At 40.8% G+C, this 144,179-nt stretch overlaps 2 protein-coding genes and 1 non-coding gene across 9 annotated transcripts in view; 1 reads left to right on the top strand and 2 right to left on the bottom strand.

The window, feature by feature from the left end:
• The window catches only part of GPC6 (glypican 6), a 971,667-nt gene extending 945,949 nt beyond the window's left edge, over positions 1-25,718 (top strand). The window contains exons 7-9 of the mRNA XM_032496783.1: positions 3,006-3,142; positions 15,876-16,051; positions 21,315-25,718. Coding sequence (XP_032352674.1) covers positions 3,006-3,142; positions 15,876-16,051; positions 21,315-21,517 — 516 coding nt within the window. The 3' untranslated portion in view covers positions 21,518-25,718. The remainder of the gene's footprint in view (positions 1-3,005; positions 3,143-15,875; positions 16,052-21,314) is intronic.
• Positions 25,719-52,426: 26,708 nt separating this feature from the next.
• Positions 52,427-141,601, bottom strand: LOC102519441 (dTDP-D-glucose 4,6-dehydratase). 7 transcript variants are annotated; one of them, XM_032496777.1, is made up of 16 exons: positions 141,421-141,495; positions 139,405-139,471; positions 136,970-137,060; positions 130,986-131,129; positions 129,787-129,885; positions 128,917-128,976; positions 126,896-127,061; positions 125,455-125,513; positions 124,726-124,823; positions 71,692-71,991; positions 69,369-69,469; positions 69,070-69,236; positions 66,810-66,989; positions 65,144-65,279; positions 57,936-58,137; positions 52,427-55,387 (listed from the first exon to the last, which is right to left on the bottom strand). In XM_032496777.1, the coding sequence occupies exons 5-16, from the start codon at positions 129,876-129,878 to the stop codon at positions 55,215-55,217; spliced, it is 1,734 nt and encodes a 577-aa protein (XP_032352668.1). In that variant the 5' UTR covers positions 129,879-129,885; positions 130,986-131,129; positions 136,970-137,060; positions 139,405-139,471; positions 141,421-141,495; the 3' UTR covers positions 52,427-55,214. The 7 variants fall into 7 exon arrangements, with proteins under 7 accessions (XP_032352668.1, XP_032352670.1, XP_032352669.1 ...); XM_032496779.1 differs by having other exon boundaries at positions 136,974-137,060; XM_032496778.1 differs by lacking the exons at positions 139,405-139,471; positions 141,421-141,495 and adding an exon at positions 138,164-138,212.
• On the bottom strand, positions 107,591-107,663 carry TRNAF-GAA. The gene has a single exon. It is a non-coding gene; the product is annotated as a tRNA-Phe (tRNA).
• Positions 141,602-144,179: the final 2,578 nt, after the last annotated feature.

Raw genomic sequence — 144,179 nt, 5'->3', positions numbered from 1 at the left:
CTGTGTTACCACAGTATGAGTTCATATTCAGGAATTTTAACACTGAAATAATATTATGATCTAATATAGAGTCAGTATTCAAATTTTGCCAACTATCTCAATGATGTCATTTATGACAATTATTTTTCTGATCTAGCGCCCAATCCAGAAGTGCCCCCTGTATTTGGGCCCATGTCTCTTACTCTCTTTCATCTAGAACTCCAGCTCGTGTTTGTCTTTCATGAAGGACGTTTTTGAGGAATACCGACCAGTCGTTTTGTAGAACGTCCCTCAGTTTGGGTTTGTCTACTGTGTCCTTACAGTTGGATTCAGGTTGTGAATTTTAGCTACAGAAGTGATGTCTCCTTGTCACATCACATCAGAAGGCACCCGAAATCAACCTGTCCCATTACTCATCCCCTGGCTGAGGTGGGGGCCGCCAAGCTTCTGCACTGTGTGTAAAATGACCAGGTTTCCTTTTGTAATGAGTCGCGTGTGGGGGATGCTTCGAGATTGTGTAAATATCCTATTCCCCATCACATTTTGGCCCAGTATTTTTTGCACCTGTACTGGTTTGCCAGGGCTGCGTAGCCACCAGCTGGGAGACTTACAACAACAGAAATGTAATTTCTCACAGTCTGGAGTTCAAGGTGCCAGCAGGGCTGCTTCCTCCTGAGGCTGTGAGGGAGATGCTGTCTCAGGCCTCTCCCCTGGCTTCATGTGGTTGGGGTTTCCTTGGCTTGTAGACACATCACCTCAGTTTCTGCCTTCATCTTCACATGGTCTTCTCCCCGTGCGTGTCTGTCTCTGTGTCCTAGTTTCCCCTTTCTATAAGGACAAAGTCATGCTGGATCAGAGCTCACCCTAATGACCCCATTTTAACTTGATCATCTGCAAAGACTCTATTTCCAAATAAGGTCACATTCAAAGGTCCCAGTGGGTAAGACTCCAGCATCTTTTGGGGGGAATCAATTCAACCCATAACAGTGTCTATGGATGACATTTACTGAGGTCAGTTACTACTATGATGGTTGCAGAATGGTGATTTTTCCATCTTGCTTTTAACATTTATTTGTTGGTACTTGATGGGGTGGGGGAAGGTTGAAGGTTTTTTGGATAATTGTTGAACAGAGAATGTCCATCCCTCTATGGCTGGATAGAAATGGCCACATATCTTTAGAATGAAAAAATAAAAAAACAGTAACAACATGCATGAGTACCTGTACCAGGAGTGGTGAGCAGAGAAGGCCTGGCGTCCTCGCAGCCCCGTAGCCAGTCAGGTTGGCTGGAAGGAGAGCCGGGGGGCAGCCTGTGGACCAAAGTCAGCGTGACTGGGGAAATCGGAGCGCGTAGTGTTCAAGCTACCTAAACATCTGCTGTGTGTCAGCTGCTCCTGGGAATGCCATTTACTGGTGGATTTTTTTTTTTTTTAACGTTCTGAAACAAAAGTAACATCACACCATTCAAGGATATATACCAGGCTCTCAGATTCCACTTTCTGGTCATCTTCAGAACTTGGTTGGTGAACAGACATTTCCCAGGACTGAAATCTCTGTCATCACCAGAATCACAGATGAACAAGGGCTGTACAATTCTGGAACTACCGAGAAATATGACTAGGGACAACATGAAATGTCAGAGCACTTTTATTTCTTTGTGTTTACTCTTAAACCTGACAAAAGACCTTTGGAGTTTTTTTTCTTAAATCTATACTTCATCCACGGTAAACACAGAATGCTTTCTTTCCAAAGGCTACAGATCACACGTGTCTAGTGGTTCTCACTTCTAGGATGCTGCGTCGGTTTGCAGAGCTGTTGAGACAAGGTACCACAGCGCAGACGGGGTGGCTTAAAGTCTATCGTCTCCCTGTTCTGCAGGCCAGACGTCCAAAACGCGAGGTGTTGGTAGGATTCGTTGCTTCTGAAGACTGTGAGGGAAGGATTTTTTTCCAGGCTTCTTTCCTTGGCCTGTAGATGAATGTCTTCTTCCTGTGTCTCACATTGTCTTACCTCTATGGATATCTCTGCATCCATATTTCCCCTTTTGCATAAGAACCCCAGGCATGTTGGATTAAGGGATCACCCTAATGACCTCATTTTAACTTCCTTACTTCTATAAAAACATTAACTCCAAATAAGGTCATATTCGGAGGTACTGAGGGCTTCAGCATATGAATGGGGTGGCGGGGGGACATAATTCAACGAGTAACAGATGCATTTCAACCATCCATAGATTTTCCCAATGTTCATGTAGACAGAATGAGAAATCAGAGTTGTTGCTGTGTGGACCTAGATGCGAGTTATGAAGCCAAAATGGTACTGAATCCCTCTCCCTACCCTCCCCATAGATGAAAAGCTAGTGCTGAACCTGAAAACACGAAAGATGCTGGTCCCAAGCTCCTCCAGGCTATCCGTCCACACGGCTGTGGATTTTGCACTTACCTGTGTCTGGAAAGACTCTTCTCCCTCTGCTGCTAGAGATTTCTAAGTGGGTTTGGTTTGCTGCTCAGGGTCCAAGAGTGTGGGCTTGTCAGTCGGTCAAGAGTGGAGATTACCAGCAGCTGAATTAGTGACAATCTGCAGTTCTTGCAGAAACAAGCAGATCTTTGGAGAAAGCTCTGTATCTCTTCGTGCACTGTTGAGGTGCATTTACCTGACATCCTGACAGATGAGTTCTAAAGGATATATTTAGGGTGTTTGCAATAAGGAACACCTATTTCTCCCAGCTGAAGAGGGACCCGAAGTCAGTTGAGATGCTTCATGAGGTTTTAAATGCAAAGAATGGGAGGATAGAAAAGATGGAAACCCAAGAGCCAGTTACCTGAGATTCTCTGCCGGAAGCTAGAAGGAGATTGAGGGAAGAGGAAGTGAGGCTTTCCTGGGCAAAAAATCCTGCAGGATGCTGTCTCTCTTAAAGCTGATGGAGAGTTTGTGCTAGTCCTAACCTTCACCTGCATTGCATTCTTGTGTAGAAATGGGCAGTGCCTGAGGAGAGTGTTCACTGTCTTTCCTTGCTTTCTTGATCAGGTCACAGACATAAAAGAGAAACTGAAGCTCTCTAAAAAGGTCTGGTCCGCGTTGCCCTACACCATCTGCAAGGACGAGAGTGTGACAGCGGGCACGTCCAACGAAGAGGAATGTTGGAATGGGCACAGCAAAGCCAGGTGAGGGCGACTCACTGTTCTTATGAATGGGGCATTGCACATCCAGCCCTGGAAGGCTCTCCTGGCACAGCTCTGCAGACCTGTGTGTGCAAAAAGCAACGGAGGGTGGAGGGACAAGTTGTCACTTAGCGACAGCTGTTCAGAGTGACAGGTTTGATGGACACCTGGGAGCACTTACTCTCAAGGTGCCATTAAGCGTGGAATCCTTGTTCTGAATGCCTCGCCTCTGGATGAGGACGGAGCGATGGTGACAGACGCCAGGTTACGGATATCCTGAGATCACAAAGAGCTTTTATGTTCACTTAATGACTTTAAGATAGTGGACTATTTTTATCCGAGTTACATTTGTACAGCTTACTGGGATTTTTTCCATCACAAGTTAAACAGGGAGTGAAAATCTGACTATAATTTTTTTCACCCTTGGAGGAAAAAAAATATTCAAGTCTCATTGAAAGGGTAAGGGAAAAAGAAAATGATGGACAAGCAGGAGTGCATCTCATAGGTCCCATGCCTTGGAAGGGCCCACTGGACCCCCTGATGAGAGATGTCTGTGCCTCATCCTGCCACTCTGCTGCCCAGTGCTGCTGGCACTTGGTATGGAATTTCTGACTTTCTTGATTCAGCCCAGAAATGGGCTTGGCCTGAGTTTTCATAGGGTGGAGAAGTTGGATGAGGGAACTGGCTGGAGCCGACAGACAGGGCAGACACCAGGAGAGGAATCTGCCCGGGGCCCTCCTTAGCGAGGGTGCAGGTGGGTAGAGCAGCTGGTAAACTGGACTCAAGGAATCTTTGGGGATCAACCAGCAGGTGGAGAAGCTAAGAGGGGGCTCTGTTCTGGGGCTTCTTGGGAGGTTTCAAGCATATGAAGCAGCTGTGATGAAAAGCAAACGAGAAGAGTCGTGGATATCAAGTTGAGAAGGAGCTGCAGAAGGCAGGGTGCGAGGAAGGTGCTCACTGGGTATAACTTCTCACACTGCTGAGTCGCATTTTTTAACATCTACTGGCAATGATATTATTAGCCCTACTAGAAAAGAGCTTAGAAAGTTGAAAACAAAACAGCTATAGAAAGAACTATAAGCATTTCAAGGTACCCCCAAATATCAATGTCCAAATCAGGAGGGTACAAAGGTGTATTTGAGGTCTCAATAACACGCCCGTCAAAAATGTTTAGTCATGTATCAGTGTCCAGCCTTTTAGGACCTTGGACCTTGGACCTTGGACCAGCAAATTCAGCTGTGAATTAACAGCTTCTAACGTGTCTTTTCCTGATGATGGTAGAAAAAGGCACTGTAAAAGGTGACCAGATGGCCTAATGAATGAAGCGGTTGATTTTTTGAGCGGCTCTGTTGCCCATCTGCATTTACCTTTCAGCTTTGGCTACAACGGAGGCTGTGTTTTGAACTCCATTCCCATGCATTGTTGCACAAGTTACAGGACACGGTGCATAGGCCATTTCTCACAAAAGGAAACATAAGGAAAGGCTTCGGGCAGGGCTTGGGGAAGGGAGTACACTCCATCTGGAAAATGAGTGGAGAAGACAAAGACCACTGAGGCTAGAGCTGGAGGAGACTGGCCTGGCTCAGCCCGGCTCCGCACTGTGCAGCCAGGAGCCCAGACTGGGTAAGCCATTAGTCTAACGTCAGCTGACGAGCAAAGGCGGAAGCTGAGATCTCCCAAACCCTAGCCCAGGGTTCTTTCCACTTCAATGCCCTGCCTCTAAAACAGAGTGACAGCTAAATACTGTCCTCCCCAGGTTAGGAGAGCAAATGAAACAGATTCTCAGCCCTGTACAAGCTTTAGTGGATCTACATTCGTTCATTCAGTCCATCAGCAATATTATTAAACACTCCTCCCTTGGCCCAGGCACTTGCAAGGCTCTGTGACTCAAGTACTATTTGACGGCAGTGGTGTCTGTCAACACCGGAAAAGGCACAATGGCTGGAGAGAGGACAGTGGATTTTGGAACTTCAAGTACCATCTTAATGGACTGCCGGTTAGGAAAGGACCACACAGTACTCAGGGGCCAGATCGGAATTTTATCCCGGGGTCCGTGGGAAGCCATTGGAGGATTTATGCAAGTGAGGGAAATCATCAAGTGTAATGCAGTAAAGTCATTTGTAGGAATATTCCAGAATTTAACACAGTATATTATTAAAAAGATAAGTCTGTCAAATACTTGTGACTCAAATTATATTGCCATTGAAAAATTACAATTTCTTGGGGATTTTTTTTTTTAATTCTTCCACTGGAATGGAATCTAATCTTACAACTTTATATTTAATAGCATTATAAGTAGATAACCAATAAAGACTTGTTGAATTAAATTTAATTGAAGCTTTCTTCTCATCCAAATATTAATTGATCTAGGAACACACAGGAGATATTTTCATTTTAAAAAATTCCACTGAACTATGCTGCAAGTTGAAACATGTTTGTAATGCAGATAACCTATCTTTTCCCTATTTTTGAAGTATGGGCTTTCAGATGATAGGTTGTCTTAAATGTTTAGGAGTGCTTATTAAAAAAAAAAAAAGACAGGTTATTCTTCTCATCCGTGTGAAATAAAAGAATGGGAAGCTTATTTAAAAAAAAAAAAAACCTATTAACAGATGTCGATGGATACGGAACAGCGATGCTGATCAGCACTGACAGAGATGGTCACTGTCTGGAGTTTTTAAACCCAAGCCTGTGGCATGAGGCCACCAACAGCTCAGACATTTCGCCCTCTCTTTGTGTTTTATCCGTCTGAGTCCCTCAGCCACAGTCCTGCAGCACTTTTATCCTAGCTTTGTATTTGATCGGGCTTGTCCTCCATCACGCCTGTTTCTCCTGATTGTTTTCTGAATGAGCCTCCACAGCTCTTTACCACACTCCCTTCATTCAGAAGCGTGTCTAGTCCCCATGTTAACATTTCTGAAACCAAAAGGACTCCTACAGTGGGTATGTCCCTTTACTCCAGGATATAGTATTTCCCCAAATAGCTAAAATGAATACTTACTAAATGAACAGCACCTGCTGAAATTAATGATGACTTGAAACAGAACAGGATACACCCAGATGCGGTTGCTATGGCAACGACAGGGTGAAATCTGCTGTGCTGAGATAACAGTCAAGGATATGTGCTCCATGGCCCCCCCTGGAACGAGAACCCCACTTCCTGCCCTGCCCCCACCTTCATCCATCTCTGGGAGATCTCAGTCTGTTTCAGTAGCTGAGCGGGTCTGGAACCAGGAGGTGAGGTAGAAGGAAGAGAGAGAACAGGTTGTAAGCTCTAAAGCAGTGCTTCTCACACAGGCTAAAATCTGGGGGATCTTGTTAAAAATGCAGATTCTGATTCAGTAAGTCTGGGGCGGGACTGAGATGCTGCATTTCTAACAAGCTTGCAGGGGTTGCAGACTTTGCTGGTCCTGGGACCGCACTTTGAGTAGCAAAGCTCTAAGGCAGAGTTGCCGGATTTAGCACATAAAAACCGCAGACACCAAATGGAACACACTTATACTAAAAAAAAAAAAAAAAAAAAAAAAAAAAAAGAAGGATTCATTGTTTATCTGAAATTCAGGCTTCACTGGCAGTCCTGTGTTTTATCTGGCAGCCCTACTTTAAGTTCCCATTAACATGTAAGATATTCCCTTTTTCAGTTCACACACAAGCCTCAGGGACCGTGTTACGATTTGCTGTTTTCTCTTTGCCTCCACGGATACCCTTGATGTTTGTTTTTGTGGGGTTCTTCTTCTATGAAAGACAACAGCGGCAACTGGGCTGAGGAGGTCACGTGGTCCAGCTGTCACGCCACCCACTCAGGACAACCGGAGCCCAGGCCAGGTTCAAGTCATCCCAGCAATGAATTGCTTAAGCCTCGCAAGTGCATCAAGAGGGAATTTACGTTGGAAACACAGCACAGCCTTCAGGACACAGGACATTGTCTGCACAAACCTCTGGTCTCAAGTGAGATGCCCTTATGGGCCAAGGATGGACACTTTGAATCCCTGGCCAGTACTGGATTCAATGAATGTCTCAGCTCAGGCTGCGATAACAAAACTACCGTAGACTGGGGACTTAGACATTGATTTCTTGTAGCCTGGAGGCTAGAAGTCCAAGATCAGGGTGCTTGCTGGCAGGGCTGGGTTCTAGTGAAAACCCTCCCAGCCCTCCTGGCTTGCAGGTGGCCGCTTCCTTGCTGCGCCCTCACAGGTTAGAGAGAGAGGGCTCTGATCCCTTCTTCTTCCTATCAGAGCACTAATCCCATCCTGGGGCTCCGCCTTCCCGACTTCATCTACACCTAATTGCCTCCCCAAGGCCCCACCTCCGGACATCATCACATGGAGGGTTAGAGCTTCAACATATGGGTCTTGGTGGGGCCCAAACATCCAGTCTACAGCAGACAGTACTGAAATCCGCATGCTACTTTATCAGAATAGCGAATAAAGAATTCAGGTCAGTGTCTGTCACCCAAGAAATGCAACCTAGGCTGCATCTTCAGTGACCAGCAGGAAAGTGAGTTGGCAACTGTAACTTCTCTTCCTCCCGCTTCTCACATACCTAAGCAACTTCCTAGGAGCAATGAAAGAAGACGCAGCAACACTCTGACCTAACTCAGGCAAACAGAAACTGAAAGAAAGCGAGGAAGGATGGGAGGAAAATCAATAATAATCTAGAAGGCCAGAGGGAAAAACAGTTCAAGAATCGTGGTGCGGGTTCCAGATCTAGGCCCCCTAAAGGGCCCAGGGGGAACCTAGGGCCCACAGGAGGACATCCACAGTCACCCGTCATCCCCAAGAAGGACGTTCTGGGCAGCTGGTGTCTGCAGTGAGCTGTCTGCACAGGAGCTGGAGAGTGATTCGATGGCAGGCAGGAAAGCAGAGGCTCAGAAGGAAAGCAGACTTGATGTGGATAGCGCACAGAGGCTGGGACTCCGTCCCACGGCAGCAGAAAGGAAATTAAAGCCCTCGTGATGTTCACGTTGCCTCTTACCTTTCTGTTCATATAGAGACAGACTCTCGCTTTTGAGGATGGAGCCATGTCAAATTACATCATCTGTGTGTTCCTTGAGGATTGTGTTCCCCTCCTGGGGACCCTTTGTCTAAGCTCAGAGGAGTTGAAAAGGAGAGTATGGGGGACAATGGGGTGAGGCAGGAGGAGCACAACGGAAGCCAGTCCCACAGAGGCAAGTCCCAGGAGTACGTGGATTTCATGAGAGAACATACATTATCACAGAGTCTTCAGGGCTTCTTGAGTCAGTCATTTCCAGACTCCTCCTTCTCACCCATAAAATTGGCCAAACAGCTTTGTTTTTCTGCTCCTGGTAAGCCAGTGTTTAGCCACCACCCCTCTTTAAGATGCTTCCTAGCAGGTCATCAAGATGCCGGCTGAGGGACACGGATTAATCCAGTCCACTGGAGTCAGAGCTTTTGCTGGGAGCCTCCGCTGTCTTGTATGGCAACTGACCCACACAGAAATAACTGTGTCCCCCAGGGAAATCCTTCCTGAGACCAGGAGGCAAATACCATAAATTGTAAGAAATAGGAATCATAGAAAAATCTTGAAAATAGATCCATCACTCTCGGGAGTGTATCGACTAAGCAAAGAAGCTAGAGGGGAGTCGTGAGTGGAGAAGTTTGAGCAGCTGGAGGAGGGACGAAATGGTGCACAGTGATGAGTCTGTCAATGACGGTGACTTGGTGGGTCTGGAGGGACAATATTGTCTTAGTCTGATGGCAGGATATGTCCCAAAGCACTCCAGCTGCATGTGAAAGAACTGTGAACTATGTGATGTGCACCCAGCCAGGCAAACACCTCGGGAAAGTGGGAAGTCTGTCTGGGAAGAGAACTGGCAACTGTCCAAGCTGGTGTTGCTGGAAGCCCACTTTCCTTCTCTGGAATCCTTGGGGGAGAAGACCCCACAAAAGCTACTGTTCCAGGAGAGAAGGACCCTGAGGACATCCTCAGCAGCCCTGAGAGCTGGCTCGTGGGTCTACTTTTTCATCCGTGCTGGAGTTTGCTGACTCCAGTCCTACCAAGAAAAGCTGGTTTGGGCAGCTGCTGCCAATGAGTTTAGAGGCCAAGTCAGAGAATTCAGCTTCTGTTCACTGGCACAACCAATGAGCTGTGTGTCCTCCAGGAGTTCCAAACCATTTCATGCCAAGCAGTCTCCAGCTGGAGGGAGGCCACTGCAAATCATTCTTCTGTCCATGAATTCAGGCTTTAAAACTCCCATTTTTGCTGCTGACGGCCCTCCTAAGAAATGAGCTTGGCATTTGAGGGAGCCCCATGTTAACAACTTAATTTTCATAGGAATGCACGGCCATCGTGTATTATATTTTTCAAGCATCTCCATATACCTTCACTTAATATGACAGTTTGTGAAACAAATAAGGTATTATTCACTTATTTATATATATTCGTATATAGTAATAATTGTATGAGGGATATATATATAAGTATACAGTGGCTAAGTGACTTGCCCATGATCACACTGCTGGGTCCCTGAGAGATCTCAGGTGCCCTGGCTCAATCTCTGTGTCTCTAGCCGTATCTCAGTGACATACCTCACTGAAGTACCTCCAGATCAAGTCTTCAAGAATTTACTTGAAGAATTTCACTTATCACTATTTTTTTTACGTGGCAAAATAGACATGATGTAACATTTCCATTTTAACCGTTTGTGACTGTACAGCCAATACACTCACATGGCTGTGCAACCATCACCACCATCCACCTGCAAATATTTCCATCTTCCTAAACCCAAACTCTGCACCCATTAAACAGTAACTCCCCACACCTCCCTCCCGCCAGCACCTGGCTACCAGCATTCTACTTTCTGTCCCTTGATTACTTCGGGTACCTTGTACAAGTGAAATTAGATAGCATTTGTCCCTGTGTGTCCAGCTTATTTCACTTAGCATAATGTCTTTAAGATTCATCCATGTTAGCATGGGTCAGAATCTCCTCCCTTTTTAAGGCTGAATTACTGCATGCATAGACCACATTTTGTGAACGCATTCATCCATCAGTGGACACTTGGGTGGAGTCACCTTCTGGCTATTGTAAATAATGCTGCTGTCGACACGGGTGTGCAAGCATCTGTTCCAGCCCTTGCTTTCAGTTCTTTTATGTGGCCAGAAGTGGAATTGCTGGATCATATGGTAATTCTATTTTTCACTTTTTTTGTAGAACTGCCATACTGCTTTCCATTGCACTGCCCCATTTTATATTCCCACTAGCCAGGCACAAGAGTCCCAATTTCTCCCTGCTCCAGGGGTCCCAAGCCTACTGAGGAGGGCACCCTGGGCTAGGAATGCCTGATGTGCTGACCGGGTCACTTATCACTCATAGCAAGCTCCACAGACATTTCCTCCACCAGGACCCCCGTTTGCGGCTGGGTTGGCTTTTGCGGTTCTTATGATCATAAATCACAGGATGCACTGCAGTAAGAGGCCATCAGGGAACCCTGAGGAACGAGATTTATTACCCACAGAGGAGTGCATGGCACACCTGATGGCCACACAGCGAGATCTCTGGTAGCGAGAGAGGGATGGCCTGGGACTCCGCCTTTATTAGGGTCTAAGGGTGGGGTGCTGTAGTTTCAAGAACTCATTCTTTCTTGGCTACATGAAAGCACACAGTGCCAGAAGGGAGATTCCAGTCACTCAAGCCCTCGCTATGGCGGTTACCCAGGCCGTTCTGAAAGGCGACCTTCACGGGTGAGGCCCAGTTTCTTATCTAAGTGTGTCCTAGCAGCTGCGCCGTACAGCGGGCAAGGTGTCCATTCGGGATGGATGCCTTTTAAAACTGCTGCCTTGGCTGTCAGTGGCTTAATGCCAGGCACTTGCACTCCATTCCACATCTTCACCAACACTTGTTATTTTCTGGTTTTCGTTTTCTTTTTCCTTTTCCTTTCTTTTTCTCTTTCTCTTTCTCTTTCTTTTTCACATCCATCCTAATGAGTGTGAAATTTGACATATTTTCCAAATGCTTTTGAAAAAGGGTATGGGTACCCGAGGTTCTCAATGCCTTGTTTGATATCTTTGGACTACTCATGTTTCAGACTTCAGAACTGTTTTGATTTTAGGAAAACATCCCAGTGCACATACTATATATTATGTCATACGCCCAGTGGGGGCTACAGCTCACAGTCAAACACACTAAGTTTCTGCAGCAAAATATATTACTATTCACATTAAGTGGAATAAATGATAATCAGATCAAGTTCGGCTAGTAAGTGTTTGGAGACTCAAATTTTGGAACTGCAGATGGGGCATTTCAGACCTGTCTGAATATTCTGTCTTCTTAGAGTAGTTGAGCACGTCAGCCCACTGGAGATGGGTGCCTTTGGAGCGCTGAATTAGACTCTGCTATAGAGATACGTATTGAACGGAGCTCATTTGTAGCAACAAACAGGATTGAAGCTGTTTTCACGGCCCTCTTCCAAGTGCGCCTCGAGGCTGGAGCTGTCCGAGGAGGTGTCAGGCACCTGAAAATAAACCCACGTTGTCACCTAGGGACCCCATTTCTCCTCATCCTTCCTCCAGCTTCTATTTGGACTCTCACCAGCTCCACTGGGCACCCCCAGGCTAACCTTCCTTACAAGTTCCTTACTTCTGAGGCTGTTACTAACCTTCAAATCCCATTAAATCTTGTGAACTGTGTGTCCCTTTCCCTCACTACGCACCTCTTTTCACCAAAACAACTACCAGCAGTAACGAGTGGTGATGAGAAACACTAAGCACTGGTAAGTTCACGTCCCTCCCCCCAGCAAACACATTCAGACATCAACAGATCTTTCTAGAAGCACTGACTCGATGGAAAGGAGTGATTTTTAAACCATGGCAGGCACCGTGCTGGCCAGGGGAAACTTGGGGGGTGGGGGTGAGTCATGTTTAACGTCTCTTATGTGGCAGGGGCTGTCAGTTCTGCCAGTGACGGAGCCTGCAGCCACCCACAACGTTGTCTGTATGCGCACCCCCCAAATTCCCATGGGACTTTTTCACCTAATCAGCTGTAAAGGTTGGCTGCAATCAAGGACGCTTACATCAACTGTATGAAGGTAGACGTTGTCTTAGTCTGTTCAGACTGTGTAACAGAACGGCACAGACTGAGTAGCTTAGAAGCAACAGGAGTTTATTTCTCACAGTTCTGGAGGCTGGAAATTCAAGTTCAAGGTGCCAGCATGGTCAAAGGAGGGCTGTAGGCTTCTCGCTGTGTCCTCACATGGCAGAAGGGGCCAGGAAGCCCTGTGTGGCCTCTTTTATAAGAGCTCTAGTCCCAATCATGGGGACACTCCCCCTAGGCCTCGCCTTCTAATACTATCACCTTCAGCATTAGGTTTTCAACATGTGGGTTTGGGGAGAACACACACCTGTAGACCATAGCAGATGGGAAGAAAAAGTATTCTGCAGAACTGCCCAAGATTTAGTCCCTCCCCGTGCTCTTCCAAAATGGGGAAGGTCTACTAGAGTGTTCACAGAGGCCACTCACTTTCCACACCAAGCATGAGGTATTGGCCAAAGGTGACAACCCCACCCCCAATTTGTCCTCATTTCTGGGTTGTCCCTGCCCCAGGTCAATGTGCATCCAGTCTGGGAACATGGGAACCATGATGGTGCAAAAATAGAATGCTGTCGTGCCAAAGAGCTGATGCAAGATCTAACAAAGGGAAGACTATTATGGGTTCAGAGATGTGTCTGCTTTTGCAGGACATGAGCGTCGTGTAAAGAGATCAAACAACTCGGGCAGCAAAGAAAAGGGCTGGTGCTGAACTGGGCATCCACTGCCCCCTCAGGCTGCGCTCTGGGCATCCACAGATTTGGCCTCAGGGTGGAGCGCTGGAGTGACAAAATGGACATTTTCTTTCTCAACTGTGTTTTTCCGTTTAAGTTACCACATTGTCTCTCAAGTCACCCTTTGAATACACCAAAAGGAGAAAAGGATCTTGAGGACATGGGCACGCTGTGACTTCTTTTCATTAAGTGGCTGAGCATCAGCAGACACAGTTAAGAGGCTGGGTTTCTTTGCCGGGTCTCCCGTTGTTCCTGCACGCTCAGACTCCCGGGGCAGCATCCCCACGTAAGCGATCTCAGTCAGCCTCAGATGGATGAGTCTTGGCCAGCCCTGCCGTGCGCGCAGCATCTGAAAGCAGCAAAGTCCTCCTCTGACTCAGGGAAGGTTCAGCTCCAGGAACCGTTTTTCAAAATGCCGAGGAGCAATACCAGAACCTGCCAGCATTTTCAGCCCCTCTGAGCTCCTGTGTCAGCCTTGTATTGTTTATTCCAGTGAGCTTCAGCAATTAAGTAGAGCTCACGGAGCCCAGCACATATAATTGAATGTCAATAACAGTCAATCCAGTGTCATATTTTAGAACATACATCAGGTAGACCATCTCGGAATCTGACAAGATTTTACTGGTATGCCAGATATATTAAAAGGCAGCACACACATTATGCTCAACTGCAAAAATAAAGAAATATATTTCCATGACCTTTCTAAAAAATTTCAAGTAGGACACTTTTAGGGCAGTACATACTGTGAAGTTTTATGGAAAAGAATTTGCAATGCACCCTGTGAGTTTTATTGTTCATTACATAGTGAACATCATGACACTGGTTTTGTTCAAGATGTGGATGAAGACATGGAGCTTCTTCAGGGGACCTCTGATTTCAAGTGGGTAAACCAGCTCATACACAAATACATCATGCATGAGATTTCAACACCAGCAAAAAAGGCTTACCTATAAAGTTTCTTTGTGTGTTTCTATTTCTTCTTTTGGTGGCTGATGGATAGAGCCTTTGGTTTCTGAAACTCGGAAAATAACCTGCAAGAAGGGGAAGAATTTTAAGCATGAGTATATTGTACGAGAATATGCAAACAGGAAGGACAAAAAAGAGCAATGGAAGGTTTTGGGGGTTTTTTTTGTTTTTTGTTTTTGTTTGTTTTTGGCTTTCAAGCAACACTAGGAGAGGCAGTAAAAGAATAGTAATGACAGCAATTAGGCAGGGCTGCCACCAGCCTGTTGGGTGCCTGGGATGGAGGTTCTGACTCCCCTTGAAATCCACACTTCATCACTCCACCTTGGTCTGTGCCCTGAGGGAGAACTTCTACAAACCAAATCATCAAATCACTGGGACATCCTTTCCTGCTGGCTTCCAGCTGGGTTCAGCCAATGGGAGGCAGCAGCCAGAGATCAGAAGGAGGGACTGGAGAATCGGGGTATCATTACCTCAGCTCCCTCCCTGAGGGACCTTGGCTTGGCTGTTGCAGGGTCATGTGGCCCCATTCCGTGGTTTCATTCTTGTGCATTCTGATAATAGCTCCATCCTCTCTGGACCTTCTGCTGTTGCCAGCCCCAGGCTTCTTCGCCATCCTGGCTGGTTTCCTTTAACTCTGTTCACACCTCTGTAAATATCTCTTCTCTAAACTCTCTTTATTGCTCCTTTGAGGGTGCCATCTGTTTCTTATCAGGATATAGACAAATATAGCACCTCTGTAGGAATTAGAAAAGGCACCCAGATGGGTACAGGAGGGTTCATTATACTATTGTCTCTACTTTGGTGTATATTGAAATTTCCTAAAATAAAAAGATTCCTACCAAAAAAAAAAAAAAGGAAAGAAAAAGGCACCCCTTTCAGTGAATGGTGCCCTGCAAGTGCACTCAGGCTGGATTTCAGCTCCAACCTCCTCTCTCAGCAGATGACTTTGGTGCAGTGCATGAACTGCTCTGCCAAACTTGGAAGCTCTATAAGAGTGGGCAGGACCCCCAAAGCTGGAAAACTGCTTAAAGAGAAAGTGAGGATTGACCTGGGTCTCCAACAATATTTGGAACTTAAATGGGAAAGTGTATTGATGGCAAGGATAAGATGGGTCCAGGGAGATTCCATAAGGCAAGGAGGGTCCCTTGAAGGGAGTTACTGCAGCCTAAGAAAGCAGAGACAAGATGGAGAAGGGTTTGGTTGTTGAGCCATAAAGTGTGAGTTGTAGTTTATGATCAGAGGTGCTCCAAGCGCTTTGCTGAGATCTTTCGTCTCCACTGGTATAAGGGCTGCTGAGGCTGTGGACATTGGAAGGACTGACAATTTGGACATTTTGACATTGTAACATAAATTTGACATTTCACTACAAGGTGGAGAATTGAAGAATCTTTAATTTTGCTCTTTCATTCCGTAATGAGTTAGACCCAAGATTCTATTGCCAAATAAAAACCCTAATGAACACTTCAATATTTCAGTGATCACTGGTTGCTCCTCCAACTTTCCAAAGATGGATTTTGGTACCCAGAAGTTTCTTCTGATTCAAACCTGAGGTGGGGCCTCCTCCGTTGAGAAAGCCCAACCACATCCAAGGGGACACTCTGGGATCACGTGTAGTTCACAAGTCCAGCGAAATCCTCAGGAGAGCTGAGGAAGCTGTCCAGTCTTTGACATAAGTATCTAACATTTGGGATGGAGGGAGAAAGAGTAGTTCGTTTTAGGTAATAATTTCTGTAAGTCCCCAGTTGCGTATTCATTTGTAGGCAAGCCTACCTAAGAATTCGGTGCCTTTAAAAAACTACTCTGAAGACATTTTAGCCATATCTTCCTCTGGGAAAATGTATGCCTTGTTTTCACTGTTTGGCCTTTTTTCCAGGAACCAAGCCCCATTTTGGCCGATGTTCCGGCTCACTGTTAGAGACAGCGTGGCAGAATCCGGGTTCGAGGTCCCTCTTACCTCCCCCTAATCTCTTCTCTGCCTCTTTGCCCTGCAGATACTTGCCTGAGATCATGAATGATGGGCTGACCAACCAGATCAACAACCCCGAGGTAGACGTGGACATCACACGGCCTGACACGTTCATCAGACAGCAGATCATGGCTCTCCGCGTGATGACCAACAAACTAAAGAATGCGTACAATGGCAATGACGTCAACTTCCAGGACACGAGTAAGAAAGCCTCTTCCAGTACCAGTAACCTCCAGAGTGAAACCAGTTATAGAAGATTATACCGAAATTTTCCTTCAAGAGCAATATGTACCTTAACACTTGTGTCATTCCTACCCCATCTGCAAAGCTCTTTATAATCCTTTGGGTGGAGAGCGCAGATCCACAAAACTTAGGATGCTACTAAAATACTAAGTGCTCTTAAGGAATAGTTTCAGTGGCTGACATTCAGCTCCACCAAAGCTAAAACTGAGTTGCATCTGCCAAACGATCCATTAAAGATAAAGCAGCAAAGTAATGTTTTCCCATGCCTCCTTTCCCCATCAGCATTTATGTCTCTGTCTCAAATCCCTGTCCCTCCGCCCAACCATCAAGAGCAGAATGTTCTCCAGATCGCTCACTCAGACAAGGCGGGGCTGGGATCTGTTTCATCGCTTATGAACTGAAGGCTTAAATAGATTATTTCTTGAGCCTCAGGTTCCTTTTCTATAGAATAGGAAGCATTCCTGATTAAGGATTGTTGGGAGGTGCAAATGAGGGAGGCCATGTGTCAAGGAGCTAAGATACGATCTCGTGTGCCATGAAACTAACTGCATTAGTTCTCTCTCCAGTCGTGCACACACACCAGCCACTGACATGTGTGTCTGAAATAGAGAAATAGTAACATGCTGATGCAGTATTACACATGACTGTTCTGTTAAAGATCACAAAATCTCACAAGTGATTTGAGAGACTATTAAAGGCACATGGAATGAAACTATATTTGGGTTTTGGCTAAGTGGTTTCTAGGTGCATAAGGATAAAAGCAAGTTTTGTTGTTTTTTGTTTTGTTGTTTTAGTTTTTTAAAAAATGTATATTCTCATAGAGAGATTTCTTCGAAAAGATTTCTTGAACATAAGATGTAGAGTTGCCAGTGATTCTGTAATTTGGTCACTGAAGCAAAAGATGGTGCTTGTGTGCTTGAATTAATGAGCTAGAAAGAAACAAGTTACAGATGGAAGACATTAAGTCATCTAAGACTTAACCATCATCCTACCAAGTTGTCCCCTGCAGAAAATGTTCAGTAGTTATTTCCATTTTTTAATAACATTTTTATTGAGTTATAGTCAGTTTACAATGTTGTGTCAATTTCCAGTATAGAGCACAATTTTTCAGTTATACATAAACATACGTATATTCATCGTCATATTCTTTTTTGCTGTGAGCTACCACAAGATCTTGTATATATTTCCCTGTGCTGTACAGTGTAATCTTGTTTATCTATTCTACATATGCCTGTCAGTATCTGCATATTTTGAACTCCTAGTCTGTCCCTTCCCACCCGCCACCCCCTTGGCAACCACAACTTTGTATTCTATATTCTATGTCTATGAGTCTGTTTCTGTTTTGTATTTATGTTCTTATGGTTTTTTTAGATTCCACATATGAGCAATCTCATATAGTATTTCTCTTTCTCTTTCTGGCTTACTTCACTTAGAATGACATTCTCCAGGAACATCCATGTTGCTGCAAATGGCGTTATGTTGTCGTTTTTATGGCTGAATAGTATTCCATTGTATAAATATACCACCTCTTCTTTATCCAGTCATCTATCGATGGACATTTAGGCTGTTTCCATGTCTTGGCTATTGTAAATAGTGCTGCTATGAACACCGGGGTGCAGGTGTCTTTTTGAAGTAGGGTTCCTTCTGGATATATGTCCAGGAGCGGGATTCCTGGGTCATGTGGTAAGTCTATTCCTAGTGTTTTGAGGAATCTCCATACTGTTTTCCACAGCGGCTGCACCAACCTGCATTCCCAACACCAGTGTAGGAGGATTCCCTTTTCTCCACAGCCTCTCCAGCATTTGTCATTTGTGGACTTTTGAATGATGGCCATTCTGACTGGTGTGAGGTGATACCTCATTGTAGTTTTGATTTGCATTTCTCTGATAATTAGTGATATCGGGCATTTTTTCATGTGCCTATTGATCATTTGTATTTCTTCCTTGGAGAATTGCTTGTTTAGGTCTTCTGCCCATTTTTGGATTAGGTTGTTTGGTTTTTTCTTATTAAATCGTGTGAGCTGCTTATATATTCTGGAGATCAAGCCTTTGTCAGTTTCAACTTTTGCAAAAATTTTCTCCCATTCTGTAGGTTGTCATTTTGTTTTGTTTATGGTTTCTTTTGCTGTGCAGAAGCTTGTAAGTTTAATTAGGTCCCATTTGTTTATTCTTACTTTTATTTCTATCACTTGGGTACACTGCCCTAGGAGAACATTTTTGAGATGTATGTCAGATAATGTTTTGCCTATGTTTTCTTCTAGGAGGTTTACTGTATCTTGTCTTATGTTTAAGCCTTTGATCCATACTGAGTTTATTTTTGTGTATGGTATAAGGGAGTGTTCTAGTTTCACTGATTTACATGCAGCTGTCCAGTTTTCCCAACACCATTTGCTGAAGAGACTGTCTTTATTCCATTGTATGTTCTTGCCTCCTTTGTCAAAGATGAGTTGACCAAAAGTTTGTGGGTTCATTTCTGGGCTCTCTATTCTGTTCCATTGGTCTATATGCCTGTTTTTATACCAATACCATGCTGTCTTGATGACTGTAGCTCTATTCCACTTTAAATAACTCAAAGATTAATTTTCTAAGTGCAGGATAATTGCCAACCCAATAAACTTGATGTAAAATTTCTCAGCATCCACCATCTTTACCAAACTTCTCCTTCCCTCTTCAAAAGAGAAAATTATACAAAGTTTTAGCCTTTTCTGCTTCTCCCCTGCTCACTCCTTGGCCTCACTCCTCCCAGTTTATCCCTTCTGTCTTCTTTATCTAACAAAATGCTTTATTTTCTAGAGAAGGACTATTGGAATAAATAGTTCAAGCTACATAAGAATTAGTTGATGTTGGCCTTCATTCCCTCTCCTCTCTGACCTAAAGAGGTTATATACTTGTCAATCTGCAAAGCTTAGGGAATGTCCTTGAGAAGAGATCTTGCTCCATTTCCCCTAAAAAGAAACTAAAAATTAGCAACACCTACAAGCACCACTGTGCTCTAATCCCAGCACCGAACTTGGCCTTCTATTGTAGGATAATGTCTGTCACATAAACCACTGTCACATCTTATAGCCGTCATCTCCCCTTACTGCTTTTGACATTTTTAAAATTGCCCCTTAAATACTTGCATTTGTGAGTCCTTTTCAGAAAGAGATGGGGCCATTATTTTTCTCAGCTAGAATCTCCTGCCATTATTTGCTTACCACATTTCTAATATTCTAAATCACCTTAATAATATCTTTGTAAAGGTTATATTACTTCTTGTTCATAATACCAGTGTTTAAAACAATTCCCTTAGCAATTGTGATATCTCTGAATTTAATTAATGGGCATTTTTTCCCCTTGTAAAGGTCACTAAAGATAAATTAGAGAAAATGTTAAGAACGTGGTATATTGTAGTCAAGTGATCTTATGTGGTATTTAGATGTCCTATTTAAAAAAAAAAAAAAAAAAAAAAAAAAAGAACTGTGCTGAGTTTAGCCTTGCTTTTTCCGGGAAGGAGGGGTGGGACATTGGAAGAGCCCCAGCATTTCCTCCGCTTTAGGTAAATAGCATCTGGCAGCCAAGATGGCTCCAGTCTTTAAGGAGCAACTCAAAGAATGCATTACCACCCTGGGCCACCAGGGGGCGTTTAGGGCTATTGAGTGGAATCATTGAGCAAACGGGGAAACAGCAGACGTTTACCAGGCTTAACAGTTTCCTAAACCCTCCCAGGAACGTTATCCCACTTATACCCCGTAACAGTTCTGTGAAACAGGTATGATTATTCTCATTTTTACAGGTGAGGATGCAGAGCTTAGCGAGGCTAACTGGCTTGTCCTAATTAGCGTAAATAAAAGATGGCAGGTTAAAATCTAGGTCATCTTTGCTGTAGGAACCGTATTTCTTTCCATCAGGCATCATTGCATACATTGGGTTTGATGCTCTCACACATTTTATCAGATTTTCACGTGTCCTCAGCAAGGTAAATGTTATTGTCAGTATCTCTTGAGTTGAGGAAACTGACAGAAGTTGAAGAAACTGCCCAAGGCACATTTAATTATTCAACAAGTATTTATTATGCACCAGCTGTATACCATGGACCATTAAAGGCAATGGGGGACACAGAAATGAGCAATATACACAAAGTGTCTGCCCTCCACAAGTATACATTCTCATGGAGGGAACAAGAGAGCAAGCAATTAAATAATAGACTTGCAAATGGTGATAAGTAGCTAGTAATGGATGGAGACTGATTTGGGGCCCAGGTCTGAGAAGCATGAAGGAACGAGCAGGCCCAGAAGGCATGCTGGGCGTGCAGGGAAGATGCCAGGCTAAGATAGCATACTAGGTGGGCACCTGGGCATTGGTTTCAAGCAGAGAGAGGCAACTTTTTCTGTAAAGAGCCAGATATTAAGTATGTTCAGCCTAGACTGCCATACATGAATGCAGAGTTAATTCAGATAACACAATGGGTGTGGCTGTGTTCCAATATAACTTTACCTATGGACATTGGCGTTTAGATTTCAGAGATACAGCATTCACACATCACAAAATATTATTCCTCATTTGTTGTTTTTTTTTCTCCTAATCACTTGAAAGTAAAAAAACCATTCTTGGGATTATGGGCCATACAAAAACAAGCGGCAGGCTACACTGTTCTGCAGGCCGTGGTTTGTTAACCAATGGTTGAGTCAGAATCCATCCTTGTGCTTAGGAAGAGAACAGCCATGGAAAAAGTAGCCCAAAATATTAATAACAGGTGCCTTCCACAGCTATGTGCTGCTGCTCCTCTGAGTTCCTGCTTGCATTGTTGGTTTTCCTCTTCAGTTGTTTTCCTTTAAAAATATCCTTTCAAAATCCTTTGTAAAAGCCTGGTATGCACTGAGGTCAATAACCCTCAGGTACATAAAGAGCAAAGAATGAAATTTCTTAAAGTAACTTAAATATTGGCCAGAAGAAGAAATACATTACAGATTCCAGCATGGTGGGTATAGCCTCCCGTTGGGTCTAGGGTTCACGTGCTTTTTCAGTCATGTAATTCTGGGCATCAATTAACACTGAGTTTCAGGTGTCTATTTAGATACAGTCTGTCCACCCATCACAGACCTGCCCGTTAAAATCTAACCGGGCAAGGTGGGGTGGGGTGGGGTGCAGGGCCCTCAGATGTGGAGATGCCCAGATCTCTTGTGTGCCCTGCTCTTTCCTGGTCTGGGGTCTAACTCTCTTTTTCTATCTGTCCACACCAGGCGATGAATCCAGCGGCTCGGGGAGTGGCAGTGGGTGCATGGATGACGTGTGTCCTACGGAGTTTGAGTTTGTCACTACGGAGGCCCCCGCCGTGGATCCCGACCGGAGAGAAGTGGACTCTTCTGCATCCCAGCTGGGCCACTCCCTGCTCTCAGGCTCTCTCGTCTGCGTTGTCCTGGCCTTGCCGAGACTGTGCAGATAATCCTGGGTTTTTTTGGTCAGATGAAACTGCAATTTTAGCTATTTGACCGGCCAACTCACGTCTTTTCTTACACTCTTGGACGATGGACCATGCCACAAAAACTTACCGTTTTCTATGAGAAGAGGGCAGTACTGCACTCTGCCTCCCTTTTTGTTTTCCCAAAGAGTACCGGGTGCCAGACTGGACTGCTTTCTCCTTCCTTCAGCTATCTGTGGGGACCTTGTTTATTCTAGAGAATTCTTACTCAAATCTTTCGTACCAGGAGATTTTCTTACTTTCATTTGCTTTTATGCTGCAGAAGTAAAGGAATCTCACGTTGTGAGTTTTTTTTTCCCCCATTTAAAAAAAATAGGAAGAAAATAATTTTCCTTGCAAAATCAGGCCAAACCCCAAGACAACTGCATTTTCAACAAAGAAGTGAACAAGAGAGAAAAATAAAAGAGCTTTCACGCTCTAAGTTGGGCATTATCAGCCAACTCCCAGTGTAAGCACTTCTGTGACAAATCGGGTTGATGAAATGCTCCTGGGAGAAAGTTGGAACATTTTTTTAGTGTAGTGAAAATACACTGTTGTCTTGGAGGTCTTGCACGCTAACCACACAATGCCAAACTGATCTGGAGGTACTGATGTAAATTTAGAATTCCATCTTTAATAGGAGAGCAAAATTTGCTACGACTCAGCACCTCTCTCTCACCCTGCCCAATGTCAATTTCAGTAATGGCCCCATTTTCCTTAATTCTCTTAATGTCTGTCCACTGTATCCAATTGGCACAGGCTCTTCCCTTCATGTCCACTCACTAGTGGACCCCTGCACAAATTCATCCTCCTCGAGGATCTGACACGAAAAGAATCTTCAACAATACAATTGCTTGCTTGATGTAAATTAGATGTTTCTGCCCCATGCTCATTACAGTTCTCAAAGAAGAGTTCTTTTAATGAACCAAGAAGCAATTAGATCCATAAGTGAGTTTTCCTTTTGACCTATTTGCTTTATGTCAATTGGTTTCTGCGTCACAAGGGCATTCTCTTGCAAAATAACTCACAACAAAAAGAGTCAAGACAAAAAAAATATATATATAGTATTGACATGGAGATTTCTTTCACTTTTTTAGTCTTAGTATGATCATCTATTTTTATATCTATATATATATAAAAATCACAGATTTTAACTTCTTAATTCCAAGCTCAGGGTTGACACACCTTTGTAACGAAAATGTTTTGTCAACCAGCTCTTCTTGTTTTGTGCTGCTCAGAGAAGGGATTCCTCAATGATCTGTGAGCACCAAGAATCAAGAAAGAGAATTTTTACGTATCTAACTGTCCATTTATTAGAAGTTTGCCAGGGCACACCCTTCTCGCATGAACGTGCTTGTCCTGGGTTCTCCAGACTGTACTGAACTCATGGGCAGGGCCATGGGTGTGCAGAACTTTCCCAGTCATGGAAACTGTATGCAGAAGGAATGTGTTATTCACGCAAAACCATTGCTTTCATGTACAACGCCTTCAGCCTAGGATTCCTGCTTGGCACTTGGAGAAATGTCCTAATTCGAGAAGTCAGTTTAGAGCCACAGCCTAACTGATCCACCAGGTGTGCCAAAGCCAGGTATTACGCTCCCCCTGACAGAGAGAAGCAAAATAAACCGAACTGGGGCTTTATGAATACAGTTGGCTATCCATATGTTTTTTGGTTTTTATGATGCATCTGAGGTTGGGAAAAAGTAATGCTTCAAGACACCATGATATGCCAGTCACATGTTAATTTACCCATCGGCAGTAATGACACGTTAATGGTATTTTTCGATCTCTGTACTCATCAAGATTCTAATTAGTTATTGATTTAGTCATCGCATTTAAGTAGAACACATGCGGCACAATAGTGTTAAGTATATTTGAGCACTTTGCAAAACTGGAAGTATTTAGAAGCATCTATTGCTATTGTATGCCTAATGAAATATGAAATGTAGGATTCTAAGAGACTTTGTGGCATCTTTTCATTTAAATCTTCATGAAATTAACACTTAGTCTAAGTCAGCATTACACACTTTCAGAAAGCCATCCATTTCACCGCCAAACTTCAGTTGCTTATCATCAATTACACATAAAACATCTCTATGAAGGACCAATCATTTGTGTTTTTCATTTTGTTGTATGTTCAGAAATCCATATTGTCTTTCTCCAATAATTAAGGTGCAATACAAATTAAATCCATCGATTTTCCGGAATATTTGAGTCATAACTTGTTTTTATGGCTTTAAGCTCCAAGTCTTTCCTTTTTAAAGTATCTCCGCATTGTTTTCTGTGAACTAGATCAGAATGCCTTGTTTTCCCTGTGCTTTCACCCCCGCCAGAAAAAGGTTTTGTGCATGTGGATGAATACACATTATATTAATGAATGTGAACCCATGTTCTGTACACTCTAAACACACGGATAATATATAAACGCCTGCTTCCTTGGTTTCAGCACCTTCATTATCAATGCTGTTTGTACTGGTGAGATACAGTGATCCGCGTGAGCCAGGCAGAGAGCTGAGAGCGCTATCAGTTAATGATGCCACAGTATTAGTCACCTGCATGGATGTGGCCCAAGTATCATTCCCATTGTACTTCCTGGTTTTTATCATCATCCTACGCCGTCACAAGATTTTTCAGACTAATTTAACAAGAAAAATTTTTTGTGCCCTAAGGGAATTTGTTGAATCTAGTTAACCCATTTCAGTAAGGACTTTGGACTCTCTCCCTCCCCCTCAAATTAATTTCTCTCATTTTAGCATAGAGATAGGGGATGCAGTGATGCTCCATTTTACTTCCTGACCTGCCCTCCCTTGCTTTGCTGTCCCCTGAGTTCTGTAATCACATCATCACCTCTGTTATGAGTAGAGAGGAACGGGCTCACTGAAATCAGATGCTAGAAATTGTCGGGTGATACTCATAACTGCAAACACTTAGCTTATTGAAGTGCCTCTATTTACATGTTCTTTAGTTATAATATGTATTTTTCTAACGGAAATACACGTCTGTAATTGGTGTATATTATCCTTTGTATGTGTTATAACAAAAACTGAACAGAGGCTAAAGTCTTTAGCAGAGAAGAATGGATTGCAAATTCACGAGTTACAGCCCCACCTTATGGTTCTGTATTGAAGGACAGCCATGACAACCTTCTCTTATTTGAATGAAGGTCAAGTCGGGACCTTGATTGGAGCCATCGTAGAACACCATTACCACTAGCACTCTGACTCCCTTCCAGTGACTTACCCAGATCAGTATCTTGTATTACCTGCTTTAATCGTGAGGGATAGCAAACACTGCTTTGTCTATGCTGAAAAACGCTATTATTCATTGACAAGTGGTAGTAATTATAAAAGTACCATTCGGTAAATCAAACACACTGGAAGTATTACTGGACGCAGAACCCTGATATTTAATTTATATTCCCTGCTGCAGACATTAGCCTACTTTAATTCTTTAGCCATTACATACATGTTTTGGCTACACACTGAACACCAACTAAAGTCCCCAAGGAGGAATTAAAAACTTAGCAAATTCCTGAGTTGTGATTCTTTTACTACTTCTCTTTGCAAGGCTAATTATCAGGTGGGTCGAGTAAAGGTGGAAGTGTGAGCAAAGGCAAGTTTGGATGTATCCAAAACTTGCAGAAATTCAAACCCATTTCCATTTACTTACAGTCACTAAACAATCTGAATTTTAGCTTTAAAAAAAAGGGGCGGGGGGAAGGGGGCAGTTTAGCTTTGCTAACAGAAGAACGAGACCATAACTTAAAAATTTGCAATGTGTTCCTCCTCGGTGGAGACATTAGCCAGTGTTTAGTTTTAGGCCAAGTTCTACAAATAGAGTACTGATTTTTATGCATTTTGGAGCCTCGCTCTATCACAGTTTGCTACAGCACGGGACTCAGGCTAGCATGGGGCCGTTTGAACCTCAGTGAGAGTGGAACAGATACTGGAATCGTTGACCTTGCCTTGTAATGAGGTACTTCCATGAAAAGGCACCTCAAGGTGGCATCCTTGTGAGGTCTCTGTGTGCATATGCATAATATATACGCAGGACAAATGTGTGCACCAATCAAACCTAAAATTTTATGTGACTGTCAAATGAATATTATTTGGGTTAAGATTTTTCATTTCTGATTTGGATAGAAAATTGCTATTAATCTTGTATTAAAATAGTTTTTAAAAATCAACCAGTGCCCTTTCTGCATTTTCTTAACTATTGTCCTAGTCTAAATTTCTGAGCTTTCTAATCGTTTTGTTTGAGAACTTTTTTGAAGCCGCAATATTTTTAAAAGAAAAGAAACAGAACCGTATGTGAAATCAGCACCACTCACCTAAGTACACTTGGCATTTGAAATCAAGAGCTCTCCAGACATGTGCGGAAGAGACCATTCGCTCTTCTTTTTTATTGGTTTCTTCTCTAAGATAAAATTTAGTAGCTTGAGAACCGATGTCAGTACTTTATAAATGAAGACAGAAAAATAAGATAATCTGTGAAAGGAGTAACAGTTTCCCAATTCAGCAAATTGCACTGCTTTTTATATTTCTGAAAGTTTCTGTGCTCTCAGGAAGGCTAAATACTGTATGACATGCTAATGATTCATAATAATTCATTTAACGAATATTTATTAAACTCCGACTCGATGCTAAACCTGGTGTAGGTTCCAATCAATGATTGTCAAAACCACCACCTGGGAAGTACTCATTCTTTACTACAGTTAATCCATTATTATAACTACCTCACTTATTAAAATAATTCTCTTTTAAATAAAGGAAATCATATAAATACACTTATCACAAATATAACATTTAACTGTAAGCAACATTATAATTTAGCTCACATTAGTATTATTCTGACTTCTATTAAGTGATTTCTAGAAAATAGTTAAAGAGCTTTAGGATAATTCCATCTAAAAACCAAAGTATAACAAATCCTATTTGGAAATAAACTGAACCCAATCTCATGGAAAGTAAAAACTTCCAAATGGTTTGGGGAAAAAAATAATAAAAGCACAGCCACTTTTATCAACAATATTTATTTTTATTTGCTCTTTGGATAAATGGGCTGAGATATAGTCTGAATACACACACAAATATGAAAGGTGACATTGATTTTTAAAATACTAACTTGTGAAATAGCTAGAAAGATGTAGCCACAATTCTGTCTGTTCAAACAGACATTCCCAATTCATTTAGTACAGATACATCTCCATTCCACAGACACATTTATTTGCTGATATAAACATGTGGCCAGACATATTTTGTCAGCTCATAAATGGAGCACAGAGCAAAGCCAGAAGGAATAAGATGCCTGTCTTTGTAGCTTGCTTAAGGAGCTTGTGCTCTGGCACTCCTTGGAAACAGAAAGCAGAGCAAGAAAACAGATATTTTCCCCAGTGAGTGTTCGAGTTTGGAGAGAAGCAGAAAGAAGACAAACAAACTGGATTCAAGGCAAGCAGAAGAATATTTAACCTGAATAAAGCCATCTGCTCTTCAAGAGGAACAAATGTCTGTGGAGTTTTGAAATAAAAGAAAAAGTTGACTTAGGTGAGAACAGTCATCTATTCTTTCAAAAGGTGTGTAACAATGTAACTTCATCATGTGCCAGACACAGTTCTGGGTACCAGAGCAAGACGCCATGAAGGAACTGAGAAATGGGATAGTGACTAAGGAGGCGATTCCCCTTAGTTTGCTCCTTAGGAGGAGAGGGGAGCCTTTCCAGGTGATGCTCAGTGGAGCCCTCCCAGGTGATGGAGAGGTCCAGGGGAGACTCACCAGGTGATCCAGTGACAGGAAGGAGACGCCATCTGCAGACCTAGAGACAAGAGATTTTCCAGCAGAATAAAAGCAAGCTAAGGATCTCAGCCCAGGAATAATTTCCGTGTCCTCTTGTGTAGAAGCGGACTAGAAAGTGAGCTGTTGGATGGTGGGAGGTGGTTGAAAAGTTAAACAGGGGAAGCCATGCTAAGCTCAGTAGCCAAAGCCATGGTCTTTTACCACCTGGTAAAGCCAGAGCCCTAAAAGGACCCATCCCTACACAGCAGCCCTGCTGGTGGCACTTACTAGTATTTTAAAGCACATTTTAGCAAAGAACGATGCTAAGATCTTTACGTATTTGATCCTTATAGGATCTCTATGATGTCAGGATAATAATGCTAGTTTTATACTGAATAAAATGAAATACAGTGAGATTAACGAACTTGCCCAGCCACAAGATGAGGCCATGATAGGAACTGAGATCTACAAGAACTTGGCAGAAAAGCGGCGGTATGTGAGGATAATTTTGGTTATTACACGCACAAGGCTGTTCCGAGAATGGACAACAAGTGTGTGAGCAGACATTTGTAATTGCTTGTCTGCACGGAGGATATATACTAAAACTTTATTCTGAGATGCAGAGCCATTTAGTTGCTTTCTGTTTTAAATTGTTTTCAAAATTAAAATCCTAAGTAAATAAATGACTGATTCTGGGTTTCTTGCATGGTGTTGAAGTCAGAGTCGCTGTGAACCGAAGTTTGAGGCCTAGGTCAGGAACACTTGTACCAACTCTGCTTTCCCCTTGTCTGTCAGTTTGGCTTAAACCTCATATTCACAGAAAGCAAATCAGCCGCAGGGCTCAGCCCGACTCTCAGGGGTTCTTCCCATACATTAGTCTCGTCTGTCTGTTCAAGTGGACCCCAAATAGAAAGCAAAACTATCCAACAACTAGTTAATCTAAACAGACTAGTCTGGCTGCTTTGTTGACAAATTGACTACATTTTGAAATTATGACATTGAGACCCAGCTGAACTGAAGTCCTGGTGATGGTTTTTCCAGTTAAAATAAAGACCGGATAGTAGGGTACCCCGTGCCTTCCTTCTTGGTGGAGTTAAAGCTCCTCATATTGTTGGATTCCACCTCATGCCATTGCCCTCCTGACCTGAGAGAACTGGGGTTATCTGTTACAGGTTTTATCCCCCTTTAAAAGGGACTCTGAATGTTTCATAGAGGTAGGTGAATATCAAGTTAGGAAAAACCTTGTCTACAAAACCCTATTTCCTTCTCTTTCATGATACAAAGCGCCTGATGTTTACATAAAGCATTTTACCCTCAAGGGAGCTTTAGAATTCATTTCCTTTCGCGATCTTCACCACACCTCCATGAAGAGTCACCGTCCTTACTTTACAGACAGAACCACCACCTGGCGGAGCCAAAGTCTTCCACTACAACTCTTCTCTCCCTTTCTGCTTCCTTTTCTCACCCCCAGTCCACCCAAGTCTCAAAGACTTTGCTCAGAATCGCCCTGGCTCCCCGCAACCTCTCACTGATTTATAGAACTGGCCCCAGTAACTCAGCCCCAGGGACCCAGTAACAGAGCCTCCAAGCCGGATCTCAGTAGAATGGTACTCCAAGGGCCTTCTAATTCATCTCTGGTCCGGAATCCCATACTGCGAATCAGCGTATGCTGAATTCCTGCAGGTGAAAAATCAGATGTCCCCAAATTATATTCAGCCAAAGAAGTTTTACTCAAACAGCTTAATTAAAAGCTTGGAGGGAGAGGGTCTAGCTCAGTGGCAAAGTGTGTGCCTAGCAAGCACAAGGTCCTGGGTTCAATCCCCAGTACCTCTATTAAAATAAGTAAATAAACCTAATTATCTTCCCCAAAACAAAAATTAAACATAAATAAATAAATAAATACATAAATAAATAAAATACTTTTTTGAAAAAGCTTGTTGGTAACACAATGTAATAATTGTATTGATTTTTGTTTGTTTGAACTACTGCATGAACTACTGCATATGAGTTGGCACGTTAAGGCTCTTTCGTACAGCCCAGATTCCGTGCATGTGTTTGTTTCTAAGCTTGTGGGTCTTTTGTTTGTAATAGAAATGAGAAAATTTTACATTGAATGGTGTACTAGTAGACGTAGAGCATGAGCCACGAGAAATATGAAAGCAAAATGGATTTCTCTAGGAAAGAAATAAAAAAGACTTCCCCACATCCAAAATCTTTCTTCCTCTAGAGCAGTTCTATGATCTTTCCCTTCCTTGTGTCTCACGAGCAGGGAAGGTGACGTAGGATGGCCTGTAGGAGGTTAATTGGCGAAAGAGACAAGAATAGAAAATCCAGTGCCATTTGAAATACTTGATGTTTTTGACATTTATCTGATCATTTCTGAACTTTCCCTGTGAAAATCTCCTCTCAAAGCGAAGGCTCACTACATTATTTAAAATAATGGCACTTGATGAAAAACTTAAAAAGAAATCACAAAGAAATGCCAAAAAACATACAAAAAGGTGTTCAACATCAGGGAAATGCAAATCAAATGTCAATGAGCTGACACCTCATACCAGGTAGGATGGCCACTATCAAAAAAAAAAAAAAAAAACAGACAGTAACAAGTGTTGGCAAGGAGGCAGAGTGATTGGAACATTGTGCACTATTGGTGGGAATGTAAAATGGCGTGGCCACTGTGGAAAACAGTATGGAAGTTCCTTAAAAAACTAAATATAGAATTAGTACATGATCCAGTAATCCCGCATTTGCAGGTATATATCCAAGAGAATTGACAATAGGATCTTGAAGAGAGATTAGTGCTCACATGTTCACTGCAGTATTATTCACAACAGCCAAGAGGTAGACACAACCTAAAGGTCCATTAATGGATGAATGGATGAAGAAAATGTGGTACGTCCCTGCAGTGGAATACTAGTCAGCCTGAAAAAAGAAGAAAATCCTTCCATATGCTACAACATGAATGAAACTTGAGGACATTACACTGAGTGAAGGAGGCCAGTCACAAAATGACAAATGCTAGACAATTCCACTTACATGAGATATCTAAAATTGTCAGGCTCCTAGAAACAGAACATAGAATGGTTTAGAAGCAGAACATAGAATGGGGACATGGAGAAGGTGTTGCTATTTAATGAGTTCAGTTTTGTGAGATGAAAACATTCTGGAGGTCTGTTGCCCAAGCAGGTGCCTATACTGTACTATGCACTTAAAAATGACTAACATGGTAAATTTTATGTAATGTGGTTTTTCACTGCAATATAAATAAGTGAATAAGAATGCAGGTGCTCTATTTTCCAAGAAGTCCAGGGTCTCGTATAGTGTGGGGAATCCAGAACAAATTTATAAACAGCTGACTGTATAGTTGCTGTGATAAATGTCATAAAAGCCTCCACCATGCACCCTGGGATAAAGAGAGAGGCAAGGAAGTGCTGTGGAAAGAGAATCAATTTGAAAAAAAAAAGAAGACAAGAAAAGACAAGAAATTTCAGAGGAACTGTGGTACATCAAATGATTAAATACTCTTCTCCACTCGCGAGGTATAAATAAGAAGTCTCTATGTCTCAAATTGTCCAAGACAGTCCCAGTTATATCTGCTGCTCCAACATAATTAACAGCACTGCCTGGTTTGAATGATAAATTACACGGTCACGGTAGGTATGAATAATGGCTATTCACAAGATAACTTACAATCAAATGCATATGACACCTTATAATTTTTCAAAATACCCACCTAATTAAGGAAGTACCGGGTAATACTATTCAAAACTAAGCTTCCTATTTAAATTCACCCTGCCTGCTTCTGTTGAAAACCATCTGGAATCAGAATCAAGAATCTAAAAATAACGCAGACATTACCAAGTTCACTATATCATCCCAACCCACAAACACCCACCCAATAGCTAAACACCTCAAAATGGACCGCACTTGGAATGTGGTCCCAGGTAAATGACCCATCCTGCTTTTCAACTATTTTGCTGGGTATGTCAGTGACCAAAACCAGGCAATTGGTGTTGCCCCAGAAGTCGTAGTCTGGTTCCATTTGCTGTTGCTGGAAAGATGTGATTTGAGGCACAGGCTCTTCATTTGCCAATCATAGCAGTCCCATTACAAGTTTTGTTTCTTGAGTCACACACATGATCAGTTTCTTGACCTACAGCTCCCTCTAGCATGTGGATCACATGATGTTCACATCAAGTGGTACCAATAACTTCCTATTCATTAAACGTACCCTCTGCCTTTCTCTTCCACTCAAATGAGCATGTGAGAATGCAAGGAAGCAATTGCTATGAAGCTATCATAGGGTTAATGAGGAATTCACACCAACTCACAGATAGTCATTCACAAATTTTACTCATCCAATTATTATTTCTAACGAACTACTTGTAACACTTTCCAATTGACTCCTACCTTGGATTTATAAAACTGCACTGCTCCTCTTAACATCTGGGAGGATGTGTTCCAAGGAGAACAAAGTGTGATATAAAAAGTGTCACCTGCTGATACCCAACATATGAAAAGATACCGCTTAGATTGAAGGTCCCTAGCAGAAAGAAACTTACTTTTGATTAAATCAATCAGCCTTTCAAAGGGTGTTTCAGGCTCTGTTTTGCAGGAGCACTTACTCCTACAGATGTTCTTTAAGTTGGGCAAGTTCATACTGTACAGTACAAGGAACTATATTCAATATCTTGTAGTAACTTACAGTGAAAAAAATATGAAAATAGATATATGTATGTTCTGATATGACTGAAGCATTGTGCTGTACACCAGAAATTGACACAGCATTGTAAACTGACTATACCTCAATAAATATATAAATAAATATTTTATATATATATAAAAAATATAAATAAAGATCAGTTGGGCATAAATGTGTAAATTTACATTGTCTATAGAATAAAGATGAAGGTTTCTACTAGAATTAAAAATATGATACAAAAATATTATACAAGACTTGCAAGATCTAGCCAGTGATCTAATTCAATTCATATATTTATATTATGATATATGTTTGGGAAGGCACATAATTGATCAAGACACATTCCCTCCCCTCATGGAGAAACTGGTAACACTACTAAAAAAAGAATAACAGAAGATTGTAGGTACTATTATTGTCTTAATTAGACAGATGAGGAAACTGAGGCACAAGCAAGCTCAATGACTCTCCCAAGGTCACGTATATGTAGAATTTAGAAGATAGAGAAAAACACTGAAATCATTATTCACAATAGCTAAGATTTGGAAAAACCTAAGTGTCCATCAACAGATGAATGGATGAAGAAAATGTGATACACCCACACAATGGAATATTGTTCAGCCTTGAGGAAGAAGGAAATCCTGCCATTTGCAATAACATGGATGGACTGTAAGTGAAATAAGTTAGACAGGAAAAGACAAATACCGTATGATCTTACATATGTGGAATCTAAAAAAGTTGAACTCATAGAAGTAGAAAATAGAATGGTGGTCACCAGGGGCTGAGTCTGGGGCAAATGGGGAGATGTTGGTCAAACTTCCAGTTATAAGATGAATAATTTCTAGCCATTGAATGCACAGCATGGTGATTATAGTTTGTAATACTGTATTATATGTTAGGAAGTTGCAAAGGAAGTAGATCTTAAATGTTCTCACCACCAAAAAAAAAAAAAGTTCATTATGTGATGTAATGGAGGTGTTAGCTAAGGTTACAGTGGTAATGATTTTGCAACATATAAGTGTAATAAACCAACACATTCGTACACCTTAAACTCAATATTATATGTCAATTGCATCTCACTAAAAGATGGGGGAAAGAAAAAGAAAAAAAATACTGAAATCACCAGAGCTGGAAACACAGGGTGATGACTCCAAGAGGTACACAGCTCTGATCGAACAGAGGCCACATTCTGCTCTGCTCTGCAGTAGCGTCAAGGAAAGAAAGAGGCTGCCTTTGGAAGCAATGATCTAGTGTGGCCTCCACTGCAGGCAAAGTACATGAAAAATGGTCAGTGATCACCTCATTTCCATACATGCTTTTGCTCTGCCAAGATTTTTTAAATTGTGCTTCCTGTACATACCCTGGGAGGAGAATGCCTAGCTCTGGCAGGGCATACGCAAAGCCATATGTATATGCAAATAAATACCTACAGGCTAGCTTAACTGATCAAATGGAGACCTGAGGATTTTCCCCCAAAATCCTCATACTCTAAAGAACCAAACGAGGCAAAATATTGACTCGCAAAGTTCCCGTTCAATCTTAGGGGGGCTTGATGACATCAAGACAAACCACAACGACTTTGCAGCGTTTCAGAAATCATCTAACTTCTTGATGGAATCACAGTTTTATCATCATCACGCTTGCTTATTTACTCCTCTGGGAGCAGCACCCCATCATCCAGAATGTTGTCAGAAAAAATCATCCCAGCTGCTGAACTGCCCTCATCACAAATTTTTTTCCTACCCTAGCCCTGCTCTGGCGGTGGGGGAGGGGGCAGAACCAGAGGGGAGAGGAGAGTTCTGACGTTTCAGTGACAGCTAGAAGAAAGTGCTTGACATTTCCTCCACGCTCTCAGTGCCCGCCGGCTCTCCACGTCGCCCTGAGCCTTTATTAACCCCGTGTGGAATATGGCAATGTCCTGAGCCGCGGTCATTAAAGTAAATACCGTTTCTCCCCATAAGGCTCCCCTTAGCCGCTGTGTTCCCTGCACTTGTTTAGCTCACGATATTTCATGCCAAACGTTTCAGAGACAGCGCTCAGAAATCGCAAGGCAGCAAGACTGGGAAATTCAGTGTTCCCATCCATCAGGGGAAGGAGCAGGCTGCAGAGATGTTGTGTTTTGTATTTACTTTCCATTCATTACATGTTTCTTGCTGAGCCTGACTTTTCCACAAATATTGAAGCCTGAGCTGACTAATGACTCTCTATTAACACCAGCTCATGTTGGCGATTATGCGTCTTTGGAAGGCGCTTAATAATTACTATTAAAAGATTCTGCTTTACGGTGATGGCAATCATGCCAGATGTGATCTTGTGTTCTTAGACGAAGGCAATCTTGAAAAGGTTTCAAGGTAACATTTAAAAAGTCATCCTGTGTTTGGTTGCCTAGCAAGATGCCCCATAAGCATTTAAAACGCATAAGAGGCTTGAGTTCAGATAAAGAACGTGTTACCAGATGGCAACAGTAATTACCCTGTCCCCAAACTCAAATTGTGTTTATCCTGTCTTTTGCCTATGAAGTTGCCAGTACGATATCCAGCTTTTCAACCAGAGCACAGCTTTTCATATTTCCTGCTGGTACACATACGTTAATGAACGGGGCTTTTATTAACAGTTGTAAGACAAGAATATTTCAGTCATGTTGTTACACCTACTGCCTGATATAGATCATAAAGGACAAGGATAAAATTTAATTTGCAATAACTCTTTGGAGCCAGAGTAATAGTTGCCCAGGAGTTCTTTGTCAGAGCGTTCTCGGCTTTTCATTAAGTACTCAGCCACTAAATTCTTTTCAACTCTGGCAGAAGGAGCCAGGGAACACTTTGGAAGCTCTATAAAAGGCATTCGCCTAATCTTCAAATCGCTGGAAAGACTCTTTAGCATCTGTTAAAATATTTTTTTCCTTCTAATCTGCCTGAAACTAGTAGGGAGAAAATTCTGAGATGTTTCTTAATTAAGCAATAAGACATGGTGGAGGGTGGTCTAGGCTGAGTTAATCACAGTTGTAAAGCATGGGAAAAAGGAAAAGAGTTAAGTACTCCTAAATCCTGAGGCATCTAATTTCCCTCTGAATGTGCCTTTTTGCATTTATTAATAAGTCTTTTCTTGTTTCAAAAAAGGAAGATCCAAATATGGAAAAGTTCAAATGTAAGGAGAAGGGTCAAGGTTATGAGTGAGGCAGGAAAGAATAAAATAACAAATTTCTCCCTTTGGCTGGAGAGGGGAGGGAGAAGAGGTGCAGAGGACCACGTGGGACAAGGGGGCTCTCGCTTCTGCACGGTTATCATTTAGTCCAGTGGCTTCTGGGAGTGGCCTTCAGAACTGCCTCCTTAACCAGAAAGAAATACGACTGTAAGAACTGCTACATCCAAGACAACAGGGGGTGGTGGCTCCAGCGAAGGCACACGAGCCTGTTCCTCCAAAAGGAAGTCCTGATGCGAGTCCGAGGTATGTGTTCGTTCAGCACATCACTGGTAAAGAAGACAGATCTGAGAGCACAGTTCTCCTTCCCCAAAACCAGTTTGCAACCCCCTTCTTTAAAATCATCAAAAAGGTGAGCGCCTAAATCCTTAAACCTACTTTCTAGTCCTTTTTTTCAAACTAGAACCCAGAACCCCTTACACATTTCTTTTTTTTATGTTTTACATTTTATTGAAGTATAGTCAGTTACATGTGTCAATTTCTGTCACTGCGTACAGCATAATTCCCAGTCATGTATTCGTTTTCATATTCTTTTTCATTAAAGGTTATTACAAGGTACTGAATATAGCTCTCTGTGCTATACAAAAGAAATTTGTTTTTTATCCATTTTTATATATAGTGACATTTGCAAATCTCAAACTCTCAAATTTATCCCTTTCCACTCCCTTTCCCCTGGTAACCATAAAACTGTTTACTATGTCGGCAAGTCTGTTTCTGTTTTGTAGATGAGTTCATTAGTGTTCTAGTTTTCCTTTTTTTTTAAGACTCCATATATGAGTGATATCATATGGTATTTTTTTTTTCTCTTTGTTTCTTCCTTCACTTCGAATGATGATCTCCAGGTCCATCCTTGTTGCTGCAAATGGCATTATTTTATTCTTTTTATTGCTGAGTAGTATTCCACTGTGTAAGTATACCACAACTTTATCCAGTCATCTGTTGATGGGTATTTCTAACCAGCAAATCTGGGCTTGTCAGAGAAGCATCACAACTCAAACTTGCTATTTCTTCAGGCCAGTGACCCAGGAGCTGTTCCTACTGTGTTTATTTAACTCTGAGATTAATGCTAGGAATTAACTCTGGAACAGTCCTGTCATACATACTTCTTGCCTCTGTTTAAAATGGACTCATGCCTTAGTTGACCTCATTTTATGGAAGGACTCATGGACAACAGCTGCAGTAGCAACCACAACAAAAATCTGTATCTGCTCCACCGTCATAAATGTGATTTTCATCCTCAGAAGAACTGGATGGAATAGGTCCTCCATGCCATCCACACACTTCGTGTGGTTCATCTTTTCACTTTCATTTGATGTTTTATTCCCCAAAGAAGCCAACATCTGTTGGTTTGAAACTCTACATTAAATACTAGAATTAAGTACATAACTGGGTTTTTGTACTTTGTCCTCAGTACAGTCAATCCTCATGATTCACAGATTCCATATTTGCAAATTTGTCTACTTGCTAAAATTTATTTGTAAACCCCCAAATCAATACTCGGACCCTTCTGCAGTTGTCCACAGACATGCGTATGCACAGAGCAGTGAAAAACGTGAGTCCCTTGGTGCACACATCCCGGCCGAAGACGAATAAGACGATGCTTTGTTTTCTATTTTCAGCTCTCTACTGTAAATAAGCATCCTTTCTGCAGTCTGTTTAGTGCCATACTGTTCACATTTTTGTGCTTTTTGTTGATGATTTTGCTGTTTTATGACCCCAAATCATAGTGCTAAAGCACTGTCTAGCAGTCCTAAAATTAAGGAGTCTGTGATGTGTCTTACAGAGAAAATGTGTGTGTTACGTAAGCTTCACTCAGGCATGTTGTGTCTGCGGCAGTCAGTTCAATGTCAATGAATTGACGATTTATATTAAGTAAGAAGTCTTTAAACAGAAACACATACAAAACAAAGTTATGGGCTGAAGAAAATGTCAGAAGGTCCTAGGAACCTAACCCTGTATTTCCCCCCAGGGGCAATGATTCAGTATTAGCTAATTCAGGACTCGCTGTGACTTTATGAAACATGACTACCATGAATAGCAAGAATCAAGTATATCATCAAAATTGTTTGCTTTTATGTTCTCCCCAATTCAGCTAGCTCTAACCCAAACAGGTAACATCTGCAATGGTCTTGAGGTTAAATAATATCCATTTTAAAGATGTTTTATATAGTCTCCTCTTTCAGCATCTTAGAATGTAGATTTTTTTTTTAAGTCTTTTGATTTCGGCCACCACTGAACTCTGTGAGGCTATGTTTCCCAAACTTGCCCTCCATATAGGTGGTGTTCCCCTGTCAATATCTGAGGCTACTTGAGCCCAGAGGAGCCCTGCCCAGCCTTGGCCCTGCCCACAAACCTGAGGGCTGAGAAAATCAATTTGTTGGTCTGCCTCTAACCCTGCTGTAAAGAATAAGGAAGCCTGAGGTGGGCCATCTCAAGGAATATTTGGAAATCTTCTTCCAGACTTTTGCTGGCCTGAGGACTCCACTGATGCCCCACACGCTTTCAGAGAATGGCGGGAACTCCCCTTCCACCTCAGTCGGTGCCCCCAGCGGACCCAGCTATGGAATTTACCAGGCCCACCGCCAAATGAAAATGCGGAGTGCCTTGTGCAGGAACCAAGTGCTGTTACAGGTACTCAAATAATACCTTCCTCTTTTCTTCCATGATCTCTCTCCTAACTTGTCATGGTGTTTTCTCAGTTCTCTGTTGACTGTTGTTTAATGCTGAAAAAAATTAAAATCTAGTAGACATTGTATTGGTCATCTTTATCTTGTGTACTGACAGTTTTAAATGAAAATATAAGTGTGTTTTGACTCGTCTGTAGAAATCATTGAAGTTGCACAATCTGTATCTCATAGCTGTACGCGCATAAGTATTTTGTTCTTCCCAGAACAGTGAAAAATTCTGCACCAAACTAACTCGGCTGTTTTCATTTCACTCCTTGATAGCCACACATTATCAACACTCTCGGTCTCAGCTTCCGGACGAGCAAGGGAGGACTGGAAGGAAGAGGAAATCTGCGCTGTTCTTGATTTCCCTTCCAGAAGGGATCATTTTCAGGGCAAGCGGTTGACTAGGAAGGAAGTAACACAAGTAAGAAAAGGTAAGTCGTATCATTCTACTGCACACCTCAGACTTATGCAGTGCTGTATGTCAATTACATCTAAATGAAACAGGAAGCGGAAAAGGAGAAGCTATGCTAAGGCTCTTTGGTCATTTGTGTTACTTAGAAAATCATCGCCTGCTTTCTGCATTTGAAGCAAGTTCTCATTCAAGAGGAAGGGTGGCCTCTCGGGGCTGTCAGCACCTCTGTTTACAGGCTGACGGTCAACATGCTTACTGGTACTCACTGTGTCTTGCTGACTCTCTCATGTGAATTTTGTGCTTGGGGGCATCACAAATGCTACACGTGAAAGGGAAGGCAGGGAACAGCAGACATGCATAGCGTGCACGACCCCCTGCTCACAAACATTGCATTGTTCCGTCAGATGTTACTTACAAAGAGCAAGTTCAAAGATTAAAGTATTAAGAATTTCAAGATGGTGACAATAGAGCATGGAGCCTTTCTGTGCAAGCACAGGATGCTGTGAGACTGAACAGGTCACACATGATAAAACCGGCCCTGGTACCCGGCCTGGGCTGGGCCATACACCTGGAGTCCACAAGTGGCTTCTAAAGTTATTTACAGAAAACATTCACTAAGCTAGACAGCGCAGTTCTGAAAATAAGGACCCACTTCCCAGAGGATAAAGAACCCTTGAAATAGTGAAGGCGGTCATTCAGCCTGGGTGGGTCCCGGTTATCAAAAAAGCCTTAACTTACAGCTAGCTGGGCAAGTGGCAGGAAGTCACTTTAAAAGGCACTGAGATGATTTCATGTACAAAAAACCCCAAACACTGAGCTCTGGACCTGAGTGAGATGCCACATCCATCTTTAGAAAGAAATGAGCATCAGCAAGTTTTTAAAGTTTTTTTTCCCAAACCCGTTGTGCCTATAGCAAATGAATTGAAGAAAAGAGGAGACCTCCAACATATAAAGTGGAAAATGGTTCAAAAAGGGAAGTTTGAAGTGGGGGCAGGATGGTAAACAGAACAAGAGAAGGAAGAAGGCGGACAAGACCTCGTTTTAGAAGCAGCGACGTGAGTCCCTCATGACATGTCCCCCAACATGAGAATGAGGGAAGAGAGAAGGTTTCCTGTGAGGGGCTTTTCTTTGAACTCTGAAGGTGAGAATCGGAGTCCAAGCTTCAGAAAATGAGAGGAAGCGGTTGCCAGAAACCGAATGCCGGTAGTGAGGGGAGGGGAGCTGAAAGGGAGGATGAGGTTGGCAGGAGCCTCTGAAGAATGGATAGAAGGAAGAGAGAGGAGGCAGAGGTCACAATGGGTATTGATTGGCTTTGCAAATTTGATCGCCATTCTAAAATCATTTGTGCATCTTTTATTTGAAATGGATTGCAACGCACAGTTGTGCAGTTTGTGTATTATGGTGAAGAGACTCCAAGGTGTCCCCAGGATCCCTGCCCCCTGGTTTCACGCTGCGTGTATTACCCGCCACTTCAGTGTGGGTGGCATCTGTGACTTGCTTCTAATTAACTGAGAACAACAAAGATGAAGGCAAATGTGTGAGTACACGTAGGAGATCACACTATGGAGGACTGTAACGCTTGTCTTACTGAAACTGTCTCTCCTTTGCTGGCTCTAAGAAGCAAGCAGTGTGTTGGTGAGGCCCAGGGAGCGAGGAACTGAAGGCAACAGAAAGAAGCAGATCCTTCCCCGGTCAAGTGGTCAGATGAGACCCGAGCTCTGGCTGAGGCCTTAACTGCAGTCCTGTGAGCACCCAGGGCACCCAGCTGGCCTGTGCCTCACCTCCAAACCCACAGAAACCGGGAGATGATATGTGTGTGTCGTTTTAAGCCTCCAAGTTTCTGTTCGTTCATTATGCAGCAATAGATAACTAACACATGTATGTGGAGCTTTATAAAGCTAATGTTGACTTTTACAGATCATTTAATATTCCTTCCAATTTTATCTTTTCTTCAAACTCTGCCTTGTTTTCCCTGCAGGCTTAAGTCCTAAGTTAAGGCTTTAATATGGACCCGTCACAGTATCTTTCCTATGCTCGAAACATAACCATAATATCTTCAGAGTTTTTTTTTTAATTATGTCATAGTGTATGGAGGGGAAAAGACAAGCTATGTTAAGTCTTTTCAGAGACAAAAATAGAGGAGGCAACACACTTTTGTGTCAAAAGCATTCATATTAAGTAAACTGTTTCTGTTTTCACACTAGGACAAATGAAGTTCTCAAAATTGAAAATGAATGGGGGAAATTCTAGTTGGTTTGTTTAAAAACATAAACTGTGCACTAGACAATAGCAGTTATTCTTTGTGCAAAAGTAATACAAGGAGTAACCAAAGGTCAGGAGGGCTCCGGAGGTTACTTTTAATCCCATCCTTTTCTCTATATTCCCGGAGCCAATGCCAGTTTATTATCATTCTATTTTGAAACCAATCTCATTTTCCCTCTCTCTGAACCCAAAAGCAAAACAAACACAGAAACAAAAATCTTATTCCATTCTTGAGTTTTTTAGCTCACAATAAATTACCAAACCATAGATAAAGGCACTACTGAGGTTATCAGTGTTCCCTCTGTAATAATATAAGGACTGACACCATCAACTATATGTTACAAACCAAACTCTACATGTGTGCTTTCTTGAAGGTTCAACCTGCTCGTTATGAAAACCAGTGTATTCCTAGATTTCATTCGGCTGCTCAGAAACTCAGAGCTGGATTTGGTGTCCTGCCCTGTAATTAAGTTATGTCCAGAACAAGATACTATCAGTCCCTCTCTCCTTTTGCTTCATTTTATCTTTTTGATATTTTTAATTATCCCCTATTTTACATTTTATTTGCCCTTGGCAGCCAAAGTTTCTGAAGGTAAGGAAGGCAAAACTCCCATGGAAATAAAATGGTCCTCCAGTCCATTTTGTAATCACAACACACGGACTTCAGACTCAGTAGCTGAGAGTCAGTGGATGATTACTGGTCATCTATGTGCCAGGACCATTTCTAGGATCTTCGAACATATTATCTAACTCAGTCCTTGCAACCAACCTATGAAGGAAGCACTATCATCCGGTAATGAAAGAAACTTGAGATTCGGAGAACATGCATAGCTTGTCCAAAGTCTAGAACTAGAAAATGTTAGGAAAGGAGGTTAGACGCAACCTTCTGCTTCTTAGCTCAGTGTTCTTTCTGTTACGTCATGTAGATTCTCCTCTTTCGGTTAGTGGAGTCTCAGAGATCATTTAATCCCAACCCCCACCCACCAACTTTACAAAATGAAGTTGAGAGGTCAGGCTGGTTACCCAAGATCACTCTGCCAGCAAATGGAATGCTTGGAACTAGATCTGCTCAGTCTCCTGTCTCCTGGCCCACAACCATGGCTCTCTCTTTACTCCCTCTTGTGATTTAATCCTTCCCATCTTCCTGAGCCTTGGGGCCATTTTGCAGATTTCATCCCTTTTAGTGGTTTGATGATCACTTCCTCAGATGAGTTCCCAAACTAGTGATTGCGGTTCTGAACTTCCTCCTGAGTGTCAATTTGCATCTTCAATTCTCTAAAGATCACTCATTCAAATAGTGAAAACCGTTATTTATTGGTTCAATTATTAACCAATATTTACTAAGTGATTTCTGTGTGGTAGGCACTGTTTTGGACACTGGAAATGAACAAACATCCCTGCCTTTATGACACTTACTTTCTAGTGTGGGAGACAGACAATAAACAAGATGAATAAGAAGAGTGATAATATGCTATGTACTATTAAGTGCTAAAGAGAAAAAAATAAAACAGAGGGAGGGATATAAAGTGCCAAGGTGGGGAGTTGAAACTTTATACAGGGTGCTCAGGGAAGGTCCCACCAAGAAGATGACTTTGGGATAAAAGCATTGAAAGTAAGAGAGCAAGCCATACATGTGTCAAGGAGGAAAGAGAGAGGGAACACCTGTGCAAAGGCCCTGTGGTAGAACATGCTATTGGAGGAATAACTAGCAAACTGGTGTGACCAGCACAGAATGAGCAAGACAGGAAGAATGATTGGAAATGAATTCAGAGGGAAAAAGGAAAGGGGTAGATTTTGTGGTTCTTTTAAGTCATTGTAAGTAGAGTTTTGACTCTGAATGAGACAGGGTGTAATTGGAGGATTCTGAATGGTGGTGATAATGATAACTACTGCTGCTGTGACACAGAGAGAAGGACAGACTGAACGAGGACATGAGCAGAAACAGGACTTGTTTATTCATCTCCAGAATAGTGTCTGATGCATGATCAATGCTTGAGAAATAAATCTGTCACACTTGAAAGTGTGTCAAATCTATTTGATCCTTTACAATTTTCCAAATTAATGCTGTCTAAATTAAAAAATTACTTTCTAATTTTGGTGTGGTCGATACTTAGAAATGGTCTTTCCTACCATTACATTATAAAGATATTAACTTATATTTTCTCTATTATGCTTATAATTTTCACTTCTTTAATTTACAGTTTAATCTATATGCAGTCTATTTGGGTGAAAGGAATCATGTTAGGAAGTCAGCTTTATAACTTTCAAAATAGCTGGCCATTTGTCCAAGCTCCATTTATTATAGAATCCAACTTCCTCCCACTAAAAACCTGGTGAGATTTAGTGCTTATTCTGGTAAAAATATGAGCTATTAAAAAAAACATTCCTTATGCTTTCTTTGCCGTGACCTCTATACCTAAAGCAGGAGCATCTCTGTACCACACAGGACAACTGACTAAAGATCACTAACTAAATTACCCATTAACACAGTGACTGACAGTTACGTTTCTTACTTCTCATAACCAACAATTACTCCCTTCGGATTAAAAAAACTGGGAGAAAGAACCAGGAACAGAAAGACAGAAACAGAAAGAGTCACAGAATTTCCTACATTGGAGTTAGGGATAAACTTCATGATCATCATTTCTGCCTCTATTGCACAGGATAAAAAAGCAAACCGGAAGTGAGGAAAAAGGAAACCCTTTTTCTTTTCCTCCACCTTCCAACCCTGTAAAATATTTCTATTTTAATTAAAAACGGGAGATGAAAAAAGAAACATGTAAATAACTCATCAGGAAAGAAAACCTATTGTAGAAGAAGTCAAAGAAAATTCACTAAAAAGTCAGTAAAGTTGATTAGGATTAACGAAGTTAATGATGATGAACTGATCCTAGTTAACTAGGATTAACCAGGTTCTGAGGGCTGCGACGATCCTGGAAGAGATTCAGGATCCAAAATGTGGGCTGAGTTCTGTCACCTGATGCTCCACCAGAGGTTGACTTTGTGTGATTGTGTTAGGCTGGTTGCTTTTTCTCTGTTCCAAAGAGAAGGGTGCCTGAACGTCACCTGGGGTGTCCTAGGGAAGGAGAGTCACTAAATGTGGGCCCGAGAGGCCCCAGATTTCGCTCCTCTTGAAAATAAGAACAGGCAGTGCCCTCATCCCAGGGAAGAAGTGTAACCAGACACAGGAGTTCTAAAGTTTGCCAAGGAAAAACTGCCGGACTGGGAGGGGAGATAATCCCGTCCCTCCACAAAGAAACTCACTGTGTGTTCAGAAGTGAGACTGGTCAGATGCCAAACCCCATCTTCCTGGGGCAGCTGGTACCCTGGGAGATGCCCGTAGGTGGCACTGAAAGAACCACGCCAACCGCGGCAGCCTGAGGCCGTGTCTGACGCCGAAGGAAGGGACACCCAGTGAACAACTGTGCATGGATCCTTTCAGTAGAGAGAGGACCAGGGGGAACAGAGGACCAGTCTTTAACTGACTGGTTACAAGATCCACACCCTGGGATCATGAGAAGCAACAGCAAGTGTAATTTCAAAATTAGCAACTCCTTTTCCCCCAGGGATGAAGTCAGACTGAAGACTGTGTCACCCCGGCAGTGCGGAGTCATTCGAAAGGGGGGCAGCCTGAGATAGAAAGCCCACGTTTCTTGCTAGTGGGTCAGATGTCCTTTAACCAGAACAAAAGAGATGTGGTCATATCTGGATGCCAAGGCTGCAGTGTCAGTCACGCCTGTTACTTCAGGGGAAATTTCTAACTAGAGTGTAGAATACACATTTCTATCTACTAGTTGAATTTGAACAGTGAGGAGTGACAAAAGAGCCAGATTTACTTACCACTGTTTATTTAAATTTTGCTCAGTAAATATACTCTCCAAGGTAGGGGCGAGGAGATGGAGAGTTGATTTTGCTTAGATTTAACAGTTTACATAAATAGACATTATTTTGATCTGTTTAATGGCCTAATGAAAAGGAACAGTTCCGATTGGGATTGCAGATTAAAATTAGCATCGGCCAAATGCCAGCTCTAATTCTAGTGATAGTAAATATCCAAAGACATTGAAGTCAAAAGTCCAGCAATGGATACAGATTCCCAGTGAGTGGGAAAAAAATCTCAAATTTTTAATCACACCTCACCATTTCAACACAATCTCTGATGACGTATTTTTCAGAATTTTTATTATTCGTTCCATTCTTTTCCTTTGTAATTAAACTTGTAGTTAACCAGCTTACATTCTACGGAGGCTGACTCTACCCTCTAGATTTCCATCTTTGTCCCAAATGTATTAAAAATGTGAAACTTATCACTGGCATTCATCTTTTTCCCTTCACTTTTTTACTCACTTTTCTAAGATATTAAGGAGTAGACATGAAATTAAATAGTCAAAAAGGGTGAAAGGTGAGTCTAGCTCAGTGGTAGAGCACATGCTTAGCATTCACGAGGTCCTAGGTTTGATCCCCAGTACCTCCATCAAAGATAAAATACTCCAAAAAATGCACAAACACTGCAGGGAGAAAAGCCTAAAAACTCTTGAGCTGAACCATTGCCTGGTAGGGTTCAGGAGTAGCTCACAATTTTCATTGCTTTTGCTGATATATGCAAATCCAATGCGCAATTTGTAAGGCAGTCTAACAGTATCGATGCATAATTTTTGGAAGAATATGTTCTATAATGTCAAATATGTGAAAGACAGACAAAATATACAAAGATGAAAAATGACTTCTGAAAGATTAAAATTATAAATGGAAACCTTCTAGTATCATAGGCATGTGCTAAGCAGGGGGTGGGGAGGCACGAGGCTAAGCAGGTGGGGACCCTCTGTGACTCTCTTGCCTGTGCTGTGAGGCATGAAGAAGTTCGAGCTCCAGACTGAGGGCGGTGGGCAGTCCAGCCCTTTCCCTCCCGATTCTCTGATTGTCTCTCACTTCCAAGCCAAACCAAGGGATGGAAACCAAGGGAAGGGCAGGGTCCAAGGAATATCGGTGATAAATCCAGCCTGAGTCCACTCTCAAAGTTCTCCATCTCTTAGAAAGAACTGGAAATCGGGAACATTTTCTCTGGCTTCAGGAGCAGAAAAAATGAAATTGGTAATGAAGCAGAAACACCATGTCAATTGCTTAAAGTTCACTCACATTTAACATTTCACACCCCATTTACAGTCCCGTTCTCTCTCCACCAAGTGAAAAAGGCCGTGGTGTCCTCTGAGGCTTAGCAGGATGGCTGGCTCTCCTTGAAGTACCCTTCTCGCTCTGCCCCTCCCTCCCTCCTTCCCCTTCTTCCTCTCCAGGGGTGAGAGGTCTTCATGCCAACGGAAACCATCCGGGCTCAGTGACACTCCTGCCCCCACCTGAGCACCAAGAAATCACATGGGTCCTTCCATCATGAATAAAAGAGCAGCGATCCTTCTGCAGAGCCCTGCTTAGTTTTCCAGCTCTTTACCTCCTCTGCAGAGCCACTGATATTACCACATTTGGAGACAGAGCCTTTAAAGGTATAAGTTAAAATGAGGCCATTAGAGTGGGCCCCAATCCAATCTGACTAGTTTTCTTATAAGAAGAGGAAATTTGAACACACAGAGAGACCCCAGCAGTATATGTGCACAGAGGAAAGACCATTTGAAGAAGTAGCAAAAGGGGGGTCTGCAAGCCAAGGAGAGAAGCAACCAACCCGGCCAACACCTTGATCTTGGACTTCCAGCCTTCAGAACTGTAAGAGAATAAATTTCTGTTGTTTGAGACGCCTAATCTAATACATAGGCGGCTCTGAAAAAGTTACATATATGAACTCTCGTAACAACCTATGTGTATACAGAGCAGGAGGAACATTATTAATATTCCTTAGCAGACGAGGAAACTAAAGCCCACAGCAGTTAAAAAATAAAAGCTAAAAAATGACTAAGTGGGAAATAAGTGATTGAGCTGGAATTTAAAGGCCCCATAATAAATGACTACACTCTACTCTCCCTTGACACTCAAAGGAGCCCTTCTTTGTACATTGGTATGTTTCTCTTGCACTCTTAAAGGAACAAAGAAGAATTTCTATTTTCTGAGTTGAAGGCATAGATTATGGTGTCCAGAAATAAATAAATAAACCAGCTCCTCTGTTTCCTCACTTTATTTTTAAACTCCCTGAAGATGAGTTTATCAATCAGGATTTTGCATATTCTAAGAGAAAACCCAAATCAAACTGGCCTACATTAAGAAGAAAAAGTAGGATACTCCCCAGCTGTTTCAAATTCTCCCTCAAGGAAACAAAATGGCTGCCATGATTCCAGACCTCACGTCTTCATCCCTTATCCTCTGGGGATAAGACCATGTCTTTTGGCTTTATTTTCTAGAATACTCAGTAAATATCCTGTGAATGAAGAATGTTGCCTGCCATATCAGTAAACAAAGGATGCTGCAGCCATCAAGCCAATACAGCCACTCCCCACAGTGACCTCTGAAGGAACTCAGGATGGAGAAACAGGCTGCCCACTGCCAAACCCTCAGCCACTGCAGCCACCCACGTTGGTGCACCCAGAAGGGACTCAGGATGGGAAAGAACAGGATACTGGCGCTGGATAGCTAGATGCATATCAAAGGAATGATTTCAATGAGCCCAGACTCTTGCATCTTCCCATACTTAGAAAAGCACTAAATCCCTTAACTTGTGACCACTGGTTTTCTTTAATCAACAGTAATCTTCTGATGTTCCAACTACCTGGTCTTTTTTGCAAAAACTCCTATATATCCTGGCTCCTCCCTTACCTCTTCAGAGCAGTCCCTTAGAGCTATCTGAGAGGCCATCTCTCAGGTTTGAAGCCCTCAGAAAATCAGCTGAATAAAACACAATTCTCAGCTTTTAGGTTGTGCATTTTTTCCCAGTTAACAGTCCCTTTCTGATATTTTGGCTTTCTGTTTTCAGCTAGGGGTATGAAACAGAGTAATTGGTTTAAGACAATTAGGTTTCCACCCAAATCACAGAGCTGTGGTTTTCAGGATGGAGACGGCGAAGATTTCTCAAAGTCTTGTTAAAGGTTTCCAGGGACTGGGGAGGGAATAAGGAATTATTGTTTAGTGGGTTCAGAGTTTCTATTTGGGATGATGAAAATAAATTCTGCAAATAGACAGTGGTGATGGTTGTACAACACAATGAATGTTAATGCCACTGGATAGTACACTTAAAATGGTTAAAATGACAAATTTTATATTATGTAAATTTTGCCACAAACATTAATTTTAAAAAAGTAAAGTGACTTTCCTAACACGTTTCATGTCCAGGTCAGCTGAGGCTAGTTCGTGTTTCATCCCCAAAGTGCCCTTTTGCCATTGAAAATAGCCCTTTGGAGCCCTCCCTGACCACTGACCCGGGGCCAGGGCCGGCAGGCGAGAAGGGAAACCTGCCAAATGTCAACAGACAATTATGTTCGGATTGTGCTGAACACTGACTACTGGTGACCAGGCTCAGGAAATACAGTGCCATTTAAGGGGGCCGAGAACCCTTATCTTCGATGGCCAGAGATCTCACACAGGGAGATAAAGATCAAATCACTTACTGGTGGTTGGAATGGGAAAACAAAATAGTAGGCTTTTTAAGTCATTTTTGGGGGGTCTTTTTAGTGTACAGATGAAGGGAACAAATTCTAGCAGAGGAAAATTGACAGATACAAACGAAAATGAGCTGCAGAGTCTTTCTTTCCTCCTGTGACTCTGTGCAGTTAGAGAGCCTGCCCAGAAGTCTCCGAGAAACTTCCAGAGAGCAGGGGCGTTTTACCTTCTGACAGCTACAACAAAGATGAGCAGATTGCCCTGTGATGAAAGCCACTCGGTCGCATTCTCCCTCCAGCAAGCAGAAAAGCAGGTAGTTTTCTGCCATCTAGCTGCAAGGTGAGTTCACAGTAATTTGATGTTCTGAGTAGCTGTAGTTTAAAAACAATGAATTTACATCCATTACTGCCCAGCGTCAACTTCAGAACAATTTTATCATCCCTGCCTTTGTGCAGCTAAGCTGGAAAATGTAGGCTGTGACAGACTGTAGCAGAAAAGGAATAAATTTGCATGTCACTGGCTTGGAAGAGCTCTTTGATTGTCTGGGGAGGCCCGATGATGCTGTCAAGCGCCGGCAGACAGCGGCGCTCCGACGCGCCAGATCTCCGCTCTGGGCAGCTGACAAAGTGATTTCGAGTCCGCACGGGATCAAAGAGTTGGGACTATCTCCCGGGAAAGGTGTGAAAAACACAAAGAGACCTGCATCTTGATAAGAGGACAGAAGAAAACGACCTTGAGTCTGTAAAACGTGAACAAGCCTCAGAATTATAAAATGCCTGGAAGGATAAGAAAAGGGGCAGCTCAAATAAGAATTTCACAGCTGGAAATGTCGAAGTTGTGTGTTGGCCACACTCGGAGAGGATAAAGCGGTACAATAGAGGCCTGCACGGATGATGATCAAGGTTACATTTCTTTTTTCAGGACTGGTCGTTCACTCGCATTAGAAGGTCTGGGACTTAAAGCATCAACACATGTGCGTTTCAACTGAGCATGCCTCCTTGGTGTGAAATGCAAGACTTTTGAAATACACATATTCTTTTCAGAAGAAAAAAAAAACTGATTAGGGACAGTAGTCAAGACAAAACTTGCTTTTTTAAAGACGCAAATAAAAATACTGGAAATGAGATTTTGAATCAAAATATGAATAGTTTGCTGTTTTGGAAACAAATTTTCAGAAAAGTGTGCCATGTAATAATATATTTATCAATAGGGAGTGAATTAATGATTCTCTTCCAGGGCTGACTGCATCTTCTGGCAGCATTCCAAGTGTCTTGACTCTGACTTCCCAATTCCTGCTTTGGGGATTTTTTTTTTTTTCTTTTTCCTTACTCTCCATAAAAACAGTTACTGTCACCATGTGTGGAACCCCTATTCAGAGACAACCTCCAGAGAAGAATAACAGAAAGAGCCAGGTGGAAAATTTGAATCTCAATTTTTCCCATTTAAATAAAACCTCAGAACAAGCAAAAAATGTCCTGCCTATCCTCCCAGCCCCCACCCCCAAGTCTTTACTGGGTATTCATGCTAGAAGAAAATCTTCATGAAAAATAGACAGAGATCGTATTTTCTTCATTATTTGAGTCTCTTTTAAATCACCTAATATAAGATAAGCCACTGTGGGCACCCTGGTAAATATTTGTTTTCGGCACCATCATGCCAATAGTCCAGTCTTGAAAAATGAATTCTCCACGGCGAGGGAGATTTTCTGACACTGCAAATGCCCATACCCAAATTCATATACTTATACCTGGTTTCGATTCACTGACCCAGTATTTTTTCCTAAAAACTTTTCTGAAATTTACCAGCTTTTCAGTAACAGTTCTTAATTGAAAAAGCAATCGTCAGCTGCTGTATGGTCATATAAGTAATATTTGCCTAAGTTATGGCCTCTGGGTATTTGACAAGCATGAAAGAGTTTTGCCCAGTGGCCTGAAATGTTCTCCCAAATTTTTATGGCTTGCCAGGAAACATTGACGGTTTCAGAATATAATAGAAAGGAAATTCTAAAAGCCTTAATTATATGATTATCTTGCCTGTGCAGGAAATAATTTCCCTCCAAATATTGTGCTTTATCTGTTCTGATTTCTGCATTCATGGCAAATCTTCCAGCATTTGTTTTTTTCTCACCGACCCAGGCAATTAACGTTAGTAGAGGAAAACATCTCTCAGAATTTTATTGCATTGTGCAATTTTCTAATAAAACACAAGAGGGCAGGTTTTGCTTTATTGTAAGCTTAAATCCCCCCTGCCGTTAATCAAGATGGTCATTGCGCTCATTCCAAACTCAGAAATGCTCAGTAACATTCAAAGTGAATGAGTAATCAGAGTGTCTGCCCTGGCAGTGAAATCTCTCGTATTTTAATAAAGAAGGACAAGCTTAAGTCTCTCTACATGGCGTTATTTACAAGACAGAGAACAGTTATATTTGGGAGGCACCGTGATAGTTTCAGTTTATAAACCACCAAAGGAGCAGAGAGTAGCTAGAAGAAGAAAGGACCAAATTCAGTCATATTACACCCACAAAGTCTCACTTCAATCGATGTGGCAAATAATACAAATGGACTAATGGTTTCTGCCAAAGAGAGACAGTGTTGGTGAGAACATGCAGAGCATTCAGGCCTTGAATAGGAAGCCTGTGTTTTTGATTGTTTTGTTCAGCTTTCAAAAACTTTAATTATCTTACTGTTCACAATTTTCTTGTGTGTGGTTTTCAAGATTTCATTAAACTACCTGCCAAAGCGTAGTTAAATTCACAGGGGTTGTTTTCATCTTAAACTGCCATTATAACTAAAGTATCATGTCATCTTTGAGAGCTTCTTTACTTTCATCAATGGGTCCATCTGTGTAAGAAAAGCACTGATTTGCTCAGCTAATTTGCCTACCAACTCCTTCCATGGAAACAAGGCTTTAAGACATCAGGCGGTGGAAGGCACTATAATGATACTGTGAGGTCTTAATTTTCTATTCTTGTCCATATAAATGGTAGAATGAAGGCCTACCAAGGGTGAGGAAAAGATACACTCCAGAAGAAAAATATGGCTGAAAAGTGTTGTAGTGGAACACAGTGGGGTGGCCGGTCAGTGAACCAGTGACACACGGGTTGGTAAAAGAATTTACCAGAGATAAAGTACGGGAATAGAAAGGAGTTTATCAGGGTACGTTGTCATAGACAATAGCGAGCCACACAGAAGAGAGGTGTCCGTGTGAGCACCGAGGGCCAGTTGTTGGGGGTTTTTATAAAGGTAGGGTCACAAGGTGCCTGATCGGCTTATGCGCCAAGTCTCTGATTGGTTGTAGGTGAGGTAAGAAGTTTAGGGTCCCTGAAGGGTGGTGGGGTTTATGACTCTGACAAGGTGGGCTGAAACAAGTCAGCATGAGCTGTTGTGAGATTAGGCATTACCTAGGGCCACTAGTTTGTTAGGGGAAACACGCCCAGTAAAGAATGTACTTTAGCCCAAAAATGGGGGTCATTGGACTTTGAAGGGTGTCAGTTGGTCCAACAAGTGTCCCCTTGTATTAGGTTATAAGGATTAAAATTCAACCTGGCATATGTACAACAGAACCTGAAAGAGAAGTTACTAATCATTTCATGGCAGGGTTACAAGACCCCAGTATCTTATGTTTTATCCAGTATGTGTTAAAACAGATGCCAGAGGCCCAGGATGAAAAGCTCTACTTTGAGATTAGTTTATTCATTCAAAAAGTATTTCCAGAGTACTCAGGAGGAACAAGGCCCAGGAGAAATAGGAAGAATTCAACTTGGGTTTTGCCACTGCATTGAAGAGGGTAACTATGTCCCACTGGGACGGGTGAACTGGCTTTCACGTGCTTATATCAAGTAAGCACCAACATCTGCTAAGTACTGAGAGTGCTTTGATACAGCTGTACAATCTGACCTCCAGAAGCTTCAAGTCTGGAAGTGGAAGCGAACTCTACGTAACCATTACTTCATTGGCTCTGATTTCCTCCTGGGCATCCCCAACAAGCTGACTGACCTGGAAGGCTTTCTAGGAGAAGCCTGCCTCCTTGGGCAGTGACTTCAAATAGCCTCCTTCCCCACCCCTCCGTTCCGATATCTGTCATTAGACGGTGGAGACATCCGAAGTAGCTCTTTAGCAGGGAGGGTACAGCTCAGTGGTAGGGCGCATGCTTAGCATGCATGAGGTCCTGGGTTCAATCCCCAGTACCTCCGTTAAAAAAATATAATAAATAAGCCTAATTACCCACCCCCACCCCCAAAAACAATATCAAAGTAACTGTTTACTTGGAGAAAAGGGTAGTATCTCATTTTCCTACCTGTGGAATAGAGAGCTAAGAAGTAACAGTCGCTTAGAAAATTGAAAGTTGAAACATCAGTTTATTTAAGTGCTCATTTTCAAATGTGAAGTAATTATTATATATTTTATGTATGTACATATAATTTTATGGCTCTATTGAGTACCAAAAAGATAGGAATCAATGTTCCCAGATTGAAAAACAGCCCCCAACAGACGAACAATAATCTGCAAGGCAACATTTATTTTTATTTTCTTCTTTAATAAATTTTCTACTTCTTGATAATGTGAAATTAAAATTATTCATTAAGATTATTATCATTAACAATGTAAAATCCTAAGCAAGACACAAATTAATGTCAAAGAATTTCAAAATCAGAAGAGGATTTAGTTTGCAAAGGAAAGATGTTGTTAGATTTCATTTCACTTCTGAATCTTGGCTTGATAAAAGCATTTCTTTTAAAATCATAGTTCATACATATACAATCTTTCTAATACTACAGACAGAAGCATATAAAGCGATCTATTCATTTTCCTGGAGGTTGAGTTCCCCCCGCCATCATTGCAAAGTATAGCCGTACAATGCTCGGTGATCTTTTCTCAGTTTATTTGCATAAAATTCACTGTAAGTAAATATCAACTTTTTCACTCTACAGGTTTATTCTGCCTTTAGATTTGCTGAAAGGCACTCATCATTGATTTATTGTAATGCTAGAAAATGCTAGAAAATTTTATCCCTCTAAAATGAACTACAAAATTAGGAAATTATTTCTCTTAGGAAAACATCATAAAACATAATATTTATAAAAACTTGCACACACTATAGATAAAAAGAATGAAGCATAAATGGTTACTCTTTATTTCTAGTGCAGATAGATCTTGCTTTAAGCAAAACTTACAAGAATATGATGTATGAAATTTTGATATACCTGAAAGATAAGCTAGAGGTGGTTCTGTGCTTTATAGAAGTATTCATAATAGTTCATCTACGAAAAGTAATTTCCCCTGGTGCTTTTAACGTATAATTGATTTACACACAATTTTTCAAGACCATACCTACCAAGCACAGTTATATCTTCATTTTAACATATTTCTCTTCTGGTTTAAAAATAAGATGTAAAAATGTGTTCCCCAACAGCCCTGAGTTCAGAGCATAAACCTTCCAGAGTGGATCATGTTAATGACAACTGCTGAATTCTCCATGAATTCTGTTAAAGGCAGGCTTTAAGATCTATGCATGTGGCTGTGGCTAAAAAGGTCCAAGCAGGGCTTCATCTCATAAAGGAAACTGGGCTGTCTTCATTGCCATCCTCCGCACCTACTCTCAGGTATACTTATGAGACCCAGTCAGACTCAGACTTAGTTCACACCTGAGCTTCGCCCATTTCCCTGGCCTCTGCGATTTTACTCCAGGAGATAAAACTGGGTCTCACCGAATCTTGTACCCCCACCCCACCCCCAGCCCCAATATGTAGAAGGTGGCACCAGGGGGCTCTCAGCACCCATTCTTTACACACGTCCATTCCGGTAGCGAAGGTCTGAAATGAGCACACAGAAGAACCACCTGCTAGAACTTTGGCCTCACTCCTAATGCGTGATATGAACAGATGGAATTGCCTTGAAATCTCCATAACCGTTCACTTCTCAGAAGTAGGGATCATCCTGATAAGTCTAAACATCTTCGGAAAGACTGCCTCATTCTTCTCTCTTATGATCTGAATGAGTTGGTGGATTACCTAGGGGACCATAACCATTTAGTTCTGAATTCGTATGTTTTGTACGAATGGTTTGCTTTTAAATGACGAGACTTAACTGATCGGCATTCGTAACTGTCAGTACAGTGCCGCGTTAGTAAATTTAAAGTCAACTCTTAAAAAATAAGCCAAATGCGTGAATAATATTTCATCTGAGGCTACCTAGTAAAGGAATTGGCTCAAGATCAGCCAAATGAGACTTGAGCAAAGGAACTCTAATCAAATTATCTCATGTTCAGGATTATCACCAGCCTTCTCCAGTCAGCCTTTCCTGGAAACAGTGATTCTATACTAAATTAATAAATTCAGGACAGTATATTAATCAACTAGAAAGCTCTATAATTTAATCCCTCATCTGCTCATTTACCACTACAGGATCAATGTTTATTCAGCTACTGACTCTTGTGACAGGTCTACTGTTAAGAACCAGACTCTTTTTAAACTCTGTAAAGTCTAATTTATAAAATAGAACCAAATTCACTGATCATTCATTCTCCATCCTATGTGGAAAATAAGGCCTACTTTCATCTTCAAGTTCACTTTAAAGGCCAGGGAGGAAAAAGAAGAGGAAAAAAGGAACAGCAGCCTCAGGAAGAGGATGAGGAAGGCACCTAGAAGCACAGATATTTATGCCTAAAAGGGGCCTTGGAGACTCACGTAGTGCCGGCCACCCTCCTGCCCCGTCTCTTTACAGATGAGGACACTTGGGCTAAGAAAAACTGAACCATGATCTTATCCACGTCTCAAATAACACTGCCCTGCAAATTTCAATGAATCCACTCTGTCAGTTTTGGTGCGGAGCTCTCAGAACACGAGGGAGCTTAATCAATACGGGGAATTATTATCAGATACCCACCCATCAATCATTGGCTCTCCCTTTGTCTGATGGGAGAGAGAGCTTCCAGCACTTTAGCTCGTTTGTTAAATAAACAAGCAAACCAGAAACCACAGCTAAGTGTCTTCTGTGTTTGGGATCATCACCACAATAGGAGGAGCTATACCCAAGCTCTCCAACTAAAGGAAGAACAGCGAGAGTTAATTTGCTCATTGTCAAGGTCAGAACTAGGGCATGGCCAACCTCTTCATAGCATAAGCTGTGAGCATCTAGGCTTCTTCTGTGTATCTTCTGCTGCTTAAATGTGTCTCCACTAAAGGTGTATATCCTTTTCGAAGTCTTCTGTATTGAAGGAAAAGCAGCAGTGCCAAAAGACCAACCAAAACCACCAGCATCCCCAAAACTACTGAGAGGCTTGTGGTCCAGCCTGGAGTTTCTTCAACTGAAATTAAAGCAGAAGAGAAGCGTCTATGATTGGGATGTTCACCGGCTGAATATTCTTCGAAAAGGGAAGAGTAAACCAGTTTGCCTTCCACATGCACTTGCATTGATAAAGCAAAACTACACTGTCTGGAATAAAACTTATCTCCTCCTTCTTCACCCACTGTTTATCATATCCACAACTGTTTTTCTTGAATAAGTGGGAAATGGCATTCCATTATTTGAATATAGCTCATCGCATTTTTTAAATTTCTTACAGTAAATACTTATAGAGAATAAACTCTCCAAGGAAGTTTATAACAACTTTTGTGAGTTGGAAACTCATTTGTACAAGTGCATGCTAAATGGTATCTGGGAAATGCATAATATACAACCTCCAGGTCTAGCAATTCTGCTACCGTCTCTCCCTTTTTTATGGGGCAATAAATGAGTAAGACAGATGAGATTGGCTATTATAACAGGAGGCACTGGATAGCAAGAGCAGATGGAATGTGTACCCATTTAAACAGTTGTGAATAAAATCTGAATCTTCACATGATAAACCCCATCCTCTATTCAAAATATATTTTATAAGCACTTTTCCACAAAAATGAATGGATTTCATTTTCAGTATATTTATGCCTATTGGTCATTTCCTTAAAAATTATCTTACCCTTGGCCAGCTGTTCTCACACTCAGTTTCTCTGAACTGGGCTCTTGTTCTGTTCTCCACGCTCACCTCAATGTAAGATTGGCCTTTTGCTTATTTCCCTTCTGTCCTACAGAGGACCCTGGCTCCTCCTGATGGGGTTTCTCCAAGACAATTCTAATTTCTTTTCTGGGAACAATCCAGCGGCATCTCTTGCCATCCTCATCTTCTTAAAACACAGATTTTTATTCTGCCATTTCTTTGTTCAGGAGCCAGAAACGATTGCTTTTTGTTATTGTCCAAACTCCTCTGCCTAGCTTGTATTAAAAAACTACTTATTTTTTTAAATTGTGGGGAAATAACACATTACATGTATTCTATCGTCTTAACTATTTTTAACTTAGTTTCATAACATTAAATATATTCACATTGTTGTGCAGTCATCACCACCATCCATCCATAGAACTTTTTTCTCTTGCAAAACTGAGATAGTTAACTCCCCAGTCCTCCACCCCCCAACCCCGCCAATCCCTGGCAAACACCATTCTACTTCCTGTTTCTATGAATTTGAGTACACGGGGTATCTCATATAAGTGGAATCGTACAGTTTTTGTCCTTTTGTGACTGGTTTATTTAACTTAGCATAATGTCTTCAAGATTCGCCCGTGCAGTAGCGTGTGGCAGGATTTCCTTCCTTTTTAAGGCCGAATAATATTCCATTGTAGGTATGGACCACATTTTTTCAATCTACTCATTTGCCAATGGGCACTTGGATTGCTTCTACCTTTTGCCTGTGTGAATAATGCTGCTGTGAACAGAGGGGAGCAAATATCTGTTTGAGTAGTTGCTTTCAGTTCTCTGAGGTATATGCGCAGAAGCAGAATTGCGGGATCATATGTTAATCCTATGTTTAATTTTCTGAGGAGTTGCCAGACTGTCTTCAGAGTCTACACCATTTAACACTTCCCCCAGCAGTGCGCAAGGGTTCCAAGTTCTCCACATCCTCATCAACATTTGTTATTTTAGGCTTTCTTGGTAGTCGTCATCTTAACGATTTAAAGTGGTTCTCACTGCGCTTTCTGCCTACCTTTCAAAGCCCTCGGTAATCAGATCCAACCTGAATTCATAGTAATCGACACAAGCCTTCCACGACAGCCAGGCTTCTTTGTCACAGTCTTCTACACAGACTACGTGTGCCTTCCACAGTCCTACACCCTGCCCCTTCTTCCATCTAAAATGCTCTCTTCTTTCCCCCTCACCTACCTAAGACCTATTATCTCTTTTTTTTTTAATTGAAGGATAGTCGATTTACAATGCTGTGTTAGTTTCTGCTGTACAGCAAAGTGATTCAGATACACGTGTGTGTGTGTGCGCTTTGTGTGTATGATAGCGTTTGCATCATGGATTGTTTGTATTCATTTGGGTTTTTGAAAACATTGCATTATATTATTGCTAGCCCTTGAACTTGGTGCCTGTGGCAAGTGCTGCATTTGCCTCCCGCTAAACCCAGCCTTGCCGTCAAGTAATAATCTCTAAGACGTACGAGTCCCTGTCCACGGGTGGCTAGTGCATTTTGATTTTGCTGGTTAGGCATTTCAAACCATGGCCAGTTTTCAGTTATTGCAAAGAGAACTGTCAAATCAGGTGTCACTGTCAATATTTCCCCTGTGCAATAAGTTCTCTTAACCACCCTCAGTATTCTAAAACAGAGGTCATCCAACCAGTCCCTTTTCTGACGTTTAATTGGTAGTTTAAAGGTTCATTTTGCTAAGTATATATATTCTGTACAATTGCCCTTAAACTTAACTAGTCCTGAGCACTTCCATTTAAGGTCTTGGTTTCCACTAAAAAGAAAGAAAAAAAGAAAGAGAGCTCCTTTAGAAGAGGCAGGAATGACCGATTTAGAAGTTGCGCTAGTTACCTGGCAGATCAATGGCGTAGCTGTAGCCAAGCTGGTCTGCAGTTAAAAATAGTTCCTCGTTAGTCACTGGTGGGAAGAAAGGAACCATGTTATACATCCGATTGTGACCAATGGGAGCCAGCTCCTGAGGCCAGGCACCCGCAGGAGGACTGTATCTTTTCATCCACTCGTCAAAAATGGCATCGGTAAAGGAATGAAGGACCTGCAAAACAGTTGATCATGGCATTCATATTGACATTCGTATTGACCCATCTGACTGGCGCTCTCTCAAAAATGAAATGGGGTTGTAGCTTCTTCACATCAGGAACCTCTGTATCCCCAATCTAACCTTGGTGACAGATCTGCTGGCATTGTCAGTGACGTGACCAAGGCTGTACGGTAAGTCTCCCCAAACGGGATGATAAATCCCTCGGTTAAGGAAACAAATGAAAGTTCCTGTTGCAGATTTAACGTTGACCAAGGAACTTCTCATATCTTCAACAAATGCGTGTTCATCATTAGGTTCAGACAAAAAAAGGCAAGTATGATGAAACTCATATTGTAGTCAAAACTCAGATGCTCTGATTTTAACAAGAGAGAAGGGACACCAAGTATTTACCAGTATTACAATACAGATGGTTGGGGGGGAAGAAAGAAAGGAAGGAAGAAAGGAAGAAAGGAAGAAAGAGAGAAGAGAGAAAGAGAGAAAGAAAGAAAGAAAGAAAGAAAGAAAGAAAGAAAGAAAGAAAGAGAAATAGAAAATATCCAAAATGGGTTTTCAAATTTATCTCACCAAGAACGTCCTTCTATGTGCTCATTTTATAACCCTCTCCTTTGAATTCTCAGTGTTATGTCAGCAAAGGAAAGTATAAAGATGTTGTAATGTGCACAGTACTCAGTTTTATTTTCTCAAGGAAGCTGTTAAAGTCCTTTCCAAATAGAGCAATTATTACATGTTGTAAAATGTGAACAGCATAATTTCACATTTATCGGCCTGATCTGGCAACGGGACATAAATGTGAGCGTTCAGCCCAGGCTGTAAGAGGTCCTCTTTCATTCCTAGACTCGAGAAACAGTGAGCTCCAGGGACAGCGTCTGCTTTTCCTTCTCCACTGTGCTCCCCGTGCCTGTCACCCCACGGCTTGTCACATGGGACAAGGGAGATACTTACTTCAATAAATATTTGTTAAAAGAATTCATTTATCCATTCACCAATGATAGCACCGGTCAAATTATACTATAACTTGTTATTTGTTTATCTGTTTCTCCTATCAACACCCCTAACTCCTAAATTTCGGAGATAAGGTCTTTTCACCTTTGATGTCTCAGGCTTAGCATGCAACTTGGACAGGATCGATGCTTAAAAAGCATCTGTTGGCTGATGACAGTGCCACGCACAGTAGTTTTATTTTTTGTACAATTCATCTAAACAGGCCCCTTTCTAGTGGGTGCTACTTCCTCTGTCTGCAGTTCCTTTCCTTTTGTTTTCTGGCACCGGAGTCTTTCAAGACAAACTCAGTAGTCCCCGTCCTGAGACATCTTCCCTGACTGTCCTCGGTCTGAATTCTTAGTTCTTTGCATTTCTTAACCCCTCTAGTTGCATTGTCCTCCTGTTTATTTAATAGGTAATATTTTCAAATCTTACCCAAGGCTCTTTGTAGTTAGTGGACCCATTCAAGCAGTAGCAAGAACTTTCTACACTCAGGATAGTAAAAAGAACCAAGTGATTTACTGAAGGGATTTTTTTTTTTTTTAACCCTGAATGGATTTTTAAAGATCATGGCAGAGACAATCATGTTAAAAACCAAAACATCAAGTTGTAAGACCTGAACTTTTACATAGAGAAGAGACTTTTTTGAATTCTGAAATCTTGGCTTTGAGTAACAAAATTTAAGCCCCAAAGGAATAAAGGCATAGAGTTTACTGCATGAGCAATGACTTTGGAAGAACACATGATAATGCAAGTGAACAATGGTTCCCACAAGTAGAGTTCAGAAAAAGCCATCTTTGAGCAGAGGCATCCGCCCTGGAAAAGCAGCTAAGCATTAGTTGTCAGTGTGGGTCCCTGAAAAAGATACCACGTGTTCTAAACCCCGGGAACCCCAGATAAGTTTAGAAGGTTGTTCCCAAAGCGGAGAGTTGTGTGTCCTTCAGTCCTGTGCTTTTTCCTCTTCCTCCTCAGTAACCTCTTTTGTATTTGTGGTGAAGCAATGTGCCAGGTTACCCATGAGATTTAATTGGAAGTCATAGCACAGGACTTCTAGGAAGTATTGCTAAAGGTGGTTTTCTCTGCTTAAAGTTGCCCTCTTTTCCCTTTTCGTTTCTCCTTGCTGCTTCCTGGAACACAGATGTGATGGCTGAAGCTGCAGCAGCCATCTTAACAGCCGACAAGCAAAGTTAAGACAAGAAGCCATTCACCAAGGACGGTAAAGCAGAAAGACAGATGGTGCCCATGATTACTGTGGAGATGCTGTACCAGCCCTGGACTGCCCACTACTGGAACTCTTCTACATTAAGAGAAAAGTAAACCACTTTCTGGTTTAGGCTTCTGTAATTTTGGTTTTCTGTTTTAAGCAGCTGAACCAAATCCTAGGTGAGACACAGAAAAAGTATCCAGGGCTGTACCAGAATGTATTTTCCAAAGAAGGGCACTCAATATTTCTTGAACTTTTAAATACTGTCTGAGTTCAAGTTAAAGATCAAACTGTGATTAGAAAAAGAGATGTAAGAGACTCTCAGGACATAGGAAGATGCAGATTCAGTGCTGTGAGAGGCAAATAACTAGGAAGAATTTACTCGGTGCCAAGTGTAAATAATTAAGGAGGGACAAGACTTTAAAAACAATTCATAATTTGGAGAGATAAAAGAACAGGGGAAGAATAACAAGGAGAGATTATAAGTCTTAGAAGGGCTGTTAAACATTATACAATAAGTGATCTATAGGAACTATATTCAGAGTACCCAATTTATAGAATGTAGGAAGAAAAAAAAAAGGCTAGTGAATGTCAAGAAGATCCAAGGAATGCAATAGACAAAATACTGTGAGCAAGAATGTGTCTACAGACTAGAAAGAGAAGCAGTGCAGCCTGGAGACTAGGTATTTTTGTGGAAGTTGTGAACATCGTTCCTAAACAAAATATCTTGAATTGTTCTTGAGAAACTAGTGGTATCTTTGTCTGACACAAGTTGAAGATAAGCTAAGTTAACATCTCTGAAAAGGCTAAATGTAATTTGAGGATAATAAATAAGAGCAAAAGCAAAGTAGAAGCATACTGTCATTGCCTTATATCTGCTCTAGAGATTCAGTTATATTCTGGCATTAATAATTGAGTGCTTCAGAAATGAGGATACAAATTTTGGTAAACAAACTTACTCTATCTTTTTCCAACAAAATAAGGATCGGTACAGGAAAGAAAAAAAAGTCACTAAATTTCAACTTGGAAGGCAGTATTGAAGAAAATATGATTACATGGGCTTTCAGGGTAAGAATTTTTCAATGTAACCCTTGTAAAAGAAAACAATTGATCAACTAACATTATGCTTACAGGCAAAAAGAAACTTAATAAAGTATAAGAAAGCATGCATATCTTAAGATCAATGGAGCATAAAGTTACTTTCAAACCTAACGTAGATGGTGGCAAATTCAGATTCCCACCACACTGGTGACACAAGAAGACTATTTTTGTCTGGAGGAAGATTGCTCTGGAAACTGAAGGCTGACTGCAAAGACATTTGTATGTTACCAAAGACCAGCACACTGTGGTTTTCTGTTTTAAGCAGCTGAATTCACAGTTTCTTTTATGGTGCTTAACTCAACTATTTAACTTTACTGACTATTGGTGTCCCTCCTTTTTTTCTTTTCTAGATGATACCTAAATTTCCTATTGAAAACAGAACTACTCAGCATTCCTGTGACCTTATCTTATTTTTCATGATAAATGTGTTCATTTCCTTCAGTTACCTTAGGAATTACTAGACTTTCAGAAATCAGTTCAGAGGTTTTCCTGCATTTTAACATTATACCTTCTTTTACTCATTATTGTAATCACATACAACGTTGTACTCCTCTTGCTTGAAGAGATTTCACAAAAATAATGTTAATTAATGTTGTATGCAATATATTTGCATAAATTGCCTCTTGAATTTGAAATTCCAGAAGCTACAACTCTGTTAACTTAAGAGCCTCAGCCCAGCTTTCAATACTGTGAGGCTGAACTGGCTTCAACATGAAACTCTTTGTAAATAGCCGTAGTAATTAAGAGTTCTGGAACCAGTGCCAAAACGTTACTCCTTCTGTGCCTTCAAAGAAAGGCTGTGGTTCTTTGTCTATTTATAGCTACAAAACTCATACCAAAGAAAATAAACTTTTAAATTCAAAAGGTGCTAAAAGTAATGAAGACAAGGATGATTAAACATGTAGTGTCTTTGAACTACATGTAAGTCATGGAATTCCTCATCCCTAAAGTCATAATGTGGGCTTCTACCTAGAGCAGGAAGACAAGTAGGACCGAACAGATGATCCAGACTGCAGAGAAGACCCTGACCCCTTGAAGCTGGAGTTGGCAGACTAAAGCTTTCAACAGGAACCAAATCGGCAAGCACCTTGATCTTGGACGTCGCAGTCCAGAACTGTGAGCTGTAAACATCTCGCATCCAGACTGGGCTATTTTGTTACAGCAACCTGAGTAGACTAAGACATATTGCTAAGAATAACATTAAGGTGAGAAAAATTGAGAGATTAAAAACAGCAGAGTGTTTGCTTGCTACTGTACAATCTCTACTGGATAATAATATAAACTCAAAATATTGGCAAAATAAAAAAGGACCAGTGGTAAAATTTCTTCTTGTAACTGCTCTGAAACCATCTATCCAAGACATACAACCCCAAAGACAGACAGCGTAAACAGTGAGTGTAAACAGTATCTGTAAAGCCGAGGTATTGTTGGGGTCCAGCAGCTGAAACACAAACATTTATGCTGTCTACAGCTTTTAAGCCAACTGTGGTGCATGTACTTAAGGGGAAAAAAAAAAAAAGTAACCCCTGACATCCAGGAGCTGGTCTGACACTATCAGCAAGGTCTCGGTGCCTCTCCTGTTGGACATAAACAATTTCATGAAATATCAACATCAGACACGGTCACTCAGACTGCAGAGGATCAGGACAAAGACAACTCCATTATCATGTCTGAGCACAGACAAAACATGAACGTTTTCCAAACCACAAAATACTTAGCATGAACATCAGCCCTTTCTGGCTAATACAAGCAATAGCTGTTGCTTTACCAATTACAGTCTGCCTTCCATATAGATAAGAATTTGGGGGATACCCAATTATAGAATTAACCCTGCTTCTTGACAGCATCCAATCTAGAGCAAAGCTGTGCTTCCTTAAACCCTCCCCAAATCATCTAGCACCAGCCCAAATCCTTCCAGTCTTTTCTCACACCTGAGACACTTCACAATTCCCCATGCTGTGGCTGCCAGTGCCCCGTGGCTGGAGGGTACCAAGGAGAGCTGGGATAATGGGGTTCTGACTTGTACTGCCCATATTTTGTTTGTCTTAGGAAAGCCTCTTGGTGAACATACTTTTTAAACTAATAAAGCTTGGAATTCTAACATTTATAATCTCGTTATCAAGTATGCATCTGTTTTTCCTTTTGTTTTAAAGTGAGGCAGAAGTCAGATTCAAATATATGAAGGGAGTGGATCACACTTTGTACTATTAAAAAGCTGTGAGGTTCCTCTATAGTCAATAACAGCTCTCTCTAGGGGTTGTGTTCCCTCTCGGATATAACAAAGCCAGTTAAAAAAGTAAGCGACGTCAAATGTGAGTTGTTATATTAGGCATTGGTCTGGTTTTGTCTGTCCAGAAACCCTGCTTCAACTCTCCCCCGAGTTCTGGCTAACAAACTCTTTTCTTTCTGCAGGGAATTAGCTAAATGTATATTAGGGGGAGGGGCGGGGGGGCGGTAGAGGGGAGGTGGAGGGTGTTCACTACCTCCAGCAATGGGTGAACATGTGACTCTAGTCCCACCAATCAGAAGACCTCATGCCCGTTGCCACACTGATTGGCTCAGGGAAGGCAGGTAACCAGTCCTGACCAATCGTGAGGCCGTTTTCTTGCTGCTATGGAAACACGGCTTCTCTCTACCAGTGTGCTAAGCTGGTAGCATGTACATCTGTCGCTGCTAATGGCCATCTCAAATGCCACACAGAAAGAGGTTGTCCATGAAGACAAAGACAGAAAGTGGACATCACTTGAGCCCCCAGATTCAGCAATGCCTGAAGCCAGGAGCACTACTGAATTTCTCAGTTGTTTAAGCCAATAAGTTGACTTTTTTTATTCTAAATTAGAGTTCAATCTTTGTTCATTTGCAAACAAAAGAGACAGGACAGACTTTAAGTCTGCAAACTGACCCAGGCCAGTTCGTCCTCTCAGCACTGCCAGGTTCTTTTACATTCAGTAGCCTCCTGCGAATGGGGGTGGACAGTGGCCATACTTCTCCCCCGTCTCAAATAAACTTGTTACTTAGTGTTGCATAACCATGAAAGCAAGGATAAGAACAAATTCTGGTCAACCTACACACACGTTTATTAGCAAGTAGACGCAGAAAGAGTGAAAAAACCTGTTCTTGTACCACTCAGGGAAGTCCACACTCTCTCCTAACAAGTGCCTTGCATGGAGGATTCACTCCAAAGCGGACACAATGATATTCTGATGGCAGGAGCAGCTCCTTTTTGGTCAGAATCCTTTGTAAAGTGAGGGGAACCAGGACCAAACACCAAACAGAGTTTTGGACCTCAGTTAGGTAGTCGGGCATCGTTTAAGGGACACAGTGCCTGCCCCGTCCTTCAGCACCCCCACTTATCTTCAACAACCACTCATTCCACCAATGAAAAATCATTCCTCATTATGCTAACGTATGATATGCCAAATCATGATATAACTTATAATATTATGCTAATGTATGAACCCACCCCTGGACTGTAAACTCCTATCTAGGGTTGTTACAAAGCTCACCATCTCCAAAGCCCGGGTTTCTGATGAGGGGACTTCAAAAGCTATCTAACTACCTGTACAGTGTAGATTAAAATTAATTTACACACGCATACATCCATGGTTCACACAGAGAATAAAACACACACTAAACTTTCATCTCATAGAAAAGCAAATAAATCCAACATATTATCTAGAAAATTTTTCATCTGTTCTGAGCCTTTGAACGTACCACAAAAACAGGATCATTGGCAGCAGAATGTGGCAAAGCGCTTGTCCCGTTTAGGAAGGAATGGACCAAATTATGAAGGCCCACTACTTGAGAGTCCAGGGTCCCGTCTGCTTTATCAAATCCTTCCAGGGCATTCCTGAGGGAAATCAGTATGTCAGCAACAAGAACCATGAATTGATAAAGGTCTCTTTTTATTGTTTCCAGCCTAAATAACAGTCTTTGAGATTGTGGAGGGAAGTGGGAAGCTCTGTTGTAGGCAATTAACTAAGAATTAGCCACAATATTAAATGATGCTCTTCCAGACGGGAGGGAACTCTCAATCAGCGCTACTTCTGCACCTACTGAGTTGGATTCTGTCTCTTCTGGGTACTGTATGACAATTATTTACCATCATATCTGTCTCTCATGCCAGACTATGGACTCCTAGAGGACAGAGACTGTGATTTGTTCAGATTTGCATTGCCAGAACTCAGTACCATTCTCAGTACATGGTCTGAAATCAATAAATATTTTTTAAATTAACTTATAATCTGACTCCCTATTTCTCAACTAACTCTGCTACTGTAATATATTCAGCTAAATATACCCCCAAATTCTCCTTATCCTTCTCTTTTATTCTGTTCCCCATTTTCAGGAAATTTCAATTATCCATTCCCTAACTCAGTGATCCTCAAATTTAAGCACACAACAGAATCACTGGGGGAAAAAAATACATATTTCCTGCCCCACTTCTAGATTTTCTGATTCAGTAGGGGCAGACTGGGTCCTAACAATCTGTGGCCCTAGACAGCTGCCAGGTGATGCCAATTCTGGTGGTCTGGGTACCACATTTTGAGAACTAGTCTCTTAACTCAAATCTATATGGAACTAAATCTGTGTCCATCATGCTTTTATCACAATGAAAAACTAATGCATACTCCTTTTCAAGACAAGCTTAAATGTCACCCTTTATCTCACCTTTGACACTACTCTGAGGGCTACATCCAACCCCAGCACAGACCTCTGCATTAAATTCAGCCTACACTGCCCCCGGCCCCAAATAACCCATCAGTTGTATAATTTATACACTGTTACGAGACAGAGAATCCAGTTTGGGAGAAACCATGAGTCTATCTGCCATTCCTTTTTGGAGCTTCAAGGATGTTTGTTTAAAATCTTATTTATATTCATACATAGTTCTCATCATTTTAAGGGAAGAAGATTATTAGTTGGTTTTTAAATTTCAAGTATTGTAACGTCACTGCTGTGCTGGGATCTGAGCTGCATTTGGTCTGATACTCCTCTGACATCTCAGACCCCAATATTAAGGTCTATGGCTGATAAATTAAAAAAACAACAACAACAAAAAGCATGAACAAGTATTTAAAAAACACTTTATTTAACAAGGTGTCTTGGTTCTAAAGACTGTACCTATATGTGTACAGAAATTAAAAATGCAAAAGGTAGTTCTGAATAGCTAAGTTAGAAGATAATGAAACCATACTGTTATGACAGTAGGTGGAGGATGGCTTTCCTAACGCTGATGCCTTGTTAAACACTCTTACCAAGAGCCTCTCCATTTCCGAGCTTTGATGTCTCCCAACCCCGGGCTTTCCTTCCAGTTCGTCACAACCACATGCATGTAAATCTAAGTGTTGTAAAGTGCAGCAGAGCTCAGGGCACCAACCTGAAGCTGAAGGTGGAGTTCTGGAAGAAAGGAGGGTTGTCGAACTTCTTGAGAGACAGACAATCTTGTACGTCTTTTAAAGTTGGCAGTCTCTCACTGTTTCTTGCGACTTGATTTCTTCTCAACAGCCCTTCATAGGTTCCATTACACAGGGTGACCCGGCGGTTGTAGTCATCTAAGCTAAGATTTGTAAGACGGTTAGAAATAATATGTCTTAACTCATGGATAGTGTCATAGCTGGGGCTCAGCAAACCAATTAAAGTCATAGTCGTGGCTAGAGTTTTATTCTCTTTACAAGGATCAAAAAAATATGTGGAAAAAGTACTGCTTCCGAAAGTAACTATGAATTAAGCAGTTTCGAAAACAGAGATGCATAAAATATGAATCTACACGTTATAAATAATGAAGAAAAATTCTATGAGAAAGACAGTAAGGGGGTTTACAAAGCAAGATGGTGACTCCTATTATGTGTGTTTGAATGTCGAGTAATTGAAGAGAGGCCAGAGTAGATTGTGTCACGCTGAGCTAAGCCAATTTTGGCAGAAGTGTCTATATAAAGCTAGGAAAGCATTTAAGCAAACTGAAGACAAATGGAGGCGGTCAGAGTAGTAACAGATGAAATTATGTGGAGGAGAGGTACTAGGAGAAATGCTATATTAGAAAATGTTCTAGTAGTACAATGGTTACTTCGTAAACATGGGGGCTGAGAAGGTTCCATGCCCATAAAATATGTCCTACGTGCTTGTGTGGCTTGGAATTCCACCATCAGAAGAGTATTTCATCTGGCAGAAATAAAATTTTAAAGACACTTCTGTGTGGATTTTAGTGGGTAAGGCGACCGTAGTGGGTGTGTAAGAATCGAATCAGCACACATGTGAGGATAAAAGAGGCCAGGACCAAAAACCTGGGCCTCAGAAGCAGCATCTCCTAAGTGGGTTCCAGTGAGATGGTCTGTGAAATAAGGGTGCCAAGGTCAGATGAGTCTAAGCCCCTCTTGAAAAATAAGAGTTCGGTTACTTAATAAAGTCTCTGAGATATTCTAAAATTTAGAAACCCATTTTAACTCAACATTCTCTAAATTCATTTGACCAGAGAAATCTCTTTTCACCATACCACCTAGCAATAGCCCAAGGCACTATGGGAAATGATGCTTCGCGGAATTTCGCAAAGTCACGTAGAAAGCACTCACTACATCCCTACGTGTTGTGGAGCGCTGCCGGAGGGCTGTAGGAAAAGCTTAGGATGTAGATGATGGAATCCCTGTGAACTAGACCGATACCCCTAAAAACACGCACATTCCCAGCCTCGGGGGGCTGACAACGAAGCTGTGTGCCTTGAAGCAGTCAAAAGACACAGGGTAAGGGCACTAGCATAGTGGGGTTAAAACCAGGAGGGTCGTGGAGGAAACAAATTAATAAAGGAAGACAGAAGAGCTCCTTGGGAGGCCTTCCTGACATGTGTGCCAGGAAAGAGAAACAAATTCAAGGAATCACTGAGGACAGCATTCTCCGTGGACTGAGGGCTGTTTATGTGTTCTTTGGTACCTTAGAGATCATTCTCCCCACCCCATTTCCTGTTCCCCTCAACTCAGCAGCACCCTATGGTCCAGCCATACCAGTCGGCTTCCCAAGACTTTTCTAGCTTTATATGTGGTTTCCCCTCCTCCCTCCTACCTCACACCACCCTCCCCCACCTCTGGTTGAGAGGTCTGTGTCTCCTTGAAGTCACAGGAGAAGTGTCTCCACCTCTTAAAGACTTTCCAGGATTCTCTTCTTGGCTTTGCACATCCGCCTATTATAACACTTCTCACGTTGCAATGTAATTTGTTTACCAGCAACCAGGTTGCAATGTAATTTGTTTACCAGCAATCTAGCTTTGTAACTATAAAACGATATTCCAAAGGGAAACTGTATTTTATTCATCCTTGTATTCCCAGCATTATTAAACTGCTTAGAATATGATCGGTGCTTAAGACATGGTGGCTGAATACAAGAACTACTTCTCATTTTTAAAATCTCAAAATGATGGCCAAGCATATTCAGTTCCCAAGTGTGATTGCCAAACCTCTATTTTATTTTATTTTTTTTATCAAAAGGCTCAGGGTTCTTTAAAACCCCACCTCTCTCAGAAAAATAATTTTCAGAAACACATACACAGAATCCAACATGCATGAGAAACAGAACAGTAAAATGACCCTCCATCTCTCAGATGCAAGAAAACGTGGTCTCTGGGTTTCCACTGCAGGTGCACATGTCGTTACCTGTCACAGACAATTTCCCAGCTGGAGAATCTGGAGTTCTGACTGATCAGAGTTGGATCGTCTGGTCTTGCTGCCCCGAGCAGCTGGTCTGTACACACGTCGCACTCGTTCCTCCCGGTGGCAAAGTTCCAGTAGGGCAAAGCAAAGGATTCATTGCCAATAAGTCGCTAAAAGCAACGGGCATGCCTGGTCATTTAATTCACTCCATCAGTTGCAACAAGAAATCACACCGAGCAAAGACTGGTATGGGTCTGGACCAAACATATAGCAAAATACAAGAAACAAAAGTTTTGACCAACCTGGAGATCTCTTTCCAACCACAACAAATGGTACCGGTGCCAGGTAACGAAGGCGGGTCCTTGGTGTGAGAAATCTATGGCCTTGTATGGGCGCCCTGGTCCTAAAACCATTGGGAAACATATGAGAGGTCACAGAATAGATTTTTTTTTTAATGTTAAACCTTACCTGGGATGTGCTGCAGAGCCAATGTCCATGACATTTTAGTCAGAAAACAACTGTTTTTGTCATTTCTCTCTCTGAAAGCGATGACAACAAAATGACCTCAGAAGCAACTATCACTTTTAGGATAAATTCTCCTTCATCTCTTGAAAGTTTGATTGACAGCAGAGATCCACAGAAATTTAGGTCATCTTAAGAGGCCCTGTTATAAATTTAGTTTTTCTTTAATATTTTGTTTATTTTTTGGCTTTTTTGTTTATATTTTTTTTGGGGGGGAGGTCCCTAGGTTTATTTATTTACTTATTTATTTTAATGGAGGTGCTGGGGATTGAATCAGGACCTCGTGCAAGTTAAGTAGGCACCCTACCACTGAGCTATAACCTCCCCCGCTAAAATTAATTTCTAAGCCACATTTCATTAAGGTAAAATAAGAGTATCCAAAGGAATAGATCATTAAGATATAAACGAAATATATTTTTAAAAGACAATTCCTAACCTACTCCTTATAAATGCACGCATTTATAGGGCGGGACTAATTAATAATAAAGCAACTTCAGCTGCGCTTAGTGTTAATTCAGCAGTTACATAACCAAAAGGAACTTGCCAGGGTTTTGCCTGAGCCATCGATCAGTTACAGCTCTTCGCTGACAAGCATGGTCGCCAAGACCAGAAGAGAGAAAAATACATTCAAGCCAATTTGGCCGGCCTCTGGAACTGCCAATTTTCATGAGAAGCTCTGGGCAATTTAATGACCTCCTTACTGCCTGCTCCAGCCCTCTTCTCCCTTTCATAACAGCTTTTTGATGGCCATGTAGGAACTTTAGCTAACTTTAGTTCTTTTTCAAAGTACCTACAATAACTTCAGAGAGATGAACAGACATGAATATAAATTTAATTCCTACATACGACCAGAAACATAGTTTTCTTTTCCTCTTGAGAGACTACCCTCTCATACAGCAAACATTCCTGAGTGATGACAGGAAAACTGTAAAGGTTTTTGGCCAGTAGAGCGTCCAAATCCATCGATAAAGAAAGACAGATGCTTACCTGCGAGGCAAGTTTTAAGAAGACTCACACTGAGGGGGAAAAAAACGGCTGTTGCTGCTGCCGGCAGCCGTCCTTTGTGAATGTTTTAATGGAGAACAAAGTTTAAAGTTTTCAAGACAAAACGATGAGGGGGAAACGAGTGAAAAACACAAGGGCAGATGATTCCAAATGAGAATCTTACTATTCAAAGTGAGCTCTGCGTCTTCATTTGCCCTGACTCCAAAGAGAAACCGCAAAAGTGGGGGTAATTGCAAATATAGCAAGACTTCAGAACCGCGCTGAGCAGAATCTGGAATGGACTCTGGAAGCCCTCCTGGAACTAACTAGTATCTATGGCTTCGCCCTGACTGAAAGTAACAGAGGATAAAGTGGGACGTGCTAGATTAATGACGTTCCTAACAGACAGCTCTCTGTTTCAAGTCCTACCGAGGTCCCAGTTTTTAGGATCTGGAAGAGCAGGGCACCATTTTCTCAAGCATCCAACATCACTGTGGTTCAAAGGGTTAAGCTCAGCTATATTGCTGGGGTTCAGCCTATGCTTTTCCTTGACAGTTCAACTCCCCAAAATCTGGGGATGCCAGCAGTGCATGGGCACCGTGAGCGATGGCCTGAAAGTCTCAAACCTAATGTATGTGAGTTTGGTGAGACACACGAGATACACACTTCCAACACAAACACTCTCATTCTGCACCAAGAAGCCACATGTGCTTTTAGCCCATGTTCAATTAATTTCTCTAATTTGAAGAGAAGATCAGAGAGGGCTTCCATGGTCAGCTTTAGAAATATTTTCTTCTGGAATCAAAAGGAACCTGCCTCCATTTCATCAGCTCTTGCCTTCAAGGATTAATAGCTCCTCAGAGAAGAGTTGAGACCTTGAACCCAAAGCACAAATTACAGGAGAGAATGTTTTCAAATGTCTGAAACCAACGCACAGGGAGAAAGCCCTCCATTCTAACACCAGGCGGAACTGGACAATTTGATAACTTTCGTAAACTGAATCTTTCCTTGAGGTTGTTCTCTTGTCAATGAACTTGCCCGAAAGTACTTCCCACCCAGCCACCCCCAATCCCAAACCTACAATAAAATACCTTAAGCTAAAGAAAAAAATAAACCCACCTAATAATGTATCTCTAACTGAATAATAATGGAGCCACACAAAGAAATCATAAATGCTGCAGTTGGCGATCTGTGGCTGGGTCCCATTGGGCCCGAGCAGGCCCAGCCAGTGTTGCGTGGTGATCACATAGTCGGGGTGTGGGGTGTGTTTGGCAAGGTCCAAGGCCCCCAAGAACTGCTCCCTCTCCTGAAGGGTCAAGGAGTGGACATTCTGCCGAACGACCAGTGGTTTCTTCTGCTCGCACTTGGGGCCGGTCCAGCCGAACTTGCAGTCTCCACAGTCATGGCCGGCAAAGTTTCCTAGTGCATTTGAAAAATGAAGAGAAAGAAGGAAGAAGAAGTGAGTTTACGTGGTTTGGGAGAAATTCCTGAATTGGAACTCTGGGGAGAAGGGAAGAGAAATGAAGGTGCTGACAAGAAGACAAGGAAAGCCGACTTCCTTTCTTTCTGTCCTCTTGAAAGCTTTGTCTCCCCAAGTGGACTGAACACTAGAGAGTTTCTAGAAATATTCCCAGCAGGGAAACAGGATACGAAATGGATTCCATGCTGCTGTGAGCGGAACTGAGTCCCCACAACTTTCACATGCTGACGTCCTAACCCCTAGTCCCTCAATATGTGACTGTATTTGGAGATGGGGGTCTTTAAAGAGGTAAGTATGTTCAAATGAGGTCATCAGGGTGGGCCCAAATCCAATACAACTGGTGTCCTTATAAGAAGAGGACATTTGGACACAGTGACACAGAAGACAGCTATCTATGAGCCAGCAAGAGAGGCCTCCGAAGAACCCTTGACCTGGGACTTCAGGCCTCCAGAATTGCGAAAGAATGAGTTTCTGTTTGCCCCCCAGTCCGCAGCACTGTGCTATGGAAGCTCTAGCGAACTAAGACCCTGGGGGCTGCCGTCCACACTCGCCTTGCTCTCACAGGTGATGCTGGGGTCCCCTCCACGCCCCCGCCTGGGGCTGGGCTGCCACCCCTGATGTCCCCTCTGTGGGGCCGCCCCTCTCCTGCGGCACCCACAGAAGGGCTGACACAAAACTGGTCATGGATTTACGGAAGGAAGAGAATAGACACCAGCTAAAGGTGGAACCAAAAGAAATAAGCTGATTTCCAGGAAGTTAGGTGAAATCCAACATGTAAAAAGCTGGTTTACATTCACAAAGGAGACAGAGTTAAGACAAAAATCAATGGAAGCTGACAGGTTATAAAAGTGAATTAGCTGCCATGGTGTCAGGGAGTGCAAATCACTGCAGGGTCCCAGTCTTTGCACAAATGACTCTGCTTTATCAATCCGGGGACAGAGCACTCGTCACACCACGCTCTAGGCATCTTTCTGAGTGTCTAAAGTTTAAATTATCTTAGCTTGACTTTTCCTTTCTTAGCCTTGATTATTGCTTTTAGTATGACCAGCACCTCATTCCTTAGGTGGTGACAAGTTAGAGTAAACATTTAAATACTACTGGCATGAATTTTGTTTTCATTTTTCAGTGTTATTAGGTAGAATTGTTACAATTTGACTGCACATATCTAATATATTGCATGTAAATACATATATACAATACACTGCACATTTTGAAAAATTTACATATATGTACTGTTCATTGTTTCTTAGAATGTTTAGAGCTTTAGCTTTTAAAACTTACATAGTTATAAAGGAATAAAGTATTGGCATGAAATTTTGAAACAAAAGGGGATAATGAGGTTCGATCCCCAGTACCACCATTAAAAATAAATAAATAAGGCCAATCCCTCCATAAATGAATAAGTAAAAAGAAACTGACACTTTAAAAAAAATTAAAAGTTTTTCAAAAGCGGGGGATGTAACACTTACCAACTGCGGGCTGAGGAGGGTTATGTAAAGCATTTAACGTGGGTGACCAGCTCCCTTCCTCCCCCTCCCAGATCCTTGCACGTGCTCTTCCTTCCGCCTGGAATACTTCACTTCCACAGCCTCCCTAGGTTCCTCTTTGCCTGGCCTATGTGTTCCACCTTTAAGCTTCACGATGGGTTCTCCGCAAGGTCGTCCCGGATTCCGCGCATCGGGGTCAGATGGTCCCACGCTGCCCTCCCATGTTACCTCCTATTTCCTTTTCACTGAATTAATCCTGCAGATCGCAGGCGTCTGCTTGTCTTAGCTACAGGCAACCCGTGCTTGGCCTTGTCTGAATGAATATTTGTTTGGTGAATCAAAGAAGTATGGAGCCAGATCACCAGGGTGTGCACTTTAAATATCTTACTAGTTTATTTGTTGATTATACCACAAAAAAGCTGAAATTTAAAAATTTTTAATGGAAGTACAGTTGATTCACAATGTTTAAGGTATATAGCAAAGTGATTTAGTAATACATATATATATAAATCTATTCTTTTTCAGATTCTTTTTTATTACAAGTTATTACAAAATATTGAATATAGTTCCCCATGCTATACGGTAGGCCTTCATTGGTTATCTATTTTATGTATTTTAATCCAGAGCTCCTAATTTATCCCCACCCCAACCCCGCTTTCCCCTTTGGTAACCACAGGTTTGTTTTCTATGTCTATGCAACTATTTCTGTTTTGTAAATAAGTTAATTTGTATAAGTCTTTTTTAGACTTCACATATAAGTGATATCATATATTTGTCTTTCTCTGTCTGACTAACTCCACTTAGTATGATAATCTCTAGGTCCATCCTACTTTAAAAAGAAAAGAAAGGAGTATAAAGCATGTAGTAGATGATTCAATAAACCTAAATTTTCTTCTTTTTCTCACTGTCTTTTTGAATTAGAAGGAAAAGCAGAACCTGTAAATGATTTTGACAAACTGTATGTACCAAAATAGAAGGAAGTGAAAAATACTATGACTGTAGTAAAGAGAGGGTTATTTGGATCGTTAAAAGAAAAGAAAATTTTCCAATAGCATAAAAACAAAATGATTAGCATTTGTCCTATGTAAAGAAAACACACAGGCCTCCTTCTCTATTAACCCAGGGGATTTTTTGATGGTTTAAGAAAATGTCCTTACAAAGACCATAAGTAAGAACAATGTTTTAAGTAACTGGTCATTTGGGTTCTATGCTCTTTGCAACATACAAAATATTCTACCATCTCTTACATAGCTCAGTTACTTGTATTTTCCCTTGTCTCAACACCAAATGATAACATAAGCAAAAAAAAAAAAAAATTTAAAAAGGAAAAATTCTACTAGTCTGAAGTCTGAAAATCATGTTCTTAAACAGTTTGCATTAAACATTAAAATTTATGTTGATCACTGGAGTGAAGCAATAAAATACAAATTATTTAACAAATATTTATTAAAAGGGCTTGAGCCTTCATGGAGCTTAGAGTCTATTTATTTTTCCTTGGAATACCTACTAAAATTGTAAAATATCTATTTTTAAAACATCTTTGATTCAAATGGGTCACCTACTTTGGTAGCTTTTATAGGAATAGAGTTTTTTTTTTTTTTTCAAACTGATTGAACAAAATGCACATGAAAAATTCCAAATACCCAAACTTCCAGCTGTTCACGTACAGCCAGGTACTGGAGGTGAATGTATTGTCACAGCTCCACAAAAAGAGAGTAATTCCTTCCTTCCCCCAGAAGGTAAGAAACAGCACACATTAATTTTGAAATAATAAATTCAATACATTTCCAGATTTAAAGGCATAAAACTTATCTTTGAATTTTGGGTTCTCATTTTAAAGTTGAGTAATTCATAACTTAGGCCTTGAGTTTTAAGATCCCTGCACTTTCTCTGCCATGATTCTTTTTGTTGCTAGAAACAAAATTGCCAATAACAAATTATCTATGTCATTCATTTATTCAGCAAATAATTTATTAACACCTACTGCCTAACAGGAGGTCAAAACTAAGCATGCCCCACTCTGTGCTCCTACAGGTTTATGTACATTTGTACAGTTGCCACACTTGGTAACTTTGGAATTGACCTCTCAGAGCCTGTCCCATTGGAATGAGTTCTACTTCATAGGATTCTTATGGAAAATAATCATGTTAGCAGAACATTGTTGGTATCTAGCGAGCTCTATATGAAGTGCTACTACCACTAGTTTTATTAGATACTATTTAGCAAGTCGTATGGTATAAGTATTTGTTTTTGGACCATCTAACTCATCCACTATATTGAAGACACATTAAAAATCATGTTGGGTTTTTCCCTCTTGGTAGCAGAAGGGCCTAACATAATTAGTGCTAAGTAAACTGATCGGGTGGGTGATGAAGGAATCCAGGAATAATTGAATTAAAGGCATTAGGCGCTAGAGGATACAATTATAAATAAGGCACAGTGCCTTCATCTAGTGGAGACTAGGGTCATGGGCACAATGAAATACCAACTCGAGTCTCACTGTGGGAAAAGTGAAAACAGAAGAATTAACAAGGCACCAAGGATGACAAAAGACAGTGATAATTCTGGCTTAGAAGACCAGAGATGCTTCACAATTATGTCGAACAAAGACATCTCTTTACACAAAGCCAGAGTTGTCCCCGAAAAGCAATGTAGAAACACTAATAAAAAAGCATTTGTCTAGATTTGAGTTCACCTGTGACCCATGAATGTATTCGATTTAAAAAAAAGCCCTTCTGCAGCATGTATCAGAGAAAATACACCCCACAGCTCTGCAGTCAGATCCCTTTCATTTCTGAGCTGCTAAACCTGGTCTGAAGAATGTGTTAAAATGCTGAAGACAACTGACAAGGGCAATAAGGTAAAAGCCTAGCACACAAAACGTTTATTTCTTTAGATTTTCTAGTAGTTCCTTACATCAGTCTAATATGAGTTAATTTTTTCCGTTAATCCACCAATAGCAGCAGCAAAAAAGTATATATAAGAAGGGAGCCCTTTTAGAAAGGATTGCATTATCTCAGAGGGAAATGAAGAGAGAAAAACTAAAGGATCCCTAGACACCAGTCTATCTATCATTGAGGACATACTAGGGCAAAAATTAAATTTACAAAGACAAAGTCTTATACCTACTCAGGACTCGGACAAACATGGAAAGAGAGTGAGGACAATCAAACAATGCACGTTCCTACACGAACTGCATCAGCTCAACCTCAAAAGACTATTAGACTAAATAAGCTTAAAGACCACCGATTAGTGAATTTACAAGGTGCTCTAAATAGCCTATTCCTTTTAATTAGAGATTCTATTATATTAATAACAATACTTTATATTCATGTAAGGTCTTTCATCTACAGAGCTCAAAGGATTTTACAAGTGTGGTTTCATCATTATCCCCATTTTAGAGATTGGAAAATGGAGGCATTTAGTCACTTGTACAAACAAGAAGTTCTCAGACAATTGTTCAAAAACAATTTGGTGCACATGTTTTTCAAAAATCTGAAGACACAGTTACAATAATCTATCCTCAGGCATGCCATCTGGCAGGTAAATTTGGAAGGTGAATGGTTAATGCCAAAGTCTCCTGAAAGTCTTCAGCTTTTCTTGACAATTGAGTTCAGAAGTTTTTTGCTTTTAATTTTATCCAGGGAGAATAGAGAAGTTCTCTGTAGAGAATTTGAGCACACAATTCCCCCCCACCCCAAGAGTTTGCATTTCTTTCTTTTTATTGGGCTAAAATCTTTTATGTACTTTAAGATTGTGAAGACTATGGGTGCTTTTTATTTTATCTTATTTTATTTTTATTTTTATTGTGCTAAGAACATTTAACATGAGGCCTACCCTCTTAACACCTTTTTAAGTGTTTAACAGTACATTATCGTTAACTCTAGGTACAAGGTAGTGCAGAACTCTAGAATTTATCCATATTGCTTAACTGAAATTTTGTGCCCGCTGATTAGTAACTCTGTTTCCCCTTCCTTCCAGTTCTGGTAACCACCATTCCACTCTTTGATCCTTTGACTATTTTAGATACCTCATATAAGTGGAATTATCCAGTATTTGTCTTTCTGTGATTTATTTCCTTAGCATAACATCCCCCAGGTTTCATCCATGTTGCTGCATATTGCAGGATTGCCTTTTTTTTTAAGTTTGAATAGTATTCAACTGCAAATACATATACCACTTGGCTAGGATGTGGAGAAGCTGGAACCCTTGCACGCACTACTGGTAGGAATGTAAAATGGTGCAGCTGCTATGGAAGACGGTACAGAGGTCCTTCAAAATATTAAAAACGAAACTATCATATATTCCAGCAATCCTACTCCTGAGTATTTATCCAAAAGAACTGAAATCAGGATCTCAAAAAGATACGGGCATTCTCACATTCACTGCAGCATTATTCCCAACAGCCAAGATGTGGAAACAACCTAAATGTCTGTCAACAGAAGATTGGTTTGTGTATCTTTCCACTGAATTAACAAAGCTCAAGGTCATCAAAAGTCTGGTCACCAGACGCTAATCTACATCTCTTCTTTAATAAATTTTGGGTAACCCCAGAAGAATCCCTGGGGTTCTATTTGCAAAGAAATTTTGAGGTTACTAGAGTGGAGGGCTTTGGGGCACTCAAGATCAGGTTTAAATTCTGAAGACTGCCTCCTAAATCATTAAGAAATTACCCAAAAAAGGCGAACAACTCACTCTTTAAGGAGAATAAACTGAAAGACATGTGTCTTGCTTAAGGGCATATGATACATCACAGTGATTACTGTGTGTCCTCGATAGCTGTCTAGCTTGGTCACTGAAGACTCAGCCTAGTGCCCTGAGAATGAAAGAAAAAGACCATCTAGAATCATAGATGTTTCCATCCTAAGGTCTAGACAGATGAGTCTAGACAGATCAAATCATGGAGGAAGGGAGGCAAATCACAACCCAGTAGGGGCTCTCAGGGGCAGTCCTGACCTTGACAATGGCTAAAACTGGAGACCATACACCCTGAGGCTTCCTTTGACTAGTCCATAGACATGTGATGTCCTTCTGGATTTACAGGACAGGCCATGTTTCTGGTCTTCTACCTTCTTAAGTATGTTTATCCTTCTCAGAGCAGGGGATACCCTTTTATGTTTTGAAAGTAGGTCACTGTGATCCTAAGTTATTGCCACTTCTAGAGGAATATTCATAAGCGTTCCTGCAGGACAAGGAGAAGGCAATTATCCCTTCTATTCTGCCATTCTCAATTCCTTCCATCCTTGCTTTAAAAAAACAAAACAAACACAAAAAAACAAAAAAATTTGCTAGCCAAGTAAAAAAAATGAAGTAGACTGTGACAAGGAGAGTTAACAGTTGTATCTGATCTCCTCATGTCTTCTGCCCCCAGAATTCTATAAAATGGAGACTCCCAACCTTTGTAACTTGTGACACTCTATCATTGATTGACCTGGGACTAAATGTCTTAGAATAAGTTTTGAGTCATAGATAAAGAAGTTACTGTGTAGTGTGGTTTTCAACCCCACAAGTCAAATGAAATCTGCTGCATCTCATTAGACTGAAAAACCATGAGAATCTGCAAGATAATGTCTATCCAAGCAAACGCTCAATTAGCTTAGAAAAAAAAATGAATATACTCAACATGCTATTAAAACCTTTTTATCACAATTGATACCCTAAGACAAAACTAACAGTTCCTTTGAATCACAGAATTTAAGAATATGACTATAAAATGATTATAAAGCCAGAATTTTTTAAGTTTAAAAAAACCTGATATCATTCCTACATGCCCTTTGTACATTCCCTTAGTTTACCTTCCTGTACCCTACCTTGCCTAATTACCTATATTTTCCTATGTTCCAGCATCATAGAAGAACATCAATAAAAACATATAATTTAAAAAGGAAAAACTCTTCTACAGCTGGACACCGTAGAAACGTTTCCAAGGGCTCTGCTGAAGTTGCCGCTTGGGTTTTTTGTGTTTCGCACACCCTGCCAGCCTTTGAGTGTTTATCACTGCTGTGCATGTTTGCAGAACACTGGAGGGGAGCATCACTAAAGAGGATCTCAAAGGCTCAGAAGAGCCGGCAGAGTAACAACGGCACGGAGATTTCAAAGAAACAGGTAATAAGAGAGACCAAGGTCTAAAAGAGGGACGCCGAGCAAATTTTGAAATGCTCACATCAATCCCAGACAAGAGCGGGAGGAAAAAGCCATTGTTATTGAATAACAACCCTCTCTTCTTGAGCTCCCGGAGAAAGCGCTGCCCCCTCCCCAGCCCAACCCGCCCCCCCCCCCCCATCTCTGCAACGTTAGCAAGTTGCAACCCAGTCATAACATTTAAGAGCAAGATGTATCCTGCTTAAGGCCTGCTCAAAACATTAGAAACACTAAGACTCAGAGCATTTACCCTCAATGTCTGTCTTCCAGGTGCCAAGCCTCCCCCACCACCCTCTTCGACAAGTGCAGACCCATTTCAGAAGGAGAGGTCACCGAATCCATCTTGAAAGGACTTGCTCTGAGCTTCAAAGCTGACTCTTGGGCTCTTTAGCTCCCCGCCCCAACAAACAAGCGCGTGGTGGTTGACATGCGTTCACATAATGGAGCTTGGCCCACAGAAGATGCATTTAGTTTCCATAACTAGACGTACTGAAGGGTGCGAAGTGTATACAAGACATCAGCCTTACTCAGCTCGCTGTGTACGATGGACAAACTTGGTTTGCCTTGCAATCCTATCTAACCATGTCAAGAATCCCCTCTTCCTTAGCAGGGGCTCCATTGCCAGCGGGCCTTTCCCACCAAGCCGGGCGCATGCGCACCTCTGCCCGCCTCCCTCACCTGTGCACCTGCAGGTCCGGTGGAAGAACTTCCTTGGCCACTGTTCTCGGTCATCCTGGTTTCGCAGGACGTAAGGACCGCTCCAAGGCCTGGTGTCAGCCTGCACCTCCGTGCACTGGCCGCGGCCCTCCCGAGAGCCACAGACGTTGGCCGGGTCCGCACCCACTGGTGGGCAGCACTCCTTGGACCGCAGGCTGCCCACCGTCATGCAGACCCGGGGGAACTGCGCCCGGGCTCCCGGCGGGAGTCCGCAGCCGAGGCAGCCGAGCAGAAGCCCCCACCCAAGGGGGCCCATGGCTTCACAATCGGGAGAACTGCCTTGCCTTCTGCTCCTCCTTCCTCCCCTGCTTTCTCCTTGGCTTCCACTCTCGAGCTCTGGAGCCTTCACCTAGCTCTTGATTTTTGCTTTGGGGGATTTGCGGTTTTTCGGTATATTGTTTTTTTCTGCGTTCTGTTCCTCTCCTCTTGAAAAAAGAGCACAAAGATCACAGAACCCACATGTGTGCACGTACACACGTGCACACGCACAGGCTATTTTATGTGATTCAAACAACTAAAACAGATTTAATTCCATTAGAAGCGTCTCTAGCAGCGGGATTTAATGAGGGTAGCGCTTCTCACCGTCTTCCCCTGTTAAAGCAGGCTTTGTCTAATTGAGTTAATTTACCAAGCGCTCTAGTCATACTGCTTATTATACTGGTATTTCCAAACCCCCTCCTTTCCTCCTTAGCCCATGACTTTAATTGCCTTGAACTCAGTTCAAAAGCCAAATGCCGTGCTGCCTTTATTCTGCGCGGCTTGCCAGATCACGGGGCCTTGCGGGGTTTGTGTAAGGGCTGGGAGAAGCCGTCATTAGGGGGATTACTGGTAGACAAATCCTCATCGTTAGCACATGACCCAAAGGGCACAATGAAGTAGATAAAGTTTCTGGCTTTGTTTCAGGAGGGCAAAACCATCTTCATTATCTGGGCTCATGTGATCCAGCCAAGCTTGTGACCTCAGACTTCTGGGGAGTCAATAGATGCAGTGAGCTTTTCGTCAAAGGCCCTTCACAGACAAGCCGCGTTGCTAACCACACATCACTCCTGACTGCGCCCTGACGTGCGAGAAAGACCACTGCAGGCCGTCACACAACTTTAGAAATAAAGAAACATTGATTTAGGGCTGACGTACAAGGAATTGCTTTGTTCCACAATTAGGAACCCTCTTCCCTCCAGATAATAATGTACTATTCTCCTATTCAGTTCCTCTCTGCAGCAGGTTTTTCTTTTTCTTTTTTTTTAATTACACAAAGTACCATGCAACCAGAAATTCAAAATTGTCACTATTTGTCAGGGGGCAGCAGGACCACTTGGAACGAGGGCTTACAAGAGACTTCTGACGGACGCGAAAGTGGCACATTGTCCAGCTCCCATGTGCCAAGGCCTCCCCAGTGCTTCGGGGGCAGCGAGGGGAAGCAGCCAGACCGGCAGCGGTGGCTGCCTGTCAAAGCATCAGCACTTCCTCAGCGTGGAAACAGGACTGTCTTAGTGCCGGAAGGCTCTGGACAGCGAGCTGATGTGAAACCATTTCAGGCACTGCTCTGAAGGAAAAGTTGGAATTAAGTCATCTGAAATATTCCACTTGTATTCGTTTCCCCCAGGCTGCCTTAACAAATTTCTACTAACTGGGGGGCTTGATAGAGCAGAAATGTATTTTCTCACAGTTCTGAAGGCCAGGAATCCAAACTCTATGTGTCCATAGGGCTGAACTCCTTCTGAAGGCTCTAGAGGAGAGTCCTCCTTGCCTCTTCCAGTTTCCTTCTTGGTGGCTGCATTTCCTCAGCCTCCTTGCTCTGAGGCCACATCATCCCAATCTCTGCCATAGTACATGGCCTCCTCCTCTCTGTGCTTTAATACTGGTACCCTCGATGTAAGCCCTAAGCAGGGCAGAACAGAATTAAGAAATCTTCTTCCTGATACAGGAGGCTGGCTAAAGCAGTAATTTGGGGTCCCTCCTTCCCATTACATTAACTGAATTATCTTTTCGTATCAAGCCTTCAGCCTATATGAAGGCATGTAATGGCAAAATACGTGAAACTTGTAAGGCATTTTAATGTCATCTAATATACCTCACAATGTTGTTTTTATGAGGATCCAGGGGAGAGAAGTCTCTCAGGGTTCAGTATCCAGAAAAGCTGTGCTTCCCCATAGCAACTCGCTTGTCCTGAACTTTTAGATCCTATGAATCTTAGGACAGTGTTTCTTTCTTTGCCTTGGCCATTTCTGATGCTTAGAACCAAATTTGCAGCCTCACATCAAGCAATTGATTCTCACGGTGTTTTGTTTGACATTTGCCTTCACATATGTTCCTGGATTCTGGGAGTTTTATTTTATTCATTTGCAAATTTATGTATTTCTCCAGCCTATCTCAAATCCCTCGAGAAAGGAGGCAGAGAGATATATACATGCACACATTATTTCTGCGTACATCCAAAGGTAATAAACTCCCAGCCAAGTTGTTCGTAAGCAAAGTAAGGCTTAGAGAAGAATTCAGAAAGAATTCTTAAGAAGCGGTGTAAGTAATCACAGATCTAAGGACATAAGCCTAGAAGATCTCAGATCATAAGTAAGGCTTTATTTAAACATTGCCTTATTTACAAAAGGGAAGGTTTTTGCTAGAAACTGAATTGCAGAATCCAGGAGGAGACATCTCCTGGGCATTCTGAGACCATTTGTTGTCAGTGGAAGCCATAAAATCAAGGAAAGGACTATTCTAAGGATTGTTCTGAAACCCAGTAAAGAGAGGCAAGTGTGTATCACAGAGTGAAATAATCTGAGAGTAGAAAAATGCCTTATTAGAAAGCAATTTATTTTACCCTGTTCTTTTACAGTTGACGCAAGACTTGGAATGAAAAGTGATGTTCTGCTTTGATTTTGCTTCTCAGCACCTATTACCATCGTGCAGATAAGGACGCAATGTGTGTTCATGGGAGTGAATTGAATTAGATACTTTTGAGAATCGGGGAGTGGATAACGTGGGGAAGGCATGTAAAACTTTGGAGGGAGGATGCCAGCTGTGCTGTCTCTACATTCAAAGGAGGAAGAAATTGCTCAGAGCTTGGTAAGAAATCAAATAGATTGGTAAACGTTTCAGAGCCGTTGCGAAGATGAATACAGAAAAATCAATCATCTGCATCTGTCTTCTGCTTGTCAGTGAGTTGCCCGCTCTTTTCTCCAGACCTCTGAATGTGAAAATCCTCCCCGTTTTTAGCCCTGCTGGACTCCTCTGTCTGATGCTTTCTGATCTATTCTCTGCTGCCACATCATGGGGAAAAGAGATTATTTTTTTCCCCGTGTTCAAATTGTTTCCTAAATGCTGGGTGTCTATCCTGATAAGGATTTTGCTTTCTACATCTAAGAGCTTTTCTTTTCTTGGTGGGGTGAATTGTTCTTCAGAGGAATCAAGGGTGAGGAATGGGCTGTGTGGTTTCTGGTATTTCAATCAGATGCATTTTTTCCCCTCTTGCATGCATTTTTTGATAGTCTATCCTTAAGGCTGTGTTTACACATCAAACTGGTTTTTTTAATTTCAGATTTTGCATCACTCATCTTTATAGCCATCACAGAGCTTTGCTATTTATGCACACTTGTGCCTTTTAATCCCTATTTTATCATTTCGGTTTTTATCCTTCATCCTGGCAATGGGTAGTTAATTTGGATTTTTTTATGTGTACCCTGATAATTGAATGACTGACTTGGGTAAGTAATACAGCTACTCCTCCTTCAAAATATGGATCTGTGGAAGGGAGGGAATCACTCCCTTTTCTGCTCACTTCTTATCAAGTCCAGCAAATACCACCTATACATTTGTAAGGGGTTGTATGGGCTCAAAATGTAAAGTCTCGAGACAATTTTAGTACTGGCAGATCCACCAGAGTTTACAAATGTGCAGTTAAGACTGTTTGGGGTCTGGGAGGATCACCAAAATATAACATCAAGTGAAAAACATATTCACCATGCTAACATAGTGAGGGAGAGCAGTGTGTGTAGGTGTGTGTGTGTGCGCGCGCGGGCCTCTCTGTTTCTAGAACATACACAAGATACTGGTAAAGTGGCTGTCTCTGGGAAGGGGCTTCAAGGGCTGGGGAACCAAAGGGAAAAGGAGATTTATTTTCATTCTATATTTTCATAAATTTTGAATATTGAACTATGCACATCTAGTACTTATTTTTTTAACCATGAATTTTAAAATTTAGAGCCCAGAAATAAATCCACACAGCATGGTCAGTTAATCTTCCACAAAGGAGGAAAGAATATACAATGGAGAAAAAACAGTCTCTTCAGCAAATGGTGATTGGGGAAACTGGACAGCCGCATGTAAATCAATGAAGTTGGTACACTCCCTCACATCATACACAAAAATAAATTCAAAACGGCTTAAAGACTTAAACATAAGACAAGGCACCATAAACCTCCTAGAAGAGAACATAGGTAACACATTCTCTGATATAAATCGTAGTAATGCTCTCCTAAGGCAGTCTACCCAGGCAATAGAAATAAAAGTAAAAATAAACAAATGGCATCTAATTAAAGCTTTTGCACAGCAACAGAAACCATAAATAAAACAAAAAGACAACCTATGGAATGGAAGAAAATACTTGCAAATGATGTGATTGACAAGGGCTTAATTTCCAGAATATACAAACAACTCATACAACTCAGTAACAAAAAAAAACAAACAACCCAATCAAAAAGGGCAGAAGACCTAAACAAACATTTCTCCAATGAAGACATACAAATGGCCAATAGGCATATGAAAAAAAAAAAAGGTCAATTTCACTAATTATTATAGAAATGCAAATCAAAACTACAATGAAGTATCATCTCACACCAGTCAGAATGGTCATCATTATAAAGTCCACAAACAATAAATGCTGGAGAGGGTGTGGACAAAAGGGACCATCCTACACTGTTGGTGGGAACATAGTCTGGTGCAGCCATTATGGAAAACAGTATGGAGATGCCTTTAAAAACTGAAAACAGACTTACCATATGATCCAGCAATCCCACTCTTGGGCATATATCCCGAGGAAACTCTAATTCATAAAGATATATGCACCCCAGTGTTTATATAAGTACTATTTACAATAGACAAGACAAGGAAGTAACCTAAATATCCATCGACAGATGGCTGGATAAAGAAGATGTGTATATACATACAATGGAATACTACTAGGCCATAAAAAAGAATAAAGCAATGCCATATGCAGCAACATGGATGAACCTAGAGATCATCATACTAAGTGAAGTAAGTCAGACAGAAAAGGGAAAAATACCACATGATGTCACTTATATGTGGAATCTGGAAAAAAAAAAAAAAGGACACAAATGAACTTATTTACAGAGCAGAGACCAACTCTCAGACCCAGAAAACAAACTTATGGTTATCAGGGGGGAAAGGGGATGGAGAGGGATAGATTGGGAGTTTGGAATTTACAGATACTAACCAGTGTGTATAAAATAGATAAACAACAAGGTTCTACTGTATAGCACAGGGAACTATATTCAATACCTTGTAATGGCCCACAAGGAAGAAGAATATGAAAAGGAATGTGTATGTGTAGATATAGATATATAGATATAGATATAGATCTCACTAAACTGTACACCAGAAATTAACACAACACTGGAAATTAACTATACTTTAATTTAATAAATACATAAGTAATTTTAAAATCTTAAGTTAAAAAATTAAGGATGATGGGTACTTGTGAGGATGACATTATATAAAGGAACTTCCTGTAAGTAGTGAAAAAGAATAAGGCTTTGGTACAACACAGATTTGTTTTCTTGATCTTGGTCCTGCTACTTACTAGTTCAAGGATTTTGGACAATATGGTTAACCTCTCTCAGCCTCAGTTTCCTCATCTACAAATCACATTCACACTTACACACATACACACATCTAATCCAAGAAGCTAATTATAAGTGCTTTTCATTATATTTTTCCTCCTGGAAACTAAATCAGTACTTCTAACTTCAGCATATGGAAAATATTATTTACCCATTATACAATATTACTACCCAGAAATGAAGGGAACTATTCTTTTTTGGATTCTGCTGAATTAATTAAATGAAGATATGCTATGTTTACATGTATGCTATTCTCTTAGCCTTAGAACTTAGGATCTCCATCATTAATTATAACAAATAGATGTGTGGACAAGACTTAAGTAAGCCACAGAGATTGTAGGTAAATCAGATTTGAGGCCACTCATTAATTTCAAGAGGTGACAAAAATGAATTCTATCATTTAAAATAAAAAATACATCTTCAAAAAATAGTTGACCTGAATCTAATGCTTTATACCAAGCTCATTATTTTACAACTGCTGTCAAAAAGCATCTAGCTGTGGTGCCTAACACTGTCTTTGAAAATGATTCCTTCTCATTTAATCTCATCTAAACTAATTCAGTTACTTTTAATAGGCCAAGTGCGCCCCCCGCACGCACACACACACACACACACATACACACACGAACACACACACATAGCCCAAAAGAATAACTCTAAACTTCCAATTCATTTTATAAGCTATAAAAAAGAAATACGTTCTCACAAATCATGGCAGACAGCTATCTACTAAATGTAAATTTTGCTGTTATGAATTTTTCATTTCTAAAAAGCATTCCAGTATAAGCAGAACAGACTGAAAGTAGGGCAAAACAAGATAATTTCTTGGAGGTCTCAGTTTACTTCAATTAGGAGAGAAATTTAAAACAACGTAATATTTTTGTAACCACAGAACTCAATTTAAATTTATGAACACCAATGTCTATTTATGCTATGGAAATGGGTTTCATCTTGAGGATAATTCCAAGCCCAGGTCAAAACTCAGCAAAAGATACAGAAATGATGGCAGAGTGAACAGTCTTCTGATGGAATCATGTGTGTCCTCACTCATGACCCAAAGAAATACAAAGCTGTAAGTGAACAAGCAAAGCCATGGTGCACTTGGGGACTGGAACTATGGAGGGTGAAGAGTTAAAGAGTAAAACACACTTTAAAAAAAGACCTACGTTAAAAAAAAAAAAAAAAGTCTTCCTATATGTCTTCAATTTCCACTGAGGGAGTTTGAGCTCATATACTTTGAGTTGCCCAAGATCACACAGATGGTATATTAGTTTGCTACGGCTTTATAAGGAACTGTTAAAAGATAAACCATATTAAATATTTTAAGAGTTAATTTGAGCAAATACCGATTCAAATTGGGTAGCTCCAAACTGGACGTGGTTAGGAGTGCCCCACCACTGGGAGCTAGGGGCAAGGTTTTTACAGAGAAGATGCGGAAGCAAAGCAAGGAAATTATTTGGTTGGCTGTAGTTTAAGTGGTTGTATTTAGGGGGAAAGCTTAGCTGACTGTCTGTGATTGGTTGTTCTTAACCTTGAGGCTTTTACAGTTACACACTGTGGTTTAGGCTCTGACTTGCTTACATAGACGACCAGAGTATTAGAGCCACTCAGACCAATGGCCTCCTTGTCTGGTTACTTTAACACAAAGAACCACAAACTGAGTGGTAGAAATTTATTGTCTCACAGTTCTGGAGACTAGAAGTCCAAGATCAGGGTGTCAGCAGGGCCATGCTCCCTCTGAAAGCAAGTGGAGAGGATCTTTTACAGACTGTCTCCCAGCTTCTGGCATTTCCTTGGCTTATGGCAGCATTAATTTCATTCTTGCTTTTTTTTTTTATTAGACCTCATTTGTTTATTTTTTCTTTTCTATTTCTTTTTTTTTTTTTAATGGAGGTCCTGGGGATTGAACTTAGGACCTCGTGCGTGCTAAGCACACACTTTACCACTAAGCTGTTTCCCTCCCCCCAGCTCCAGTCTTCACATGGCGTTCTTCCCGTGTGTGTCCCTCTGGGTCCAAATTTTCCTTTTTATAAGGACATAAGTATCTGGTTTATGGGTCCACTCTACTCCAGCATGACCTCATCTTATATCTAATTAGATCTGCAAAAATCCTATTTCCAAATAGGGTTACATTCTGAGGTACCGGGGACAGGACTTCAACACATCAATTTAGTGGGGAAACACAGAGGGAACACAGTTTAACTTGTAACTGATGATAATGGTGAAACTGGACATTAAAACTCATAAGCTCAATCTCTTTTCACAACCAGGTCACCCTCAACATATCTGCAAAATTTTAGCTTTAGTAGAAGCGTCGGTGTGGGTCATGTGGGTGGGGGAAGAGACACTGAGGAGAAATCAGGGGGACACCATCGTAAGCCTTAGCTGCTTTCTGGTGACATGAAGAATTCTGCTTAATTTCAATTGAAATTCACAATTGAGTGGAGGCAGCTACTTCTGTAAAAGTTAGCATTTGTCGGGCAGTACCAGGAACGCCTGTGACTCTACAGTTAGTGCTATACGTGGTCTTTTTGAGCCATATTATCTTATAAATTATAGATTTGATGAGAAGTTTAAAGATTTTTTGGACCAATCATTTGAGAAAACCAGTGCCCACCCAGAGCCAAAAAATAACTTATCCAAGATTTCAGACCTAGTCAGCGACAGAGCTTCAGTGTCCTGACTCATAGTGCACTGCTCTTTCCTGACACAAGGCAACCAGGATGAGTAAAATATGAGATATCTCTTTCCTGATAATGGACACTTATTTTCCTCCCATCTTTGTGTCAAGTATCTCAGACAGTTACTCTTAATTCTCACCTTTCTGCCAACTCAACAGTTAGGGATGGACAGATTGAAAAGTGCTTAATAATATTTATTAAATGAGTTTTTGAATGAGAATAGGGAAGCGCTGAGCCTTTAAGGATAAACTCATCAGCTGAACATCGAGGTGGTCTCCTGACTCACTTCCCCTTGATCTCTATAGAAAGATCGAGGGAGCGCCTGTGCTTCCTTTAAAGTTGAGAAGTGGGCTGGGTTCCTCCTGGGAAAACTTCCATCTCTTCTCCTCCTAGATTTTCCCCTTGAACTTATGTCTTAAGAATCTCTGAGTATGGCTGCTCCTCTTCTTCCAGAAGAAAAATAGAAGCCTCCTTGTGTGTGGCACCATATGGATGTGGCGGAGGCTACGTTCACTTCCGGATGCCCCGGTCAAGGCCACTCTGAGACTGTGCACTGCGCTGAATGGTCTCCTTTGGGAATAACCCCTCCCTCAGTCTTCCCCACACTGCTACAAACATCCTGACTGTTCATAGGTTATGATTTTCTGTTCACAGTGTCCCTGTAACCTGATGATTCGAAGCTGTTCCTTCACATTTATATATTAATTTCATTCAACAAAATAATCAAGATTTAAGGTGATTGTCATGTAATCCTTTAAGGAAATACTCAAATATTTTAAGGTATAAAGAAAAATCTGTCTTAAGGGAGGTCTTCATTCAAGTGTGAGAGAAAAAGCCAATGTTGCAGAATCGTGCCAGGAAAGGCAGAGGCGCCTGCTACATTCAAAGTCTGGTGTGGAGCCTGGCTCTTCTTAATTTTCCTGGAAATGAAAATCTCTAGACTATGTGATACTTACTTTACTAGAGTTTTGCAAGATGTTACCATTGGGGGAAACTGGGTACAGGGCATGTGGAATCTCTCTGTATGATTTCTCACAAGTGCATAGGAATCAAAGTAAGAAGTTAATTTTAAAAAATCTCTAGAATAATGGAGTCAGCTAGCACGTTGGTGGAACTGCAGTTGCCACTGCATTCAACTACTTACTGACTGATCCTTGTTTTTCTAGTTCACTGATGGAGGCACCAGTACAATCATGCTCAAAGACATTTGTCCCTGGAATGGAGACCACGGTCTTGAGAACCAAGAGCAACACCCTTCTCGTCCTCTTTCAAAACCTATTTTCTAGTTGAATTCTTAAGTGCCCTCCCCACGCCCACCTGCCTCACCCCTCCAAATCAGCAAAGTGACCTGTATAACTGACAACCTGTAGAGGGATCTGTCCAAGGAAAGGGGATTGCTACTGTGTTCATCTTTGTGTTCAACACCTCACAAATAATAGCTGAATAATAAATGTTCACTGGAGGAACAAGTGAATGAATGAATAATGAATGATAAATAGTGACTATCTTTGCCTTAGGATTCAAGTTAGCTGAGGGTGGGAACTTACCCCAAAGAACTTGCTAATTTCCTGCAAATCAAAAGCCCAAATTTGAGGTTTAATATAAAGTTTTTCTGATAACAATGCACACATTCATTTTAGAAAATTTGAAAAACAGAAAAGCACGGAGAAAAATATTTAAATCACTCATAATTTCACCATCAAAGAATAATTCTGATTCCTCTTTTGCTGTTCATCATTCTAGATGAATGTAATGATTGATTCCTTCAATTGTCTTAAACTGGAATAATAGAACACACATTCCATAATCTACTTTTATCCTTCACTTAATTACATGCTGAAAACACTTTTCTATAATTTGCAGTTGTCAAAACACAGGGCAAAGGAAAGCTGAAAGCTTCACTCCATCAAAACCATGTCAGTCATATCAAAACAAGAAAGTGGCGGTATCCGGGGGCCATGGTGCTTGGAAGGCTCAGATTGTATCAGATTGTGACACGTGTGGACTAAAGAGAGTGGAGACTCTTTTGAAACATGACTCTGAAAGAGAGAACAGTTTGAGCCATTTTCATAACTAGCATGGTGTATAAGGAGATATTTGATGAGGGGGCATTTGACAGTAGGGCAAATCTCTGGCTGCACATTCTTAGTTACCATCCTCAAGAGACATGCAGCTTCTTGAAATTTAGACGCCTGCAGAATGCAGGGCAAATACCTGCCCCCTCGTATGCTGAGTGAAAGAAGCAAGACAACAAGAATTTGCACTGTGTGATTCTATTTATACAAACTTTAGAAAATGTGGGCTAACGTCAAGTGACAGAAAGGTGAGTGTTTGCCTGGGGACAGGGTGCCAGGTAGGGGTGTGAGGAAGGGATTACAAAGGAGCAGGAGGAAACTCTTGGGGGAGGTAGATACATTATCTTGATTTTGGCAATGGTTTCACTAGTATATAGCCATGTGAACACTCATCAAATTTTAGACTTGAAATATGTGCAGATTATTGTATGTCAATTATACCTCAATAAAGCTGCTTTTAAAAAAAGGTACTAGGAGAAAGAAAGAAAGAAAGAAAGAAGGAAAGAAAGGTAGGAAGGAAGGAAGGAGGGGGGGAGGGAGGGAGGGAGGGAAGAAGGAGAGAAAAGAAGAGAGAAAGAACAAATGAACAAACTAGGAGCAACCAAGATGCCTTCAACAGCTGTAAGGAAAAGCAAACTGTAGTACATCCACAAAATGGAATACTATTCATCACTAAAAACAAATAAGCTGTCAAGCCATGAAGAGACACTTAGAGACATTTAGGGACCTAAATGTACGTGGCTAAGTGAACAAAGCCAATTGAAGAAACAACATCCTGTATGATTCCAACCACCTGACATTCTAGAAAAGGCAAAATTATGGGGACAGTAAAAAGACCAGAGGTTTCCAGGGGTTCAGGGGAAGAGAGGGAGGAATGAATTGGTGGAGCACAGAGGATTTTTAGGGCAGTGAAACTATTCTGTACAATACCGTAATAGTAGATACATGTCATGACATATCTGTCAACACCCATAGAATGCACACCACCAAGAGAGACCCTTAAGGTAAATTATGAACTTTAGTTAATAATAACGTGTCAATATTGGCTCATCACTGTAACAAACGTAGTACACTAATGCAAGATGTTAATGAAAGGGGAATCTGGGGGGCCCAGGTGAAGGGGTATATGGGAACTCTCTCTACTTTCTGCCCAACTCTTCTATCAACCTAAAGCTTCCCTAAAAAATAAAGTCTATTAATGAAAAAAAAATAAGGTGCCAACCTTAATTTAGGAGATTCCACCTAATAGCTTCAAATTTCTAGCTAATCTTGAAGGACCAAATGCTCCAGCAACTCTGCGTTAAACCCACTCTCAACTCCCCAGATCTCCCAGCCTGTTCTTCCTGCCCCACGAACACTGCCCACCTGGCACCTGTAGGTCTCACAGTTGGTGATACCTGCCTTCCGGGGATGGTGAGCCTTCTAAGGATCCCGGCTCCTGGCAGGCCCCAGGAGATATCTCCTTAGATATCTTAGAGATCCACTTTTGTTCCTTTGTCACTTCTTCCCCAGTCTCCATCCTTTTGTGTGCGTGCTTCAAGTCACTCTTAGGTGCAGTCCGGCTCACTCATCTCACTGGGGGTTCCCTGAGACTAGTTCTTCCTGTCTATTTTGAGAGTTCCTGGGCAGGGTCCTACTTAAGAACATTTAATTGGTACCATTTACTTTCTCTCTGCTTCCTTCCCTCATCCCTATGCACCCGAAGTAGGGTGTCCTGTCTGTGTGTCATTAACCCTTTGCTGTCTGGCTTCTTAGGGTCTTCCCTAGCATTAGCCTAGCATTTGTCCTTTTATAAAAGAATGATTCGTGTCATTGTAGAAACTTTACAAAGTATTCAAGAGACCAAAGAAGAAAGTCATTTATCGATTAGTCCTTGACTCACAGATAGCCACAGCTCGCTATTTTATATTTATAGTTTCAATCTGTTTCAGTCAGTGCATACACATAATTTTAAACCAAATTGTGGCAGTATTACATCTGTATTATAATTTTTCCCATTTAGCAATATATTTTTCCCATTTTTCTCATATGGTTTTTAAGGATACGTAATAACTCACTGCACCACAAATAATCATGATGTTATCATAATTGATTTAATCATTTCCCTATTTTGGGACATTTGTGTTGTTTACAGTTATTCACCTGTATTAATAATTCTGTAACAAACATCCTTGTTGCTTAATCTTTGTACTCATCTCTGATCGTTTCCATGAGTTAAATTCCTAGAAGTAGGACTGTTGTGTTGAAGTACATGTTTATTTTTAATGCTTTTGGAACATGTCCCCATATTGCCTCCAAAAAGCATCTCCACTCCCAAAAGCACAGCACACAAGTGCCCAAGAAACAATTTCATCTTTAAGATCAAAACTTTAAAAAAATGTATTACAGCTATCATCAGTTCAAATTTTTGTGGCTTGGGGAGTGTGTGTCAAAATGCAAGATGCAAAAATCCGAAGTGAACATAAGAATATAACATGAGACCTTTATGGAATATGTCACAACACTAATGTTATAATACTTCTGCCACATGTTCATTGTTACCCAGTCTCTAACGACATTAATCACTCCACGATTGCAGAGGACAGAGATCTCAAAGGGAGGGGGAACATGGTTTAACTGGATAAGCCTTTTCGGAGTAATAAGAGCTTTAACAGTGATTCCAGATTTCAATTATGAAAAATGTATTGTAAATCTGGTTATACATGATTTACTAAGGCACCTCCTCGGAATTCATGCAAAGATTACTCTGCAAAGCGTAGTGACGCTGCATGGTAAGTCTGTTGAATAAAAGAAGTCAGCTAGCAGGCTTTCCTCAGAAAGGAACCGTATACCTGCGTGCCTCAGAGCAGAGCCAACTAATTGTTCTCTCCGCCCATCTCATTCTCCATTCACTCTGTCATCAGCATTCACTTAATCTTCGATGACATGTTGCTGTTACCCAACCCTATCTTCCGATCTCCTTCTGAATCCTATGAAGTACAATCCAGGTGAATCAACCCGGAGCTTAAGGTGCGTGTTTTATACTAGTTGTCTTTGGAACAGATTCTGGCATGTCGTCCACACTTCCGCCCATCTCAGAGATCTTACAACAGCAGGTACAGATCTTTGATCTTCAAGTACAGGCTGGTGGTAAGGTACAAAATGTGGGTATGCTAAAGCATAGAAACTGGAGGTGTGAAGGAGAGAAGATATTTACGGATGTTGTATTTTGGACTTGATACCTGAGCATCCTTATTTACCTGCTAACACGCTAAGATGACAACATTGTGTGAAATCTACATGGCTTTCAATGATCAGAATAGAACCAAAGACCTAGGATATAGATATAGATGTACCTTTTTAGATAGAAAAGAAACACATGAAACATTTAAGCCAAAAACAGCCAAAGTATCCAAATCCAGTAGAACTTCAGATGAGGGAGAGACTAGTGTGGACCATTGTAACCAGGGAGGCTTCACGCCTGTAGTAAGATCTGAAGAGGAAGTGCTGGGAGTATTAAAAGCACAGGAAGGAGGAAGGAGGGCTTCCCAGGTGGAGGAAGCAGTGAGTAAAACCACTCGGAGAGCGCTGATTTGGCTCCTCGGCCAAGTCAAATTCTTACTCACGTCTTAGAAAACTGCAGAGGACTGTTTCCTCATTTCTTCTGACTCCTGTCTGTGCTGTTTTCTCATTTGTGGCTCAGGGAGAAGGAATGGGCCATTCTGATGAGGTTCTATAATTGCCAAGGACACAGCCCTGTCCTCATGTCCCTTGAGATGCCAACAGGCCTCCTCCCCGTTCACTCACCGGCCATTCTACTGGGCCCCAGCCAGTAGTGCCAATGCAGGTAATGCCCAGAAAGTGGCCAGTTGCTGTGTAGACTGCCTACAGCATGGTAACAGGGCTCACCTGCGAGTTCAGCTGGGGAACAGCAAGTGGAGTCGGGGTGTGCTGTGTGATCTTCGAGTGGGATGTTTGGTCTATGCATCGGGACCATAAGAATGAGCTCTGAACTGAAGGACAGATCTGAGAGCTGTGGGGCTGAACAATGAGGTTTCTCAGAAAGACTGCAGCGAGAAAAATGAGAAGCAGTAAGACAGCATCCACAAAGGGCTGATATATAAGGCAATGATATGCAGCTACCCAGGCTCCTGGCTGCTGCCCACCCACTCTAACCAGAGGAACTCCTCATCTTACCCAGCAGGACTCGGGAACCAGAGTCAGTTGGTCCCAGCAACCCCCAAGCTTCCTGTTACCTAGTGCACTGTTAACCAGACTTATATATGGAAAGGGATCCACTAATTAAGTGTTCCCAGAAGGTACTGTGAGCCTGGATTAGCTCAAGTAAGATGAGATGATGGTCAAGTGTGGTTTGGGGGAGAGGCAAACCCGCAGAATTAGGGCGTGAGGTATAAACTGTGTTGACTATTTTCTGCATTACCTTTAAACCCTTCTCTAACTGCCACCCAGAAGAGACACGCCTGATGAAAACCACATGATTCAGGCTGAGCGAACCAAGCAATGCTTCTTTGTGCTCAAGATTTCACGGTTTGTGTCATTTGCAGCAGGGGGAACAAAACACTTTTCAAAAGACTAAATCTTTGAAAGCAACCCATGTTAAAACCAACCGAGTCATTCATCAGATTATTCAGAGAAAAGCAAAATAAACTAGTATCAAAAGTGTGTCCTAAAACACAAAATTTTGGACAAAGTTTCACCATTGAAAATAAGATCTGTCAAGGCATACTAATTATGGAGTTTCTCAAACCCACCACCCTCGCCAAAATAATGGTCATTTGCTAAATCACAAGAGGGTAAGTGTTGAAATAGGGGATTGAGGCAATGATGGAGGTTGGAAATAGCTTCCAGATAATTTCTCTCCCACCCTTTAGTTTTATTTCCCTACCAACATCTCCTTTTCTGTCCTCTTCTAACTTACCATCACACTTCCTCATTCTCTGAAGACCTTGACCATTGGACCACCGCCATTTCTGCCATCATCCAATGTGACTTCAAGGTCTATGTGAACACCCATCTGGGATCTGGACTCTCATCTCCTTGAGCTTATCTCCAATAAATTCCTCCTCTCCTCCAGCTTAGACATCATCCTCACAGTCCTGTTCTTGACTTTAACATCACCTGAAACTGTGTGGCTTCCAAAGATGACAACTCTGTGTAATTTTGGAGGTAGAGTAGTGAAAACATGCAACTACCCACAGCCTCCTATCCTCCCTGCTTCCTTGCTCAAGCACTCAGTAGCAGACTGAATCATGGTCCCTGAAGATAACAGGTTCTAAGCCCTGGAACCTGTAAATGTCACCTTATTTATGTTTGTTTCCTTTATTTCTCACCTGATGTTACATTAGTCTTATGGGACTGCCAGACCTTTGGATCACTGGATTTCTCCCTGCCCTCTCCACTTTCCTTTTTGTCTTCTCTTCCCTCCCTATCCATCCTAAATTCCACTTTCCACCAGTATAATATTGCAAATACTCACGATTCCCTTGTCCTTCTCTCTTTGCATAGCCAGCTGACTTACTCTCCACCTAGATTCACCCAACCATTGGCCAGTCCTGTGCCAGCACCGGAGCAACTAAGTGTTATTGCAGAAAAATCATTCATCCATGCAGATGGACGGATGCCACCAAAAATTGTTGGTGTGAGTCTCAAAGGGGCCTTCCACCCTATTTGCCCTCAGTCATGTGCCAGAGCATACAAATCCAACTGCCAGCTCAACCTGGAGGACACGCAGGCACTTTAAACCCAACGCATCCAAAACTGATCTCAGGATCTCACTCTTCAAACCTGCTCCTCAGGGTTCTGCAGTTCAGGAGCCGGTGCTAATACTGTCCAGTCACTCATACCGGAAACCTGATGCTCAACCTCAGCACTTCTCCCCTCCTGTGTCCTTGGTCAATTCATCACCAAATCCTGCAGATTTTAATTTTTTCAAGGCTTTTCTAAACTATTCTTTTTCCCCTACTTTCCACCAGTGCCACGTTCAACTCACCGGTGATTGGTTGCCTGAACTGGGGCCGTAGCCTCTGCACAGACTGCCCACATTCACTCCTGCTCTCTTCCAGCTGGTTCACTTCTCGTGACCAGAGTTCATGTTTAAAACACAACTTTGACCATCTTTCATCTGCGCTTCAAACTGAGTATCTGGGTAGATTTCTGTTCCTCGTAGGATAAAGTCCCGAATCCTTAGCAGGGACTCCAGGCCCCCTCCCGCCATGATCTGCCCTCTTCCCCTCCCTGCGGTTTCATCCCGCCTCCTGCTTCTCCCTCATCTCTAAGCTTCAATCTTGCTGGTCTGATTTCAGTTCCTAGAATGCACCAAAGTCTTTCCAGCTTCAGAGTCTTTGCCCATACTCTTCCAACTGGATGGAAAGTCCTTTCTCCTTTGCCCCACTGTCACTCCCCCACCCCCAACCTGGCTATTTCTTGGCCCTAGTAGCTGCTTATTTAATTTGGATGGAAGGAAAAAACCAGAAGGTTGGGGATATACAAAATGAGCACAGCCTGGTTTTGCACCTGAGTTTGCATCTAGACGCTTGCTCAGTCTCATCTAACCTAGTCCCATCTCAGAGGGAAAAAATTATTTTACATCAAGAGGCATATTGAAGTGGGGGAGGGTACTGCTCAGTGACAAAGTGCACACCTAGCATGCAGGAGATCCTGGGTGCAATCCCCAGTATTTCCACTAAAAATAAACAAATAAACCTAATACCTCCTCCCACAAAAAAAAAAAAAAAAAGAAAAAATGGTTAAAAAAAAAAAAGAAGCATATTGAGACACATGGCTAAGACATTTAAGATGGAAAGAGTTGTCTGAATCATGGCCACTGTGATCTACTGTGTGAGTTGTGCCCTGCCCAAGGGCAGAGTCAGGAGGTGGCAGGAGCTAAAATCCATCCACACTTGACTTTCCAAGCTACGTGTCTGTGGGGACTGCTTTAGATGAAGATGTGCCTTTTTTTTCTAACTTGCACAATGTAGGGTAGGGGCTTATGGTTTCCTTGATTCACATCCCCAAAATGTAGGCTTCTGGTGATATAAGCGGTGCCCAGAGAAATGGAATAGCCTGGAAGTCAACCAGGTAGTAGAGGGACCAAGGGCAATACGATGCTTGTGGCAGATCCATTAACCAGCCACCGAGCAGCTCAACCAGCTAAGCGGGAGGGAGAACAGAAGAAGAGCTAAATTCGTTTTGAGCTCTGAGATGGCAATTAAGGACATCTAAGAGAATCTGAGAGTGGTTCCTATCTGACTTTAAGATGTCTCTCCGAAGTCAAGAAGGGTCAGATGGAGCCTCCAAACATACATCTCACTGCTTAATATTCCCAGTCATCTCAGCGTTAACCCCTTGGCAGCTTTCAGATACCGCACCACTTGCTGCAAAATTAAAATTAGAATCAATACAGTGAATACTCAGTACGTAAAACAATTTAAGGCTCTATTCCAGCCTGAAGTTTCATTTAAACTGTCAGAATAAAAAGAAAAGACAATCCTTTGTTCTCTCCATTTCACAATCCTGCAAAAGGCCTCTTAGCCAAAGTAGCTCCTCTAATCTTTAAGTTTTAATTAGCTGCCCACAATTCATAAAAATATCAGGAATTAAAACGCTGATACCTAATTCTCCTGAGAAATGGCACACAATTAACCTCTTTCTTCTGGTCAAAGACGGAAATTGAGAAAGGGTAATGACAAAATTAATCTATTCTGGTGGCAAGATGCGCCGCCGTGCCGGGAAACAGCCACCCGCCCTAAGCCAACGGGCGAAGCGACCTGGAGCGCGCGGGGGGACTGCAGATTCCTCGTGGATAGTCTTTCATGCCCATGACAAGTTAGATCACAAAACCACTCTGGGTTCCCAAGTCTTACCAGAATGTTCAACGATTCCCCCAATTAATCCCCCTAGCTCACCTTTTTTCCCTCTCTATAAACAGATCCATACATAGGCTTTTGATAATATCTGGAGCACTGGCTTTCTAACAAGGCAGATGAAAAGGCTGAGGAACACACACCTTCTTGGCATGATCTTGAGATCAAACACACGCCCGGCAGCAAAGTCAAATGGAGTTGCTGGTTCTAAGTTTATGCCTTTCTAGAATAATTATTTCCCCCAAAAGGTAGACACCGCCTTTTTTTTTTTTTCCCTGATGGCAAATTACACGGTAAATATTTAAATAGGGTAGCCACATGTATCTAAACCTAGTGGAAAGCTCACAGAGACAAAATAGAGTCCCAAACCTTTCAACATATGCTCTCAATGAAGACGGGAGGAGGTGACAGGGGAGGACAGAGGCTGCAGAGCCCATCTGCCTGATTTCAAACCCCAGCATGGGGACTCACTAGCTGTGTCATCTTGGGCAAGTTGCTTAATCTCTCTGAGCTTTTGCTACATATCTCTAAACTGGAGACGGAAACTTATAGCATGAGGATGAAACAGAGAACCTGGCACTTCACACAAGCACTCATTAAAGTTAGCTGCTACTGTTGTCAAGAGAGGAACCCAAAGACTTCCCATGAGTACCAAGAGAGAAAGGTACTGTTTCACATTCTCAAAGCTTGGGTAATTCCAACTGCTGACGTTTGGTTTTAAGGTAACAGCTTTATTGAGATACAACTCGCATACTATGCAATGAACCCATTTAAAGTGCCCACTTCCATGGCTTTTTAGCATGTTCACAGAGCTGTGTATCCATCACCACAATCAACTTGGTCGCTGGCAAAGCGAGAGTTCAAAGCCAGGCTGCAGCCTGGCACCAGAATCTATGCTCTGAACCACAGCATCTGACTGCATCTTGCCAGCAGAATTTAATAGCATCAGTGTGGGGTTTTGAATATGGCTCATCATTCCAGGTGTCGGTAATCCTTGCCATCCGTGGGTCTATCCCCATGTTCTGAATGTGAGATGATGGTGCACTTCCATTCCATTCCCAGTGGGTTATTTTATGCCACAATACTAGGAGAACTGGGAGCCACCAGCAACTCCCTGATGCAAAACACAGCAACACTCACTACTCTGAGGGCACGAATGTATCCATGTCAGGGCCCCTCAGAGAAGCCTGGTAGACCAGAGTTCCCAGTGTAGTGCCCAGTGATCTGAGATTTTTTTGTGTGAAAATAGGTGAAACACTCCCAGGTAGGTAGGCGAGATTCTTTCTGATTGCTGAGGGCTTCAATAAATAGTTGGGGCAAAAGCAAGAAAACTTTGAGTTATCACCAATACTGTGGCCCATCTGTGCCCTCGGGTTGGTAGCACATGGTGAATTGCAAATAAGCTCTAATAATACATTGGTACTTTTAAACGGCATAGCCCAGCTTAGGTTGCCCTCTTCGGTGGAAAATACCTTCAGCCACTCCACAGAGGCCCTATGGAAAACTGAAGTCAATTCAGTTTCTCAACAGAAATATAAAAGAAGTGTTAGCAAGAAACAGTCTAACCCTCAATGCCAGGAAAGGTTAGGCTGTGTTTCCAAAATGGTGTCAAGAACTAGTTCAGAAGCCAGTAAGTGACACAAAATCCTTCTACAGCTAGAGACAGTGAGCCCTTTATTTAAGGCCCAGTGGACCAAATTACGTGGCCAGAAATGCGGCAGCTACCCAGGGCCGGTAGCAGATACAGTCTAGGATTCAGGGCTGACAGGTCCAACCCTCCAGGATGCCAAGTACCAAAAGGCCTGGGCCAGGTGATTTCACATGGACATTGGACAGAAAAATGTTCTGGGAGCTGCCAGGGCCTGTAATGTCCAGCAGCTGCTCTTCAAAGGGGACCTCCCCAGCCCCAAGCACACCTGCTCAAGGCCAACACCTGCACAGCCGCATAACCAGCAAGAATGAGTAAACTGATAATTGGTGGATTGAGTAAAATGTTTCCATCTTAAGGCATGTTCCTATTTGTGTTGGACTGTTTGTTTTCTTTATATCTCTCTGAACACAAAACCTTTATTTAGCCCATAATCTCTCAGTTACATCTGGAAGGTTTTCTAAAACCTGTTTATCTAGAAAGCTATATAAATCTTCCATTTAAAAATAGCAGTCAATTTAAAAATAGCTTCCATTTAAAAATAGCTCAATATCACTAATTATCAGAGAAATGCAAATTAAAACTACAATGAGGTATCACCTCACACCAGTCAGAACAGCCATCATTCTAAAGTCCACAAATGACAAGTGCTGGAGAGGCTGTGGAGAAAAGGGAACCCTCCTACACTGCTGGTGGGAATGCAGTTTGGTGCAGCCACTGTGGAAAACAGTATGGAGATTCCTCCAAAGACCAGGAATAGACTTACCATATGACCCAGGAATCCCGCTCCTGGGCATATATCCAGAAGGAACCCTACTTCAGGATGACACCTGCACCCCAATGTTCATAGCAGCATTATTTACAATAGCCAAGACATGGAAACAGCCTAAATGTCCATCAACAGATGACTGGATAAAGATGATGTGGTATATTTATACAGTGGAATACTACTCAGCCATAAAAACAACAACATAACGCCATTTGCAGCAACATGGATGCTCCTGGAGAATGTCATTCTAAGTGAAGTAAGCCAGAAAGAGAAAGAAAAATACCATATGAGATCGCTGATATGTGGAATCTAAAAAAAAAAAACAAACAAAAACAAAGCGTAAATACAGGACAGAAATAGACTCACAGACAGAGAATACAGACTTGTGGTTACCAGGGGGGTGGAGGGTGGGAAGGGATAGACTGGGATTTCAAAATTGTAGAATAGATAAACAAGATTACACTGTATAGCACAGGGAAATATACACAAAATGTTATGATAACTCACAGAGAAAAAAATGTGACAATGAGTGTGTATATGTCCATGAATGACTGAAAAATTGTGCTGAATACTGGAATTTGACACAACATTGTAAAATGATTATAAATCAATAAAAAATGTTAAAAAAATAGCAGTCGGAACATCTTAAGGAACTTGAAAGATGCAGAGAATGTTACTGTTGTTGTTAAGACATTTATTGAATGTCAACCATGTGATGTATGACTATGATCCTCCCTCATGGGTTTGTGACCTGCATTAACGCGGGTTAGTGCCCTGGTGAATCTTGGTCCCCGAAATACCTCAACTTGTCCCTGTTAGACTAAGACAAGCTCGTGCTCTTTCTGGGGCACTAACGCAGAGGTCATGCCTCCTGCTCTCCTATGCTGGAGAAGGTTTAGAGCCTTTTTCTCTTCCTTCATTTTTCAATTTTGCTAGTGAGACATTTTTGAAAATATATCAAAAAAAAAAAAAAGAGAGAGAAGAAAACACCAAAAATCACCCATAATTTAAAATTAACCATAAAACCTTTTTAGTCCATCTGAAAGAGTTGCTGATTGTGAAATCAACAGACGTTAAGAAGCACTTCTTGAGAACCTAAAACATTTCTGGCACAGGACTGGGTGGCATAAAGCACAGAAAAGGGAGTAGGAATCTCATTCTAGACCCTCAGAAGAGTCCATTCTCTTGCTAGGGCCAGGGGCCATGATGTGGTAGGGAGCCAGCACTGGGAGGATGAAAAGGAGGGAGATGTACCGTTATCCATTGGATAAATATGCACTGAGCACTTACTGTTTGCTCTCTGCTATGTACCTGGATAGAGATCTTAAGGAGATAATAGCAGCCAGTCAGGAAACATCATCCAGATGGATATATGGTTACGGTGTGGGAAGTACAGAGCAAAAACTACACCTAAGCTTTCCTGGGAAACCAGGAGGGGCTGATGCTTAAACTGATTCCTGAAGGAAGAGAGTGGAGCAGGAAGCTGTAGGGGCTACCTGAGTGGTTGCCTGGAGCCACAGGCTGAGCTCGCTTGCCCTTTCTTTCTTTCTTTCTTTCTTTCTTTCTTTCTTTCTTTCTTTCTTTCTTTCTCTCTCTAACTGAAGTATAGTCAGTTTACAATGATGCATCAATTTCTGATGTACAGTGTGATGTTTCAGTCATCATACACATACACATATTCCTTTTCATTATATATTGAAACGTATTTCAAGATATTGAACATAGCTCCCTGTGCTATACAGTAGAAACTTGTCGTTTTATTTATCTATTGTATATATAGTAATTAGTATCTGCAAATCTGGAACTCCCAAGTTATCCCTTCCCACCCCCTTTCCCCTCTGGTAACCATAAGTTTGTTTTCTATGTCTGTGAGCCTGTTCTGTTTTGTAAACAAGTTCGTTTCTGTCTTTTTTTTTTTTTAAGATTCCAGATATAAATGATATCGCATAGTATTTTTCTTTCTCTTTCTGGCTTACTTCACTTAGAATGATGATCTCCAGGTCCATCCATGTTGCTGCAAATGGTATTATTTTATTTTTTATGGCTGAGTAAGATTCTATTGTACTTTCATGGATCATCTTATTTAACTCTCACAAGAACCCTATAACATAAGTATTTTTTTCCTCTATTTTACAGAAAGGGAAGCTGAAGCTGAGAAGTGTTCTGTAACTTACGAACATTACACAGCCAATAGGTGGAGTCAGAGCCCGGGCCCAGGCAGCCTGCTTCCCGGGGCTGTGCTCTGGGCCACTCTCCATGCCACATGGGTGCACAGAGCAGTGGCACCCACCGTGGTCTCAGCCTTCTCCTCCACCTCCTGCTGAGTATCTGTTATATAGAACCCTGTGCCCTGATCAAACTGTCCTGCTTCGTTCTCTCTTCCAAACATTACACTTCCAAAAGCTAGGGACTGCAAACAATCTTCCAAGATTTCCAGTTAGATGAGTGAGCTATGCGTAAACATAGTCCATTCTGATATCACCTATTAAGGAGGGTGGTGTGGGATCTGTATATTCCTGGAATTGGCAGCGAATCCAAACAGTCATATTTCTGACCAACATCAGATTTCAACATCAGATAAATCAGAGATGGGACAAATAATATAACATGAAACTAAACAACTGTCAACCACTATACATTTAAATGAGTAGAAATATGACCCAAGACTAATAAAACAGGCATTAATGCATGTACATACTGATTACACAAAAGGCCCCAGTGAATAATTAAGTGCTCATATAGTTTTATTGTATATAACAATTATAAAAGCATCATTATATCCTAGTTCTGACCTAAAATGAATATAGTATCCAAAATAATTAAGAGGTAAACAGTCATTGAGCAATATGCTTGCACGTCACCTTAGAAATTTGTCAGAGGAGCAAGATGTCCTAGGTTTCTTTCCAAAATCTCACCAAAAAAACGTGAGAAGATGCCTTCCCCCTCCCACGCGGGATAAATGGCTTGAAGCTAGAGGAGATATTCCCGTTTCTGCTGACAAGAGAGAGCTGGGCTGAACATTAACTCTTATAAATGTTTGACGTTGATAGTGTTCTTTCCATTGAAAGCATTTCTTTTCTCAAGTAAGGATTGCTCTGGAGTCGGGGCGGGGGTGGGGGGTTGGGGGGGTGGAGTGGGCTCCTAGGAAACAACGCACGTTCAGTCTTTCTCAGCCTTCACTCCCCAAAGTGACAGCATTGGATGTCTATCAGAGCATGTCACATGTCAGTGAAAGACAATACAATGATCAGATTACATCTTTAGATTTTATTTCTTAAGGTAAAAAATTTATGTGTATATATGTAATTATTTTTAAGTAAAATATATATTTAATTTTTTAAAGTGCTGCCTACCTTCTTCCTAATCATTCCTCCCTCCCACAAAGTCAGCAAAAACCTTTAGGAACACACATCCAGTGGAGGTCTGCCCAAACTATCCCCTTCATCTTCCCCTTGTTAAAAAAGAGATGTCAGGCCCACAATGGAGTTACTTGTGCTAAGCCCAATGTCACCTAACCGAGACTTGACACCTGACCTAACTGCGGTTTTGGCCTTTCCTACAAATGGACTCTTCCAATCAGTCCGAAGTTACCTGGTCAGCAGTGGTGAGGTGCTGGGACCCAGAATAGGGCCACCCCAAAACATGCCTCAATGGCATATTGATTATTTTGAACTGAAGTTACTTAAGACATGGCCAGTGCAAGAGGAACTCTGACCATCCTTTCTATCTCCCTGAAAGCTGGGGAAAATCTCCCGTGTGAAAGGTGCACACCCTGCATCTGGAGGTAGCAGGACACACCTATCATCAGATAGGAAATTCGACCAAGAAGCCTTTATAAACAAAGCTTGTTACTTCTTTAATTTAAGACCCGAAGCCCGAACTCTGTTTAGATTCATCCCTAATTAAGTACCCAAAGCCTCAGTTTCTTTGTCCTCACAAATTCATTGTTTCTTTGTCTAAAAAGTATAAAAGCTGTCCGCTTTGTCCACTTCTCAGGCCCCTCCACAAGCATGTATTAAAACGTGTTTTTCTTTTTCTACTATGAATCTGTCTTGTGCCAATTTTATTATTAGTCCAGCCACAAGATCACATGAGTAGAGGGGGATATTTCTTCCCCTTCAACAGAGGGAGTCCGACTGATGGACCACTGCTGCCCCGCAAAGGAAGACGGCCTCCCTGGAAACAAGCAGTTCCGTGCTGGAACACCTTCCTGGTCCTGCCTTCTCTGGCCTCTGAGTCTTTCCGGCAGCTCCTCAGGAAGCCCCTTCGTATTTCCCAGTTGGGTTGCTGCCCGATTACAGAATCGTTGAATAAAGTCAGTAAGATCTTTAAAATTTACGCAGTTAAAATTTGTTTTTTAATACCTCTTCAGAGTTCTAACCAGGTGTGTACCTCTAGCCTCCCCCCACACCAAATTCTCTATTCCTGTAGCAAAAACACAGCCTTCTTACGTCTGCCACTGAGTAATCAGGCCTGAAAGGAACAGTCACACTCACTTCCAGCACCCACACCATTCCCCTCCCATTTAAACACGTGGATGGCTGGTTGCACTCCAGTTTGGTCTTTCCCTAGCGGAGAAATCTTCCTCCGCGGGCTCAGTCAAGACCTACGTCCCCATGGAGCCTTTTCTGATTAACCAGCAGAGGCTTTTAGTTCCTTCCTACAACAATCCTCATTTTTATGCACACAAATATTCCGAAAACTATTCACTTTTAGTAACATTTAGGAAAGGGCAGAAGTTAGGTGCCTGACATATATTATGTTTAATCCTTGCACTCCCACAAGGACCCTTGTGTGTAAAATGAAGATAACAATAGGTAACTCCATAGGGTAGTTATAAAGATCAAGCAATGCCTGGCACAGAGAGGGAGGCACATAATTGATGCTGAAATGATGACTGAATTAATATCGTGAATGTACAGGACTTTATAACTGTGAGTTGCCTTCCCTTTCACACACACACACACACACACACACACACACACACACACACACACACACACACACACACACAACCCAAAACAAAACAAAACCCAGAATATATGCAAGACTTAATGTATAAATGTCACAAGTGACTGTCTTTTATCTGCTGACCAGCAACTCATCACCCCACTAAACTTCATCTTCCCTTTGCTAGTGGCTTCAATGGATTGCAATTTCTTCCTCTTTTAATTCAAATCTACGACCTTGCAATTTCTACCTCTTCTTCAGCTCCCAGGAGCCGAACGATATATAACTAGGACCCTGGGTTCTGTTCTCTTTACTCCGTGGCTCCTAGATTAGCCTTGGGGGCGGGATGGGTCACAGATAACTAGGAGAGACCATGCCCCTACATATCCCACCACCAATACACACACTCATCAGGAAAGCTAAAATTCTCAGGAAATTTAATTCTGAGCACGTGTCAAAATTTTATTTCGCAGAACAAAAAGACAGCAAAAGGAAAAAGCTTGTTCGCAAAAACAGTCTAAGGAAATAGTTCTTTTAGAAATACAAAGGAATGTCTAGATAAGTGGCTCTCAAACTTTAGCTGCTTCAGAATCCCCTGGAAGGCTTGTTAAAAACACCTAGGGCTGGGCCCACCCGAGAGATTCTCCTTCAGCAGGTCTGAGGAGGCGCCGAGAATCTGCATTTCTAACTATTCCCTGGGGAAGCCAAGGCTGCTGGTCCCGGGACCATGCTTTGTGAACCACTGATCTAGACTCTAAATAAGGTTGTTTAGATGCAAGACTGATTAATCTTACAGGACGGTAAAGCTGACACGCCTTTACTCACTGGGCAATCACCGTGGCTGTGCCGCCCCAGAGTGCCTCGGGCGCTCCTGACGGTACCTAGTGCCCGGTTCCCTTCCTGGGCAAGGCCAGATCGGACTATCTGATTAAAAAGCTGGGGTTTGCTTTTCAAACTGGGATGCTCTGGGAATGAAACTTGGGAGGAAGTTGTCTTTCTCGCCCCGCCCCGCACAGATCGACTCCCTTCCCAAAGCGACCTGCGCGGCCCCTCTCGCCCTCCGAAGGCGCGCCGGGGAGCTGGGACCAACGCTGGGCCGGGTCTGGGCGCAGCGGGGTTTCTCCCCGTGCTCCGCACTGCGCAAGCGCAGCAGCGCCTCCGACGCCAGGCCCGGGGGCGCCCGGAAGCGGCTGTGCCGAGCGGCCTCCTTCCTAGGGGCGCCTGAGAACAGCTTTCTCCACTTCTCACTCGCCCCTCAAGTCCCAGTTTTTACCTAGTCTGGGGTTAGTGAGCCAGGCGCAGGGGAATCCTACGAAATTCCAATCCCTCCGAATTAAAAAGAAGAAAACGCTGTGCCGAAACCCGGGATCGAACCAGGGACCTTTAGATCTTCAGTCTAACGCTCTCCCAACTGAGCTATTTCGGCGCCCTTTTCGTTTCCTTAATTGTAAACTATCACTGAACTCGTCCCTTCCGCCCCTTCTCTCTCTCTTCCCCAACAATCACAGTTTTTTTCTTTGTCGTATTAAATGGTTATATAGATCAGAATTCTTCTGCCTTTTTACAAGCCACGATTAAGTGCACTGTATACATTACTTACTTCTCCCCCCAAATAATCCGAACCTCTAGTTTAATCATCAACAACAGGCATAGTGAACGAGCCGGTGTCCCAGCTGCGGGATTCGGGGTGGTGGGTTTGGCGTGGGCGCCGGCAGCGGGGTCAAAAGCAGCGTCGCGGCGGGGCGGGGCCTGCACCCCCCAATTGGGACCTCGCGGTCCCCACGCCTGTCCGGACGCGGGTTCCGTCGTCTCACGGCTGCTCCCCGCGAGCCCCCTGCCCAAAGTAGGCCGTTCCCGCTGCGACTGCATCTGTTGTCACGATTGGGATGGACAAGGAGTGGACAAGGGCGTGAAAGTAGGATTGCAGCCTCCTTGTGATCTTGGGCCTGGAAATGCTCCCTTAACCTACCACCGCTTTGCACGGAGCCAGCCAGGCACACCGTAAAAGCCTGGCGAGCTCCACCAGAACCATCATCCAACGTCAATACTACTTCCTACACTAGCTGACAAGTGCTTCTGAAGCGCCCGCTGAGCGCTAAGCACAGACTCTGTAATGCCCCAACATCCTTTTTTTTTCTTCTCTCCCATTAAATTGTAATTCTCTGACGGCAGGGAGGATTATCTCACTGCCCCTTTTCTGTTTAAGTGGAAGTTTCACAGCCAGTCTTGAGGGATGGATGGATGCATGCATTCTACTATGAAAGAAAAAGAGGAAACATGAACATGGGAAGCTTTTGTAGTCTGTAAGGTGGAGAGTCTCTTTCTGAGCTCCTTTGTTGTGTCAAATCCAAACAGAAGAGTTTGAGATTTAAAAGAAGTCATTGGTTAAGAAGAGGAAAGCTTGGAGATGAACAGAGTTCTGTGTAGGCGTAGTGGGGCTTGGAGTGGAAGGAGGAGAAATTTGGAGCAGCTGTCTTGTGCGGGTCAAACAAAACGAAAGAGGTGAGGAAAGAGGGCTTTTAGCTTTCTTGTGTGTCATTAATGTAGCTAAGATAACAGAACTACAATCTAGTAGTGACCATTCTTTGACTAAATGTGTATTTTAGAATGTAAGTGCTGTGATGTATGGCTTGGATTAACTGGGTGGCCACACAGCCTAGTTTGCCCAGAACTGTCCTTGTTTCCATCTGTTGTCCCAGAATCCTGTCATAGTACATCCCTTTCACTCTTAAAAGTATCCCAGAATGAATGGAAAATGAATGATGTGACCACCTAACTTATAAATAACAGAAAAGAGCCACAGCGTGGGGCTACGTAATGAACTCTACGTTTCACCACTAAAAAGATTTTTAACATCAATTCAGCATTTGTCGTTGCTGTTTTACAAAGGCGTCTGAAATTTTCCAGGACATAGTGTCACAGTTCCCATACTGTGCAGCAAAGCACCCTGGGACACGGCAGTGCATTCACAGGGGGCTGCAGAATATTTGAAGTTTTGAGGGAAACACAGTGATACTGGACATCAGTGGAACACTGCACAAACTGCTAGCTAGTTCATAGTTTCAGCAATAGATCGCCCTACACTTCTTTCAGTGACGTCATCTCTTTGCAGTTAGGTTTTCTGCAGTTTTGATAAAAAGCAAGTGCCCAGAAAAATAAATGGGTAACAGGAAATGAGAGTATCGATGTCTGATCTGCTTCTATGGTTGGAGAAATTGTGTAGTACTCACCAGGTACACACATCCCATTGGTACGTACATTATCGGTAAGATAGTTGTTTAAGAATGAAATAAAAATATAACTTTTCTTTTGATTTATGTGTATAATTTTTTCCAAACAGTTACAAAGTCGATGGACATAAATACTTAATAAGTTGTTTGGGCCTGAGTACTTCATAGAAGGAACTGTTTGGTATTTCTTTTGGCCTGGGGACATTGGAAAAATTTACTGAGGCACTAAGAGCATTATGAACAGAGAATGTTTGGAAACCTCTAGCTTAGTGCTTTAGTGTCGATAGCAGGAATGAAAATTATTACTGAGTTTGGGAGAAAATGTGGCTTTGCTCAGCAAGATTGCAGAGCAAGAAGAACCATCAGAACTTCCACAGAGTCCAAGTGCCAAGGGCTAAAGTGAAGTGAAAAATCTATGCACACACATCACAATAACAAGGAACAGATGATGATGAAATTGGCATTCAAATCAGTAAAAGGATGTTGAAGAAGGACTCCATGTTGAAAAGAAGCTTTGGCTATTGTCCTGTCTTCCAAATTAATCCAAGGATTCTGGCCAACTCGAGTCTAATTACCTATGAAAATCATGAAGACTAATTATGAGAACTAACCAGAAGATCTAAGAATAACAAAACTAAAGAGAATATGCTGTATATGGTTATACTATGTAATACATTTCTGAACAGCTGTCAATTGATCATCTGTCCTTAACTTTGCTCCTGAGACCCCACAGTCCAAAAAAGTAGCACTTACTTTATTTGCCTCTGGTGTTAATTTTTCTTAAAAGTATTAAAAAGATGGGAGTCTATCAAAAGAACAAAGGAGTCAGTTTGAAGGGGCTCTTACAGGCCAAATCTGGTACAATATGAACATCTAAATAAATAAAGAGAGTAATAGATTATTTACCCCTTGAATAAAATAAAAATCCATGAGTACAATAATGGGAGAAGAACGAGATTGAGGGTTTTGGCTTACAGGTGAGTAACTTGTATCAACTGATCAACGGTGGTGTCATTGGAAATCACCATTTTCTGAGCATTGTAGTAAAGACTGGGTTGGGTCAAGAATCAACAATGGACGCTAAGTCTGAGGGGAAAGTTATAAGAGGAGCAGGATCATTGCATGGCCTAACAGTATCTCTCCACAGATTGCTTAATAGTAACAAGGCGGGAAACAGAAACTATACAGTGGGGAAACTGGACAATGCCTGGATCTGGCCATCAAGGTTAACATTACCAGTGAAGGACACTGAGACATCATGCGCCTTGTAATATGATTCCTTCAAAAAGACACAACTTATCACTTATAAAGTGGTCCAGACAAGGATGTATAACCTGAATCTAATCATGAGGCAACCTTAAATAAATCCAAAAATAAAGGTATTCTAGTAAATGACTGGCCTGTATTCTTCAAAACTGTTCAGGTCATAAAAGCAAAGAAGAGCTGGAGACTGTTCCAGATGGAAGGAGGCTACAGAGACATGACAACTAAATGTGATGTGTGCTCCTGGACTGGTTTCTATTCGGGAGGGGAAAGGCTTTAAGGGATATCATTGGGACAGTTAGAGAAATTGGAACATGGACTATATATTACATACAAGTGTCATATCAGTGTTAAATTCCCTACAGTTGGCAACTGTAGTTAGGGGAGAAAATATCCTTGTCTTTAGGAAATACATACTGAGGTATTCAGGGATAAAGAGAGATCATATCTGCAATTTACTGTCAAATGGTTCAGAAAAATAAAATAATCAGGGGGAGGGTATAGCTCAATGGTGGAGCACATACTTATCATGCATGAGGTCCTGGGTTCAATCCTCAGTACCTCCATTAAAATAAATAAACAAACCTAATTACCTCCCCAACAAAACAACAACTAAAAAAAAAAAAAAACTTCTTAAAAATAATATAAAATAATCATATGTGTGCAAGTACACACAGAGAGAGAATATGAAAATATAAAGGAGGAAAAATATTAAAAATTGGGGAATCTGGGTAAAAAATATATGGGACTTCTCTGTACCATCTTATAACTTTTGTGAAAATTGGAAATTCAGAATTTGTTTAAAAATTTTTAAAACTTTTGATGCTCTTCTGTAGCCAATTTCAGTTAGAATCATAGTAATGCTAGATATGGAAGAGAACATGGGGTTAATTTAGCCTGATCCACAAATTTTATGTATCAGGAAACTGAGCCCCAGAGATGCTATAAGCAACTTGCTTAAGGATACTGTCTTAGTCGGCTTGGGCTGCCATAACAAAGACCCATAGACACTGAGGGGGTGCAGTGGGGCACTTGCACCACAGAAATTTCTTGTCTCACAGTTGGGAGGCTGGGAAGTCCAAGGTCAAGGTGCCAGCACATTGGGTTCCTTGTAAGCACGCTCTTCCTGGCTTGCAGATGGCTGTCACTTTGCTGTGTGCTCACATGGCCTTTCCTTGGCCCTTGTGCTTGGAGATCTTTCTCTTCCTCTGTCTGTCTCTCTTGCTCTTCCTTTTCTTATAATACAGCCACCAATCCTATTGGGTTAGGACCCTACCCTTATGACCTCCTTAATCTTAATTACTTCCTAAAAGCTCTCTCTCCAAATAGTCACAGTGGGATCTGGGGCTTCAACATGAACTAGGGGAGGAATGCAATTCAGTCCACATCAATCACACAGCTAATCTGGTGCTGAACTGATGACTGACTCATATATGTATCCTGTAGCTTGCACCAATATTCTGCTTTTTCTTGTAGATGCTTTTTTATGGGCATATCTGTGCCTTTTGAAGCTCTCTACGTACAGAAAAGCATATCTTTGCTTGACGGATAGAAAGTGATTTCTCCACAAAGTTGTATATTAAAGTGGTACTTTAGGGGAGAAGTATTAAAAAAGTTAATAGATTGCAAATATCATCAGGGTGCTGAATTGATCTAAAAGAAGTTAATTTATTTAAAGCCATTAAACCACAAGTCGATAAAGGCCTTATTGGTTTTTGTTTTTGTTGAATCACTGACATCAATATTAAGCCTCAGGCTACACTTACCAGGCCAGAAACAATTAAGTAAATTATAGTCGAGAACAACCTACAGAGCTTTTCCTATGTTCTAATCCAACCCTCCCACGTCCATCAGGCAAACACCTAACTAACCATGTGGGTTTTACATAATGCCCTAAAGGCCAGAAAACTTGGATTCCAGAGCCTGAGTTTCAGAGGCTTGGGCTCTCTTTAAATACTTGTCAGCTTAATTGCTTCTCTCCTTTTTGATGAACTGGGCCAGCCTCCCAGCTCCATCCCTGTCCCATCTCCCCGCCCCACCCCTGTCCAGCAATTAAAAGGTAAGGCCTGATTATTCACCCAAGAAATAAGGCAAAATAAACTTAATACAGGACTTTCCTAAATCCCTAGCTAATTCAAAAAAAAAAAAAAAAAAGCCAGGCACAAGAAATAAGTCTATTTGTTTGCCTCACCGAAGATGCACAAGATGGTGTTACATGACCAGAGACTCAGAAAAGGAGGCCAAGACACAGAAGCACCTGTGCTGTTTTTGGTCCTGATGCCCCTCCAGCCTCCCAGGTGCCTGGAACTCTGACTCTCCACTGCTTTCAGTCACATCTCTAGTCCTGTTTTTTGTATCCTTACACCTCTGACTCCATGTCCCACCACTGGCCAATTCCTGACTTGTACTCAGAAGCCTTGGCGATAAGTCAGCTCTTCTCCCCACCTCCTCCCTGTCTTCCTTGCACAGACAGGCTGGAGTTTCTCTCCAGGACGTCTGTGGGTGGGAGGGATGGCGTGAGAGGGAGAGCAGAGCTTTGCTGCTTCCTGTGCTCAGGACTCCATAGTGTGAGGCAGGAGCCTCCTTGGACCCAGTCTCTTCTGTCCTGCAGGTGGAGCTGTCAGGGCACGTTTCCAGGGCTCTCCTAAGTTAGAGGGACAGTCAGTAGGGCCCTGACCTCAGATTCTCCCACTCAACTATCCAGCCTATTCCCAACGTTAGCAATTGGAAAATTGACTACAACCAGTTTCCCTCAAACACATAAGACTGCATATGGTTCAGAAGGGGCTGCAGTCCCACCGCGTTAGTCTGTATGTTTTCCCATGGATAGTCCAGTGTCCATAGCTTCCCTGATGGGCAGGAAGGAACCCACCACACCACAGACAGAGGTGCCCTATTCACACTGTTAATCTGTTGCCCTCTTAACCATGATTGCCCGAGTGATTAGAAAAGGAAGACTGCTTTGACTTGGGAATGACTGAAACTTCCCTGCTTGCCCCATAAGGAACGTGAGAAGTAAAATCAAAGTGTTTTTCTTGTCTCCACAAGAAGTGAACACTGACACTCAATCACATCGGTGCTTACGTGATATTTACTAAGTGACCTCATTTTGATCAGCTGGAACAGTGTGAGTCAATAAAAGCCCAGAGAGGTTAATATCTCCCAGTGTCACACAGTCATTTGGTGACAGAGGAGGGACTAGGTAGGACTCAGTTCTCAGCCCCCAGTCCAGAGTTGCACCATGCTTGTCCCTGTATTAGGCCAGCTTTATCAAAAAATGGCAGTTCCTTTAAATCTATGGTCACGTACCCTTTAGGGACATTAAGTTTCAGGGCAGATGATCTCCTTGACCTTACTCAGTGCTGAATCTTCTTGCTTACACTAACCTGATTCACTTCCTCTGCACGTGAAGAAGCTTTATTGTTCTAAGAATCTTGAGGTCTAAATGCTTTCACTGCCTCTTAATAAAACTCTGGGTTCAGAAAAGGATCTGGTAGGAATCATTCATATGTCAGTGTAAATAGATGTTTTTATGGGCCTCCTAGTCCTGTAATATAACGTGCATAGTATCAACCAGGAAGGCTTCTTGCCAAAACATGTTTGCCCTGAAACTGCTCAAGTCTCTAGGTAAACCTAACTTCCAGTTTATATGAAATTAAAAAAAATGGAGAAATAAGTTAGACGATACTGTGAAGAAATAACTAGACAAATCCAGAGACATTGTCTAAGGCATCTGGCCTGCTGTCTTCAAAATACCAATATTATGGGGGAAAAAAAACCCAACAACACCAAAAAGATGGGGGGAGAGATCTATAGTTAAGAGACTAGAAAGACATAATCAAAAGTAACGTGTGGAGCTTTGTGGAGCCCAGTACCAAGAAAAAAAAAAAGCTATCGATACTTTTGGGGTTGTAGAGGAAAAAGGTCTGTTTTCCCTTTACCTGTTTTAGGTTCCCTGGATGGAGCCCTGTAAGTTAGTCTGGCAAAAAGTGGAAAACAAACAAGTTTATTAACATGCACATTGTATATACACACGGAAGCTCCCAGTAATGAGTAAGTCAAAGGCGTGGTTAGAACTTGGGTTTATATGGCATCTTACAAAAGAATAATAAATTTGTAGAGAAGTAACAGGACAAAAACAGGACATTTGTAGAGAAGTGACAGGACCCTGTGTGTTGATCCGGGTGTACAGTTGTCTCTGGGGATTAACCTCGGTCCTTCTTGGTAGGGAGGGAAGGGGGTCATCTTTATAACTATGTCTTGCTTTTAGGCAAATAGGAGGAGGGCAGAGAGCTTTTCTTGTATCTTCATCTTCTCAATTGCCTTCTCAATTAACACATAACATCTTATGCCAAAGTGACATGTTATGGTGGTATATTCCATTAGCTTTCGGGGGAATATGGAGAAATTTAAATATGTATATTAGGAAATGACTATTAATTTCCTTAAGTGTAAAGCGGTATTGCCGTTATGCAGGAGATTGCTAGGGTTTTAGGAGATTTATGCTGAAGTACTTAGGGTTGAAGTGTCGTGATGTCTACAACTTTGAAATGTCTCAGACACACACATATGGATAAAATCAATATAGCAAAATGTTGACAATTGTTGAATCTAGCTGGAGAAATATAGCTTCCAATTTTTCTGTATATTTTCAATTTTTCACAATAAAATGGAAAAAAGATAAATATTTATCTTACAGATTCTAAAATTTCTGAATTTTAATGCTTTTTTTTTTTTTTTACTAAAGATTGAAGAATTGTGTTGCTTACTAATGGGCTCTTACGCATCAGAATACAACTAGAAATATATTTTGTGAAAATAGAGAGGCCTTTCCCAAAATCTGTCATCAGTCTAGGTAGTAGCCCCTTTGTCCATTAATGCTGAGGTTGGTCCTATATATTTAAGGACCATATTTTTGGAATCACCAAATCAGGTAGTCTGACAAAGGATTTTTTTTTTCTTACTTCTGCTTTTCACATATGAAAGCCTTACAAAGGCATACAAATCAAAACATGTGGACTTTGCTGTACACCTGAAACTAACACCACATTGTAAATCAACTATACTTGAATTTCTAAAAAAGTGTAGATATAATTTTGTTTGTTTAGTATATAATGAATCACATTTCTTGAAAAAAATAACACAATTAAATGAAATCATGCTGTTGCAAGAAGATGTGGAACCTATTTCCATACCTTGTAGTCAACTCCAAAGTGATTTGCAGTAAAATCTTACTTTAACTTTACAAGGTCAATTTAATAATCTGTCATGACATATGCTGGGGATACAAACGTCTTCCTTGTCTCTTATTCTTAACTTTTAATTTCTTCTTCGAATCTGACTTTCAGTTTTGACCTTTGTAATTACTCGGGAAAATCAGATTGCAGTAATTAGAATATTGCAGAAACATCAGCTGAAACTGTGGTTTGATTAGTCCACTAGCTTATGCAACCACAATTTCAATTCCTGAGAATTTTAAACTGATTCAATTTTAGCTAGGTAGTACGCTATTATTTTTTTTTTTTTGACAGCTGAAATATTTGCAGAGTAAGTCAGAGGTAGCACACTTACTTAGAATGTTACGAAGGCAAAAGGAAAACCTGCAGAATGGCAGATTAATTAAAGCAAAATGTGTAGCTTCTAAATTAACACATGGAATTTCCACTTGTTATGTGACATCCAAATGGCTAAAATGAACATCTGACTTTGGAGGCTTTTTTCTGGGCAAAGAAAAATTGTTTTATATTTTTACCTAAGTTTATTCTACTTAATAGGTGAAGGGCAGAACTCCAGAACCATTAATCAAAGTTTTAAAAGTTGCTGGAAATAGAAAGATGTTTCTCAAGGGCTTATTTGGCCTATCTTACTTAAAATTTCTTATCTCTGTCCATTTAATTCAGCATTTTAACCTGCATATGTGCTTTTCCTCCTCTTCTAACCCTAGAGTTAATTCTCACAACTATGGCCATTAAGTGAGCAGTGTTTTCATTCCAAGCTAGTAGATGAAGGAATAAGCAAAGTATAGAGCTGTTATTAGACATTTGATTGGAGGATTATCCAGCAGTTTAGAGCCGAGAGAGAAACTATTGCTTCTTCTGCTCCTCAAAATTGACCTAATTAAGTCAGGACGATGAAAAGGGGGCTTCCTACTTTCTGCATTTAGGATTGAAAGATTACATTGGTAAAAACAGAATATTTTTAAAAAATGTATCAATTTGAATATAATGAGTTTGGCTATAAACACAGCAGTATTAGAAAAACCGACTGGTAAAGCTAAGAAAAGATCAAAGGACAATTAGTCAAAGACAGAAGTTTCTACAATGAAGGACCAAAGTGAGGATTAAAGATCAGTCCTTCTATTTATACAAGGGAATACTACTCAGCCATAAAAACCAACAACATAACACCATTTGCAGCAACATGGATGCTCCTGGAGAATGTCATTCTAAGTGAAGTAAGCCAGAAAGAGAAAGAAAAATACCATATGAGATCGCTCATATGTGGAATCTAAAAACAAACAAAGCATAAATACAAAACAGAAATAGACTCACAGACATAGAATACAAACTTGTGGTTGCCAAGGGGGCAGAGGGTGGGAAGGGATAGACGGGATTTCAGAATTGTAGACTAGATAAACAAGATTATACTGTATAGCAAAGGAAAATATACACAAGATCTTATGGTACCTCACAGAGAAAAAAATGTGACAAAGAATATATATATGTTCATTTATGACTGAAAAATTGTGCTCTACACTGGAATTTGACACACTGTAAAATGATTATAAATCAATAAAAAATAAATAAAATAAAGATCAGTCCTTCTAAATGACAACAAAACATAAGTGAAATCAGTAGCAAGCACAAGACTTGCAAAAGTGGTTTAACACTTTCTTAAAGTGTGGGTTTCAAGGAAAAAGTGAGCTTTATGTGGTCAGTGGTGTGTGAAAAGCAAGAAGTTGTGCCTGGAGTGGGAATGTGTGTGTGAAGAGAGGCAGGGGGGAAACCAAGAAAAACATAGACAGCAACAAAGAACCTGCTCCTTTCAAACCCCCAGAAATGAATAGAGATGCTGCATGTTCGGGTCCTGGGACACACAAAGGATTACACTCCCAGGAGCAAGAAGTCTTATTTGGAACACAAACCTATGAACAGGTGACTCAAATGAGTAAGTGTGATGGTGATACAGAGGGCAGAACCTCAACATCTGCAGGTGAGGCCAATTTTGGTGAGTGAGTGACATTCAGGTGGGGTTTTGAAGGTTGACTAGGGGTTCGTCAACAAAGAGGAAGATGCACTTCTCACAGGACAGATAGCTGTACAGAGGCACTGAGATTTCAAAGGACCTAGAAGAGCTACGTGTCCTTCAGTGCACAGGACAGACCCACAACCAAGCATTATCCAGCCCCAACTGTCAACTTAGGGAATAGGCAGTAGAATTAAAAGCCAACAAGAAAAAGAAGGGAATAGAAATGGTAAGTGAGATGGGAGAGAGGGGCACTGCTGTAGGCAAAGGAAGAAAATGTGACGTCTGGGGAGTGAACAGGCCCAAGTGCTGCTGGGAAAAGAGGAAGAAAATTGATCTTTCACATTTAGGAAGTTATGAGCGACAATGGTGAAGTGAAAACAGACTCAGTAAGGTAAGAGGAGCAGAAATCAGGTTACAACGAGGCGCTGAGAGACTGGGAAGTAAGGACATAAGACACAGAGTGGGATACCGTCTCAAGAGTTTGTTGTTGTGGAGTTCGAGATTTGCAGATATTAACTACTGTATACAAAATAGAGAAACAACAAGTTTCTTCTGTATAGCACAGGGAGCTATATTCACTATCTTGTAGTAGCCTATAATGAAAAAGAATACGAAAATGAATGTATGTCTGTATTATGTATGACTGAGACATCATGCTGTACACCAGAAATTGACACAATATTGTAAACTAACTCTTCAATTAAAAAAATTTCTTTTAAAAGAGTGTTGTTGTACAGCCACTATGGAAAACCGTATGGAGGTTCCTCAAAAAATTAAAAATAGAACTGCCCATCCAGCAGTTCCACTGATGCAGGGCTCAGTCCCACAAGACTGCCTCCAATTCAGACATTAATCGCAAGTCCAGGTTACTACTCGTACTTCTGACCAATTGGCTATAAAAACCTCAGGTTCCTGTGACTCCCTCCTTGGGTTCAATAATCTGCTAGAATGGCTCACAAAACTCAGGGCAACACTTTACCTACGCTTACCAGTTTATTATAAAGGATACAACCCAGAACAGCCAGATGGAAGAGAAAACGCACAGGGCAAGGTGTAGAGGGAGGGGCACAGGGCTCCCACATCCTCTCCAGGTGTACCCTTCTCCCAGCTTCTCCACCTGTTCACCAACCTGGAAGCTCATCAAACCTCTCTGTACAAGAGTTTTTGTGGAGTTTATGCGCCAGGCCCCCTTCTCCCCTTCCTGTAGGTCAGTGGGTGGTGCTGAAAGATCCCAGTCTCTAATCGCTTGGTCCTTCTGGTGACCAGTCCCAACCTGAGACTGTCTGGAGGCCCTGCCCTAAGTCCCTTCATTAGCATACGAAGTGTAATCTAAAGGGGCTCCTTACGAATAACAAAGACACTCCAATCACTGAGGGAATACCACAGGTTTTAGGAGCCTGTGCCAAGAACCTGGGACAAAGCTCAGATCTATTTCTTACTATACCACATCCTCCTAGGGCTTCCTTGACCCTGTATCCTCCCTAGGGCTGACCCTAATTTGACTTGACTCAGATCTTTGAAAGACTCATCTAAATTCCATTTCTCCATTTCTCCAACCTTAATCACTACTCAATTCTTTATTACCCAGATGCTCTCTCTCCCTCTCCCCCACCCCACATACTCCACAAAAACGACTCTAGGAAATCTGCCTGCACATCGCCAAAACCAATGCGAGCTTCTTGAATCTTTGTTTTACTGAACTTCAAGTGGCCACCTGTTTGTTGAATGTCTGTCCCTTTTGGCTTCTGTGATATTATTTCCTCCTGTTCTCTCCCACTCCTCTATTTTTATTTATTTATTTTTAACCATTCATTCTTAATCTCTCTGGCTCCCCTGCCTGCAATTAAGACCTTGGTGTTTCTCAGGGCTTGTCTACGAATCAGGCCACCCACCAACAATTTTGTCATTTTGTATGTTCTCCTCAGGGTCGGGGTTGGGGGGTGGAATTTAATCCACTCTTAGGGTTTTAAATAGCCATTTAACTCCCAGATATGCAACTGTAGATTTCAAATCCCACTCACTAATTTGAATGTCAGATTCATAGGTTTGACTATAAGATATCTCCACTTGGATAACCCATGGATGCCTAAAGCTCAACATCTCCCAAACACAATTTACCATTCTCCACTCTTGCCAGTTCAACATTCAAAATCTTAAAATACCACCCAAGTCAAGGAAGTGCACCTCCCACATGTAATAAATCAACAAGTTTTCTAATCTCAAGAGTTCTCCCAACTGCCCATGATGCTACCTGCTGGCAGCGCCATGCTTTAGGCCTTACCATCGCCAGGCTGATTTACTGCAACAGCTTCGTAACTTGGATCCCTGCAGGGGCTCAATCTTGCCTTCCTTTAAATTCATCTTTCACACTATTGCCAGAATGAGCTATCAAAAACGTAATTCTGCAGTCAATGAAAATGGCATAAGATCTCATAATGTGTAAAAATGTTTGTGATATATTGCTTAGTGAAAAAAAGCAGGCTCCCAGACAGTATGTCCATTATGATCCCATTTTGGTTTTTTAAAATGTGTCTATATGTTCCAAGAAATGAAATGAAGAACGTGCATCTAAATATTAACAGGGGTAAGCTTCCAAGTGTAAACAATGGGCAGTTTGCTTTTTAAAATTAATTTAGTTTTCCAAGCTTTCTGCAACGGGCACATATTAGTTTTCAAATTAAGAATTAGATAAATCCCAGAAATCTAACAACATTGATTTCTTTCTTCGATCCTGAATTAACTCTCAGGATGAGGTCCAAGCACTTTTTTCATGGCAGACAAGGCCTTCCATGACCCAGCCACTTTTCTCTCTGGCCTCATTTCCCCACCTCCATGGTATAGAGCAGGGATTCTTAAGCACTAGGGTGTATCAGAATCACTGCCCCCTACCAAGTTTCTAATTCTGTAAGTCTAGGAAGGGGTCCAGGAATTTGCAGGTCTAACAACTGACACAAATGCTGTTGGTCTGGGTACACATTTAAAAAAATTATCATTATGCAAAAATATACATAACCAAAAACTTAACCATGCTAACTATTTTTAAGTGTACAATTCACTGGCATTAAGTACATTTACAGCATTATGCAATCATCACCCTTATCTCCTTTCAGAATTTCATCATCCCAAACAGAAACTCTGTATCCATTAAATAGTAACTCCTCACTATCTTTCTCCCCTCAGCCCCTGGTAAACCTCTGTCCTACTTTCTGTGTCTATGAATTTGCCTAATCTAAGTACTTCATGTAAGTGGAATCATACCATTCCACTGTTAGTACAGACTATATCTTATTTATGCATTCATCTGTAGATGTATATTTGGGTTGCTTCCACCTTCCAGCTATTGTGAATAATGCTGCACTGAACATTGGTCTCCAAGGATCTGTTGAGATCCTGCTTTCAATTCTTTGGGATATGTATCTAAGAGCGGAATTGCTGGATCAAATGGTAATTCTATGTTTAAATTTTGGAGGCCCTATCACACTGACTTCAAACTGGAGATCGGAACCTCAGAAAAGAGATCTTTGCTAGAGATAAGAAACTGAAATTGTAGCACAGGAAACTATATTCAGTATTTTGTAGCAATCTATAATGAAAAAGAGTAGGAATATATGTATGTATATGCATGGCTGAAACATTATGCTGTACACCAGAAACTGATGCATCATTGTAAACTGACTGTACTTCAACTAAAAAAGAAAAAGAGAAAAGATGGCAATTAAAGTGACGAGAGTAGTTGACATTTCTCAGGAGGGTTTTTGATGCTGGTGACGACAGGGAGAATTCTACAGGCTGTACCATTTTGCATTCCCACCAGAGTTCAGTTGCTCACATCCTTGTCAGCATTTGGTGGTGTCAGTGTTCCAGATTTTGGCCATTCTAATAGGTGTGCAGTAGTATCTCATTGCTGTTTTAATTTACATTTCCCTAACGACATATGACATGGAACAATTTTTTTTAACACTTTCTGCATAAATTTTTCAAACTTTGTTCATTATATGTTTAAGGCCTATCAAGGTTATCTCCTGAGATTAGACAAATGATAAAAGTAAATCACACTGAGAACATTAAAACTGGAAATAAAAGTACACAAAAACATGTACAAGAACAAATGACACAGAACAAATGACACAGAAAAAGTGTTTTTATTTTGTCATCTACCCTCAATGACCAAGCTCTATCAAAGACCGTCTGCTCTCAGTTGGTCCCATTTTCTTCCTGCAACTTCCTACAGCTGCCTCTCTGATCTCTTAACCCCCACTCCCTTATGCCCTCTCCTCCTCTCCATTTTCTCTAGAGCTACAGGCTATTTCCAAGAAGCATTTTCTTTCCTACACAACTAAGACCAGGGGACCATCATTTCAGTCTCTCTCACTCAACTCTCTTGTCCTGGTGCCCAGTCAGCTTCCTACTGGGCCCAATTCTGGCTCACTCTATTTTTACATGTATCAGAATTCTGAAATTACAGTGCTCAACTTCAGTTTGTGCTTCATTCCTGTTTGGCAAATCCTCTTACTAATTTTGGATCTGTTCATTACTCTTTTTCCAATCTCCACATCCCCAAGGCCCCTACTCCACTCCCAGCCCCCACCCCCCCACCCAACTCTGAATTAATAACCTTGCTTCCTGCTTCACAGAGAAAACAAGCCATCACTCATACACTGAAGCCAGAAATCTAGGCACCATCTTTGACTCTTTTCCTTTTCTCAAGGCAATATGCAATCAATTACCTTTTCAAATCATCTTAAAGTCTTTAGGAGAGAGAGGAATTAAAAATATATAATCAAGTGTTTAAAAACATTTTCTACAGCAAAATAAAAACATACATTATTTTTAAAAAGCCACATTCTACATTAAGTACATTAAAATACTGACAATTTTATAATAAGATTATTTTAAACAGTAAATACATGATAAAATTTCTCTGATACAAAGTTACTTATATATAGTTCAATGACTGATTTTGAAAATATAAAAACTACATCCTTCTTTTTATAAATATTTAACTTAATTTTAAAAAATTATCAAAAGTTAAAAAGTGCTAGATATGCTTCCATTTTGTTCCATTTTTGAAGCAATTATAGCACAACATCAAACCTTAAAAAAAGATAAATTAGGGCATAAGGCTCATCCTGTATTTCCTATAAAACTTCGGAGTCTTTCTAGGCGGTGGGAAAGGCTGGGAAGCTGAGTGCGGTGCCAGGGGAGGCTGTCATCTGCCCAGAGCTGTTACCTGTCCTTGCTCTCAGAACCAGGGGATTCCTCCCTCCCAGCCCACACCTACAATCTTCCTAGGCCCATCAGTTCCTAATTTTCAGGAGAAAAGATTTCTGAGAGAATTTTGATATTTAAGTCCTATGCGAATACTGAAACTCCTCCAAGATTGAGGCATTGTACATTTGAATTTTATACAAAAAGTCATAATCTGATTCCAAATGAAAAGAGGACACTTCATTTGGTCACTTGATTTCATATCACTTGTCGAGGTAGGGAAATTTTCTTCTTTCTCTGAAAACTGTCCTGACTATACAAACGGTGATTGTACTGGAAAGGGTTCTAACGCCTTTTCCGCGTTCTTCCAGTTGTGAAAATTCTCTCTGTACCACTCAACTGATGAAACAAAAGACAAAAATAAAAAATAAAAAAACTAACCATTATTTACTGAGTTCCTGCTAAGTAAGAAAAGTCTTGCCCATCAGCTAATGTGCAGGCAAGGGTTGCCTAATGACAAAAAGAATGTGACTTTGAACCAGTGACATTAATCAGAAGGTATTTCAATACCTGAAAACTTAGATTTAAAAATCAACTATTTTTTTTCGTTATAACTTGAAAAGTCCTTCAATGTTGAATTAACTAGTATGAAGTGTTAAAACATTCGGATTTTAGGGAATTCAGGGGGAAAGGGAGAGAAATCATTTGCACTGGTTTTAAAGTTATGGAAAAAATAAAGTTACAGAAAAAAAAGTACAGTATTTTGTTCATGTAAATGTCACTCACTATACTGCATGACAGGCCTAGTGAGATGATGTGGACTTCCTTCTGTTAATATGTAAAATCATTTTATGTTGCTATCCGATTAATACATTTTTTAGTTCAAAAACTGATAAATTATTTTGAATTTGCTATTTAAAATTCAACACAAGTATTTTGTATGTCAAGCTCTAATCAAGACTTTTTTCCTACACTTGGATATCTTTTCTCATGAGTACATTTCTAAATAGAATTTTAACATATATATACAGACCTTACACTTATTTCAATGGATGGATATTTCTGCACATACTAAATTTATTTCCTACTTGTTTGTTTCAGTATAAAAAGACTTAAGACACTCAAAGACATCAATGTCTATATTTCATCAAATCTAAGATGCCACTGATCTTAAGATGGACCACTATTTTATGTATCAGTAAGAAAGGAAAAAAAAGTTGAAATAATAATTATAAGACACTAGTGACTGTAAAACACATGCCTTTCAAGGAGGTGAAAAAACTGAAAAAGCGTGCCAGAGAACCAATGAAATAGGTACCTGATAAATGGTACTAAGACAAAGGAAGCCTGACCAAAAGTTAGTCTATGAAATTCAAGATACTTAAGTACTACTGTTAGAAATATATTAAATGTAAGAATTTCAAAAGTGAAAGTGATTCACCACCACATTTTGCTGAATTTGGAGTGTTCTAAAAATTACTGTGCCTCAAAATTTTCCTGAATCCCCCTCTACCCTAAAATGATCAATTCATAACATACTTGTTTTCTTGATTCCTTCTTTCCAAGGCACTTTAGGCCTCCATCCTAAGCCATGTATTTTTTCTGACTTCATTGGATATCTCATGTCATTGGTAGGTCTTGGAAAACAAACAGATTTAAAATAACATTGTGGATATATATTTACAAATTTAAATGCTAAGAGAAATTATGTGTGTCCATGCATCTTTACCATAATTCTAATTTCTTCTCAAGAAATTCTCCCTGATGACACACTTTTTATAGAAAATTTGTAAAATAAAGTATACGTTAAAAATCATCTATAATCTAGATGCCTCATCTCTGTGACTTATTCTTTTCTTATTTCAACCACAATCTAGGTATGAATGCAATGCCTCATACCTAAATGTCTGATGAATGAATAAATAAATACACATAAACATATCAGGACTCATGTTCCACACCCTGGATCTGATACTTTATATACATTATAAATTAAATTTTTAAATTCTTCTGTAAGCAAGGTATATTATCTCTATTTCACATTCAAGGAAACCTCAGCCTTGGAAAGGGTCAATAACCTTCTTTAAGTTACACAGCTGTTAGTAAGTAACAATGCTACACTTTATTCTTATGTTATTTATAATTAGGAACAAATATTTTAGCAGAAAACTCAAGAGATAAACTTTACTGGGTAAGTCCACACATTTTACAATTTTATAAGTACCTAAGATTTCACACTTTTCCCCAATGTTTTAACTTGTTACTCACCGATCATTAACATAATCGACCCAGTTTTCCATTTCAGACTCTGAATTGGTCTCTTTGATCTGTCAGAATGGAGAAGACTTTTGAGTCAAATTATAAAATGAGACCAGAGAATAAAAACGGTATTCAACAGATGATTCAAAAGACAAGAAAAACAACCTCCTCCGAGTGGGGGAGATGGCCAAGATAAAGAGCATTTTATTAACACTTTCTACACTTAATAATCTAAATTCTGTCTGAGCTCAGAAAGAATACACATTATATAAACTATGGGAGAAAATAAATTTTTTTGGCTTATGATCATTACTCAGCATGATACTGTGATTTATAATAAGAAATAGATATTTAGTCTTCATCCCTGTTCCTGGCACAGAGCTCCTAAAACCCTTGCAGTTTCCCAAGAGATAAAAGTATCTTTTGCTATTCAGAACAAGTCCCTTCAACCACACCAGAGTTCATGTTAATGAGTGATTTTTTTGGAAAGCCCCTAAGGATGAAGACTGGTTGCCAAAGGAATCTAACATGTGATTAGAAGGATGGAACTCAGCCTCCCTGCCCTGCACCTCCAAGGAGGGGAAAGGGACTTCAGACTGAATTAATCATCAGTGGCCAATGATTTAACCAATCATGGCTCCTTAATGAAATATTTGTGAAAACTCAAGAGAAGAGCTTCCAGGCTGCTGAGCACATGGTGGTGCTGGGAGGGGGCACACCTGGAGAGGGCGTGGCAGATTGCCTTATGCAGCTCCTCCATCCTTTGTAATAAACTGGTAATCTAGTAAGTAAACTGTTCTCCTGAGTTCTGTGAACCACTCCAGAAAATTACCTCAGATTTACAGGTGGTTGATCAGAGGCACAGGTGACAACCAGGTCTTGTGACTGACAGGTGAAGTGAGGGCAGTCTTGTGGGACTGAGGCCTTAACCTGTGGGATCTGATGCTATCTCCAAGTAGAAAATGTCGAAATTAAGTTAAATTGTAGGACACGAGCTGGTGTCTGAGAATTGCTTGGTATGGAAACCCACACGTTTGGAGTACAGAGCGTTCTGCGAGTGGCGTAAAGGAAAATCAGTTTTTCCATTCGCTTGGTCCTCTTTCTACTGAATCCTGAGATTTATAAATGATGCTAATACACACATGCATTCACAATTGTTACTTACACATCATTGTTCCTTGATTCTAGGGCACACAATTTCATACTCAATTTTCTCAAATTGAATATGTCTTATAATGGGTATGTACATTTAATGTATTGGAATTTTTTTTCCTGAAAAGCTGTTACTAAATGAATGATACAGTTTCAAATAATGAACATCTCAGCATACATTTCCTATTTCATTTTTCAAATGAGTAAACTGTAAATTGTTGATTTTGACAATTAGTGATTACTGTCACTGACTCAGTGACAATTTTGAAAATAGTACCCTTTTATAATATATACATACCAGTTGTATTAGTTCTTTGGCAAGCTGTAGAACTGACATTTCAAAATTGGTTCCAATGTTGTAAATTTCACCTGGTTTCCCCTTTTTGAGGACAGTAAGAAATGCTTCCACTACATCAGTAGCATAAAGGAAATTTCTTGTTTGAAGCCCTGATCCATGAATGCAACTAAAAAGATGAAATGAAAGAGAATCATAAAGTATAAAAAGTAAATTCTCCCAAACCAGAGTAAGGCGATGACTGGGTACAATTCCAGAGAAGCCAATCCCAGGAGGATCCTAGATATCTTTTACTGAAAATATAAATCATCATGACTTCTAAATTTTATCCATAATTCTTAAAGGATCTCCAACCCCTCTGCAGGTACTCAGTGGGAAAGCAGCAAACATATAAGTGACCCCTGAGAAATATTTACTCATCAATTTGATAACTTAAGTTCATTTTGAAGAATATCTGTAGCTCTATGAATTAAATAAACCCTTTGAAAAGGTAAAATTATATAAAGACAGATGGTAAATTTTAATGCTATAACTCAAAATTTTAGGGTAGATCATTTAAATTGAAATTAGTAATTAAATTATAAAGATGAATTACAGATTATAACTATTTAAAAAACTATTACACTGATTGTAGGAAGAATTCTTAAATTTGTTGAGACATTCAAGTCTATGGCCTCCAACTCTAAAACTTCATGATTTTCAAGAAAGACTGACACTAACTACTATCACATATCAGAAAAACATGGGTATAAAGGTAAATAATGACATACCATTTCCTGTTGTGTTGTAGTAAAGATATAAATTTTGGAATAACCTAAAAAAATTTAAATATCATTTTAGACTTTGGAAATTCATTCATTAATATGAATCTGAACTCATCATAAGATTAGAAGATTATTATTGTCAAGAAATACACTTATGGATAACTGCTAATTCTTATCAGGAGTTCAAGAAACACTTATTATAATTTTGATAAATGAAAGAACTCTAAGATCGCTTCAGTAGTTCACAAAAATCAGTTATCTGCTAGATGAAAATGAGGAAAAATGATGCAAATAGTGAAAAAGTTCAGAAAAAATCTTGATGAACAGTTTGCTCTCATCACAAAACTCATTTTTATGTTGATTTATTTGGGCAAGAATCATCTCTTACTTATTATTTTACATATAGTACCCACTCAATTTGTGCTTGTGAAATTAATAAAAACTAATTCCAGTACCACTGGATTTAAAGAAAATTTATGTTAAACAGGGTAAGATAAGAAATTACTGAATTTCTAATAAATCTGTTAAAGATACTTCAAAAACCAAGCCAAGTAGCTATTAATACCAGCAGATCATGATATAACACTTTCCCTTGGGCAAACAGATCAGTGCAACCAGCTAGGAAGTGAGAAAACTAGTCTTAGAGAGAGAGAGACTTTAGACAGAGAGACTAACAGTTACTTAACACTGAGCTTAATGATACAGAATCGGCCACACAGGCATTTTCAGCCTTTTATCTACATTTCTTTACTCGCTACTTAAACTACTTTCTGGAAGACATTCAGGCCTGCAGCAACACAGAGGGGTTGGACCAGCTGACCAAGACAAACTTATGTTTCGAGCTTCCCGCATCACTCTCCAACTAGTGTTGACATTTCTCTACAGCCTAACATACCAGTCTGACTGCAAACCAGGAAGGAGTCTTCACTGGTGTAACACTAGAATCCCACAAAGTACAAGGCGTTTTCACATACATCATCTCACTGGATCCTTCGAAGTCCTTCTTAAGTATTATAATTACCCGTCAACTTAAATACCATGTTCAAAGGGCCTAAGGTCATGCCAGCTGGTGAGCTGAGACTTAAATTTGAGTCTTCAAACTCTAAACTTGATGAGATTTGCATGTGGCCTATGTAGCATTTATGATTATGGTTAATTACAACACAGATTATCTTAAACAAATAACTGAAGAAAGATTATTTTAAATAATGAGAAGTTACAATCACTAAAACATATTATGGATTCAGAAGTTAAATGTACCTTTTCTGGATACTGATGTGGTCCATAAACATTACTGCTTCGTGTGATGACAACTGGAAACTTAAAGAGTATTTGACATTAAGGCAATGGAAAGGTCCAATAATAATGATTATCAAAAAACAAGCAGTTTTAAAATGAGGGAGGTTTTGGCTAAATAATTCTATACACCTTAAGGGCAGAAATGAAGGGATTTTTTTTCTAATGTAAGGTTCCTGCAGAGACAGGACAGGATAGGATTCAGATAAAGGCAGAGGTTCCAAGAGGAAGAAGAGGACTAGTTTCCTTACTGGGACTAGGGATGGATGAATATAGATGGAGGCAGGTTTGTAGGTTTGACATCAGGGAATTAAGATCATTTCCACCTGATTATTTCAGAGACCACCTTAGATGTCAAACTTCAAGTTGTCTTTCTCTGTTGTATCAACCCCTACAAATGAGAAGAGCTACCATGGAGGGAAAGGGCCAAAGCTACCGGAACACAAAAGGCCAGAGAACCTTAAGTAATTCCTTGGCTTGCCTTTCTGACCCAGTCCCTAATCACACTGGAAGATCAGTGGGAAGCCAAATACAAGAGTTCAAGCTCAAGATTCATAGTGGGAAAGGCTTCCCCAGGGACACTGACAGCCACCGGGGCCAGGCTACCTCTCACTGACACAGAGCCAAGAGCAGCAGCGGCAGGTGGGGAATCTGCCCACCCTCTGTCTCCATTAAGAAGGCTCCTGGGACCCAGGGCATTCCAACAGGGCTTTCACTCTAGCTGTAATGCTCTACCTATTCCTGAAGTAGAAAAATACACACATATATAACTGGGAGTTTTAACACCTACATTCAAAGAAAAGGGATTCAAGAGGTTCTGAGGTCAGCTCTTACCTTGTATCGTTCCCAGTAAGACTGTACAAAACACTCAGCAGCTGCCTTAGACGACGCGTAAGGATTGGTTGGTTGTTTAGGGGAAGATTCATCAAATTCCTAATTTTGAAAAAGTATGTTAAAAAAATAAGTATTATGCATACTTTCTAAGTAGAAAAATCAAGGAATATATATTACAAATTTGAAATGTTAATCGCTACATTTAAAAAACATTTATTGAAACCCAACTATGTGCCTGGCATTTTTCTAAGCACTTCACATGTAGTAACTTCTTTAAGGTTCACAACAACCCTATAAGGGCAGGCAGAAAGAACAGCAGGTGCAAAGGCCCTGAGTCAGAACTGTGTCCAGTGGAACTACAGGGAGGCTGGTGTGAGGGAAGAGAAATGGGATACAAGGTTGGAAAGCTAGAGGCCAGAACATGTGGAACCTTGAAGGCCACTGTCAAAACACTGACCAGTTTTGGTCAGAGTAATATCATAATCTGACTTATATTTCAAAAATCATTCTGGTTACTGTGTCAGAGCTGATGTAGGGTGACAAGAGTACAAGAAGGAAGAAGCTTACCTGAAAAAACTGCAAAGAGAGTTGCAAAGGATTGTTTCTCAGAAGTAGGATTAGGAATTGAGGAGAAGTGGCCAGGGTCTGCTTTTTCTCATTGTAACTCTTTTCAGACTACGTGGGTTTTTTTCCACTATGCATGTGTTTTGGTAAATAGATATATTTAAAAAATAAAACAGGACAAAATGAGGTGCTGACTTTGAAAAATACAGACTGGAGAATGGAGTCATTGCTATGCATAAAAAGTGCAATATTTACAAATGATTCAAAAAGAAGTCGCTCCCTGACACTGCAACTTGCTGTCCTGAGTGGAGGAGAAGGGAGGCGGGAGTGTGCTGCAGCCCAGCACGTGCTATGACCCGTGGGAACGCCGCGCATGATGGGAGCTGGGTGAGACCTGCTGCTCTCACATAACACTGTCAGTCAAATTACATATAAGTCTGCACCAAGACAAGGCTGTTGTTCCCCATTTGGGGTCACATTATTTGATTTGAACAGAAGACACAGTGGAATAACATTTTGGAGAGTCCCGTAAGTGTGTATATTAGAGAATAAAAAAGTCCAGAGTAGGTTTTAGTAAGACAGGCTTGTATCATGGAAGAGGGTAAGGAGATGAAATGGACATTTTCTAAGCTTACCTTATCAAGACGTGCCTCCGTATACCTCATCTGTGCTGACGTAAATAAATTTCTCCACTCTGGCTTCATGAGCAGCACTCACCAAAACGTGAGTGCCGTAAACATTAACATATGTAAACTCAAAGGCATGGACAAAGGAAAGATCTAAAAAAGAAGAAAAAGCTAGAATGAATTCCATCCAAGGGACAAAGCAAATACCAAACAGTAGACTCAGGTTTAAGGAGAGCTCTATTTACTTTTCTTCATTCACCACAACTGCAAGTGTTAAAAATAACATAAAAATGCACTGCTATTTACGACTTCTTTAAGCCCAAATTACATAGTACATGTCAATTTTTAGAACCTAGAAAAATACCAGTGCTATATTTACAGGAAATTTTTTTTCATTCTAAAAAGAAAATGACAAAAAAAGGAATGATACAGCTAACTTCAAAATGCTCTTAAATTTAAAAAATGTTGAAACTTCCAGTTTCTGCTAACAGAGGGCTAGGCTTTTCAGATTGACATGTGATTGCAGAATATGACAAAAAAAAAATGCTGGATGAATTATTTTAAAACAAATTCACTTTAATGAATTGATTCTCTATAATCTGGGAACAGGAAAAACTTTCCTAACTACGACTTATGATCCAGAAGCAAAATGGAAAGAAGCTGATAAATCTGACAACATTAAAAAGTCTTGCATGGTTTAAAAAAATCTATAAACAAAGTAAATGGACAAAGGACAAACAGGGGAAAATATCTGAAGTTTTCAGAGACAAAGGGTTAATGTCTTCAATCTAGAAAGAAGTCATAAAAAGTAAAAAGGAATGACCCTGTAGTAAATGGGTAGGAGACATAAACAAAGACTTAAGACAAAGAAATACAAATAGTCCTTAAGCTTGAGATACTCAACCTCAATTATAGCAAGGAAAATCCAAATTAAAAACTCACAGATACTGTTTTTTACCTATTAGATGGGCAAAAATTTTAAAATTTGACAACACAATTTGTTGGTTGGGTTATAGGTAAAAACACACTTATATGCTGGGAGTGAGAATGCAAAAAAAAAAAGTTTACAATTCCTAATGAGGGAAATCTGGCAATATCTAGGCAAATTATACACGCATTTGGCCTTTAACCCAGTGTTATGGGACTCAATTGTCCCCTCCACTCATGGAGGAGCCCTCACCCTCAATACCTCACAAAGTGACTGTACTTAGAGATGGGATCTTCAAAAGGGTGATAAACCTAAAACGAGGTTTTCAGGGGGGGCCCAGCGACTGGTGTCCTTACAAACAGAGGATATCTGGACACAAAAAGAAGAACCAGGGATGTACAGAGGGGAGACCATGTAAAGACACTGATGAAGGTGCTCTGCAAGCTGAGAAGAGACCTCAGCATAAACCAAACCTGCCAGCACCTTGATCTTGGACTTACAGCATCCAGAACTGTGAGAAACAAAATTCTGTTGTTTAAGCCACACAGTCTGTGGAATTTTGTCATGGCAGCCCTAGGAGGTCATATATCCTGTAATCCTACTTCTGGGAATCTCTCCCCAACATCAACTGATAAATATACAAAAAGACACAGGCACAAAGCCGTCTACTGCAGCACTATTTTTAAAATGGCAAAAAAGAAAAGAAACTCAACCACAGTACATCCACACAATGAAGTACTCTGAAAATAGAAAGAAATAAAGAAGGCATCCATTCTGCTGTGTAATGATCTCCTAGATACACCATTATATAAAAAAAGCAAGATGGAGTAAAATATATACAGCAGGCTACCATTTCTCCAAGAAGGGGAGTAGGTTACATTTTTTTAATAAAAAGAAAAGATAAATCATAAATAAAAGCATATACAGTTATCTGCAGGGGGAAGAGGAGAACACAGTGGAAAAGACAAAAGACAGAGATAACAAAAATAAGAATAATAACTACAATGAATTAACAAAAATTAAATGTGTAAAAATTGAAGAATTTACAATACTAAAAAAAAAAAAGAGGGAAAAAGGAGGATGCTAGGAAACTAACTCATTATAACAAAACCAGTAAGTAAACAAAAAGAATCAAGCATTTTACCTGTCCTTTCTATATCAATTAAATTTCAGGTAACCCAATAACTTAAAAGAAAAATTTAGTTTTATAGGTATTCCAGTTCATAAATGAAGAATGTATGACATAGTTAAAATGTCATCATTTTGCAAACCCCACATACAAATGAATACTGACTATATAAAGTACAAAAAATGATTTCTAGTGGAATTGAAAAAACAAAACAAGATAGACTTCAAAACCTGGCTAAAAACAGTTGGGAATAGATAACTGAAGGTAAAGTGTCTGAGGCCCTTGTATTATTTGGGAAGAGGGCAAAGGTTTTGATGGACTTTAGACTTTGATAAGTTAATTATGCATATGGTAATTTCCAGGGTAACCACTTAAGGAATACAAACAGAATATATAACTTCTGAACCAGCAGAGGAAGAAAAATAGAATAAAATTCCTTCAGTCAAGCTCTTAAAAACGCAAGTAAGAATTTCTAAAAAGGAAGGCAAGAAAGAATGTTCTGAAAAATAATTTTAAAAGAAACAAGCAAAGAAGCAGACAGGTGAGAAAAATAGAAAGCACATAATGAGCTCGTAAAAATAAATCCAAATATATCAATGATCTAAACATTCAAGTCAATTACCAAGGATGCTCAGAGTGAAAATTAAACCAAAATCCACACACAAGTTGTTTATAAGACACACAGCTAAACCATAGCCAGAGAAAGGCTGGAAATAAATGGATAGAAAAAGACATCATCATGAAATAATAACAAAAAGAAAGGTGATACAGCTATATTAATGTCAAACAAAATGGACTTCAAGGTGGTACCATCACCAAGGAAGAAAGATCACTTCATAAGGTTGAAAGATTCATTTCACCAGAAACATACAGGAAATTTAAAGAACAGGATTATGAACTTAATCTAATGCATCTACAAAGAACAATGCACTTAATGTTTGCAGATGACACATTCTTCTCAATACACATGGAATATTTACAGAAAGTGACCCTATATTGCCAAAAAGTAAGTTGTAGCACAAAGAACTGAAATCAATGTAGTGTGTTATCTAACCAATACTACAATTAAGCTATAAGTCAGTAATGAAAAGGTAACAAGAAAATCTATACATTTTTGCAAGTTGAGATACAAACTTCTAAGTAACTCCATGGATTGAAAAAGAAATCAAATCTTAAAAATAAAAGATAATTAAATTAGTACACATGAAAACATGGGATTCAGATACAGCAGTATTTAGTATTTAGAAATAAATTTATAGCCTAAAATGCATCATTAGAGAAAAGCTAAAATTAATAAGCTAAATAATACCACAAAAAGGTAGAAAAAAACAATAGAAAATAAGCCTAACAAAGCAGAAACAATAGTACAGGTAAGAGCAGAAGTTCATTACGTAGAAAACAAGCCTATAATAGAAAAGATCAACAAAGTTGTAGATAATTTTTTGGAACCACAAAAAGGTAGGAGGGTTTGCTTTGTGGGTATCAAGAATTATTATAAAGTTATAGTAATTTGTGTGGTAACAGCATAAGGATGGACAAAGACCAATAGAACAGAACAGGAGCCCAGAAAGAGAGCCAAGCACACATGGGAACCTGATCTCCAACAAAGGTGGCAACGGGGAAAGGCTGAGTCTTTTCAATAAACGGTGTCGGGTCAAACTGATATTGATATGCGGGGAAAAAAATCTGAATGTAAAAGGCAAAACAATAACTTTTATGAAAAGAATATAAGAGAATATCTCCATGACCTTGGAGGTAGGAAGAGTTCTAACACAGAACACAAAGAGGAGTAACCTTACTAAAGGAAAAGGTTGATAAATTGAACTACACTCAAATGAAGAATTTCAATTGATCAAAAGATATCATTAAGAAAGTGAAAAGGCAAACCACAGATTGAAAAAAGGTAGTGGCAAAAGGCTTGAATTCAGAATATATAAAGGTCTTATAAAAATCTGCAGGGAAAACACTGACAATCCACTAGAAAATGGTAGATACTTAAACAGAAACTTTCTAAAGAAGATATATCAACAAGAAAAGGGGGAGGATAACCCAATAAACAGATGCAAAGGTTTTTAATCTTATTAATAATCAGGGAAAACATCAAAAAAAATCACAAAAGATTGACAACAGAAATATTGGTGAGTATCCCATAAATTGCTGGAAGGAGAACTGCCGTATCATTAACCAAGCATAAGGATTTGCTCTACAAGATATGAAAGTACTGTATCAGTCAATATACTGTGTAATCAGCACAGGCATACACAAATGGACAAATAAAGAGTTGAGAAACAGGTACTCATACAAAGATACTTGATACCTGAGAGGGCAGTGGGAACTGATAAACTTTCCCATAAGCAGTAGAGGTCCAACTGGTATTCAGATAGAAAAAAATGAAACTGGATTCTAATACTTCATATAAAAATCAATTTCAGATGGATTACAAATCTAAATGTGAAAGACAAAAGTATGAAGTTTTTCAAAGATAATGTAGGAGAATATCTTCATGATCCTGGGACAAGAATTTCTTAAGACCCAAAAAGCATTAATCACAACATAAAAGGCATACAAATTCATTAAGAATTTATTTAAGAATATTTGTTCATCAAGACAGGCTAACAAAAACATGAAAAGATAAGCCACAGAGTGGGAGAAGACATTTGTAATACACATAACAAAGGACTAGTATCCAGTATATATATATGTATGTATATGTGTATATATGTATGTACACACATAAACAAACTTCTTCAAATCAATGAGAAAAAGATAAACAAGCTAATTTAAAAATGGACAAAAGATTTCAACAGCATTCCACAAAAGAAGAAATTGAAATTATCAATAAACAGATAAAATGTAGACAGCCTTAGTAATCAGGGAAATATAAATTAAAATCACAGTGAGATACCACTCTCTACACACTATTCAGATTGATAAAAATGGAGAAGACTGACAAAACGAAGCGTTGGTGAGATCTGGAGCAACAGGGGGTCTCCTGGAGGACAGGAAATTGGTACAACTGCTTTGTAAAATAGTTGGACATTATCTCAATGTTGAAGTGTGTGCAGATCTTATGATTCCCATTACATATTGAAAGAAATGTGTACCAAGATACATGTGTAAGAATGCTTATGGTAGTACTGCTCAAAATTGCCCCAAAGTGCAAACAACCCAAAAGTCCATCAAGAGTAAAACAAACCCAAGAGTGGTGCTGTATACTTGGAATGGGATATTGTACGTCCCTGAAAATGAAATTACACTTACACCAAACTGCAAGGAAGAATCTACAAGGATGAAAAAGCAAGATCAAAAAACCTACTTGTTATTTTATATATACATTATTATAAAATTTAGAAACAGGCAAAACTAACTTATACTGTTTAAAGATAAATACATATACAGTAAAACTATAGCAAAAACCAAGGGAAATTATAACAAAATCAGTTAATAAGGCAGTAGTAATACTACTGCTATTCAGCAACACTCTATCTTTTGTTTAGATGATAGCTACATGGCTATTTGCAATATCATTAATCATTTAGCCCTACTCCTAAATTCTTTTTAATGCATATTATATTTCACAATATAAAATTTTAGACAAATTATTACACAATATCTCAGGACAAAACAACATAAAAATACAGTTGAAGGCCCATCTCCCCAGAAGTAATCACTATTCTGGATTTGGTTGAAGTCAGTTTTAAGACAGCACTCAAGGTTACATTTCAACATACACTAATATAGGCGATCTGAAAAGCACCAAGTATCTCGATGACAGAATGACCATGGGCTTTTCTGGTAAAGCATGGTGTACGTTCTTGCAAAGGCATATATTTAAATACCTATTTGTTCAACTCCATCATTAGATTTTAATTTTGGCTAGTTAGCTACTGGAAAAAAAATTTGCCCATCAAAACTGTAACATAAAACAATGCTTACCTACATGTGTTTGTGCAGCAAAATGTAGTACTATGTCAATTTTCTCAGTTTCAAAAAGCAGTTTCACGAAGTGAGAATCACATATGTCACCCTGCATAAAAAAGCAAACACGAAAAAATTGTTTCACTGAACACTCTCATTCACAGTGACCATCCTGGTTTCAAAGAGAGTTATCTTGAAAATTCAACCAAGGGGTCAAATGTAGTAATGATGTATTTCTCCAGCATCCTAGGATATAAAATATTCAATTTAAAATAAGTTTTTGTAAATAAATGTCTAAACAACATTTTATTGAGCAATACTAAGAATTATGGTAGCTTTTTTTTAACATTCTTGCCAACCTAAGGTGACTATGTAACCAAGAAAATTTTTAATTTATTTTTTTCAAAGTTTGAGATAGCCATGATTGAAATATATTTAAAGTAAATGTTAACAACTGGAATGACATTTTGAAAAATGTATTTCACCATGGCTAAGCAAATTTATGAGTACTTTTGATGTTATATACACTTAGTTCTAAATAGGTATTCTCAACAATTCTTCAGTGACTGAAAAACACTTTCATAAAGAAGAACAGAATTATGAAATGTTTGCTCAGTAGATTCTTTAAGATTTGTGGTTAAAAGAAGAGTTTATAAAATCACTTTTTAAAAAAACACACAAATCATTAGATAAATAGCTTTATTTGACATTAAAATTTCCCTTTGTGAATTAATGACCTGGTTCCCTGGTTTATATTTTGGACTCTTCCAAGAGAAGCTAGTAAGAATCACCCTTCCAGGGCCAATCAACCCACCTTCATGGGAAAAAACTATCAGGGACTGTCTGGTGGACGTTTTGGCTGTTGGCTGGCTTGAGTAACACACCCTGCTTTATACCAGTCTCTTTCATTTAAATCCCAACAAGGCCTTATTAAGAAGCCTAGTGAAGTCCCCCAAATCACAAACCATGGAAGTTCAATCAGCTACTCATAGATCTACCAAGGCATCAAAAATCACATGTTGCTTTATGTGTGACATCAATCTACAAGTGGTATTCTCCACAGCACGTGGTACTTCTGGAAATTAAAAGGTCTTTAATAATTGTGCTTTCCAAGCCCTTATTACACAAATTTATCAAGCAGAAAGATATAACATCTGAATGACTAAAAAGGCACAGTATAATAATCATATAATTATAAGAACACTTTTGTACCTGTATAAATTTGTAGTTTTGTTTGTTAGAAATGGTTTCAAGATTCTTCAAGCTTGCACAGTAATCCAGCTTAAAAAAAGTAAGGAGGGAGAAACAACACAAAAAGTGATAATAGCTTTTCCTATAAAACTTCAATTTATTTTAAAGACTATAGATGTTCTGATCATAATACAAGAACATGTCTTTTTAAAGTGTTTGTCCTCAGTGTTTTTAGAAGTTTCTGCTATCTTAAAAGTAACAAACAAAAAACATGTGATTTTGTTACCTTTTCAAAATATAAAAAAATTGCTTTTTATAAGCCTCTCTTTTAAAAAACTTTCCTGCCCAGATCTGCCTCCAGCTACTGGTGGCTGTAAGGGTTTACTATTCCTTACTGAAAAGGAATTAGTGATTGAATACAATTACACCTATGTTACACATAGTATAACTCATTACGCTTTTTCCTGAGTTATCTGTTAGTAAATTGGTATACAGATAAGAAAAAAAATTACTGTCTACAGTATTATGACAGGTAAATTTTAACAAGACTTACATATTTTTTAAATTGAAGTATAGTTGATTTACAATGTTGTGTTAATTTCTGGTGCACAGCATAGTGATTCAAATATACTTACATATATACATATATATAAATACATATATACACATTCATTTTCATATTCCTTTTCATTATAGGCCATGACAAGGTATTGAATATTGTGCTAATTATTTTTTTCTATATACTTTTACTACAACATTTTATGAAATTAAGATAACTAACTGCATGTTGTGTTTAAAGTCAACAGTGCAGTGACTACCAATCACAGCTTTCAGAATCTCCAGGGATATTCCAATTAATACAGAAAAATTCTCAAAATTAATATAACTGCATTTTATTTTTAAAAATAAATGCAATTTTCCAAGAGGTGGCAGTTGTAAAACCATATGACAGAAGGAAATAATCAGAGTCTCTCAACTCCAGAAAAGGTTAACAATCACAAGATTACACTAAATGTTGAATTTAGAGTGAAGATTTTGTTTTAGTAAAATACTGCACTTAAAACCTTTATGTTATGGGCTATCATAATAAGTGAAAAAGTTTCAAGACTTTATGTAAGATTAAAAACTGCATGAACACATGACTGTATAGGCCCCAAAGTTGCTAAAATGACTAAATAAAAAACTAAAATATCAGCACGACAGAATTCTAATATACATATAAATAAGTTCCAGCACGTGGAGCTCATTTTTATAAAACTCACCTTGTCTAGATTTATGATCATATAGTTTGGATAGTCTTCTACTAAAGAGACAATCACATGTGATGCACTATAGAAAAAAAGGATATCTTGTTAGTAGAAAATTAAACCTTTTCCCTAAACTGTGAATGTTACTCTAAGCTGTCCAGTATTAGTAAATTATTCAAAGATCCTTTAAATTGTTGCAACAGAAATAATATAACTACACTGAATATACACACACCCACAGTTTTCAATAATCTCAACAGTATTGATATACAAAATCTTACACTCCCTTTACACTATGGTGAAGAGAGAATTCACTGGTGCTGGGGGTAAGAAAATAATTAATCAAATGATGCTATCTATGCACGCTTTGAGTGTGGGAGTAAAGCAGTATCATAAACATAGCGGGTAGTAGTCAGTACAGATGGACTGAAACTAAAACGTGCCTTTTCAGAGACTGTAGGTGTAAATGTGTAAAAAGTAAGCTGATAAGAGCATAGGAGTTGTCCATGTTCACAGTAACCCTACTGCAACTGCCAGCTCCTGGTGCAAGAATTTGGTGGTGTAGTAAACCAGAAACCTAGGTTTTCAAGGCAAATAACTGCTGAAACCTTCCTGAGTTGAATACTGACAGGGCTCCCAGGTTTCAGGGGACCCTGAAGTGGAACCAGAGGCATCTCTCAGTGAGATGATCCCTAGGATTTTATCATACACCAGCATGCGAGCTCCTAGGAACAAATTATGAACAAATTCAGAGTTTGTACTTGACGGCCCTTTCACAGAATTTTCTAGGATGTACCCTTCCTGGACCACCCTTTAATGCCCATGCTCTTCTTCTCAGTAAATGAAATTTGCCTGGGACCCTCCTACAAGTCACTGTCAGATTAGAAGAGGTGATCTAATGTGCTAAAGGGTGCAGGTTTGGTGGGGGAGCATTCTTCCAGGTGTTGAGGGAACCACAGTCTCTGCTCGCATTCGGTTTACCTTCTAGGGTGGGGATGTAGGCAATAAGCAAGTAAACACAAATACACAATATAATTTCAGGTAGTGATAAGTGTGTTAGTTGGGACAGGAACTATTTCAGATAAGATGGTCAGGTAAAGCCAGGAGGAGGTATGTCTGAGTAAATATCTGAATTGAGTGATGCAAACAGCCTAAGCAAAGAGGAAGCCAGTGCAAATGCTTCAAAATAGGAGGAACTAGACTCGTGTGTTCCAGGAATTGCAAGAGGGTGAGTGTGACAGGCACAGAAAAGCAAGGCGCAGAATGATAGAAGATCAGGTTAAGAGCCTGGGCACTTGAGAGTCTTCTAGATATGGTAGGGTTTGGATTTTATTCTAATTCTGGCAGGAACCATTACAGTGAAACACTGACTTCTAAGTGAGGGACAGGCTTTAAGGGAACAAGAATGGAAGCTGTATGACCAATCAGGAAGCTACAAGTAACAGTCTAGGCAAAAGCAAACAGTAACACGGGCTAGGACTGAAAGGGTGAGAAGTGGTCGCTTTGGAAGTACTGAGAGGACGTGCTGATTAAATGCGGGTGTGACAGGGAAAGAGGCTTCAAACAACTAGTACAAAGCACTGGCAGAGGAATTTTAAAAGTCAGCTGACTAAAAGAAACTCCTATCATAATCCAAAAACCGTTTCTTGGCGCCGACACGTACAAGGCCTGCGTATCGCGGGGGCACGGGAGCTGAGCTGGGGTTGCGGCAGGGGTGAGCAGCTTACTGCGAAGTGGGCGCACTCAGAAGAGTGCCGGGTACCACTCGGCCCAGGTAGAAAGGTGGACTGTACCACAGCACTTCTGCTTTGGTTGAGAGGCGTTTAAAGGAAGTCTAAGTATCAAAGGAGCCAAGTCTTCGCAGGCCAGGAAAGGGGGAGAAGGTGGCATTATTATCGTCGTGCGTTAAGACCCTCCCCATGTCAATCAGACCCCCAAAGCTGATCCCAAGGTGCCAAGGGCAAGCGGAGGCGCATGAAAAGGTTGGGGTTTCTGGGGAGCCACTACTGGGCCAGCGGCGCCGTTACCTACATGAAACCAGCACCCCCGGTCACCAGAACTCGCTTCGCAAAGCTGCTGGGAGGACCCAAGGGCTCGGCCCAGCCCGCGGCCGACATCTCCCAGCTCAGCAGTGCCCAGCACCGTAAAGCGCCAGCTCAGTAGATCGCAGGGACGTTCCACCGCGACTTTTTACGACGCGTCTTGCTCCCCGACACGTTAATGGGGCAGGCAGCGGCCACTTCCGGAGCTTGGGCCGACTTGTCCCCGCCCCCTGGGAGGCTGGGCGGGCCCACGGGTGTGAGAGCCTCGAAGCGACACTGCGCAGGCGCAGCTCTTCTGTGCTTACACCTGGCCCGCTAGGAGTAACTGGGGTGGCTAGGAAAGTGGGGCCTTAAACATTTCGGGGTAAGTGACACCAGCGTGGATTAGACTTTACTTAGCTACAGAGATAGTCAGAGTTAGGAATGATTTTCATTCTTGAACTACAGCGATCTTCACACATTACTCACCAGTTGAGCTGAGAACTCCGGGGAGTACTTGCAAAGTATGGAGATTGGAGGTTGGAATTGCAAAATGGCTGTTTACTTTGTCGTTGATATTGTTACAGACAGTACGGGCTACTTACAATTCTGGTAAACACGTTCCCTAGATCCTACCCTTAGATCTTTTCTACTGTTCTCCCTCTTGCTCACTCTGCCCCAGCCTCCCTCTCTCCTTTCTCTTCCTTGAATTTCCCAGGCATGTTACTTCTCTTGGGCCTAGACACCCTTTCCCTAGACGTCTGCTTAGTTTTTACCCTCAGGTCTTAACTTCAATGTCACGCTAGAGGAGAATCCCTCTTTGACCACTCCAATTAAAATAGCAAGCTGTACCCTAGCCCCGCCCAGCCACTTTACCCTTCTGTATTTTTCTCCATAGCTGTCTTCAACATTTATGTTGAATTAATCATTGTTACTGCTCCATGAGGGTAGGGGCTTTGTTTTGTTTCCCGCTATAATCCTGGGGCTCTAGAACCAGGCCTGGTACAGAATAAACCATCAGTAAACACTGTTTACAGATGAATAAATATCTTGGGTTTTTTGTTTTTTTGTTTTCCACATACTGTATTGGCAAAGCCTAAAAAGAATGGGACTACCCAGTATATGTGCAAGTATCATTTGTTGCAGCCATTTTTGGGGGCCAAGTGGTAACATATATGAAAAGTTCAAATGTACATACCACTTTATGGTCCCCAAATTCCATGATGTGTAACATAAGTAATTACAGAAAAACATAAATGTGTTCATTGCCATATTGCTTATGATAATGAAAAACTGGATACAATCTATATGTCTACTAGTGTTGTCTCACTTTTTTAATACACCGGGCTGATATATAGCCTTTAAAAAGAAATGTTGCAACATGGAATGAGGACCAAAATATATTGCAGTAGCTACTTACAGTTTTGTATGAACAGACTTCCCTACCCTTTATGATCTCCCCAAGTTGATCCACCCAGATTGACCACAGGATGTGCATCTGACTCACCATAGGCCAAATGAATCCTCTTCCTGAGTTTTGGAATTGGACTAAGGTTTCAACGCAGTCTAGTTGCTCTTCTTGAACTCTGAGGACCTACCAACTGGGGACTTGTTGGTAGCCATCTCATTCAAATGAAGTGAGGAATCAAAAAGTTTGTTTTTAGTGAGAGAGAAAAAACAATGTTGATTGTGAAAAGAAGAAAGAAAAGAAGCCTCAGTATTTAAGGCTCAAGTTCTGATCTTTTTTCGGGACCAATTACATTCCTGTCTTTGGTTTGCAAACACCACATACATGTAAGTGCATATCTTAAAGGATCCACCATAGACTATTAACAAGGAGTTTCTTTTGGTATCAGTATGAGCAGGGGAAGGAGGAAATAAGAACTTCCATTCTTGCTTCATACACTTTTGACTGATTTTTTTTTTGTCTAGGTTGCATGAACTACTTTTATAATTTAAAATTATGCAGTTTAAAAAATCTCATAATATTAATACCTCCAGTTTATTCCTTGTCAACCAGAGATATAGAAAATGTTGGGAATATGATTGGAAGTGTTCCCTCAGGTTTCTTTTTCTAAATGGTGAGGTCTGTTGTGAGAACCCACTTACATGTAATAGAAGCTTTTTGTCCAGTGAAAATAATTTATATATATTTATTCATGAAATGATTTTGAGATTCTACTCTCATCAAAACAGACATAGAGTCTGACCAGCTGGAATTCACAACATAGTAAGGGATTCAGATAGAGACATTTACAATACACTGTAGTAAGTGCCTTGGTAGGGCAGTAAGGGATTCTGGCTCCAGGGGTACCTAACACAGATTTGAGGGTTTGAGAAAGGCTTCTTAACGTGCTCTTTGGAAAGAAAAATAGGAAAAGGAGATGATATGGGGGTTGAATGGTACAATATATGAAGCATTCCAGCCAGAGGGATCTGCAAGTGCTATTGACCCAGACGGGAGAACTGGAAGTGTGTTTAGCGAACTTACAGTGGCTCGGTAAGCATGCACATTAAACGTTGAGAGGTGGAAATTTGAGAGACTTGAAAGTCATATTCTAAAGGCAACTGAGAGCCTCTGAAGGAAAGTGATGCAGTCATACTGCGTTTCCCAAAGCTTTCTGTGTCTCTAGGGTAGAGATGGACTGTGTATAGCCACTTGGAGAAAACTGACTGTTGTCGGGTAATTTGCCCTAGGCCAACAACATGGTGATAAGATGGTGGCCTGGATAGGATCGTAGATGCTATTCCCTAACCTAACCATCCAGA

This window comes from Camelus ferus, chromosome 14 (assembly GCF_009834535.1).
Source record: "Camelus ferus isolate YT-003-E chromosome 14, BCGSAC_Cfer_1.0, whole genome shotgun sequence".
NCBI classification, from domain to species: domain Eukaryota; kingdom Metazoa; phylum Chordata; class Mammalia; order Artiodactyla; family Camelidae; genus Camelus; species Camelus ferus.
The sequence above is the reverse complement of the archived record's forward strand: the minus strand, read 5'-3'. Positions and strand labels throughout refer to the sequence as shown.

Excerpts from the sequence above, each read along its gene's own strand:
- LOC102519441 (XM_032496776.1), bottom strand. The coding sequence starts at position 131,015 with ATGAGGTATACGGAGGCACGTCTTGATAAG. Across the intron at positions 69,237-69,368 it reads GGTTGGAAAGAGATCTCCAG|CGACTTATTGGCAATGAATC; the intron begins GTTGGTCAAAAC and ends CGTTGCTTTTAG. Across the intron at positions 66,990-69,069 it reads TGGGAAATTGTCTGTGACAG|CTTAGATGACTACAACCGCC; the intron begins GTAACGACATGT and ends TACAAATCTTAG.